The following is a 144179-nucleotide window of genomic DNA, read 5'->3' on the forward strand; positions in this document are numbered from 1 at the left end:
CAATAGCGGGACCTGGATGCCCATATTGGCTCCCACATATTCTACGAAGATCTTTATCGGTCAGACCGCATAACAACATACGTTGTTCCCTTTGTCATCGGTATGTTACTTGCCCGAGATTCGATCGTCGGTATCTCGATACCTAGTTCAATCTCGTTACCGGCAAGTCTCTTTACTCGTTCCGTAATACATCATCCCGTAACTAACTCATTAGTCACAATGCTTGCAAGGCTTATAGTGATGTGCATTACCGAGTGGGCCCAGAGATACCTCTCCGACAATTGGAGTGACAAATCCTAATCTCGAAATACGCCAACCCAACAAGTACCTTTGGAGACACCTGTAGAGCACCTTTATAATCACCCAGTTACGTTGTGACGTTTGGTAGCACACAAAGTGTTCCTCCGGTAAACGGGAGTTGCATAATCTCATAGTCATAGGAACATGTATAAGTCATGAAGAAAGCAATAGCAACATACTAAACGATCGGGTGCTAAGCTAACGTAATGGGTCATGTCAATCACGTCATTCTCCTAATGAGGTGATCCCGTTAATCAAATGACAACTCATGTCTATGGCTAGGAAACATAACCATCTTTGATTAACGAGCTAGTCAAGTAGAGGCATACTAGTGACACTCTGTTTGTCTATGTATTCACACATGTATTATGTTTCCGGTTAATACAATTCTAGCATGAATAATAAACATTTATCATGATATAAGAAAATATATAATACTTTATTATTGCCTCTAGGGCATATTTCCTTCAGTCTCCCACTTGCACTAGAGTCAATAATCTAGTTCACATCGCCATGTGATTTAACATCAATAATTCACATCACCATGTGATTAACACCCATAGTTCACATCTCTATGTGACCAACACTCAAAGGGTTTACTAGAGTCAATAATCTAGTTCACATCGCTATGTGATTAACACCCAAAGAGTACTAAGGTGTGATCATGTTTTGATTGTGAGATAATTTTAGTCAATGGGTCTGTCACATCCAGATCCGTAAGTATTTTGCAAATTTCTATGTCTACAATGCTTTGCACAGAGCTACTCTAGCTAATTGCTCCCACTTTCAATATATATCTAGACCGAGACTTAGAGTCATCTAGATTTAGTGTCAAAACTTGCATCGACGTAACCCTTTACGACGAACCTTTTGTCACTTCCATAATCGAGAAACATATCCTTATTCCACTAAGGATAATTTTTGACCGCTGTCCAGTGATCTACTCCTAGATCACTATTGTACTCCCTTGCCAAAATCAGTGTAAGGTATACAATAGATCTGGTACACAGCATGGCATACTTTATAGAACCTATGGCCAAGGCATAGGGAATGACTTACATTCTCTTTCTATCTTCTGCCGTGGTCGGGCTTTGAGTCTTACTCAATTTCACACCTTGTAACACAGGCAAGAACTCTTTCTTTGACTGTTCTATTTTGAACTACTTCAAAATCTTGTTAAGGTATGTACTCATTGAAAAAACTTATCAAGCGTTTTGATCTATCTCTATAGATCTTGATGCTCAATATGTAAGCAGCTTCACCGAGGTCTATCTTTGAAAAACTTCTTTCAAACACTCCTTTATGCTTTGCAGAATAATTCTACATTATTTCCGATCAACAATATGTCATTCACATATACTTATCAGAAATGCTGTAGTGCTCCCACTCACTTTCTTGTAAATGCAGGCTTCACCGCAAGTCTGTATAACACTATATTCTTTGATAAACTTATCAAAGTGTATATTCCAACTCCGAGATGCTTGCACCAGTCCATAGATGGATCGCTGGAGCTTGCATATTTTGTTAGCACCTTTAGGATTGACAAAACCTTCTGGTTGCATCATATACAACTCTTCTTTAATAAATCCATTAAGGAATGTAGTTTTGTTTATCCATTTGCCAGATTTCATAAAATGCGGCAATTGCTAACATGATTCAGACAGACTTAAGCATTGCTACGAGTGAGAAACTCTCATCGTAGTCAACATCTTGAACTTGTCGAAAAACCTTTTTGCGACAATTCTAGCTTTGTAGATAGTGACACTACTATCAACATCCGTCTTCCTCTTGAAGATCCATTTATTCTCAATGACTCGCCGATCATTGGGCAAGTCAATCAAAGTCCATACTTTGTTCTTATACATGGATCCCATCTCAGATTTCATGGCCTCAAGCCATTTTGCGGAATCTGGGCTCATCATCGCTTCCTCATAGTTCGTAGGTTCGACATGGTCTAGTAACATAACCTCCAGAAGAGGATTACTGTACCACTCTGGTGCGGATCTTACTCTGCTTTACCTACGAGGTTTGGTAGTAACTTGATCTGAAGTTACATGATCATCATCATTAACTTCCTCACTAATTGGTGTAGGAGTCACAGGAACAGATTTCTGTGATGAACTACTTTCCAATAAGGGAGCAGGTACAGTTACCTCATCAAGTTCTACTTTCCTCCCACTCACATCTTTCGAGAGAAACTCCTTCTCTAGAAAGGATCCATACTAAGCAACGAATGTCTTGCCTTCGGATCTGTGATAGAAGGTGTACCCAACTGTCTCCTTTGGGTATCCTATGAAGATACATTTCTCCGATTTGGGTTTGAGCTTATCAGGATGAAACTTTTTCACATAAGCATCACAACCCCAAACTTTAAGAAACGACAACTTTGGTTTCTTGCCAAACCACAGTTCATAAGGCGTCGTCTCAACGGATTTTGATGGTGCCCTATTTAACGTGAATGTAGCTGTCTCTAATGCATAACCCCAAAACGATAGTGGTAAATTGGTAAGAGACATCATAGATTGCACTATATCCAATAAAGTACGGTTATGACGTTCGGACACACCATTATGCTATGGTGTTCCAGGTGGCGTGAGTAGTGAAACTATTTCACATTGTTTTAACTGAAGGCCAAACTCGTAACTAAAATACTCTTCTCCACGATCAAATCGTAGAAACTTTATTTTCTTGTTACGATGATTTTCGCTTCACTCTGAAATTATATGAACTTTTCAAATGTTTCAGACTTCTGTTTCATTAAGTAGATATACCCATATCTGCTCAAATCATCTGTGAAGGTCAGAAAATAATGATACCTGCTACGAGCCTCAATATTCATCGGACCACATACATCCGTATGTATGATTTCCAACAAATCTGTTGCTCTCTCCATAGTTCCGGAGAACGGCGTTTTAGTCATCTTGCCCATGAGGCACGGTTCGCAAGCATCAAGTGATTCATAATCAAGTGATTCCAAAATCCCATCAGCATGGAGTTTCTTCATGCGCTTTACACCAATATGACCTAAACGGCAGTGCCACAAATAGTTTGCACTATCATTATTAACTTTGCATCTTTTGGCTTCAATATTATGATTATATGTATCACTACGATCGAGATCCAACAAACCATTTTCGTTGGTGTGTATGACCATAGAAGGTTTTTATTCATGTAAACAGAACAACAATTGTTCTCTAACTTAAATGAATAACTGTATTGCAATAAACATGATCAAATCATATTCATGCTCAACGCAAACACCAAATAACACTTATTTAGTTTCAACACTAATCCCGAAAGTATAGGGAGTGTGCGATGATGATCATATCAATCTTGGAACTACTTCCAACACACATCGTCACCTCTCCTTTTACTAGTCTCTGTTTATTCTGCAACTCCCGTTTTGAGTTACTACTCTTAGCAACTGAACCAGTATCGAATACCGAGGGGTTGCTATAAACACTGGTAAAGTACACATCAATAACATGTATATCCAATATACCTTTGTTCACTTTGCCATCCTTCTTATCCACCAAATAGTTGGGGTAGTTCCGCTTCCAGTGACCAGTCCCTTTGCAGTAGAAGCACTTAGTCTCAGGCTTAGGACCAGACTTAGGTTTCTTCACTTGAGCAGCAACTTGCTTGCCGTTCTTTTGAAGTTCCCCTTCTTCCCTTTGCCCTTTTCTTGAAACTAGTGGTCTTGTCAACCATCAACACTTGAAGTGGTCTCGTCAACCATCAACACTTGATGTTTTTCTTGATTTCTACCTTCGTCGATTTCAGCATCACGAAGAGCTCGGGAATTACTTTCGTCATCCCTTGCATACTACAGTTCATCACGAAGTTCTACTAACTTGGTGATGGTGACTGGAGAATTCTATCAATCACTATTTTATCTGGAAGATTAACTCCCACTTGATTCAAGCGATTGTAGTACCCAGACAATCTGAGCACATGCTCACTAGTTGAGCGATTCTCCTCCATCTTTTAGCTATAGAACTTGTTGGAGACTTCATATCTCTCAACTCGGGTATTTGCTTGAAATATTAACTTCAACTCCTGGAACATCTCATATGGTCCATGACGTTCAAAACGTCTTTGAAGTCCCGATTCTAATCCGTTAAGCATGGTGCACTAAACTATCAAGTAGTCATCATATTGAGCTAGCCAAACGTTCATAACGTCTGCATCTGCTCCTGCAATAGGTCTGTCACCTAGCGGTGCATCAAGGACATAATTTTTCTGTGCAGCAATGAGGATAATCCTCAGATCACGGATCCAATCCGCATCTTTGCTACTAACATCTTTCAACATAATTTTTCTCTAGGAACATATCAAAAATAAACACAGGGAAGCAACAACGCGAGCTATTGATCTATAACATAATTTGCAAAATACTATCAGGACTAAGTTCATGATAAATTTAAGTTCAATTAATCATATTACTTAAGAACTCCCACTTAGATAGACATCTCTCTAATCATCTAAGTGATTACGTGATCCAAAGCAACTAAACCATGTCCGATTAACACGTGAGATGGAGTAGTTTCAATGGTGAACATCACTATGTTGATCATATCTACTATATGATTCACGCTCGACCTTTCGGTCTCTGTGTTCCGAGGCCATATCTGTACATATGCTAGGCTCGTCAAGTTTAACCTGAGTACTCCGCGTGTGCAACTGTTTTGCACCCGTTGTATTTGAACGTAGAGCCTATCACACCCGATTAACACGTGGTGTCTCAGCACGAAGAACTTTCGCAACGGTGCATACTCAGGGAGAACACTTTTGTCTTGAAATTTTAGTGAGAGATCATCTTATAATGCTACCGTCAATCAAAGCAAGATAAGATGCATAAAGGATTAACATCACATGCAATCAATATAAGTGATATGATATGGCCATCATCATCTTGTGCTTGTGATCTCCATCTCCGAAGCACCGTGCTTGTGATCTCCATCTCCGGAGCACCATCATGATCACCATCGTCACCGGCTCGACACCTTGATCTCCATCGTAGTATCGTTGTCGTCTCGCCAACTTATTACTTTTACGACTATCGCTACCGCTTAGTGATAAAGTAAAACTATTACATGGCGATTGCATCTCATACAATAAAGCGACAACCATATGGCTCCTGCCAGTTGCCGATAACTCGGTTACAAAACATGATCATCTCATACAACACATTATATCACATCATGTCTTGACCATATCACATCACAACATGCCCTGCAAAAACAAGTTAGACGTCCTCTACTTTGTTGTTGCATGTTTTACGTGGCTGCTACGGGCTTAGCAAGAACCGTTCTTACCTACGCATCAAAACCACAACGATAGTTTGTCAAGTTGGTGCTTTTTTAACCTTCGCAAGGACCGGGCGTAGTCACACTCGGTTCAACTAAAGTGAGAGAGACAGACACCCGCCAGTCACCTTTAAGCAACGAGTGCTCCGAACGGTGAAACCAGTCTCGCGTAAGCGTACGCGTAATGTCGGTCCGGGCCGCTTCATCTCACAATACCGCTGAACCAAAGTATGACATGCTGGTAAGCAGTATGACTTATATCGCCCACAACTCACTTGTGTTCTACTCGTGCATAGCATCAACGCATAAAACCAGGCTCGGATGCCACTGATGGGGAACGTAGTAATTTCAAAAATTTCCTACGCACACGCAAGATCATGGTGATGCATAACAACGAGAGGGGAGAGTGTTGTCCACGTACCCTCGTAGACCGACAGCGGAAGCGTTATTACAACGCGGTTGATGTAGTCGAACGTCTTCACGATCCGACCGATCAAGTACCGAACGTACGGCACCTCCGAAGTTCTACACACGTTCAGCTCGATGACGTCCCTCGAACTCCGATCCAGCCGAGTGTTGAGGGAGAGTTTCGTCAGCACGACGGCGTGGTGACGATGATGATGTTCCACCGACGCAGGGCTTCGCCTAAGCTTCGCGACGGTATTATCGAGGTGTAATCTGGTGGAGGGGGGCACCGCACACGGCTAAAATATCGTATATCAAGTGTGTTCTTAGGTGCCCCCTGCCCCCGTATATAAAGGAGCAAGGGGGAGGCCGGCTGCCTATGGGGCGCGCCAAGGAGAGGGGGGGAGTCCTCCTCCTAGTAGGAGTAGGACTCCCCTTTCCTAGTCCTACTAGGAAAAGAAAGGGGGGAAGGAAAGAGAGGGAGAGGGAGAGGGAAAGGGGGCTGCGCCCCCCCCCCCTCTCCTAGTCCAACTAGGACTCCTCTGGGAGGGGGCGCACCACCTCCTGGCTGCTGCCCTCTCTCTCCCCTCAAGGCCCACTAAGGCCCAATACTTCCCCGGGGGGTTCCGGTAACCCTCCGGCACTCCGGTTTAATCCGAAACTTCTCCGGAACACTTCCGGTGTCCGAATATAGTCGTCCAATATATCAATCTTTACGTCTCGACCATTTCGAGACTCCTCGTCATGTCCGTGATCACATCCGGGACTCCGAACAACCTTCGGTACATCAAATCACATAAACTCATAATATAACTGTCATCGTAACTTTAAGCGTGCGGACCCTTTGGGTTCGAGAACTATGTAGACATGACCGAGACACCTCTCCGGTCAATAACCAATAGCGGGACCTGGATGCCCATATTGGCTCCCACATATTCTACGAAGATCTTTATCGGTCAGACCGCATAACAACATACGTTGTTCCCTTTGTCATCGGTATGTTACTTGCCCGAGATTCGATCGTCGGTATCTCGATACCTAGTTCAATCTCGTTACCGGCAAGTCTCTTTACTCGTTCCGTAATACATCATCCCGTAACTAACTCATTAGTCACAATGCTTGCAAGGCTTATAGTGATGTGCATTACCGAGTGGGCCCAGAGATACCTCTCCGACAATTGGAGTGACAAATCCTAATCTCGAAATACGCCAACCCAACAAGTACCTTTGGAGACACCTGTAGAGCACCTTTATAATCACCCAGTTACGTTGTGGCGTTTGGTAGCACACAAAGTGTTCCTCCGGTAAACGGGAGTTGCATAATCTCATAGTCATAGGAACATGTATAAGTCATGAAGAAAGCAATAGCAACATACTAAACGATCGGGTGCTAAGCTAACGTAATGGGTCATGTCAATCACGTCATTCTCCTAATGAGGTGATCCCGTTAATCAAATGACAACTCATGTCTATGGCTAGGAAACATAACCATCTTTGATTAACGAGCTAGTCAAGTAGAGGCATACTAGTGACACTCTGTTTGTCTATGTATTCACACATGTATTATGTTTCCGGTTAATACAATTCTAGCATGAATAATAAACATTTATCATGATATAAGAAAATATATAATACTTTATTATTGCCTCTAGGGCATATTTCCTTCACACATACCAACACAGACACCACACAAAAAATAGGACAATTGCATTTTTACCCCTAGCTGGTTCCTACCCACGGGTTTTGCCCTTACTTTTTGAGCTTGCTCAGTTTTGCCCTTACTTTTTCCGTCGAGGTCCCTCGAATGCCCTTTGACCGTTTGACCAAAACTTTGAAAATTCATAACTAATTCATATGAACTCAGAAAACTGCAAATAAGATATCAAAATGTTCAGATAAACATTACCTTTATGTGCATATCATTTGCATTCCGGACAAAAGCACCCTTTAAACTACCTAAGATAATTAATGTTATTAACATTATTAAAAAATAAAAAGGTATAAACAATATTTTTTTCATGAATAAAAATTACATGCAAATGTAGGTGATGTTTTCTGAACATCCTGATATCTTATTTGCATTCTTCTGAGTTCGTATCAACTTGTTAAGAAGTTTCCAAATGATGGTCAAAGTCGTTAGAACATTCTTAACAAGATGATACGAACTCAGAGAAATGCAAATAAGATATCTAGATGTTCAGAAAACATCACCTACATTTGCATGTAATTTTTATTCATGAAAAAATATTGTTTATACCTTTTTATTTTTAATAATGTTAATAACATTAATTACCTCAGGTAGTTTAAAGGGTGCTTTTGTCCTGAATGCAAATGATATGCACATAAAGGTGATGTTTATCTAAACATTTTGATATCTGATTTTCATTTTTCTGAGTTCATATGAAGTAGTTATGAATTTTCAAAGTTTTGGTCAAACGGTCAAAGGGCATTCGAGGGACCATGATGGAAAAAGTAAGGGCAAAACTGAGCAAGCTCGAAAAGTAAGGGCAAAACCCGTGGGTAGGAACCAACTAGGGGTAAAATTGCAATTATCCCAAAAAAAAATCTCCTCGTGCCTCTATCCCCTCCCCCCTTGCATATATACACTCAAGGGAATCTCTCGCCGTGACATCATATTCGTCTCTCTCTAGACCTCTCTCATGTCTCGTGTTATCTCTCCCACGCCCCCCTCCCCCGCCGGCCCCTCTATCCATGTCTCTCTCGAATATGTAATACACACACATACCTCTCTCGTGCTATCTCTGCCAAATACATCAACTACACATTCACACATGTACATCATGTACCCCATTGATCTAAAAAGCCCTCTCTTCACGTTTATTTTGCATACAGCATTCCTTTTGAATAAAGTGTGGCCAAAAAATTATTTTAGAGTTTCTACATATATACAACATTACAAAGTTATATGGAGGAGTATGAACGTTAATTTGCATTGCATGGTGCCCACAATGATATTTATTCCGCACTGTGAATTTTTATATTTTTATACTATATATAAAGTTAGTCATAATAAAGAGAAACGAAGAGCATCTCTCTCTCCATTGCATACACCCCCTCTACGCCCCTTTCACGTACGCACACAAACTATCTCCAGGTCCTCTAAAAGTAAGCCCCCAGCACATTCACGCATGTTTCATCTTTCTCTCGCGATATATACAGTGACAATCATTGTATTTGAAGTGAAAGCACGATACGTACATTGGACTTCAGAATCCACTCATTACGGTCACCATTTACATTTTGTGGTTATTATACAGTCATGGGCTCACCGTACAGCTCTGTATTTGCTCAAGACACGACTAGTTGACTAGTTAAACGCTCCACGTGGCACCTCTAGTGTTGCATCACATTATCTCAAGATACGGCGTGAAAAAGCGAGGTCAATCGAGGGACATATAGATAGAGAGACAAAGTGAGTGTGGTCCGACATTCATTGAACAAATATATATGCTCTGGAGAGATATTGTCCGATTGAGCTTTTGGCAGGGATGAGGGCTGTAAGATAGAGCTTGAGAGATGATCCAGTCATAGACGTGTAGATATATTTTGTGCGTGGGAGGAAGCAAGGTCAATCGATCACATAGGGTCGTCGTGCGATCGAAAGAGTGAGACGGGTTGGAGAGAGTGACCTAGATAGACAATGTGCGTGAGAGAGTATACAATGTGAATAAGTCGAATTGGGCTCAAACATGGTGATATATCGTTTTTGTCCGAGAAAGAGCGAGGTCAATCGAGACATACAAAGAGAGAGAGAGAGGGGGGGGGAGAGAAAGAGAGAGAGAGAGAGAGAGAGAGAGAGAGCGTGGCCCGCCATGAGGTCGAAAGAGTGGGGGCGGCTTCGATGGACTGACCTAGATAGACAATCTGCGTGAGAGAGTATAGAGTGTGTCGATCGAGGCCCGAACAGGGAGATATATCATTTGTGTGTGAAAGAAAACGAGGTTAAACGAGACTCAGATAAAGAGAGCGAGATTGAGCGAGTGTGCCCGCCGTGCGGAAGAAAGAGTGAGACAGTCTCGAGGGAGTGACCTAGATAGACAACGTGCGTGCGTGCGCACGAGAGGTTGGGGGCTAGATAGGCAATGCATGTATTTAGCGCAAGAGGGTGAGAGGGAGAGGGAGAGAGAGAGCTCGGCATGGGGTGCAATGGCGGGTGTGTGAGGTAAATACATTTCGTAACAGAGTGGAAAAGGGGGGTTTTGTAGTTGAGAGAGTTAGAGATCAAAACATGGAGAGAAAGAATGGATGTGTGTTGGAAACCGATAGCTTCCTAAGGTGGTTAGGAGAGGAAGATTGACCGATACAGGAAGTATGTAGCGTGTGTGCGGGGGGGGGGGCTAAAAACAACATTTGAATGTAGATAGTACGAGACTTAATATTGATGTTTCAATTCGGTGTACATTGTAAGATTTGAACTGAGGACCATGCATATGGGTAATTATTTCGAATTCGTGCCGTACTAGGTTTCGAAAAGTTGACATTGACTCGATTTGTTGTGCTATTTTGTAGGTCATATGTTTGAATCCATCCAAAAGTTTTCTCACTACCATGGTGTTCATCATATACATATGAATTTGTATTAAAAAAGTAGCGTGGATACAGTGAAATGCGAAATCCACGTTCGCTATGTGACACACACTCTAATTCAAATAACTAATTATGTGACACACACTCTAATCCACAATAGCCTGGATACCGTGGATACCGTTTCGATTTTTTTTTCAAATAACTCCTCATTAATTAATTTATAGTATCTCGTTTCGAATGACTAATTATTGCAAGGAAAACACGGGCATGGTAATACATACAGATTCGTTTGCAAATGAAAGAAGATTCGTTTGCATTCTCAAATGTAGGCGCACCAGGTAGACCAGGGTCGTGTCGTGGTGGTCGCGTGTGTCGGACGGACGCTTAGCACCCAGCCACCCACCCCCTCCCTCCCCCCTCCCCCCCCCCCAAAAAAGGACGACGACAAAATAAGTTCGCGCTTCCATGTTTCGGATTGAAATATCTGGCGGCCCCAATTCCAGCCCTGCAAAATCTCCCTTCTCCACCGTCCCCTTCCGCGCCCAGATTGCTCAAATCCCTAATTCGCCGCCAACCCAAGCAAAGTTCGAATCGCCCCTCATCTTGTCTCTTTCCCCACCTCTGTGCCGGACGACGATGACGAAGACGACGGTCGCGCTTCATCACCGCACCGGAGCTACCTCATCTACGCCCTCGTCCACCGCACCGGGTGGTCCACCGACAATGTCGGCCGCCGCAACCGACGTGCCTCACAGACACCGACTTCCACCACATCAGGTGCGCTTCATTGACGCCGTCTCCCAGCTCACCGGGGCTACTTCACCGAGCACATCGTCGCGCCTCCGCCCCCCGTGGCCACTGGGGCTTCACCAACGGTCTCGTCCACCGCATCGTAGCGCTCCGCTGCCACTCAAGATCTGCATCCGTGTGCGGCCAGCCAATGCCAGCACATCACCCTCAACGGCTCTGAAGTGACCCGCACTCTAGCTAGGCGAGCATGCCCAAACGCCGGCCCGAACTAGGTATCCACACATCACTCCCTTGTGCACTGTTCCGACGATGTTTGGATATCCTTTCACTGCTCTCTTAGCTTACACGCCTATCCAACTCTGACTTTAACTCTTATTTCTTCTGGAGATATCATCTGAAACAAGCAAATCCATTTTTTAGCGAAGCATGACGGCGCTATGGGATCTGGTACACATCCTGCACACCCGTATAACCTTGTAAGTATCTGTCCTCCGGTACAACAGCAAGGTCGATTCCTCTTATTTGATCAGCCATTCGCCATGTCAAAAATGCAGAGGGGGATGCAAGGAGCACAAGGCCTGCACATCCAAGCAAGTGGTAACATGGACATGTACATGGAACATCCCAAGCGCAAGCAGAGCTGCAGTGAGCCTGTACAACGAGCTAACGTAAGTCCCTGCATTTCATTTAATCCGTACTGGCATTCGTGTATGATTTGTGTGCAGTGGCGGATCCACGAATTCAAGTTACTAGGGGCGAACATTTAACTTAAAAAATACGAAGGCACTTGCACTCCGAAATCAACATAACTTGAGAAATGTGAAGCTACATGCACTTTGAAAACCAGCTAATGATCCAAAGTAGTTCAGATTATAAACACTAAATGATGCAAGCACCAAAAAACACAAAATGCAACATGGTGTACAAGGACTACAAACATGGTCTGTACCTGCTTGAATTATTCGTTCTCTGGCTAAAAATATCGAAGTGTAATTGCACCTATAACCAGTGCGCAAACTGCATATCAATATATCTATCCTGCACAAGTATGCCAATAGTTTCAAACAACAGATTAGAAAAGTATTTATGCTATGTTGTCATGATACGGGGACTTTTTGGTAGATGGCCTCGATGTTTCCTCAAGCCATGAAAATGCACTATAATTTGCTTATCATCAATGCCTGCAAATCTCTGTCTCTCTCAACATAGCAGATCATCATTAGACACTAAATCCTTCAATGGGAGCTTGCAAAATGCTTGCATTAGATGCCTCTAGACACTATATGTTCATCACCAGGAGCATGTAAAATGTTTGCATCAAATCCTTCATTACCAGTCTATTCATTAGACACTCCAGGCTCAAGAATAATATGAGCTTGGATGTTTGCACCGGAAACTTGATTAGATTCATCAGATTCAGTCAGTTCAGTATTGATTGGGGGAGTTATAAAATAAGTAGAAATTGGTTTCATTTTCTCATAGATTCCCTACATACAAGCAGTTTTACAACACCGTCAGGTTTAACTATTGGCCAGAAATTGAAGAGTTGAATTAGATATAATCAGGGATGTGATGTACCTGCTCGTTGCGCATGCTACTCTTGCAAGCTGCGACTGTCCGTTTGAGCAAGCTCGATGCCATGCCCGTGCTGCCGCCGCTGCCTCCCACGCAGGCTACACCCAGGGTTGGATCTTCATCTTCTTGTCCTTCTGTTTGCTTGAAGCCTGGCGACTGCCCTCCAACGAGGGCGCGAGGAAGTGCTGTGTCGGTCTGTCCAGCGGCGGCTAGGTTAGGAGCGAACCAGACTGGAGGCTGGAGCGGATGAATTGGGCTTTTTCCTGCCGTCGATTGATATGGGAGGCGCTCGTTTGGGCCGCGAGCCTGCTATAGGGCCTGCCTTGCACTTATGTTATTGGCCTATCCAAATTGAAACATTTTTCTTCATTTTATACATTGCCTGCTCGTGCGTTGGGACGAACAAAACTAGCCTGGGCCAACCTGGACGACTCAAACTAGGTGCACACTTTCGAGCCACCCGAGGCGGCCGCCCATACCAGCCCCTATGGTGGTGTCGCCCTTATTTGCGTGTATGATAGGGGTAGTGAAAAATATTCCAGTGGCGCTTTTGATTTACCCACAGAATGGCTGAATTGCTTGTTTCTATGAACCGAGTTTGCCAATAATGTGAAGGATGCCAGTCTTTTCATCCTATTGTAGATTGCTTAGATCTCGATATGCCAAAAGTAATCGCATGAAATATACGGTAAAAGCCAGTGTGATGTGTGTGGCTACAACTAGTCTGACTACACTTCCTCATATAACATATCAAGGATGCACCATCTTACCAGATTAACCATTCGACTTACCAATGCAGTGTCGGAAGAAAGAAGTATTGGGACTGCATATCCAAGCAATAGATGCCATGGACTCCTTCGTACAACCTTGTAAGCAAAAAAGAAGTTGCAGTGTGCCTGTACAAAGAACTAGCGTAAGTTCAGTTACCTGCTTCTCGGAATTGCAAAATTGTTCAATTACGTTGCTTGGCTTAATTTAGTTTGCTACTGATTACATAATGCCACAGCCTGTTAATCCTATTATAGACTACGCCTATCTATGTGTTTGATACTTACTGTTAAGAATTACCTGTTTGCCTGAACTTAAATAGCTACTTGTTTGTTTAACTACTTTGCTGCTGCAACAACGGGTTACAATGATGTTAATAACTACTTTTCAGCATCGAATTGAAACTCTTTAATTCCTTGTTTGTTTAACTGGTTTGCTGTTATAACTCCTAGTTGAGATGTTTTGCTAACTTCAACTTTTCTGAATCCAATCGGAACTTTAATGGCAAAACAGGTTAGCGCAAGATCAAAGAGCGAGGTCCCCATGGACGTTGTATCATCCCACAGCAGTGGCACCGGCCCAATCGTGCATTATGAATTGCCAACTGCTGATGCTCTAGAGGCTAAACTAGTGGTAGAAAGAGATTCTGCTTCTGCACTTAGATATGAAGTTGACATGTTGAGGAAGCAAACAACACAATCAGTAGCAGTACTCAAGACAAGCATTAAATATTTGGTGGATTTAAAAACAAAGCAAGATGAGACTGACCACATTGTTAAGGTCCTGAAGGAAAAAAGGAAATTAAATTCCCACTTGGTAAATCATAGGTGAAATGTTCTTTCCATCATTGAATAACCTTTGTGTTGTTTGTTCATGTAATCAATCAAACCATTTGTTTTAGAGATCATGTAATAATTGTTTTTTGTTTTTTGGTTTGTAATTTTATTTGAGCACAAGTCTGTATTAATTGATAAGACTCGGAGACATTTCATTTTGATTGCTGTGCCAGACCTACAAATATGACAATCAGGCTGAATGTGCATTCAGCAATAATAGTAGTATAGATGGACCATAAGTGGCACGCATCAGAAAGGGCCAAGATGCTGTAGTAACTTGGCTAAAAAAAGGATGCTCTTGTAGCAAAGAAAAGTACAGCGGCCTGGCTTATGTATGTTAGTTGATATTATTGATCCATATACTCTATAAGTGTTTATATGTCTGTTAGTTCTTTACATTCTTGGTTGATTGACTCGGTATTTGAATCTTGATACATCGCTTGTGTACATATCTAAATGGGAGTACACATTATGCTGCGTGTGACATTTGAGTTGGACATGAAGTGTTCCAAATATTCGGATTCACCTTAAACTGGATTCTAGCTTCTGAATTTGAGTATCGGCATTTGTAAACCATATTCATATATGACAGTGGAATACATCTTTGTCGTCCTTTTGAAGATATATAAAAACACATAGAATGATTTATGAAGATTCGTATAGGAATACAAAATGGATTCGAATTTAGTTGCCAGGGTAAACGTGGATGCTTATTGTCCCAAAATTCGAAAGAAGCGGCAAAATGTCCACTCCCACGTCAGCTGCCCGAAGCCAAGTGTTTGGGAGATGGAAATTACTGTCTACCCATTACACGGACAATCCATCGGCCTGATTTCCACTGCTCTAAATAGGGGTAGGATAGTAACTTCAATTAGACGTGACACGACCGCCTCTGAGCCCATCTGACACGGTGGGCGCCAAACATGGGCGGCAAAACACATTTGATTCAAGCTCGTCCGAAAGACCTCTATTTCTCCCTCCATTTCCCCATTCATACACGGTGGGCGGCAAAACAAACTCAACTCGGCCGAAATCGATGTAGGCAAATATTTTCAATAGGGGCAGGTTTGTAACTTCACTCAAACGTGACACAACCGCCCTACCTGTCAGCCCCGTTCATACACCGTGGGCGCCAACCATGGGCGCCAACCACCCTCTCCTCGCCCGAAATCGCTCTAGGCAAATATTGGCGAGATGCGAGATTACCGTCGTATCCCCAACCGACGAGACGTCCAAATTTTAAACGTGGGCTAAGTTCGTAACTTTCCCATATTTCAGACAGGCGCGTCCCAAAAACATGGTTCCCCGTACCTCTCCCTCCATTTTCCCATTCATACACCGTCCGCGCTAGAACACCATCCCCACACCAGCCTCCGTCCACCACCCTATCCATCGTCGCCGTCCTCCACCACATCCATCGCCGCCATCCTCCACCACATCCATCGCCGCCGTCCTCCACCACATCCATCGCCACCGTCCTCCACCACATCCATCGCCACCGTCCTCCACCATGCCGGAGCACCTACCAAGACCGCGTCGTCCACTGCTAGAGATGGACGTTTCTCATCCACGACGACGGACCAAGAGCCTTGCATCACGTCCTCTCGCTTCATCGGCACCGTCTTCCTCTTTGCCGGGGCCGCTCACACGAACTTCTCTTCCACCGCAACGGGACTTATCCCCCGATGTACCCGTCTGCCGTCGCAGATCTGCTTCAACGCCACCGACAGCCATCGCACCCCCGATGCCTACACGGCGCCGCAAGAGAGGTGGTACTTCATATCTCCTCAACTTTTTGATCTCAACCAGAAAATAGATCTTAACTTGGTTACTCTACTTTCTTTTTAGCTCTTAGAATTTAGTTCTTAGTTTGAAGCAAACAATGGCTGCTAAATATCATTTCTTCGGTTTCCCCCTTTTATGATCACTATACGATCAGAATACGTGCTTCGTGTCATAATAGGACTGCTCGACCCATCAAGCTAAACAAGCTTAGTTGTTCAAATATGAATCTGATATTATTAAAACAGATCCGTTTAATTGGTCAGCTAAATGTTCCTAAATTAGTTTCGAAAATGCATGTTGGCCGCTCGGGTGTGTATCTCTACAGGGTGCCCACGGTGGGACGGCCCACCCTGGGATTTTGGGTCGTCCCAGGCCCCGATTCCCCTCTGTTCTGTTGCGCGCTTCCGATCTCTGCTCGCCCCCAGCCGCCTGCCTCGCCGGCAACTTGCCGTCCCCGGACGGCATGACTCTAGGAGGAGACGCCAGACTAACAGGAGGTCAGGAGCCGCTCGCCCAACAGCGTCACCGCTGCCCGGGCGCGCCGCCGTGCCTACCTTCCCAGTCTGTTGAGGGCTCAGGCGTGCAACACCCACTAAGCCAACCCGATTTATCCTGAGATAAGTCCTCAACACTCAGCAGCCACTCCTCATCACCCATTTTCTAATTGATTCATTACTCATTAGGCAGGACTGTCATTAGGGTTTGTTGTGTGCTCAGTGCTACCTGCACTTAATGGTTCAGATTTATTTCGGTAATCTTTAGTACCTGTAAAGTTCACAGGGTTTTCAAAATTCCGGCCCTAGGAACACACACTAGTCATTTTGGATTGTTGGTCGTACTGACATTGACCCAGATTACTACTGCAAGCCAGGTTTGTTGACAATTTTACTTGTTTTTCTTACTCATTCGATATAATATCCAATTATTCACATCGATTAGTTGCAAACAATAAGTGCTAGACAAACTTCTTGATTCAGATTTTGGACGGTCTCTTACTGCAGTTACAATTCTGCATACTTGTCCTAGTAAGCTCACAAGTAAATGATTGATTCACTACATCTATGATTGCCTTGTCGTATTTGTTGTCAATATTCTTTTAGGGTGGACCACCCTGTTTCTAAATACTGCAACCGTAGACATGAGTGAATAGTATTTCTCTATGTGATCTCTTCCATCATGTATGGGCAACGAACACTCATTGTATCAAAAGAAAGTGTCATTTCCAGATTTTACATAGGCTTCGATCTTTTACATGGAATACAATCTGCCTACTTGCTTTGTGTCGCACTACCAACACTCCACCCTTGAAGCTAAACATTATGCCACTCATAATTCCTTAGTTTATTTGTTCAAATACGAATTTCATATGATTCTAATGTTCCTACTTCAGTTTTGAAATGTGTGTCTGCCTGTTATAGAGACATAAGGGGTTTGTATTTCTGTGTGTGGTCTGGTCAGCATGGTTGGGGGGTGAACTTTGCATATGCAGGGTTTTATAGGGAGACACTCTTCGAGTTGAATCTGCAATGCATTCCATAGATAATCATCTCAGATTCTGAACAGCATCATAATGATTATGAGCTTGCGCGCATGAAAAGAATAAAGCAGAACAATGCCATGGCTGTCAAACTTGGCATTAAGGGACTGAAATCAAGTCTGGATGCAATGCAATGCAAACGCTCTCCACCTACAGATTCATGCTCAGAATATGATCCTAACAGTGATTCTGAGCTAGAGAGAGACCTAAGTCAATGTAGCTCCCTAGTGGAGGAGTCAGAGGAAGATGCCCTATCTTATTCACCCATCAAGGTGCTTGCTCTAACTTTCCAAGGTTATACTGTCGCACATATCTTGCAACTGATGCTTTGCATTGCTTCTACTTTGTTGAACTGCCATTAGCTTAGTTTACACATCGTGTATGTGAATACGCCCTGCCTATCCATTTTCAGTACATATTCCATCGGTCATCATACCATATTTATCCATTCAAATGTTGTTCTTGTGTATCAGACGTTCAGAAGGAAGAGGGCGATTGCTAATCATGGAGGAGCACAAGCAAAGTATTTGGAAAAGGTAGTGGCACCTGATAAATCAAATAGCCCATTAGGTCTAGTTGCAATATCACCTGACCCTCAAAACACCCCAACTCTAGCAGACTCTAGCCCTACTACACTGGTCATTTCTGATGCCCCAACTCAGCAGACCCCAACTGCAGCAAACATTATGATTATGCCAGTTGACATAGCACCAGCTCTATGACGCAAAACCCCCATTCTAGCAAAGAGTACACCAAATCCAGTTGCCAAATCCCTTTTCGAACCTGAGAGAGCCCCAATTGCAGCAAATAGGACCCCCGTTCCATTTCTTCCCAGTTTAGAAGACAAAGCTTATATTGTTGTCAGGAACTTTGTGCGCATCTTTCCTTCATGGAAATATTATACCGCAGACACAGAACAATTTCCAGTCTTCCTCCGCAACTTACGCGTAAGTAATGTACTAATGTTATTCATGGTCATTGCTGCATATGTTTCTGCTGACAGAAGACACAAGATTTCATTCTTTTAAATAGGCGAGGACCAAACTGGATTGTGAAGATGAGCAAGTATTGTTCCTACCTGAGGCAAGCGCACTTCGATGGCAAGCCTCTAAACGAAATTTCTGTAAAGTCTCCGGTGCTACATTTATCCGACGGTGACTGGAATAATCTTGTTACACATTGGTCTCGGCTGCAGCGTAAGGTACTATCTATGATATCACATCACCATTTGAACTACATTTCTGCATTTGCCTTAACATCTCACTTGTACGAAAACTGTTAGCAGAAGAACATTCATTCTTAAGGGACCAAAGAATCTCGCAACTATACTGCACACTGCATTGCTCTTGTGAGTACCTCTTGCCCTATATGACCATACTTACTTTCATAGCTGTTTGATTATGTAGCATCACTGCACATGTTAGCCTCGTTATCGTCCATTCGGTGGACATTATAAGATCCGTATGGACTCTTACATAAATTTAGAATCAACCCAATGCTTTTGAAGAGGTTTAGCTCTGCAGTCCTCTTGTAAAGACTGAATGTCGTCTATCACTGTACTTACATTAATAACTACTCCCTCCGTCCCATAATATAAGAACGTTTTGTACAGTACACAGTGTTCAGAACACTCTTGTATTATGGGAAGAGGGATTGGTTCATTGTGTAGCATTCTGCATCTTATCTCCCTCGCCCACCATTTACTAAAAAAGATCAAATCTATATTTAATCTTACCAAAAAGTAGAATACACAGACAATGCCAGTGCAGAAGTGTAGCCCATTGCTCTTGTCAGTACATTTTGTCCTGTAATGCTTGTACTTCCAGGGATTGGTAGTAGATTATGTAGCATCAGTCTGCATCTTATCTTCATTATCCTCTATCCCTTCCAGTATTATCATATCTATAATTACTCTCTACAAAATGTAGAGTACAGGCAATGCTTATGAAGAAGATTATGTGCTGAAATTCTTGAGTTATCCTTCCCTTAACATGGAGAAGGGCATTATAAAGCCGGTGTTAACTGTTAATGTAAGTCAGTCCTTCTAAAGCCTTTATCCTCAACTGTTGTTTAATTTGCTCATACTCCCTATCGTTTACTGCTATTTAGTTTGCTGTTTCTACCAAAATGCATCTTCGCAAGAACCGTAAGTTCTAAGTTTTACTTGTAAAACCAAATTCCTTATTCATACCATGCACATTACTCAATACTCCCTATATGTATGCTTGTTTTTGTGGATCTATAATCTAGTGTGTGGTGAAGCAGCCCACGTTTGCACCTTGTCATCTCCTGTTTTATCTTACCGATGTGGCTGATGATATGAACAACATGCCATGCACATTAACCAAAATAGATACAATGATTTTCTTTGCCCTTCATCTATGCTTGTTATGTTGACATGGTAATCCAGTAGTGTGGTGAAGCTCCCCGCATTATGAACAATGCCAAATTATGCTATTGATATTTTGAACTTACTCTTTATTTTCTAATTTGAAATTGGATGGAATTGACACCACAATTATCATCTTTGTTTATACACGTGCAGAACCTATCATCTCTCTGCTTTGTTTCAGGGTGATATGCCTGATGGCATGCACAAGTCTGCTGAAGGCTGTGAGACAAACCCAACATATATTGCAGCAAAGAAGGCAAAATATCTTGAAGATAGCGAGACAACCCCAACGTCTTGTCTTGATGTAGTGTTCAAGTTACCTGAGACTAGCAGTCAGACAAGCTCACAGAATTCGTTGTCTGAATCAGTTCGACTTCTTCAGTCCCAAGTTCTAGCAGAAAGGCATTCTGCAACTCAACTTCGACTTGAAGTCCTACCTCTAAGAAAGATTGCGGAGAACACCAATGAGAACCTCATCGCTAAACAGCTAGACCTGGAAGCTATGACCGAAATGCTAGGCCGGTCTCACAGCCTTGCTCAGCAGCTTGCACAGCAGTTCCCGCGCAAGGCTAACCTTTCTTGAACTATCTTGGAAGTGGTCTCGGTTCAGTATTATTTTGTTACGCTGCAATGGTGCCCAGTTTTTGTAATCTGCTTCTTCGTTGCGCATTATGATCACTGCTGGCGAACTTCGATGCCCAGTGGATGTAATATACCATAAATCCTTTATTGTATAGTGTAGGTTTATTCTTAGTTACTATGTCGTAATTTCTTTATTGTATAGAGTAGGTTTGTTCTTAATTCTTACTAGTTACTGCCATCATTCGCTATCTGAAAAAAAACAGATGTAGTCGACCGGGCCGAAACATTCGCCTCTAACGGGCCTGGTGTTTAGCGGGCCACAATTGGGCCGGCCTGCATCTTTCTTGGGCCCGAATCATTGGGGCCTTCACACTTTGCGCGAGGCCCACAACTTACACCGGCCTATATTTTAGTTGGGCCTTTTGTGGACCCAGCGCTTAGTTTGGCCCAGGTAGCGTTTGGCCATTAACAGGCTGAATATTGTACTGGCCTGTTACGGCCCAGATGAAACCATGGGCCTTTAGCAGGCCGAAATGCATATTGGGCCTCAATTTTCACTAGTCATCGATGGGCCTTCAGCAGGCTGAAATGTAGACGGGGCCTTTTTGGGCCCAGTTATATCACGGGCAGTTACCAGGCCGAAACATATTTCGGGCCTTAGTTGGCCCACTGATATCATGGGCCTTTAAGAGGCCGAAAGCTTAGTACAGACATCAGCGGGCCGAATTATGCGACAGACCTTTAACAAGCCCAAAGTCACGTTGGGCTTAACTGTTGCCAGCTTTATCATGGGCCGTTAGTGGGCCCGATGTCCTGTCGGACCATATATGGCCCATGGGCGGCACGGGCCATTCCCAGGCCGAAAGTCACACCGGGCTGAAATGGGCCCATGTCTACATCGGGCCTCTAACAGGCCGAAAGTCACTGGGATGTAATTGGGCCCAAATATTCGGCGAACAATTAACGGGCCAGATCTGGCTTCGGGCCATAAATGGGCCCAAATATTCGGCGAACAATTAACGGGCCAGATCTGGCTTCGGGCTGTAAATGGGCCTTTATTAAGCAGGCCGTTATTGGGCTGGCCCACTAGTACCTGAGTAAGTACTACGTGCCTTTGACTGGGCCAGCCTTTTTAACCTATATGGGCCTCTGTTGGGCCGTGCCATGCGCCCACGTATCATAGGCGCTTTGGGTCCAATGAGTGGATGACATCTGTCCCAACGGTGAGCCGACACGTGTTTCCTCCAGCCAATGATGATTTTACACATGGAAAATCCCCATTGGTCGGGGCTGTTAACGGGTTATCGGATCCAAAACCGGACCCGATAGCTTAACGGTGTTCCGTTACGGTGGATGCCACGTGTCGGTCACCCTTGACGAAAGCACTTCTGTGATGCGCGATTTATCATCATGGAAGTGGACACTTCCGTGATGATAATTTTGGTAATGTCATGGAACACTTCTACGACAGCACAGGTATAACTATCTTGATTATGTCATAATTTTGTCATGGATGTACATGCATGACAGAAAACGTGACCTACTGTGACAAACACGTATCATCACGGAAGTGTATTTTTTTTGTAGTGATCACTTGTTATGTATGTTGATTTGTGTTTGGCGATTGTATGACGACTAAAACATGATGACATTGTTGTTTAGTTGTACTCATATTTGGCTGTGAAACTTGAATTTGATGACATAGTTTGTTGTTGGACTGCAATTTGCTTGAGTCTTCGAATGGGAACAAAGCTGACCCGACAGGGCCTCTGCTAATTTATTTATTTATTACCAAAAGGTCATGTGGTATTTATTTATTTATGAGCAAAAGGGGATACCCCCCGATTTCCGTTAATATAAATCATTAGATGTTCACAACACTACGCCCAGCCTGCTACACAGGTTTCATTCATTACTAGTTTCAGCAAAGTGCTCATGTCATAGCCACAGAATACATCACGAGTGCTACACACTGCAAATAAAGAGACAATCATCCTACAGAGCACATTGATTTGCCCATTATCTTCACAAGCTCTTTCATCTCCTCATTGCTGTCAAGGCCGTTCAGCAGCTGTTTCTTGGCCATGATCAGAGGAACTGCATCTTTAACCTTCTGCTCTGCATCTTCCTCTTCTGTCGTTCCTTCAGTTACTTGTCCAACACCCCAACCTGCTGGTATTGGGATTCCTCGGCTAACCAAATAATCGGCGTAGTTGCATTCCCCCCATCAGCAACTTCCCAAAAATACAAATCACACGAATCTTCCCTTTTCTGCATGAATCAAATTGGAAGATCATCAACCAAACTATTAAAAATTTAGCAACTGAAAGCAGCAGAACAACACTTAAACATATTATTACCCCATGATTCGGGCATTTGTAGAAGACTTGGCCAGGGTTGAGGATTGTGGTTGAGACACGACAGATGACTCTGCGTGATTTGCAGCAGTGGCACCACACCAACGGCACCGGGTTGCGATGAGCAACCGGCTGCGGTGCGTGTGCCGGCGGGGGTGTGATGAGACCCACAGGTGATGGTACGGGTGGCGACTTGGCGCATATCTGATTGTTGCCTGCTGAAGAGCAGGTGGACGAGCAGCCATCGGACATGGTTGCTGCGGCCAGAGCTTCTGATGCTAGGCAGAGTAAGTACAGAAGAGGAGAAGCGAACGTTGGATATGTCAGTTTCATTACTTGCAGAGTAGCATAGCTGTTGGAAATATGCCCTAGAGGCAATAATAAATAGGTTATTATTATATTTCCTTGTTCATGATAATCGTTTATTATCCATGCTAGAATTGTATTGATAGGAAACTCAGATACATGTGTGGATACATAGACAACACCATGTCCCTAGTAAGCCTCTAGTTGACTAGCTCGTTGATCAATAGATGGTTACGGTTTCCTGACCATGGACATTGGATGTCGTTGATAACGGGATCACATCATTAGGAGAATGATGTGATGGACAAGACCCAATCCTAAGCCTAGCACAAGATCGTGTAGTTCGTTTGCTCAGAGCTTTTCTAATGTCAAGTATCAGTTCCTTAGACCATGAGATTGTGCAACTCCCGGATACCGTAGGAATGCTTTGGGTGTACCAAACGTCACAACGTAACTGGGTGGCTATACAGGTGCACTACAGGTATCTCCGAAAGTGTCTGTTGGGTTGGCATGAATCGAGACTGGGATTTGTCACTCCGTATAAACGGAGAGGTATCTCTGGGCCCACTCGGTAGGACATCATCATAATGTGCACAGTGTGACCAAGGAGTTGATCACGGGATGATGTGAGTTACGGAACGAGTAAAGAGACTTGCCGGTAACGAGATTGAACAAGGTATAGGGATACCGACGATCGAATCTCGGGCAAGTAACATACCGATAGACAAAGGGAATTGAATACGGGATTGATTGAATCCCCGACATCGTGGTTCATCCGATGAGATCATCGTGGAACATGTGGGAGCCAACATGGGTATCCAGATCCCGCTGTTGGTTATTCACCGGAGAACGTCTCGGTCATGTCTGCATGGTTCCCGAACCCGTAGGGTCTACACGCTTAAGGTTCGATGACGCTAGGGTTATAGGGAAAGTATGTACGTGGTTACCGAATGTTGTTCGGAGTCCCGGATGAGATCCCGGACGTCACGAGGAGTTCCGGAATGGTCCGGAAGTAAAGATTTATATATGGGAAGTCCTGTTTTGGTCACCGGAAAAGTTTCGGGTGAAATCGGTAATGTACCGGGACCACTTGGAGGGTCCCGGGGGTCCACCAAGTGGGGCCACCAGCCCCAGAAGGCTGCATGGGCCAAGTGTGGGAGGGGACCAGCCCCAGGTGGGCTGGTGCGCCCCCCCACCAAGGCCCAAGGCGCATGGGAGAGTGGGAGGGGGCAAACCCTAGGTCCAGATGGGCCTTAGGGCCCATCTAGTGGGGCGCCCCCCCCCCTCTCCTCCCCTTGGCCGCCCCCTTGATGGGATCTAGGGCTGGCCGCCTCCTCTTGGGGGTGGAAACCCTAAGGGGGGCGCAGCCCCCTCCCCCTCTATATATAGTTGAGGTTTGGGCTACCCAAGACACACGAGAACGTCTCTCTTTCGGTGCAGCCCTACCCCTCTCCCTACTCCTCCTCTCCCGCGGTGCTTGGCGAAGCCCTGCGGGATTGCCACGCTCCTCCACCACCACCACGCCGTCGTGCTGCTGCTGGATGGAGTCTTCCCCAACCTCTCCCTCTCTCCTTGCTGGATCAAGGCGTGGGAGACGTCACCGGGCTGCACGTGTGTTGAACGCGGAGGCACCGTTCTTCGGTGCTTAGATCGGAATCAACCACGATCTGAATCGCTACGAGTACGACTCCCTCATCCGCGTTCTTGCAATGCTTCCGCATCGCGATCTACAAGGGTATGTAGATGCACTCCCCTTCCCCTCGTTGCTAGATTACTCCATAGATTGATCTTGGTGATGCGTAGAAAATTTTGAATTTCTGCTACGTTCCCCAACAGTGGCATCATGAGCTAGGTCTATGCGTAGTTTCTATGCACGAGTAGAACACAAAGTAGTTGTGGGCGTCGATGTTGTCAATTCTTCTTGCCGCTACTAGTCTTATCTTGTTTCGGCGGCATTGTGGGATGAAGCGGCCCGGACCGACCTTACACGTACGCTTACGTGAGACAGGTTCCACCGACTGACATGCACTAGTTGCATAAGGTGGCTAGCGGGTGTCTGTCTCTCCCACTTTAGTCGGAACGGATTCGATGAAAAGGGTCCTTATGAAGGGTAAATAGAAATTGGCATATCACGTTGTGGTTTTACGTAGGTAAGAAACGTTCTTGCTAGAAACCTATACAAGCCACGTAAAAAACTTGCAACAACAATTAGAGGACGTCTAACTTGTTTTTGCAGCATGTGCCTTGTGATGTGATATGGCCAGAAGATGTGATGAATGATATATGTGATGTATGAGATTGATCATATTCTTGTAATAGGAATCACGACTTGCATGTCGATGAGTATGACAACCGGCAGGAGCCATAGGAGTTGTCTTTATTTTTTGTATGACCTGCGTGTCATTGAATAACGCCATGTAAATTACTTTACTTTATTGCTAAACGCGTTAGCCATAGAAGTAGAAGTAATCGTTGGCGTGACAACTTCATGAAGACACAATGATGGAGATCATGATGATGGAGATCATGGTGTCATGCCGGTGACGAAGATGATCGTGGTGCCCCGAAGATGGAGATCAAAGGAGCAAAATGATATTGGCCATATCATGTCACTATTTGATTGCATGTGATGTTTATCATGTTTTGCATCTTATTTGCTTAGAATGACGGTAGTAAGTAAGATGATCCCTTATAATAATTTCAAGAAAGTGTTCCCCCTAACTGTGCACCGTTGCGAAGGTTCGTTGTTTCGAAGCACCACGTGATGATCGGGTGTGATAGATTCTAATGTTCGAATACAACGGGTGTTGACGAGCCTAGCATGTACAGACATGGCCTCGGAACACAAGCAAAACACTTAGGTCGACTTGACGAGCCTAGCATGTACAGACATGGCCTCGGAACGCAAGAGACCGAAAGGTCGAACATGAGTCGTATAGCAGATACGATCAACATGGACATGTTCACCGATGATGACTAGTCCGTCTCACGTGATGATCGGACACGGCCTAGTTTGACTCGGATCATGAATCACTTAGATGACTAGAGGGATGTCTATCTGAGTGGGAGTTCAATAATCAGATGAACTTCATTATCATGAACATAGTCAAAAGGTCTTTGCAAATTATGTCATACGCTTAGTTCTACTGTTTAAGATATGTTCCTAGAGAAAATTTAGTTGAAAGTTGGTAGTAGCAATTATGCGGACTGGGTCCATAAACTGAGGACTGTCCTCATTGCTGCACAGAAGGCTTATGTCCTTAATGCACCGCTCGGTGTGCTGAACCTCAGCGTCGTCTGTAGATGTTTCGGAACATCTGACATACACGTTTTGATAACTACGTGATAGTTCAGTGCGTAATGCTAACGGTTTAGAATTGTGGCACCAAAGACGGTTTTTGAAACGTCGCAGAACATATGAGATGTTCCGAAGACTGAAATTGGGATTTCAGACAAGTGCCCACGTCAAGAGGTATGAGACCTCTGACAAGTTTCTTAAGCCTGCAGACTAAGGGAGAAAAGCTCAATCGTTGAGCATGTGCTCAGATTGTCTGAGTGCCACAATCGCTTGAATCGAGTGGGAGTTAATCTCCCAGATGAGATAGTGATAGTTCTCCATAGTCACTGCCACCAAGCTAGTAGAGCTTCCTGATGAACTATAACATATCAGGGATAGTTATGATGATCCTTGAGCTATTCGCGATGTTTGACACCGCGAGAGTAGAAATCAAGAAGGAGCATCAATTGTTGATGGTTAGTAAAACCACTAGTTTAAGAAGGGCAAGGGCAAAAGGGATACTTCATGAAACAGCAAGTCGTTTGCTGTTCTAGTGAAGAATCCCAAGGTTGAACCCAAACCCGAGACTAAGTGCTTTTGTAATGAGGGGAACGGTCACTGAAGCAGTACTACTCTAGATACTTGGTAGATGAGAAGGCAGGCAAGGTCGACAGAAGTATATTGGATATACATTATATGAATGTGTACTTTACTAGTACTCCTAGCAGCACCAGGGTATTAGATACCGGTTCGGTTGCTAAGTGTTAGTAACTCGAAATAAAAGCTGCGGAATAAACGGAGACTAGCTAAAGGTGAGATGACGATATGTGTTGGAAGTGTTTCCAAGGTTGCTGTGATCAAGCATCGCATGCTCCCCCTACCATCGACATTTGGTGTTTGCGTTGAGCATGATTAGATTATGTTTATCGCAATACGGTTATTCATTTAAGGAGAATAATGGTTACTCTGTTTATTTGAATAATACCTTCAATGGTCTTGCACCTAAAACGAATCTCGATCATAGTGATACACATGTTCGTGCCAAAAGATATAAAATAGTAATGATAGTACCACATACTTGTGGCACTGCCACTTGAGTCATATTGGTATAGAACGCATGAAGAAGCTCCATGTAGATGGATCTTTGGACTCAGTCGTTTTTGAAAAGATTGAGACATGCGAACCATGTCTATTGGTATATATGCATGAAGAAACTCCATGCAGATGGATCGTTTGGACTCACTTGATTTTGAATCACTTGAGACATGCAAATCATACCACATGGGCAAGATGACTGAAAGTCCTCGTTTTCAGTAAGATGGAACAAGAGAGCAACTTATTGGAAGTAATACATTTTGATGTATGCAGTCCAATGAGTGCTGAGGCATGCAGTGGATATCGTTATGTTTTTACTTCACAGATGGTTTGAGTAGATGCTGTGTGTATTTGCTTGATGAAACACAAGTCTGAATTATTGAAAGGTTCAAGTAATTTCAGAGTGAAGTTGAAGATCGTCGTGACAAGAGGATAAAATGTCTGTGATATGATCATAGAGATGAGTATCTGAGTTACGAGTTTGGCACACAACTAAGACATTATGGAAAGTGTTTCACAATTAATACCGCCTGGAACACCATAGTGTGATGGTGTGTCCGAACATCATAACTGCACCCTATTGGATATGGTGCATACCATGATGTCTCTTATCGAATTACCACTATCGTTTATGGGTTAGGCATTAGAGACAACCGCATTCACTTTAAAAGGGTCACCACGCAATTCCGTTGAGACGACACCGTTTAGAGAAACCTAAGTTGTCGTTTCTTAAAAGTTTGGGGCTGCGATGCTTATGTGAAAAAGTTTCAGGCTGATAAGCTCGAACCCAAAGCGGATAAATGCATCTTCATAGAAAACCCAAAACAGTTGGGTATACCTCCTATTTCAGATCTGGAAGCAAAAGTAATTGCTTCTAGAAACGAGTCCTTTCTCGAGGAAAAGTTTCTCTCGAAAGAATTGAGTGGGAGGATGGTGGAGACTTGATAAGGTTATTGAACCGTCACTTCAACTAGTGTGTAGCAGGGCACAGGAAGTTGTTCCTGTGGCACCTATACCAATTGTAGTGGAAGCTTATGATAGTGATCATGAAACTTCGGATCAAGTCACCACCAAACCTCGTAGGACGACGAGGATGCATGCTACTTCAGAGTGGTACGTGATCCTGTCTGAGATATCATGTTGTTGGACAATACTGAACCTACGAGCTATGGAGAAGCGATGGTGGGCCCATATTCCGACAAATGGTTAGAAGCCATGAAATCCGAGATAAATAGATCTTTGAGAAGAAGACGGACGTGGACGGTAATGTTACCGTCTATGAAGCTCGACTTGTGGCAAAGAGTATTTCCACAAGTTCAAGGAGTTGACTACGATGAGATTTCCTCATCCGTAGCGATGCTTAAGTCCGTCGGAATCATGTTAGCATTAGCTGCATTTATGAAATCTGGAAGATGGATGTCAAAACAAGTTTCCTTACCAGTTTTCGTAAGGAAAGGTTGTATGTGATACAATCAGAAAGGTTTTGTCGATCCTAAGGATGCTAAAAGGTATGCTAGCTCCAGCGATCCTTCCATGGACTAGAGCAAGCATCTCGGAGTCAGAATATACGCTTTGATGGAGTGATCAAAGTTTTTGGGTTTATACAAAGTTTGTTAGAAACTTGTATTTACAATAAAGTGAGTGGGAGCGCTACAACATTTCTGATAAGTATATGTGAATGACATATTGTTGATCCGAAATGATGTAAAAAATTTTGGAAAGCATAAAGGTTGTTTGAAAGGAGTTTTTTCAAAGGAAGACCTGGATAAAAGCTACTTACATATTGGGCATCAAGATCTATAGAGATAGATCAAGACGCCCGATGATACTTTCAAAGAACGCACACCTTGACATGATTTTGAAAGAGTTCAAAATGGATCAGCAAAGAAGGAGTTCTTGGCTGTGTTATAAGGTGTGAAATTGAGTAAGACTCAAAGCTTGACCACGGCAGAAGAGAGAAAGGACGAAGGTCGTCCCCTATGCTTTAGACATAGGCTCTACAGTATGCTATGCTGTGTACCGCACATGAAGTGTGCCTTGCCATGAGTTGGTCAAGGGGTACAATAGTGATCCGGGAATGGATCACATGACAGCGGTCGAACTTATCCTTAGTACCTAGTGGACTAAGGAATTTTCTCGATTATGGAGGTGAGAAGGAGTTCATCGTAAAGGGTTACGTCGATGCGAACTTTGACACTAATCCGGATAACTCTGAGTAGAAAACCGGATTCGTATAGTAGAGCAGTTATTTGAAATGGCTCCAAATAGCGCGTGGTAGCATCCACAAGATGACATAGATATTCGTAAAGCACACACGGATCTGAAAGGTTCAGACCCGTTGACTAATAACCTCTCTCACAAGCATAACATGATCAAACCAGAACTCATTGAGTGTTAATCACATAGTGATGTGAACTAGATTGTTGACTCTAGTGAACTCTTTGATGTTGGTCACATGGTGATGTGACCTATGAGTGTTAATCACATGGCGATGTGAACTAGATTATTGACTCTAGTGCAAGTGGGAGACTGTTGGAAATATGCCCTAGAGGCAATAATAAATAGGTTATTATTATATTTCCTTGTTCATGATAATCGTTTATTATCCATGCTAGAATTGTATTGATAGGAAACTCAGATACATGTGTGGATACATAGACAACACCATGTCCCTAGTAAGCCTCTAGTTGACTAGCTCGTTGATCAATAGATGGTTACGGTTTCCTGACCATGGACATTGGATGTCGTTGATAACGGGATCACATCATTAGGAGAATGATGTGATGGACAAGACCCAATCCTAAGCATAGGACAAGATCGTGTAGTTCGTTTGCTCAGAGCTTTTCTAATGTCAAGTATCAGTTCCTTAGACCATGAGATTGTGCCACTCCCGGATACCGTAGGAATGCTTTGGGTGTACCAAACGTCACAACGTAACTGGGTGGCTATACAGGTGCACTACAGGTATCTCCGAAAGTGTCTGTTGGGTTGGCACGAATCGAGACTGGGATTTGTCACTCCGTATAAACGGAGAGGTATCTCTGGGCCCACTCGGTAGGACATCATCATAATGTGCACAGTGTGACCAAGGAGTTGATCACGGGATGATGTGAGTTACGGAACGAGTAAAGAGACTTTCCGGTAACGAGATTGAACAAGGTATAGGGATACCGACGATCGAATCTCGGGCAAGTAACATACCGATAGACAAAGGGAATTGAATACGGGATTGATTGAATCCCCGACATCGTGGTTCATCCGACGAGATCATCGTGGAACATGTGGGAGCCAACATGGGTATCCAGATCCCGCTGTTGGTTATTCACCGGAGAACGTCTCGGTCATGTCTGCATGGTTCCCGAACCCGTAGGGTCTACACGCTTAAGGTTCGATGACGCTAGGGTTATAGGGAAAGTATGTACGTGGTTACCGAATGTTGTTCGGAGTCCCGTATGAGATCCCGGACATCACGAGGAGTTCCGGAATGGTCCGGAGGTAAAGATTTATATATGGGAAGTCCTGTTTTGGTCACCGGAAAAGTTTCGGGTGAAATCGGTAGTGTACCGGGACCACCGGGAGGGTCCCGGGGGTCCACCAAGTGGGGCCACCAGCCCCAGAAGGCTGCGTGGGCCAAGTGTGGGAGGGGACCAGCCCCAGGTGGGCTGGTGCGCCCCCCCACCAAGGCCCAAGGCGCATGGGAGAGTGGGAGGGGGCAAACCCTAGGTCCAGATGGGCCTTAGGGCCCTTCTAGTGGGGCGCCCCCCCTCTCCTCCCCTTGGCCGCCCCCCTTGATGGGATCTAGGGCTGGCCGCCTCCTCTTGGGGGTGGAAACCCTAAGGGGGGCGCAGCCCCCTCCCCCCCTATATATAGTTGAGGTTTGGGCTGCCCAAGACACACGAGAACGTCTCTCTTTCGGTGCAGCCCTACCCCTCTCCCTACTCCTCCTCTCCCGCGGTGCTTGGCGAAGCCCTGCGGGATTGCCACGCTCCTCCACCACCACCACGCCGTCGTGCTGCTGCTGGATGGAGTCTTCCCCAACCTCTCCCTCTCTCCTTGCTGGATCAAGGCGTGGGAGACGTCACCGGGTTGCACGTGTGTTGAACGCGGAGGCACCGTTCTTCGGTGCTTAGATCGGAATCAACCGCGATCTGAATCGCTACGAGTACGACTCCCTCATCCGCGTTCTTGCAACGCTTCCGCATCGCGATCTACAAGGGTATGTAGATGCACTCCCCTTCCCCTCGTTGCTAGATTACTCCATAGATTGATCTTGGTGATGCGTAGAAAATTTTGAATTTCTGCTACGTTCCCCAACAATAGCACCATATATAGAAAAGTATGCTACTTCGTGTCGGCTTAGTCAAAAAATGATTGTGCCAACCTTGACCGTTGGATTGACATTCAACGTCTGTCGTGTTTCTTCAGTCTCTTCTTCCTCCAGCCACCAAAGCCAAACCAGCGCCGGCGGGACCGCCTACTCCCGCCTCGCACGGCTGGCTGTGCTGCCGCGCACGCATCATGGCCACATCGCACCCTAAAACTCTGCGCATCTTCCCCGGCTCCTGTTCGTTCCCGTCCGAGGCCTCACCATCGTCCTCCGCCTTGGTTCACTCGCCGCGGCGCCGCCCTCCGTGTTGTCAACATGGTCAACAACCAAGAGGAATAAGGAGATGACTATACATGGTGAGAATGACAGTAGGGACCCGGCAGCGCGCAGTAATTTTGTTTTTTGGGACGGAGAAGGGTATCAACTAGGTTGTGCGGGAGTTGTGGCCCGTCTAGCCCAGGCTTTTATTTCATATGTTTAGCACATGACCAGCCCAGTTTGTTTTTTCCTTTCTGAAAATGGCTAGCCCGGCTATTTTCTTTTTTGCAGAATAACCAACGTAGGCCTACTTTCTTTTCTACGCCCTGCTGGGCCAGAAATCTTTCAAGACGAGGAGGGATGCATTTTGCCTAGAAAATGGGCTATAAGTAATAAGAAATGGGCTATAAGTAATAATAAATGGGCTGTAAAATGAAGAATATAGCAAACGGGCAATTAGTTCCAAAATACTTTTTTCTTTCGGATTTTGATATTTTAAATTTCATTGTTTTTGTGTGGGTAAAATTTCATTGGATTTAAATTAATGTATGTTTAGTTTTTAAATTAATTTGAATCTGACTAGAAATTCCGGTTTGTATACTGTTTGGGACAAATTTGGAGGCTGGCTTGTGGGTCTTCTAGGTTGACGCGTACGAAAGGCTTTGTCAACTTAGTCCACAAACGATTCTAGCAGCAGTGACTGTTGGATGTTAATCCAACGGCCGCGCTACTACTTCAATATCTGATCTTCTTGCTCTAGCCACCCAACCCAGCGCCGGTGGGACTGCCTGCTCCCGCCTCCCGTGGCCGGCTGTGCTGCCGCACCGCCCCACCCTACTCCATTGCTGGCCAGTCCATTCCTCTACTCACCACACCTCCTGTTATTTTCCGACGACGGCAGTCGGACCAGTAAACCCTCGTAATCCCCACCGCATGGGCAACCACTCCTGAGTCTTCCCCGGCTCCGTGTCGTTCCCTTCCTAGGCCTCGCCGTCGTCCATCGCCCTGGTGCTCTCGGCGTGGCGTGGTCAACGTGGTCAACGAACGACATCCATCGGACGTGGACTGTACGTGGAGAGGCTGACAGCTAGGTCCACGGCCGCACACAAGGAAATGCCTCCTTATTACGCACAAAATAATGATTCCTCCACCTGACATCTGGGACCCACCGGAAGGGCCTCTGTATTTCATGAAAAAAACGTTCCCCTGCTGACACGTCGGACCCACCAGCTATATCTTCGCACGCAAGGAAGTGCCTCCTTATTACGCACAAAAAAATGAATACTCCCCCTACTAGCTGGGACCCAGCATAGTGGGAGGCTGACTTGTGAGCCTACTAAGTTAACGGGGACGGAGGGCTTTGTCAACTTAGTCAATATGAACGATTCTAGCTCCAGTGACCGTACGATGTCCATACAACGGCCGTAGTGCTTCTTCAACCTCTGGTCTTCTTGCTCCAGCCGCCCAAAGCAGCGCCGGTCGTGCCGCATGCTCCTGCCTCTCGTGGCCGGCTGTGCTGCCGCGGAGGCCTCACCACCCCCTACTACTCCCACCGCTGGCCAGGCCATCGCTCCACTCACCCACACCCCCTGTTATTCTGCGGCGACGGCAGCCTCACACCGAAGCCGAACCAGTGAACCCTCGTACTCCTCTCCGCGTGGACATCCACTGCCGCGTCTTCCCCGGCTCTGCATCGTCCCCTTCCTAGGCCTCGCCGTCGTCCACCGCCTTGGAGCTCTCGGCGCGGCGTGGTCAATGTGGTCAAGGAATGACTTCCATCGGAAGAGTATTGTATGCGGAGAGGCTGACAGCTGGGTCCACGGCCGCAGCAAGGAAGTGCCTCCTTATTACGCGGAAAATAATGATTCCTCCACCTGACAGCAGGGACCCACCGGATGGGCCACCGTATTTCACGAAAAAAACGTTTCCCCCTGACTGCTGGGACCCACCAGCTACATCTTCGCACGCAAGGAAGTGCGTCCATATTAGGGAAAAATGATTCGCCCCCTGACTACTGGGACCCACCAGCTACATCTTCGCACGCAAGGAAGTGCCTGACAGTCGGGACCCACCTGGTCTAAGCGTACGTAGCATTGTCATTCTAGTCGCGGACGTGTATGTACATATGATCGGTCTGTCTGCAGGCTGCAGCGATGAACCGTGGCCGAGTAAGGAAGGGCACGTGTCGTAATAGCATGTACACGTACGTACATCCAGGGTGCAAGAAAGTAAATACGGCGACGTACGTACATACGGGCGGGGTCTTGAACGCCTACTCGCGCATACATACGGCCAGGGCTCGCGTACATGGCTGGGTTGGAACGGAGAAACTGCGTCGTCGTCATGTTCATCGGGAGCCAACCGGCTTGGACGGAACATCCGATGGAAACGAGGCCTGGCGTACTGCATAATGGAGGAAACGGCCTTGTGTTCGACCGGCCCCGGTCGAAACGGGATCCTTTTCATCGGGAGAGGTCTGGCGTACCGCAAAACGGAGGAAACGGACTTCTCTTGGACCTCCTACGGTCGAAACGGGGTCCTGTTGATCGGGAGGGGTGTGGCGTACTGCAAGACAAAGGAAACGGACTTGTGTTGGAGCGCTACGGTCGAAACGGGGGCCCTGTTCATCGGGAGGGGTGTGGCGTACCGCAAAACGGGACTCCACGGGATACTTTTCATCTCCACCGTCGACCTCCTCCAGCCTCCACGGGCTACTGTTCATCCACCGTCGACCTCCTCCAGCCTCCACCTGCGACTGTTCATCCATGGGCTCCTGTTCATCCAGCCTTCGTCGTGCGCTCCTCCACCGGCTACTGTTCAACCAGCCCTCTCCACAGGATCCTATTCAACCACCCCTCCACGGGCTACTGTTCATCTAGCCCTCCACTGGCTACTGTTCAACCAGCCCTCCACGGGGTCGTCATGTTCATCCAGCCCTCCACGGAGTCCTGTTCATCCACCCCCAACCGGCTCGATCGATCGGGATACTATTCATCCAGCGGCAACGGCCTCTACTACCACGGGGTCCTGTTCATCCACCCCCCTACCAGGAACTGTTCATCCAACCCCCCCCCAACAACGCTCATTGTTCATCCAGAGGCAGCAGGTTCGTTCGGCTTTAGTTAGCAGCAGTAGCGAAGGAATCGCTCGATCGGGTTCAGTTAACAGCCATCGATCGATCGCTCGGGTTCAGTAACGCGTAGCCTGCAGTGCAATCGCTCGGGTTTAGTAGGCGAACGCCTCGCTCGGGTTCAGTTAGAGCCCAACGCCTCGCACCCACGTGCGTACGTGTATGAGAGAAACGTGCATCGCTCGGCCCCCGACCACCCACCATAACCGGGAACTCCCCGATATTTTCCTCGCCCTTGCTTCTACCACGGTTTTTTCTGTCATGCACGGCCCAAAGAATGGCATGCAGCTGCGTCTCCGGCCCGCCCAGGATGAAAAGCCCATTTTCTGTCATGATTTTTTGTCATAGAAATAGGAGCCCACCACATCTATGATGATACCGGGTTTTGTCACAATTATCTTCATAGAAGTGTCATAAGCATGAAAGAAAAAAATCGTTCGGCCCAAAATGTCACGGATGTGTCTTTTTTTGTAGTGCAAGTAATAGGAGTATATCCTTCCCAAGGATAAGCAGGGGATGATATACGTGACAGGAGGTCAATGTCATGACCATTTAGATAAAACGGGTAAGAAGAATCATGATATGTACCCATACAACGGTGTTTGGATAACTGATCAAGAAACATTTAGCATTGCGCTTTCAATGCTCTTGTTGATGTTTGAGTACCACATTCATGCTTCGGGGTAGCATTAACATGGTCTTCAAGCAAAGGTCGGACTTGGGAACACAAAGGATCCATCGGGAATTTCTAGAACATCTCATGCAATTTTATCAAGAAAAAGATGAGGATGCGGCCGATGGGTTTAGCAGCAATCCATCAACATGTCAAAAGGATGTATTTCTAAAATTATATGAGCAAATTTGTGTTGGGGGGAAGGCAAGAATGTTGTCGATGATAACACAAATCATCGAGGGGCAAGGATGATATTTCTCATCAAGAATTCGATTGATATCCTGGAAGAGCTCAGAATGTTGATGATGATCACGACACATTTGTCAAGAGATTTCATGAAGATGTAATCGACCGGCGATGACATCAAGTCAAAGGAATGATGAAGCGAAAGGTTATTGGAACCAAGGGTAGGACACAAACTCGAAATCAAGCTTGCGGTTCAAGGCGAAATGATATGACGAGGAAGATCGACGTAAGCTTAGATCATTGTCGAAAATTGTGCTCCGGGAAGGACTAGGTAACACAGTTAAAATTTAGCACGATAATGATATAGCCGATTAGGCTAGGAATGACATGATGAAGTACTAAACTCCCGAGCAACAAAGTACTAGGAGTACTAGATCACAGTGTGAATTTGAGTCACTTGTCAAAGTTCTCGAGTGACGGACAATGCAGACCTGCAAAATGACTAAAACGGTGAGAGCAATATTCCATCAAGAATTCAAAGAGATAGTGCAATGGCACGATATCCTCGAGATAACAAGAGTTAAAACCGAAAGGTAGAGCAGAATAGAGGTTGAACAGGTGTATTGATCTGCAGAAGACAAGTGCTTTAACTTGTCCGAGAAATGGAGTCAAAGGGGAACAATCATGGTCAGAACAAAAGTTGCAAAGGACCAAACATAGATACGAGATGAACATATAAAAAGGGGGTTATTATTATCACAAGAAGCTTCCTAGATAAGTTCCACATCGGGTTCATGAGCATGAACACAAAGTTCAAGGTTGGCTCCCACTTCTTCAATGCATAACCTTCCATTCACTTCTCGCTTTCGATGAAGTTATAGTGTCGAAATTATATCTGGCAAAACACCAGAAGAGTATGACTCGTGAAAACTCTCGGGTTCACATGGATTAGGGAAGGCATAGGTTCAACCCATATGGGAATCTTAGGAACATATACCACAAACTTCAGGAATAATGAACACAAGCTCAAAAGCAGAGCATGGTTGACAAAAGGAGAGGATACAAATTACCAAAGGCATTATGTATCAGGGAAATAAATCACAAGGTGATTAAATATGAAGGACATTGTCGGGTAATAATCCAACAATGGATCTGGCGATCCACAACGGAGCTGATGTGAGAATCGATACTCAATCAGAGGAAAAAAGAATGCAAGGGCATCTGATTAAAATAAACATATGAATAATTCGACTCTTAAATACAAATGAATTATGAATTCCAATTCGGGGAATCAGAAGTAGATGCGCGGATCAAATAGGGTTAAGTTGAATAGACTTAGATCGACAATCAATCAAGGTTTGATTTGCCGAGAACCAGCTCATGTCCGGAGTGACGTCTGAGCCAGAAGAATGAATTCTAGTTTGACGGATGATTGCGAGCATTCACAAATATATTGAATCAAATGCTCAAAATGGCGATGGCAAAGGATGCTAATGAATATTGCTAGACATATGGAAGTAACCATAGTGCAGGTACGTAAGACTTTCCAAAGCAATAGGTTGCAGAGGATTCTTGGAAGATCGAATAGCTTTTTGAAGAATTTTGCGAAACACCTAAACAACTGGGGGTGAAGGAATCCTCGATAAGTGTGAGGAATTATTCGTCGGGGTATTCATGCGGCAAAGAGCTTTAAGGCAGTTGCACAAGGGACTCTTAGAACAACAGAGAGTATTTAGAGGCATCTTGTGATAACAAGAGCAACAAGGATGAACGTATAAATGGCAAGTGTATTAGTTATACACAAGTATATATCGGTGGTAGGGAATTGCAAAGGCGGTGGTCACAAGGATCTCGGGTAACATCGAAGAGTATATTCAAAGTCTTCTCGTGAAGCAGGCGGTCATCTGGAATGAAGGGGCTCTCTAGGAGGAAGTAGTTACGAGAACCTAGTGTTAGAGTTAGCAAAATCTTTAACCCGAATAGAAGAGAGATCAGGATCCCAGAGTAAAGATGAGGAATAAAAGATCCTAATACCACCCGATGGTGAAGTGGGCCCGTAAGCCGCACAGACATGTTAGTAAAAGTTTTTTAATGTCTAGACTCAACTTCGGCCAAGGAGTTGGAAGGGGGCTACCTACAGGCAGTCGGCTCTGATACCAACTTGTTACGCTCCCGATTCAATCATACACTAATCATACACGCAAATGTGTACGATCAAGATCAAGGACTCACGGGAAGATATCACAACACAACTCTAGACACAAATTAAAATAGCACAAGCTTTATATTACAAGCCAGGGGCCTCGAGGGCTCGAATACATAAGCTCGAATACACAAGAGTCAGCGGAAGCAACAATATCTGAGTACGGATATGAGTTAGACAAGTTTGCCTTAAGAAGGCTAGCACAAAAGTAACAACGATCGAAAAGGCAAGGCCTCCTGCCTGGGAGCCTCCTAACTACTCCTGGTCGTCGTCGGCCTCCACGTAGTAGTAAGCACCCTCGTGGTAGTAGTAGTCATCGAGGACGGTGGCGTCTGGTTCCTGGGCTCCACCATCTGGTTGTGGCATCCGGAAAGAAAGGAAAAGGGGGAAAAGAGGGAGCAAAGCAACCGTGAGTACTCATCCATAGTACTTGCAAGCAAGGATCTACTCTACATATGCATCGGTATCAATGAAATGGGTATTATCTGTGGACTGAACTGCAGAATGCCAGAAGAGAAGGGGAAAGCCTAGCCTATCGAAGACTAGCATCTTCAAGCAGCTCCAAGCATCTTGCAGCATCATAAGAGATAAGAGTAGCATATTATAACATTAATAAGTATGTTGTAACACCACCCAGAGATCACTTCCTCGACTCCCTGCGAGAAAATAATCCCAGAGCCATCATTTCCATTACATGCCTCAGCATCAAGTTCTAGTTGTATCGATCGGGATACAACTCTGAGCTTCCGTTACCGTGGAGATGGCTATTCGAAAAGATAGAATACTTCCCTGCAGGGGTGCACCAACTTACCCAACACGCTCGATCAACTCCGGCCGGACACACCATCAGGTCATGACCGGCCTCGGTTGATCAACACACTGCAGTCCTACCTAGGCTCAACAGAGAGGCCAGCATGTCGGTCTACATCCTAAGCACGCAGGGGTCTTGGGCCCATCGCCCTTTGCACTCTTGCATGTTGCGTGGGCGGCTGGTGAGCAGACCTAGCTACCTCCTTAAAAAGGTAGGTGCTTACGCAGTCCAACCCGGCGCGCGTTGCTCCATCGCTGATGTCCGTTGAACTTTCGGCTGATACATACGACGCAGAGTGCCATACTTATTCCCGCGTGGTGGTTAGTGCAAAAAGGCCAGAGGCCTACTCGGATCAAATATCCAAACCGTTAGTGTCTTGGTAGTGTGCGGTAATGATCAATGATCCACGATATGTGGTCCCGTCGCCCCGTCTCACGGACTTGCGGCAAGGGCTAAGAATGCCCAGTCGCGCCGCGTGGAAAACTTGCGGGTATCCTCCAGATCAACCTGACTTCACATCACTCGCGGGTACCCCTTGGGGCCGACCCGATGTCATCATGGTTCTGTGGTAAGTCAAAGTAACCGTGTGTCCAAAACAGCAAGGGGGAAACCTGAGGAATCACCCTCGATGGATTCTTACTTGATGTAACCGTCAAGGTGGACTCAGAGGAATCACCCTCGATGGTCCACACTTGAGGGGTTGCACGACAGAGTCGTTATCGGGAATGGTGCAGGAGGAATCACCCTCGATGACCACGACCAAATAGCTACACTACAGGGTTAGCATCAGAAGTGCTAACGAGGTATCACCCTCGGCACTCGATAGTAACTCTGTAGAGTCGTACAACTAAGGGGGGCGATGTGCAATGTCGGGGCCTGGACGTCGATCACGTTGATCGAGTCATCGAACATAAAGCGGGGCAACTGGGACAAGGTGGGGGTCACTGATGGATCTCTAACCAATCTATACTAAACACTTTAGGATAAACAGGTAAGGTAAGAAAGTAGGTAGTAAAAAAGGCTATGCATGAGAGTAGGATCATACAAAAAGCAGTAGCAGTTCTAATGCAAGCATAAGAGAGAAGGGAATGGGCGATATCGGAATGCTCAAGGGGGGTTTGCTTGCGTGGAAGCTCTGCTGCAAAGGAAGAAGGGTCGTCGGTGACGTAGTCGATCACAGGGGCATCATCAGTCTCGGGGTCTACCGAAGAGAAGAGGGGGAAGAAACAATAAATATAAGCAAATAGAAGCATCACTAAGCATAATATGGCAATATGAGATTCCGGGTGTGACCTAACGTATGGCTACACGATATAGGTGAAGGGGGGATTCAACCGGGAATGTATTCCCGGTTCCGGACCTGTGTCAGACAGATGACCGAAGGGGGAATGTTCCATGTTCAGATAGTTAGAGGCATCTGACGGGTATGTGGGTAGCGTATTCGGGTTCGCTGGACTTTTCTGAGCAACTTTCATGTATAGAACTTTTTCATTTGACTTACGGATTATTTTATATGAATTTACAAAGTTTTATTGATTTTCTGAAACTTTCAGGAATTATTAGTAAATCAAAATATTCAATGGATATTGCTAAGTGCACACGATAGTGGTTTCAGAGGGTGACAAGTGGGGTCGGTCAACGCTAACGGGGCAGCGGTCAAAACTGACACGTGGGGCCACTAGGTTTAGTTTAATTTAAACAGAAAACTAATCGCATTTAATTAGATAGTGGGGCCCTAATGTCATGCACTCAGAGGGGTGTTAGTGCCTAATTACGGGCCATGGCAGCGCCTAGTCGGCGACCAACGCCGGCGCTAATCCAGCACGGCGGAGGAGCTCCGGCCGGTCGATTTCAGCAGCAGCTGGATGCACGGCGGGGTCCGTTGGGCAGCGGCCGTTTGTGGCGCGCCCAACGGTGGGGAGAGCCGGCCCCGGGGTGGACTACAGGGGGGCGGCGGCGAGCTCGAGCCGCTATGGAGGTCGGCTGCAGCTGGTGCGAGTACGGCAGAGCGGGCGCGGGGTTGCAGTGGCTAGCGGCGGCGCGGGCCAGCGAGGCCACGCGTGGGAGGGGCGCGGCCAAGCCACGGTGGGGCACGCGCGGGGTGAGGCAGCGACGGGTCACGATGGCTGCGACATGTAGGGTGGGGCACGGCAGCGGTGGCGTGGGCGTGTGCGTGAGGGAGGCGAGGCCAAGGCGGGCGTGCGCGTGCGGAGCGGCGATAGCAGGTGGCGGTAGCGAGGCCACGTACGGGCGCGCGGGGAGGGGTGCGCCGGGCGCAGGCGGTCGCCGCCAGAGGCCGGTGAACACGGGTGGAGCCGTGGCGACCGCGAGCTTGCCGTGGGCTCGGGCGCGACGGGAGAAGCAGCTACGGGTAGGGGAAGACGCACGGAGGAGAGGGGAAGGAAGCGGGGCTCACCTCCGTTGCTGGGAAGGCCCAGGGAGGACTTGCCAGAGCGAACGACGGCGACGAGCTCGACGTCAAGAGGAAGAAGCGGTCGGGGCGGTCCTGCAGGACCGTCCCAGCTTGCGTGGCTTGGCGGAGGCGTCGAGGAGGAGCCCCTGGAGCAGTCCTAGGCGAAGGCGGCGACGAGGTGGTCGGTAATGCGTCGGGCGCGGCGACCTCGTCGTCCGGGGCGGAGGCGAGTCCGGAAGGAAGAAGGGGATCTGGTGGGGAGAGGAAGAGGCGGAGCGAGAGAGAGGGGGGCGGAGAGGCGAGTGGTGAATGGGAGAGGGGATCGAGGGGGCGCTGGCTTGTCCCCTCGCCCATGACGCCGGCGAGGTGGGTTCGACGGGAACACACCTGTTGCGGTCCTAGATCGAGGAACAGGAAGGGAGAGACCGGTGAGGGGAAGTGGGATGGCTGGCTCTGGTGGGCTGAAGCCCAGGTGAGGCAGGGGGCCTCTCTCTCATTTCCCCCTTTCCTTTTTCTTTCGCTCTTTTTCTTTTTACAGAAAATGCTATGAAATATTTGAGTTGCCGAAAGGATTCTGTAAAGTGTGGGACTGGGCCACATAATTACATTGCAATAGTTAGCACTGCCACAAAAGATTGTGAGGCTTTTGAAATAGTTTGCAAACTTCATAAAAAAGGCATTTAAACTATAGTTCTAGCCACTGTTTTAAAGTGGTTTAGGGCACTTAGACATTTTGCAAAAATGTTGGTTCACCACCGATATTAGTTATGGATTATTTGGCACATGATGAACATTTTAGTTTTCATGTTTGAGCAAAATTTGAATTTCACTCATAATTTGAAATTGAATTCAACTGGAATTGAAAGAGATATGTGACAATGATGAACAAACACTTGTTTAGCAAAAAGATTAACTTAACCCTGGCCAGGGGTTACTATAGCGTCATTACACTGGGGTGTTACATTTATGCTTTATACTTTGATGTTGTGATGAATTGTTACTTGCTCATAAGAAGTTTTATGATAAAGTTTATTGCTATTATAATAATAAGCATGATGTTATTATGGCTGTATTTTGTTTCATCGACACCTCTCTCTCTCTAAACATGTGGACATGATTTTCGATATCGGCTTTCACGCGCTTGTGACAAGCGAGGTCTAAGCTTGGGAGAGTTGATACATCCATTTTGCATCATGTTTTCCTACTATTATTTATAGTGTTTTTATTCAATACAACACTTTGTGGAGTAATTCTAATGTCTTTTCTCTCATAATATGCAAGATTTACATTAAGAGGGAGATTGCGGGCAGCTGGAATTCTGGACCTGAAAAAGCTATGTCGGAGATACCGATTCTGCACATCTCCAAATAAGATGAAATTTTATGGAGAATTATTTTGGAATACATAAAAAATATTGGAGAAAAGAAATACCAAAGGGGCCACACAGGTGCCCACTAGGCACCGGGGCGCGCTAGGGGGCCCTGGCCCATCTTTTGGTACATAATGTCTTTTGACCTAGAAAAAATAAGGAGAGGACTTTCAGGACGGAGCGCCGCCGTCTCGAGGCAGAACTTTGGTAGGAGCACTTTCGCTCTCCGGCAGAGCGATTCCTCCGGGGACACTTCCCTCCGGGAGGGGGAAATCGAAGCCATCGTCATCACCAACAACCCTCTCACCTTGGGAGGACCAATATCCATCAACATCTTCAACATCACCATCTCATCTCAAAACCCTAACTAGTTCATCTCTTGTGTTCAATCTTTGTATCAAAACCTCAGATTGGTACCTGTGGGTGACTAGTACTGTTGATTACATCTTGTAGTTGATGCTAGTCGGTTTATTTGGTGGAAGATTATATGTTTAGATCCATTATGATATTTATTATTTCTCTGATCTTGAGCATGAATATGTTGTGTGAGTAGTTACTTTTGTTCTAGAGGACACAAGAGAAGTCATGTTGCAAGTAATCATGTGAATTTGATATTCGTTTGATATTTTGATGATATGTATGTTGTGATTCCCTTAGTGGTGTTATGTGAACGTCGACTAGATGACACTTCACCATCTTTGGGCCTAAGGGAATGCATTGTGGAGTAGTTATTAGATGATGGCTTGCTAGAGTGACAGAAGCTTAAACCCTAGTTTATGCGCTATTCCGTAAGGGGCTGATTTGGATCCATATGTTTAATGCTATGGTTAGATTTTTGTCTTAATTCTTCTTTCATAGTCGCGGATGCTTGCGAGAGGGGTTAATCATAAGTGGTAGGCTTGTTCAAGTAAGAACAACACCCAAGCACCGGTCCACCCACATATCAAATTATCAAAGTAGCGAACGCGAATCAAACCAACATGATGGAAGTGACTAGATGAAGTTCCCGTGTGTCCTCGAGAACGTTTTACTTATTATCATAGACCGTTCGGCCTGTCCTTTGCTACAAAAAGGGTTGGGATACCTTGCTACACTTATTGTTACTATTGTTACTTACAAATTATCTTGCTATCAAACTACCTGTTACCGACAATTTATGTGCTTCTGGAAATTACCTTCCTGAAAACCACTTTCATTTCCTTCTGCTCCTCCTTGGGTTCGACACTCTTTACTTATCAAAAGGACTATGATTGATCCCCTATACTTGTGAGTCATCACACCTCCTCGAGTAGCCTTTCGAAGCTCGTCGCGCTTCTTGTATTGCAGCTCGTGCGGGAGGTACCATGCATTGCGTGGTGCCAGCGTACGAACCGGATCCAAGAGCCAGCACACTTCACCTGCATTGATGATTCTACCACACGTGTGCATGTCGCCTCCTCCTTGAGAGTGAGCCAATGGTCATGCGGTGGGGTGGCCCCCTCAATGCATACCTGCGTTGGCAAGACCAAAGCTTTCTTCTCCAGAACGTCAAGCATGGCCTCCGTTGTCAGCTTACCTATGCGGTCTCCAAAATCGACCTCAAGCAATACCCGACCGTGGTACTGAGCCCCCAACGCATCCATCCCAGGCGTGCTCCGGACGAGAACATAGCCGAATTCCGACCGGAGTTCTGGCTCCCTGTGCCGCCACACCTCCTGCATGAACTTCCTCCTAGCCCACTAGTGTAGGTTCACACAGCTTGGTCCACCGGTGCGCACGACTTACCTGGCAGGGCAACGACAGTGCGCATCGGCTCTGCTGGAAGGACAATGGCAGTAGAGATCTCACGGCCGTCCTCAACGCTCTCGCTATCCATGGATTTGGAGAGGGGATTGGGAGGGGGAAGTGGGAGAAAGAAGAGAAGGAACGACTAGGGATGGGGATTGGGATTTAGGACACATCCAGATCTGGCCGGGGTGGAACGTGGGTTATTTTCCAGAAATAGCAGGGGTGTGACCACAAAAGGAGTCTGACACAGACAGAGAGGGTACGTGGCAGCACCAAGGCGCTCGACTGTCGAGGGGACTGTAGAGGGACCGTAGAGTGTTATGTATTCTCATGTATAAGAATCATATTGGAGTGTTTCTTAACTTGTGGGACCAAATTGTTATGTGTTAAAGACTTGGAGGTGTACTTTTCTCACAACCTTTATCCCAGTGCGGTTAGAGCATCTTCAATAGATGATGCAAATTTGGAGATGTAAAACAAGAGTTGTAAAAATTTACATCTCCAAAAGTGCATTTTACATCTTCAAAAGAGAGGCTACTCCAATAGATGATGTATATTGGAGATGTAAAAGAGCAACTCCAATAAATGATGCAAAGTGAAGATGTAAAAAACCGGCCGCCGGCCGCGGTCGTGTACAACCATTGTACAACCGCACAAATTGAAATAAAACATCCCGAAAACAACTTAAAAAATTGCACATGTACACAATATCAACTTATTACATAATTCATCAAATCCACAACACCAAATGCAACACAAATACATCAAAGTTATTGCACAATACAACAAATAAATAATGAAACTAGGCATATCTTTTGCCATGCCATTTCCAATACTCCTCCATCAAATCCTTCTGAAGTTGGTTGTGTGCATCAGAGTCTCTAATTTCGTTGTACACCTTCATGAATGTCTGATTCGCTCCTCTTTTCTCATCTGCATAATGTTTATGCAGATCAGATGATAGAAGTTGTAATCTAAAGACTGTCCGCGCTCATTCTCAATGATCATGTTATGCATGATCACACGAGCAGTCATGATATATCAAAGGTTTTTCTGATCCTAGAATCTAGATGGTCCTCGCATAATAGCAAATTGGGATTGCAAAATACCAAAAGCCCTCTCAACATCTTTCCTAGCCGCCGCTTGTGCATTATGAAAGATGATTTCTTTCTTACCTTGTGGTTTTGCAATTGGCTTGACAAAAGTACTCCACCTCGGGTAGATCCCATCCGCAAGATAATACCCATAGTTGTATGTGCGACCATTTGCTTTGAAGGTCACCGGTAATGCTTCTACATTTGCTAACTCGGAAAAAAGAGGTGACCGGTCGAGCACGTTGATGTCATTGCAAGATCCAGACATCCCAAAATATGAATGCCAAAACCATGTTTCTTGATCGACAACGGCCTCAAGAATGATAGTGGCATCCTTCCCGCGCCCCTTAAACTACCCATGCCATGCTTTTGGGCAATTATTTAATTTCCAATGCATGCAATCGATGGACCCTAGCATAGCTGAAAACCCACAAGCTTTGTTCATCTCCAAAAGCCTATGATTGTACTGAGCATTGAGTGTTGTCAACTACTCTGTACCAAACACTTCTACCATAGTCCTTGCAATTTGTTTGACATGGAAGATAAAAGTGCTCTCTGCCATCACCAAGTTGTCAACAATGTAGTCTGTTGGAACACCATAGGCCATCATGCGCGAAGCGGTAGTGACCTTCTGCTCGGTGCTATGTCCAAACAACCTGGCACAATTCTGAAGGAAATATGCCCTAGAGGCAATAATAAAGTTGTTATTTATATTTCCTTATATCATGATAAATGTTTATTATTCATGCTAGAATTGTATTAACCGGAAACTTAGTACATGTGTGAATACATAGACAAACAGAGTGTCACTAGTATGCCTCTACTTGACTAGCTCGTTGAATCAAAGATGGTTAAGTTTCCTAGCCATAGACATGAGTTCTCATTTGATTAACGGGATCACATCATTAGAGAATGATGTGATCGACTTGACCCATTTCGTTAGCTTAACATTTGATCGTTTAGTATGTTGTTATTGCTTTCTTCATGACTTATACATGTTCCTATGACTATGAGATTATGCAACTCCCGAATACCGGAGGAACACTTTGTGTGCTACCAAACATCACAACGTAACTGGGTGATTATAAAGGTGCTCTACAGGTGTCTCCGATGGTACTTGTTGAGTTGGCATAGATCAAGATTAGGATTTGTCACTCTGATTGTCGGAGAGGTATCTCTGGTATATCTGGCCATGGGCCGGGCCGGGCCGGGCATGGGCCGGGCCTGAAAAAGCCCACGACAGAAAACTGAGGCCCAGGCCCTACCATCGGGCCTACTTTTCAAGCCCAAGCCCGGCCCATCTGGTAAAAAGCCCTGAAAAGCCCTTAGGGCTTAGGGCCGGGCCTCTTCCTTAAAATGCCAGTATGCCAAGCCCAAGCCCGTCCAGGCCCTGCTGGTGGGCTCAAAACTCAGGCCCAAGCCCGGCCCATGGGCAAGCCCATCGGGCCTAGGCCCTGGATTTTAGGGTCGGGCCTGGGTGGGCCGACAGGGCCGGGCCTGAGATGGCCAGGACTAATCTCTGGGCCCTCTCGGTAATGCACATCACTATAAGCCTTGCAAGCAATGCAACTAATGAGTTAGTTGCGGGATGATGTATTACAGAACGAGTAAAGAGACTTGCTGGTAACGAGATTGAACTAGGTATTGAGATACCGATGATCAAATCTCGGGCAAGTAACATACCGATGACAAAGGGAACAACATATGTTGTTATGCGGTTTGACCGATAAAGATCTTTGTAGAATATGTAGGAACCAATATGAGCATCCAGGTTCCGCTATTGGTTATTGACCGGAGATGAGTCTCGGTCATGTCTACATAGTTCTCGAACCCGTAGGGTCCGCACGCTTAACGTTCGGTGACGATCGGTATTATGAGTTTATGTGTTTTGATGTACCGAAGGTAGTTCGGAGTCCCGGATATGATCACCGACCTGACGAGGAGTCTCGAAATGGTCGAGACATGAAGATCGATATATTGGAAGCCTATATTTGGACATCGGAATAGTTCCGGGTGAATTCGAGAATTTACTAGAGTACCGGGAGGTTACCGGAACCCCCCGGTAAGTATATGGGCCTTATTGGGCCATAGTGGAGAGAGAGAGGAGGCCAGGGCAGGCTGCGCGCCCCCTCCCCCTCTGGTCCGAATTGGACTAGGAGGGGGGCGGCGCCCCCCTTTCCTTCCTCCCTCTCTCCCCCTTCCTTCTCTCCTAGTCCAACTAGGGAAGGGGGGATCCTACTCCCAGTGGGAGTAGGACTCCTCCAGGGCGCGCCATAGAGAGGCCGGCCCTCCCCCCTCCTCCACTCCTTTATATACGGGGAGGGGGGCACCCCATAGACACACAAGTTGATCATTGATCTCTTAGCCGTGTGCGGTGCCCCCCTCCACCATAATCCACCTCGGTCATATCGTCGTAGTGCTTAGGCGAAGCCCTGCGCCGGTAGCTTCATCATCACCGTCATCACGCCGTCGTGCTGACAAAGCTCTCCCTCGAAGCTCTACTGGATCGTGAGTTCGTGGGACGTCGCCGAGCTGAACGTGTGTAGATCGCGGAGGTGACGTACGTTCGGTACTAGGATCGGTCGATCGTGAAGACGTACGACTACATCAACCGCGTTGTCATAACGCTTCCGCTTTTGGTCTACGAGGCTACATGGACAACACTCCCCCCTCTCATTGCTGTGCATCACCATGATCATGCGTGTGCGTAGGATTTTTTTTGAAATTACTACGTTCCCCAAGAGTGGTATCAGAGCCAGGTTTATGCTTAGATGTTATATGCACAAGTAGAACACAAGTGAGTTGTGGGCGATACTAGTCATACTGCTTACCAGCATGTCATACTTTGATTCGGCGGTATTGTTGGATGAAGCGGCCTGGACTGACATTACGCGTACGCTTACGCGAGACTGGTTCTACCGACGTGCTTCGCACACAGGTGGCTGGCGGGTGTCAGTTTCTCCAACTTTAGTTGAATCGAGTGTGGCTACGCCCGGTCCTTGTGAAGGTTAAAACATCACATACTTGACGAAATATCGTTGTGGTTTTGATGCGTAGGTAAGAACGGTTCTTGCTCAGCCCGTAGCAGCCACGTAAAACTTGCAACAACAAAGTAGAGGACGTCTAACTTGTTTTTTGCAGGGCATGTTGTGATGTGATATGGTCAAGACATGATGCTAAATTTTATTGTATGAGATGATCATGTTTTGTAACAGAGTTATCACTGGCAGGAGCCATATGGTTGTCGCTTTATTGTATGAAATGCAATCGCCATGTAATTGCTTTACTTTATCACTAAGTGGTAGCGATAGTCGTAGAAGCAATAGTTGGCGAGACGACAACGATGCTACGATGGAGATCAAGGTGTCGCGCCGGTGACGATGGTGATCATGACGGTGCTTTGGAGCTAGAGATCAAAGGCACAAGATGATGATGGCCATATCATATCACTTATATTGACTGCATGTGATGTTCATCCTTTATGCATCTTATTTTGCATAGATCGACGGTAGCATTATAAGATGATCTCTCACTAAATTTTAAGGTACAAGTGTTCTCCCTGAGTATGCACCGTTGCGAAAGTTTGTCGTGCCGAGACACCACGTGATGATCGGGTGTGATAAGCTCTACGTTCACATACGACGGGTGCAAGCCAGTTTTGCACATGCAGAATACTCGGGTTAAACTTGACGAGCCTAGCATATGCAGATATGGCCTCGGAACACTGAGACCGAAAGGTCGAGCGTGAATCATATAGTAGATATGATCAACATAGTGATGTTCACCATTGAAAACTACTCCATCTCACGTGATGATCGGACATGGTTTAGTTGATTTGGATCACGTGATCACTTAGATGATTAGAGTGATGTCTATCTAAGTGGGAGTTCTTAAGTAATTTGATTAATTGAACTTTAATTTATCATGAACTTAGTACCTCATAGTATTTTGCATGTCTATGTTGTTGTAGATAGATGGCCCGTGCTGTTGTTCCGTTGAATTTTAATGCGTTTCTTGAGAAAGCTAAGTTGAAAGATGATGGTAGCAATTACACGGACTGGGTTCGTAACTTGAGGATTATCCTCATTGCTGCATAGAACAATTACGTCATGGAAGCACCGCTAGGTGCCAAACCCGCTGCAGGAGCAACGCCAAATGTTATGAACGTTTGGCAGAGCAAAGCTGATGACTACTCGATAGTTCAGTGTGCCATGCTTTACGGCTTAGAACCGGGACTTCAACGACGTTTTGAACGTCATGGAGCATATGAGATGTTCCAGGAGTTGAAGTTAATATTTCAAGCAAATGCCCGGATTGAGAGATATGAAGTCTCAAATAAGTTCCACAGCTGCAAGATGGAGGAGAATGGTTCTGTCAGTGAGCATATACTCAAAATGTCTGGGTATAACAATCACTTGATTCAACTGGGAGTTAATCTTCCGGATGATAGTGTCATTGACAGAATTCTTCAATCACTGCCACCAAGCTACAAGAGCTTCGTGATGAACTATAACATGCAAGGGATGGATAAGACAATTCCCGAGCTCTTCGCAATGCTAAAGGCTGCGGAGGTAGAATCAAGAAGGAGCATCAAGTGTTGATGGTCAACAAGACCACCAGTTTCAAGAAAAAGGGTAAAGGGAAGAAGGGGAACTTTAAGAAGAACGGCAAGCAAGTTGCTGCTCAGGTGAAGAAGCCCAAGTCTGGACCTAAGCCTGAGACTGAGTGCTTCTACTGCAAAGGGACTGGTCACTGGAAGCGGAACTGCCCCAAGTATTTGGCGGATAAGAAGGATGGCAAGGTGAACAAAGGTATATGTGATATACATGTTATTGATGTGTACCTTACTAATGCTCGCAGTAGTGCCTGGGTATTTGATACTGGTTCTGTTGCTAATATTTGAACTAGGTATTGAGATACCGACGATCGAATCTCGGGCAAGTAACATGCCGATGACAAAGGGAACAACGTATGTTGTTATGCGGTTTGACCGATAAAGATCTTCGTAGAATATGTAGGAACCAATATGAGCATCTAGGTTCCGCTATTGGTTATTGACCGGAGATGAGTCTCGGTCATGTCTACATAGTTCTCGAACCCGTAGGGTCCGCACACTTAACGTTCGGTGACGATCGGTATTATGAGTTTATGTGTTTTGATGTACCGAAGGTAGTTCGGAGTCCCGGATATGATCACAGACATGACGAGGAGTCTCGAAATGGTCGAGACATAAAGATCGATACATTGGAAGCCTATATTTGTACATCAGAATAGTTCTGGGTGAATTCGGGAATTTACCGGAGTACCGGGAGGTTACCGGAACCCCCCGGTAAGTATATGGGCCTTATTGGGCCATAGTGGAGAGAGAGAGAGGAGGCCAGGGCAGGCTACGCCCCCTCCCCCTCTGGTCCGAATTGGACTAGGAGGGGGGCGGCGCCCTCCTTTCCTTCCTCCCTCTCTCCCCCTTCCTTCTCTCCTAGTCCAACTAGGGAAGGGGGGGATCCTACTCCTAGTGGGAGTAGGACTCCTCCAGGGCGCGCCATAGAGAGGCCGGCCCTCCCCCCTCCTCCACTCCTTTATATACGGGGGAGGGGGGCACCCCATAGACACACAAGTTGATCATTGATCTCTTAGCCGTGTGCGGTGCCCCCCTCCACCATAATCCACCTCGGTCATATCGTCGTAGTGCTTAGGCGAAGCCCTGCGCCGGTAGCTTCATCATCACCGTCATCACGCCGTCGTGCTGACAAAGCTCTCCCTCGAAGCTCTACTGGATCGTGAGTTCGTGGGACGTCGCCGAGCTGAACGTGTGTAGATCGCGGAGGTGCCGTACGTTCGGTACTAGGATCGGTCGATCGTGAAGACGTACGACTACATCAACCGCGTTGTCATAACGCTTCCGCTTTCGGTCTACGAGGGTACGTGACAACACTCTCCCCTCTCATTGCTGTGCATCACCATGATCATGCGTGTGCGTAGGAATTTTTTTGAAATTACTACGTTCCCCAACAAATTCGTCGTCTACTCGAAGGATCTGTCATGCTACTTCACGGAATTGCAAATATGGATGAACAAATCTTCGGACATTCTGAATCGGCGTCGGAAGTACCTCTCTGAAAAAATAGGCGGTGAGCCAAAATAGTTGCGCATCAACCTCTTGTGCGCGTCAACCCGTTCTCTCCGGATGAACTCACGACCATACACAGAACCGTCGTGCTCCGACTTCTTCCTCTTGTGCATCGCCACTAGCATAACAATGTTCTCTTCTTCGATCAAATCAAATTCCTCATCCGACGAGGAATCGTCCATGAAAGAGGAGTCGCACGAGCTCATCTACAATGCGGAAATCACCGTCAAACTCCACCTTCAACCCCAAAAAAACCTTCAAGTTTGCTCGATTTTTACCTTGGGGGAATTTCGTCAAACACCTTTCGTGTGGGGTGGAAGAAATCGACTGGCTGCGGGTTGGGCAGCCGTTCGGCGACGGCTTGTGCGGCTGGTGGCGGCAGCTCGGAAGAGGAGACGGCCAGAGCCCGACAGAGAAAACGGTGGGAGCTCGGCGTTGCGGGCGTCTGACTTCACGCGGCGGGAAGAACGAGGAGGTGGGCAACCGTCGAGCGGGGGGCGTGGCACGCCCCCCATACCTCCAGCGGTGGGCCGAGGCTCGGAACAAGCCCAGCCCATCCACGACCGCGCCGTGGAAGCCATTGCGACAGCCGGACCTCCGACGAAACTTCGATTCGAAGTGGCGGCCAAAATCGAATCGACGGCTGCGGCGGACAACCGTCGCTACTCCAGCGAGGCAGGCGGCGGGGGACAGGCGGGCGGCCATCAGGCGGGCAAGCGGCAACGGCGTCGATCTTCGGCAAAATCGGCAGGCAACGGAGTTGGGCGGGCGGCAGCGACGTCGATTTTCAGCGAAATCGGTAGGCGACGGAGTTGGGTGGGCGGGCGGAAGCCGAATGAAGGTAGTTGGGCGGTTGGCGCGGCCGCGGATTTTACATCTCCTGTAGGTGGAGATGCAAAGGTGTTGTATTTTACATCTCCGAGAGGAGACGATGCAATTTTTTTCATCTACGTTATCTGTTAGAGAGGAGTTTTTGGGCCTTGAAAATGTAAAAGTTAGTTTTTTTTCTCTACATCATCTATTGAAGATGTTGCTAAAAAAAATTCTATTGAAGATGCCCTTATATTGTTTTAGCAAAAAGGGCCAATTTGCGGCTTCAAAGATCAGGACTGTTTTGGTAGAACGGAGGACTGTACGGTGGTTTGGCTCCGCTCTGGCCCGGTTAACATCCCTAGCTTGTGTAGGGATGAACTTCTATGCTCTTGAGTAATACAACCCTTTTACCCCCGAAAAAAAAATCAGGGCTGTTTGGTTCGTACCCTGGTTTCGTCAACAATTTGGCGTGGAATCAGACGAAGGGAGTGCGGGCGAGCTGGACCTGGACGTGCCAAAAGAATCGGAAGTAATCCAAACAGACACCCACTTCCCAGTCAACGCCGATATTTTGGCTTGGGCGTTGAGGGCAGCGATCCAAACGGCCCCTAAAACCAACCCGAGCAGCGAGCCTCGCCCAAGACTTACCTCGCCTCGCAAGACTTGCCCTCCCCTAGCGCCGACGACGACTGGGCGGCGACGCGATGGATTCGAGGCTGCGAGAGGTAGACGCCCCCGCCGAGCCGGCCAACGGCGCCGCTGCGCTGGCCACCGCGAAGGCTGAGGTCGAAGTCACCAAGCCCCGCAACGACAGGCGCGGGTACCGCCGCGTGGTGCTCCCGAACGCCCTCGAGTGCCTCCTCATCAGCGACCCCGACACCGACAAGGTCAGCTCCAGTCGCTCACTCGCTCTCCAATCGGGACGGGTCGGGGTTTTGTGGCAGCTTCTTGGTTTCGTCCAGATTCTGAAATTCGCGATTTGTTTGCAGGCGGCGGCGTCGATGAATGTCTCGGTGGGGTACTTCTGCGATCCCGACGGGATGGAGGGGCTCGCGCACTTCCTCGGTGAGCGCTCTGCTCTGGCTTGTTGTGTTACACCCACCCAGGGGCATGCTAGATACTGCTGCTTTTTCTGTAGTTAGTCGTCAGGGATCATCTTACACACGATAGTGATGAAAATCTTACTGCAGCTGCGACCTAAAAGCCTCGATTTCTCAGTTGCCGTGGCTTTTCTTCTCGTGAGTGAAAACGCAGAAACTCGAGTCTCGATGCATTGATAGATAGAAAAAGAGTTCACTAGGAGCTCCAAAGTACAAGGCAACACAGCTAGGTAGTAGCAGTCCTGGGATGCCCACCGCCCCTGCCCTCGCCCACAACTGCGTCTCAGATTTGATTGTGCCGAGCGAACTGGTGATATGCGACATTGTGATGCTTCCAATCCACCAAGCTGTGGGCATGGTGATGAGGTGCCATTGCGCATCGCGGCCGGGGTGAACCGGGTGGGCCGCAGCCACCAGTCAATGAAGTCCTCACTGATAACCAGAGGCACTGCAGTGGATCCGATCCAAGATAGGACCTCATGCCACTGGGTTAGTGAGAAGGGGTAACCAGTGAGAAGGTGAGTCATGGTCTCTGCGATTGGTCGCAAAGCAGACAACGCGGGTGGTCTTGCAAGCCCAGCCTTGCCAGCCTCTCATCAGCGCAGCAATGCTTTTGGCAAGCAAGCCAAACAACAACTTCACCCTCGCTGGAGCCCAGCGTACCAGTTCAACCAACAACAGCCCCCTGAAAGAGGGTCTCTCTGTTGCCGTGCTATTGCTCTTGTTATGATTTTATACCTGTGTGGCCCATCACTGCAATTTGCTAGTTTGTTATGAAAGGCTTTTTTTCAATTGGGATTCCTGCTATAGAATGTCCTGATATATTGGGATGTGTGTGCTTCTGGGTTGTTCAGTAGAGTAACCTCTAGCACTACATTAATCATCGAATAAGTAAATACAGATACAAGTCGGCACCAATTTGGACGTGCATGTTCTTTTCACAGTCCGTGTAACATAAATAATCAAGGAGAGAGAAACAGAATTCTGGATGTTCATACATCAGCATGGTACTCACTTCTTCAATTTGCTGCCTGGCCTCTTGACTGGCTGGAGGTTTGCATATTTCCCTTTTGGATAAAGGGGATTTCGGTGATGAAATCAAACTACAAGAGCCAATTCCCCTTGACATCCTAGAGTAAAGTTCTAGCATCATCTCATCTTCAAACTCGAACAGCGAAACACATATTGCATGGCCATGAGAGAACTTGATTCGCTTGCAACTGAATGCCTGAATTTGAAATTGACATCTCCCGGTAGAATGTTGAACGCAGCATCTTACTAATACGTAATAATGACCCAGGAGCTCAAAGATTATGTGGTGAGGAGTGGCTAGGTATAACTGACGCCTACAACTAGCTGTACCAAGTAGACCTGCAAAATAAACCTAAGGGTAGATGCCACAAATTGTGCATGCTATATTTTAAACTTGTTTTCCATATCCCCTATCTCTAGGATGTAACTTTTTGTGTACCAGTGCACCGCCATCTACTGTATAAATCTCATTGTATTGTTTTTCATCTTGTTGGTTTATATTCTGGCATTTAAAAAGCTCCATGACATGTATGTTCCAGTACTAGTGTGTGGGTGTTTGTGCATTTTTTTAATCTGTAACATGCTTATGCCTGGTTCTACTTCCACAGAGCATATGCTTTTCTACGCGAGTGAAAAATATCCAATAGAAGACAGTTACTCAAAGTACATCGCTGAGGTACGTAGTTTGCCAGGGGTAAAATTTCCACCTTTCCAGTTTGTATATTATTAAAAAAGGTTCTCTGTAACTGATCTTGGTATCACCGTGGTAGTAATGTGTTTGATTGAGCTGAAGCTGATTTTCAGAAAGTGGAAATGCTTCAAAACAACTCAGTAGCCCAGAAAAACAGCAACATGACTAAGTTTGAACATAGTGTGATCCTTGCAAAACAATTCTATATTTAAGGACTCTAGTTATCCAGAAGCAGCAGGCATCAGAATAGACTAAAATTTGGGCAACTAATCTATTATCTGCTTGATCATGGGACTGTCTTCTTTTATGATTTTATCATCATAGGGTGCTGGTTGGTTTCCATATATAGTTCTTTTCAGAGATATGTGGCCACAGTGTCCTGTTATTGAGTAAAGTGAGAAAATTGCTGCTGTGGCAGTGCCTAAACTATGGTCCTAAGTCCTAACATATGGTATACCACTGGTATTTTGCCAGGCATAGGTCAAGCCTTGTAAACCATCAACAATGCTAGTAGGAAAGCTTCTGCTTGGAGGCTTAGCTATTTTTCAGATTCATAGTTCATACAGTGATATTACCATCTTAGGTGGATCCTCTGTTATTAATCAATAACCATTAGCTAGCTAATATGTGTGTTTCTTGTAGCATGGTGGTTCGACAAATGCCTTTACAACCTCTGAACACACAAACTTCTATTTTGATGTGAACAATGACAGCCTGGATGATGCTTTAGATAGGTACCTTCTGTTTCTTTCTTTCTACCTTCTTGTCCTTGTTTTGCAAAAGCTAATTCCTGTTCCATCTTGTCTCTTGTTTTCAGGTTCGCACAATTTTTTATAAAGCCATTGATGTCCCCTGATGCAACCCTTAGGGAAATAAAAGCTGTTGACTCTGGTATATGTTGTCTCTTACCTGTTCTGCTGATTCTAATGAGGACCAGCTTCTAATTTTTCTATTTTTCTTCAATGGCAGAAAACCAGAAAAATCTATTGTCAGATCCATGGCGAATGAGTCAGGTACTCCCAGTTTTCAGGCTTATTTGAATCAACAAACAGCTTGCTGATAGAAATCTTATTTTGTTAAAGTTGGATGGTATTCTGGCATTTTGGAGTCGTGACAATAATTTTTTACTAAATTCAGTAATCATTTTCAACAATTTTGGACTCTGTTTCATACTAAATGTTTTCAAAGTATCATATTGCAATTCAATTATTTTCTCCTTGTTGTGTATGCCATGAAGCTAGGGACCCTTTCCAGAAACATGTGTACCATTTGGTAACTGTTTGGAGGGTTGTGACCTGTGATTATAATAAAGGCCCTCAACAGAGTAATTAATAATTAAATAACCAGAGTTTAGAGTCACTTTAATTGTTTCTCACTTTTTAGGGATAGCTTTGTTGGTCCTAATGGGTGTTCCATCACTGGACAATGCAGTTGTTCCCCATGACAACTGTGCTTGACATATGGTTTTATATCTGGTTTGATTTGTGATTTATCTTGCTACGAGCATGGCGTTATGTTCAGCCAGAAATGTTAAAACTTATGTCCTGTATTACCTTTATTGAGGTATCAATGTCCTCAACCCCAAGTGTCTTTGCTCTATAGGTATTTGGGTAACCAGAAATGAATGATATGTGTATCACTCATTCTAAAGGTTCTTCATTGCTAGGATATAATGAGTTGATGATAATTTAATATTCAAGTTCTGATACTCTATCATACCTCCCTGCAAGAAATAGGATGAACTTTTGTATTTGTTTTGCCATGCAATGTGACTAGCGAATTGCTATGTGTCCTGTACTACTTGTGCTTCTTCATTTTTGTTACTAAGACTGCCTATCATTTTATATGCTGAACTCAAACAGCTTCCTGGGCTCAGTTTATCTGGGAATCCTTAAGAGCACAGTGTAAGAAATCCTAGTTCATTAAGACTAATATCACTCAAAAAAGTGTTCTTAATACAACTTAAGGCTCTACCGTGATTATAATGATTATAGTCCTGGCTGAGATAGCCATGAGGATAAGGGGAACATATCCCTCTGAAAACGATACGTCTGGTGGAAGAATGGGTATAGCAACGACAAACACCCAGTCTAGCAGGATAAATACCCGAAGTCCATCTTCGGAATTGAATCTTCTGACAAGATGATAATACACCTATCTACACATACTTAAATGCCCAGTCTGAACTCTAAAGCACATTGTAAACCATTTTAAGCACGACCTGTCTCGTGCCTATTACTGGTACAGCCAAAGGCCACTTCGTTTTGCATGTGATTGTGTCATTGCGACCACTTTGTCCAATTTTTGTAGGCACTAAGCAGTCCTTCCTAATTTGGTGCTTGCAGTTGTATTTCATGCCATTGACTTTTTTTTTTGTTTTCTTTTCCTCATCTATGCTCTTTTGGTTTCAGCTCCAGAAGCATCTTTGCTCCAATAACCACCCATATCACAAGTTCAGCACTGGTGGGTATTTTAGCTCCATATCAATGCCCAGTGTCTGATTTTTATGCATCCATGGGACATTGAAACTATACTCTGTCTTGCAACCTAATATTTATTTCATCTTTATAATGTTATCTTAATATTACTGTCACAAATACTACATGAGAAGTTGTTTCAGGAAGACATTAGATTTTACCTCTGCTTCAGTTATAAAATCTTGTAATGCCGCACGAAACAAAGCCATACTGTTGTAACTTTCACTTAAACATTACAATCTTGTTAATAGCAAAAGAAAAGTACTACCTCCGTCCTGGTTTATTGGCCCCCTTCGTATTTTGTGCCAAATTTTGACCATAGATTTAACTAACAAAATGTTGATGCATGTAACCAAAAATCATATCGTTGGATTTGTATTTGAACATAGTTTCCGATAATACTATTTTTTGCTATGTATAACATATATTTATTAGTTAAAATCCTAGTCAAAATATGACCCTAAATACGGGGGGACTAATAAACCAGGACGGCGGTTGTACTTCACTGCAACCTTGAGAATAACCGGTCTTCGATTGCTTTGTGTTGGTGTACAATGCCCTCATTTTTTTTATCGTCAGTGGTACTCCCTTCTTCTGTCCCTAAAGCAAGTGTTGGTATAGTGCAGTTAAACTTTGATTTATTTTACCACAAACATATGTGGATGGATTTAGTGTGGCCGTACGAACATTTATTTCTGTAGAATGGTCATCGAAACTAAACAATTGTTTTAATATTTTATTTATTGGTGGTCAAAGCTGTAAACTGGAGACATAGACAACACTTAGGGCCATGGAAGTTATGAAAAGTCATGGAAGTTTTGACGTGAGCTGAACATTTTTGCTACTTGGGAGAAAAGGTGAACACTTGTCGTTTTCTGACGAATTTTCTGCCCATGCATCATGTAGGAAATTGGGACACACTGGAGGTTAAACCAAAGGAGAAAGGATTGGACACAAGGGCTGAGCTTATTAATTTCTATGATTCACACTACTCAGCCAACTTGATGCAGCTTGTTGTGTATGGAAAAGGTTTTTGGTCGGACCATGTTACAACCTTTTTCATTTCCTTACAAATTCTCCATATTTTCTGATTTCGCCTTATATCTCCTGTATTTGCAGAGAGTCTTGACAACATTCAAACCCTTGTCGAAAGTAAGTTCTGTGATATCAAGAACGTTGGGAGGAAGCACTTTTCTTTTGCTGGTCATCCATGTTCAAGCAAAGATCTGCAGGTTTACATTTGCCTACAATGAATTTACAATTCAAGTGCACCACTGTATCAGATTTATTTGATAGCTCATAACTCACAGATCCTTGTTAAAGCGGTTCCTATAAAACAAGGTCATACTTTGCGAATACTGTGGCCAATCACTCCAAATGTTAGACATTACAAGGAAGGTCCTTGTAAGTATGTGAGCCATCTAATCGGTCATGAAGGAGAAGGTTCTCTCTTTTACATACTAAAAAAGTTGGGTAAGCCTCTTGGCTATTTGAAGTAACGAGATTTATGCTTCTTATTTCCAGAATTGCGTGTATTGTTAATATAAGTTTGCAGTTGCTGAATTCTGCTGTGCTGTGCTTATTTTATAATCTGTCGTAGAAATTAGCAGTAAAAGTTCTCAAAATGTGGTCAAACAAACACTAAAATAGGCAAAAATTGATGGGCCTGACGGGATTATTTTAATCCACCTTAATGCCAAACGCAGACGAAGCCTATCAAGTGTTATTGTCAGCATGCGGCAAGATTTACTAGGGAGTCTAAATTTTGTCTCTTTCTTTACTGCTTATGCTAATGCCTTATTGGTTTGCATGCACTGATGGTTAATGCAATTTGATTTCAAGAAAGTGTTGATCTTTCAGTTGTGGGGTGACTGATTTCTAATTAGGCTTAGTGTCTCAATCTATCGGGCCATAGCTTGGTTCTTATCCTTTTGTACATGCTGCTGTACAGTTTAATATAATGTCTTGGGTTTCCCTGTATATAGAAAAACTCCTTTGGCTTTCAGTTGGTATTACATACAAAGTCAATTTTCTCTCTTGTATTGAGCATCATATCAAGTCTATTGAGTCATTAGTTCTTTTTAGTTTGTATTTTAAGCGGCTAATATGGTGTTTAGTGTCAGAGTTGAATGTTAAATTATTATTATTATTCGAACATGCAACAAAGGAAAGAGCAAATACATCCCACAGGCGCAATACGTGGAAAGTAAAACCTCAGATATGGAGCTACTGCTATATAAATCCCTCTGTTGGTGTTATTCTCAACTTGGTGTTCCGTTGATTGATATGATTTACTTGGTCATTCTTCACCTATGGAAGCATATCTGTTCTGATATTTCACAGTGGTTACCCGGATTAACTCTTTATTCTGTTAAATTCTCCAGGATGGGCTATGAGTTTGGAAGCAGGGGAAGGGGATTGGAGTTATGAGTTCTCTTTCTTCAGTGTCGTTATACAACTCACAGATGTAGGCCATGGTGAGTTCTCATTCAAGAAAGGCCATTTGATACTGAAATTTTGAATTGTGAGTGGTACGCCTATTTGATAATTGATATCATTGATGATAGAGCACATGGAGGATGTCGTTGGGTTGCTGTTCAGATACATTACATTGCTTCAGACCTCTGGAACTCCGAAGTGGATTTTTGATGAGGTGAATTTCATCTGTGATAAGCCTCCTTAACTTAACACCCCCCCCCCCCCCCCCCCCCCCCCCCCAAAAAAAATCACCGCATGATCGATTGCTCGGATACGTACCAGTATTAATTAGCCGCTGCCTTCACTTAGGTCTAAAACCGAGTATCTCCTAATTGCTGCTGTTGGCACATTTGGACTGAGGATATATAAGTTGCATCTTTTCTATTACTCAAACGGAACATGTATGCTGCCTTGAAACAGTTTATTTTGTATCACTAACAATTTAAACTAGAGTAAAGGAAACATATTACGGACTGGTAAATGGTAATGACTGAACTGATTTTAGGCATCACATAGATTTTTTTTTTACGTTTAGCCTGATGCTTATTAATTGCGTTACTTTCTTTTGGACTGTGAAGCTTCTAGCCATCTGCGAGACGGGATTCCACTATCGAGACAAGAGCCCTCCTAGCAATTATGTTGTCAATATTTCGTCAAACATGCAGGTATATTCTAGTTGTTTCTTTGGACATATATGTTGCCTGGTTCTCATAAATTGTATCTCCTCATATTATCACGAGTCATGTTTTTGTTTGTATTTGCATGTAGGAAGTTTGAAATTGACACAATCTAATTCCATAGTCTTTTGACTATTCAAATTCTTATTTCTTGTTGCGTGCATGTGCGCCCTGGATTCTTTCTTGCTTGTCTCTGAGTAAACTGTTCCACCTTAAATGTGTTGTCTGAGAGCAAACAATTCTGAGATAACTCACTCAAAATCTTATTATTGCTTAGGTTTTTTTAATCAGATGGATATGCAATGCGCTAATTCCATGAGAGTGCTATAATGCATAGATAGATTGTTGCCTTTTTCATTCTTTCTACTATCAGTTTGTTCCCTATTATTCTGTTTTATCAGTCGCATGTTTGTGTGGGAAAGAATTGAGTGCAAACCAATGTTCTGGTTGAAGCACTTTTTTAATTGCCTTTCCTGGAAAATAATCGGTTTGTGTTACACATGTAGGTTCGTGTGTAGTTTCCAGTGTAGGCACAATAAAATAATGTTGAAGCTTTTTCTTGAGATATGTATGTAACGTTCTTTTGAATTGGAACGTTCTAATTCCATTCCAATTAGTTCTGCCAAAATGTTTCTTCATAAGTGGTATGTGAGTTTTTCTGATTTTTGCCATTTCTCATGTTTTTCCTAATTGTTCATCTGTGTAGATTTTTCCACCAGAAGATTGGCTGATCGCGTCGTCTGTACCATCAAAGTTTTCACCAGATGCTATTCAGAAGGTGCTAAATGAATTGACTACAGAGAATGTTAGGTAGGCATTTAGAGCACTCTTGCCAAGTTGCCATATCAGGCTCTCCTGTTCTGATTCAAAATGAAGTTACCGATATTTTCACGCTCATTCTATGCTCAACACATGCTAGTTAAAAGCTGATGATTTTGTTACTTAGGTCAGTTATATGCTCCAGTCCACTATTATCGGGAAATAATGTGAAACCATGTTCTTAAATTTGCTTCTCCCTTCACCTTTCAAAGTTTGTTGGTCTCATAATACATCATTCATAAAATCGTTTGTGTTTGATGACTCCTAGAGGTCACCACATTTGGATATCTAAAGATACTTTCTTCCTGTATACAAAAGATAAGAGTTATTTCCATGGCTTATTGGGAGCATATAAGCAAATCATGTAGCCACTATCCAATAGAACTTCTCAACCAGTATAACTAAAATGAAGTGTGTCATTTATAAGTCAGTTATCATGATTCATGACGATAATCTGATGCATAAATGCTTTGGCAGAAATGGGTACCAGCCACTGTGATTCAGTTACATATTTCAATGGTTAACATTAAAAAGGATCCTGTATTTCTTTTTATGTTTCTCTCCAATTGGTTGTTCCAGCTTTTGAAGGAGAATTTGGCAGATTGTTACATGTAGCTGTTGATGAAGATTCATTTTTTGTCTTGATTTAGTGAACAATAAGACATTTTTTAATGTTAGTAAGGTTCTTTTCTAGCAAAAGAAGCTATAGCCAGAAAGATGATGCACTGAAGATGATTTCCAATTACCATAAATATGATGTTTATTCTCACAAAAAAGTGGATGTTAATTTTGTTATTTAATTCAAAAACCCTTGAGAGTCCCAAATTTTCCTTGATCCGTTCAAGGGTCATGCGCTTTCTTCTGTCCTTTTCCGCAGCATGAATTTATTCCTACCTTTGGTTTGCTTTTCTCCTTTTTCCTTTACCAAATACATATTTGCTTATGGGATTTTTTTAACATTGACTATTTTCTCTATCTCCTTTCAGAATATTCTGGGAGTCAAAATTATTTGAAGGGCATACAGACTTAACAGAACCTTGGTATGGTACGTCATATTGTGTTGAAGCAGTGCCTCCTTCCATTATGCAGGTAGGTAGACATTTGGATGCCATGCTTCTTATTTTATTCTCCAACTCCTGGATACAGAAAAAATATAGCTTCTTATGTTAAATATTTGTGTTGCAGAAATGGGTAGAAAATGCTCCCAACGAAGATTTACACCTGCCAAAACCTAATATCTTCATTCCAACTGATCTCTCATTGAAAAATGTTGAGGAAAAGGTATTTATTTTCAGCCAACTATGTACCTAATTTTATTATTATAAACTGACATTTCATCTTTTTGGCTTATTCAGACAAGTTTTCCTTGCATGCTGAGGAAAACACTGTTTTCCAGATTGTGGTACAAGCCTGATACAATGTTCTTCACACCCAAGGTCTTCATCAAGATGGATTTCCACTGTCCTCTGTCCAATAGCTCCCCTGAATCATCAGTTCTTACTGACGTATTCACTAGGTTGCTGATGGATTATTTGAATGATTATGGTGTGTATCAGTAACTTATAGATTTCTAATGCATTATTCTTACTGCATAGTTGATTAAGTTGTTCCAGCAATATCTAGATTTCTATTTGTGTTAGTCAATTTCAGATAGGTCATGTGGTAGGAAGATTTTTGTTTCATTCTGTTTATACACTACCCCTATGATCTGCTCTTTCAAGTGGTAGATCGATATATGACAACAATTGTGGGACGGGGCAGGGGTTGGTGGAGTTAAGATTTTTTTTTTGGGTGCCTACAGTCATCCTAAGGCTGTTCCATACGTGAAACATTGATGGGTAAAGCACATAGTCACCCGATGACTTCTTGCTTCATGCTGCGCAGAGCTATCTCCTGATTATTTTCCCCTTTTTTTCATTGCCTGTTGCAATAATCCAGCTACTTTTGTTTTGCTTTTAGCTTATGATGCTGAAGTTGCTGGTCTTTATTATGCTGTTAGGCCGAACGACACCGGTTTTCAGGTTAGTTATGTTTAAGTTGTAGAAGAAACTATTTTTTTCTTCATTGCTGATTCAGATGATGATTTGGTGTTAGTTGTTGTAGCAACCATATGGTAATGTAGTTGGACACTTTGAGTCGGCTTCCTGGTTGGTGTTAATTCCTTGCAGATATATTTTAGTTTCCATGTAATAGAGATCTCTTCCATTACAGATCATTTCTTAGTGCTCAAGTCTAGTCATCCCTATAAAAATGGATATCAGTGTATCCATATGAAATAAACAAGAAAAATATTTCTCTCCTCTGTAGATAGCTTAGCTCCTTTTCCGTTCTCTGTAATGGAAAGGGGGTTAGCCCGGTTCAAAAATAAAATAAAATATATAGCTTAGCTCCCCAAGTTCTCACATCCATGTCTGTTCTCTGGTCATCCACTGCAAGGTAGATATCTTATATGTACCAAGTTTCACATAAGATACAGTGTTGGAAACATCACAATAGTTCTTATGGTGGAAAGGATCGAGCAAACTAACATGTGGTTCCTGTTAATTGTACTTATTATTAAAAGCAATGGTCAGGTTGTATGCATACATCTTACTTATGATCATGGATGTTTCGGGATTTATTATTCAATAGTGTGCATATGATATGTGTCTTACTGAAATTATTCTCTTTTTTTTTCTGAGCATCCAATATTTGTGATTGATTATAGGTTACTATGGTTGGCTATAATGACAAAATGAGAACCCTTCTGGACACTGTTATTGGCAAAATTGCAGACTTTGAAGTTAAGATTGACCGCTTTTCTGTGATAAAGGTAATGGCCAGTGGACCCAGTGTTGCAGTATAAGCTATTTTCTGATTTTTGGTTATTAACTGTCCTCTGGAGGCAAGTTCTGTTGTTATTTATTCTGCTGGGTAGGGAAATCAGATAACATGTAGGTGATTCGTTAATCCTTGCCAGAGTTACTTCTGTTGTGGAAAATGCAGTAATTAGATAATATTTTTGGCGTGTGTATTATTATCAATACTTTTTCAAAGTGAACTTGGGAAAACACCATCTATTGCCTTCGAACTTGGTGGAGCTATATTTTTCTTTATTACTATAATTGTTATTTAATATGGGGGGCCTTCCCTACAGGAACTGTTCTTGCTTGGAGTGAATGCTCTTTTCCTCAACCATCGATGAATTCATATTACATGCTAATATATTGTTGCATTAAAATACACATGAGTACTTTAGAATCATGTTACTGCTAGCTCTGTGCACTAATGCACCTTGCGAAGATTAGAACAATACTTATCATCTGGCGCTCTTTTTTTATTAGGTTATTTTTTGGACAGAAAATGTTTGTATTTGATTATTTGTACAAAGGTGGTATTTGGCTGGTGAAGCCGAGTATGTATGCAATACAATTATGGCATATACATGGGCACATATGGTTATGTGTTACTATATTTCCATGCAGAGAATACATAACTGAGTAGCTATGAGCAGCCAAACGAAAGGGTGCTGTTGTATATGCACACCTGACCTGTAGAATTTTAACTTGATTAAGCACAACATGGTTTTGGTTAGTATAGGGTGTTCTGGAAGAGGAAAAATGAGCATTCAGACATTTTGCAATTCATTTTGGTGATTTTTTTTATGGTTTGCTTTCCCAGCGATGCAATGAAAGCTAGAATAATATGCATCTTATATGATCTGAAAGGATTTGTCTTCTGTTGCTGTTGCCAGGAAACTATGACGAAGGGATATGAGAATTTTAAATTTCGGCAGCCATATCAGCAAGCAATGTACAATTGCACATTGATATTGGAGGAGCAAACTTGGCCTTGGGATGAAGAACTTGCTGCACTTTCTAATCTTGAAGCTCGCAATTTAGAGGATTTCTTGCCTCGTATGCTGGCAAAGACATTTATAGAGTGCTATTTTGCAGGTTTGTCAATACTAGACTGGAACATCCCTGTATTTGGTCATTAACTTATTTGATGCCTTTATTGTTCTCTCTATCTTTCTTTGGTACTCCCTCCATTTTGATTTTAAGGTGCATATTTAAGTTAACCTTAAAGTTATAGGGCACACAATAAGTTTTTAGCATTAGCTTACATATTTACCCCTCTAATTATATTTTCTTTCTACTCCTTATTACAACAGGTGGGTACTACCCACCACACAGCAGCCCTATTAATCCCCACTTTCACCTCTGACCATTTGGTTCATGTCCCTCTCTTTTCCAATCACAATATATGTCATGTTCGTGGGCATCATTCTTTCATCCTGCCAACTTAAGTCTTCTTAATTTATACTCCCTCCGTCCGGAATTAGCTGACGCTCATGTTAGATGTGTATAGCCCTTTTCGGTTTATCCCCATTGTATAAGGGGTCCCTTGCACTTTACCCTACACATGTATATGTATTGGCCTTTGGCCCTCCTGTGAAAGTAGTTGCTGATTATCCAACATGGTATCAGATGCTAGGCTAGCCCCTTCCTCCCGCACGCTGCAACTCCGTGCGCCCCGTTCCTAGCCTACTCATCTCCGGTCGTCCGGCCACTGCCTCTCCGGCTGTCCGGCCGTTGTCCCCCTTGGCCCGGCTCTGCTACTTCCCCAGCCGGACGCCGTCTCGCTCCGCCATCTCGTCCGGCAGCCGCCCAGTCCGGCCGCCGCCCCGCTCGGCTGCTGCTCAGTCCGGCGCCGTCGAACGGCAGCCGCGAGCCTGGCAGCTACAGACGCCGCCTTGGCCGGCCCGTCCCGCAAGGCTGCGGGCGCTGCGCGTTCGGAGCTATCCCGCTCGATTGGAGCTGCCCCGCCTGGCTCGAACGGCTGCGAGCGCTGCTCGATTGGAGCTGCCCCGCCTGGCCGCCTCGTCCAGCAGCTGCGGGACCTGCGGGATCTCGATCCCACTGTGGATCGATCTAGCTCCCATCCCCCCCTTTTGGTTAGCGCTGTTCCGTGCGCCTCTGCTCGATCCCTCGATCCAGATCGAGTTCTTCTGGGTCCGTTGACTTAAAAAAAACGAGGCTGCAGAGTGACTTCCTCATGTCCTCTTCGGGCTATGTCGCGGTCCCTCGGTGCTCGGTGATCTTTGACGGCACCAACTATGCTGAGTTTGTGGGCTTCATGCGCATCCATATGCGTGGACTCCTTCTGTGGGGTGTTCTCTCTGGCGAGGTCCCCTGTCCGCCATGCCCGGTTGCGCCGGTGGCCCCAGTCCCACCTGTGCCGCCGGTCCTTGCTGCCGATGCTCCTCAGGCTGACCGGGATGCTGCCAAGGCTCTGGATGATGCTGCGGTTGATGCTTATGATCAGCAGGTATCCGCTTATTCCGATGCTCTCTCTGTGTACCGGGATGATCTGTCTGCTTATACTCAGTGGTGCAATGATGATGCTTGAGCTGCTGCTGTTCTCACTGCGAGTGTCCTCCCTCAGTTTGCTTCCGAGTTCATGGGACTTGGCACAGTTGCAGCGATGTGGTCTTATCTCTGTCAGCGCTATCAGCCCTCTGGTGATGCTCTCTACCTATCTGTGGTGCGCCAGGAGCACGCACTCCAGCAAGGTGATTCTTCTGTTGATGAGTTCTATTCACAGTGCCCTGCCATCTGGCGTCAGCTTGACTCTCTTCGGACAATTGTTTGTGGAACCTGTCGTTGCTGTCAGACTACTCGGCCTGATCTGGAGTTTCAGCGGGTCCATGAGTTCTTATCTCGTCTCCGGTCTGAGTTTGAGCCTCGTCGTGCTCACTTGCTTGCTCGTGGTCGTGTTCCTATCTTAGAGATACTTGCTGAGCTTCGTGCTGAGGAGACCCGCCTTCGCTCTGCTGGGTTGCTTCTGGTTCCGTCAGTATTGGCCGCCCGGGCTCCTGTGTCGTCTGCTCGCCTCACTGCTCCGCCGCTCCTGCCTACTCCTCCAGGGGGGGGGGGGGGGTGAGCCGTCCTCCTTATGCTGAGAAGGGCACGTCGCGCCGTGACACCGTCTGTGGTTACTGCTCCCGGCCTGGTCACCCAGAGTCTGATTGTCGCCAGAAGAAGCGAGACCAGAGGCGCTCCTCCTCCAGCGGGACTCCTGTGTCTTCCTCGACTCCGTCACTCACTGACCAGGACATTGTTCGCCTCAAGCTTCTTCTTGCTTCCTCAGGCTCCTCGTCGACTGCTTCTGCTGCTGCTGTGACTGCATCCTCTTCCTCACCATCACCGGCATCTACACAGTCAGGTACATCTTCGTGGGTTCTGGATTCTGGAGCCTCCTTTCATATGTCTTCTGATTCTTCCGCGTTGTCTTCTCTCCGACCTCTTGATTCGCCTGTTAATGTTCTTACTGCCGATGGCACATCTCTTCCTATTGCTAGTCGTGGTATTCTTTCCACTCAATCTTTTTCTGTTCCGAGTGTTTCACATGTTCCTCGCCTTACCATGAATCTTTTTTCCGCTGCCCAACTTACTGATTCTGGTTGTCGTGTCATTCTTGATACCAACTCTTGCTCCATTCAGGATCGTCGCACCAAGGCTTTGGTTGGTGCTGGCCCCCGGCGCCGTGAGTCAGAGGGCCTTTGGGAGGTTGACTGGCTTTGTGTTCCTTCCGCTGCCACCACTTCTGCTAGCTCTCATGCTCTTGCTGCCTCTTCGTCTGCGTCCTTCCAGCAGTGGCATCATCGCCTTGGTCACATCTGTGGCTCTCGCTTGTCTTCTTTAGTTCGTCAGGGCCTCTTAGGGTCTGTATCTGGAGATGTCTCCTTACATTGTAATGGTTGCAGACTTGGCAAACAGACTCAGTTACCTTATCCTACTAGTGAGTCTGTATCTCAGCGTCCTTTTGACTTAGTTCATTCTGATGTCTGGGGTCCTGCTCCCTTTGATTCGAAAGGTGGTCATCGCTACTATGTTTTGTTTATTGATGATTTCTCTCGCTACACTTGGCTCTACTTCATGAAATCTCATAGCAAGGTTCTCCCTATATACAAACGTTTTGCTGCCATGGTTCACACCCAGTTTGCCACGCCCATTCGTACTTTTCGTGCTGACTCCGCTGGAGAGTATATCTCTCAGTTGTTGCGTGGTTTTCTCGCGGAACAGGGTACTATTGCCCAGTTCTCATGTCCTGGTGCTCATGCTTAGAATGGCGTTGCCGAGCGAAAGCATCGTCATTTGCTTGAGACGGCTCGTGCGCTGATGATTGTTGCTTCCCTTCCACCCCATTTTTGGGCTGAGGCTGTTTCCGCATCCACCTATCTCATAAACATTCAGCCATCGACTGCTCTGCAAGGTGGTATTCCTATGGAGTGTCTCACTGGTCGCCCTCCTGACTACTCAGCTCTTCGTATGTTTGGATGCGTCTGCTATGTTCTTGCCCCCCGAGAACGCACCAAACTGACTGCTCAGTCGGTTGAGTGTGTTTTCCTTGCCTACAGTGATGAGCACAAGGGCTATCGATGTTGGGATCCTGTGGGTCGTCGCTTGCGCATCTCGCGTGATGTGACTTTTGACGAGTCTCGTTCTTACTACCCACGTTCTTCTTCCTCGAGTTTCTCTGTGGACGACCTTTCTTTCCTTCTCCTTCCCGATACACCCTGCTATGTGCCTCATGTGTCACCTCTTCCTCCGGCACCTCTCATTCCTTCTCCCTCACCACCGACCCCGTCTTCTCCATCCTCCTCCTCCACCTCTCCACCATCCTCTCCAGTCTGTCGCCCTCTCTCACCGTTTCCTCTCCACTATACTCGTCGATCTCGTACTGAGGATGTCTCCTCTGATGAGCCTTCCACCTCTGGTGCACCTCCTCTCACGCCTCCCCCGGTTCACAACCTCCGTGCTCGGCCTCGCCCCCCGCCTGATCGCTACTCCCCTGATCGGTATGGTCTCTCTGTTATAGCTGAGCCCACTTCCTATCGGGCTGCCATGACTCAGCCTGAATGGCAGCTTGCGATGGTCGAAGAGCTTGCTGCTCTTGAGCGCTCTGGCACATGGGATCTGGTTCCCCTTCCTTCCGGTGTCCGTCCCATCACCTGCAAGTGGGTCTACAAGATTAAGACTTGCTTCGATGGTTCTCTTGAGCGCTACAAAGCTCGTCTTGTGGCCTGTGGTTTTCAGCAGGAGCAGGGGCGCGATTATGATGAGACATTCGCTCCTGTGGCCCACATGACCACTGTCCGCACTCTCCTTGCTGTGGCTTCTGTTCGTCAGTGGTCTATCTCTCAACTTGATGTTCAGAACGCTTTTCTCAATGGCGAGTTGCGTGAGGAGGTTTATATGCAGCCACCACCGGGGTACTATGCTCCTGATGGTATGGTCTATAGACTTCGCCGCTCCCTATATGGTCTCAAACAGGCCCCTCGCGCCTGGTTTGAGCGCTTCGCCTCTGTGGTGACTGACGCTGGTTTCTTGCCCAGTGATCATGATCCCGCGTTGTTTGTTCACACGTCTCCTCGTGGTCGGACTCTTCTCCTTCTCTATGTTGATGACATGATCATCACTGGTGACGACTCTGATTACATTGCCTTTGTTAAGGCTCGCCTTCGCGACCAGTTTCTCATGACTGATCTTGGTCCACTTTGCTATTTTCTTGGGATTGAGATCTCCTCGACCTCTGATGGCTTCTACATCTCCCAAGAAAAATATAATCAGGATCTTCTTGCTCGCGTTGCTCTCGGTGATGAGCGCACAGTTGTGACTCCCATGGAGCTCAACGTTCAGCTTCGTGCCTCTGATGGCGACCCTCTCCCTAATCCCACTCGCTATCGTCACCTTGTTGGCAGTCTTGTCTATCTTGCTGTTACGCGTCCTGACATCTCCTATCCTGTCCACATTCTGAGTCAGTTCGTTTCAGCCCCCACCTCTGTCCACTATAGTCATCTCCTCCGTGTTCTACGATATCTTCGTGGCACGATCTCTCAGCGCCTTTTCTTTCCCCGCTCCAGCTCTCTTGAGCTCCAGGCCTACTCTGATGCTACCTGGGCTAGTGATCCCTCTGATCGACGCTCACTATCTGCTTATTGTGTCTTTCTTGGTGGCTCTCTTATTGCCTGGAAGACAAAGAAACAGACTGCAGTTTCTCGCTCGAGTACAGAGGCTGAGTTGCGAGCCATGGCTATGCTGACGGCTGAGGTGATCTGGTTACGGTGGCTACTTGAGGATTTTGGTGTGTCTGCTACTACCTCGACTCCCTTATTGTCAGACAGTACTGGTGCTATCAGTATTGCGCGTGACCCGGTGAAGCATGAGCTCACCAAGCACATCGGTGTGGATGCCCACTTTGTGCGTGCTGCTGTGCAGGATCAGACTCTCGCTCTTCACTATGTGCCCTCTGAGTTACAGTTGGCGGACTTCTTCACGAAGGCTCAGACTCGAGCGCAGCATAGTTTTCTTCTCTCCAAACTCAGTGTTGTCGATCCACCATGAGTTTGAGGGGGGGTGTTAGATGTGTATAGCCCTTTTCGGTTTATCCCCATTGTATAAGGGGTCCCTTGCACTTTACCCTACACATGTATATGTATTGGCCTTTGGCCCTCCTGTGAAAGTAGTTGCTGATTATCCAACAGCTCAAACGGATGTATCTAAATGTATTTCAGTATTAGTTACATCCATTTGGGCGTCAACTAATTCCAGACGGAGGAAGTATGTGCTAGCCTTATAATTTAAAACAGAGTACTTTATTGAAAAATGATTTGCTTTTCTGTATTGCTCTATGTCATTCTTAATTGTGCATGCAATTGATTGTAGGGAATATTGAACCAAGCGAAGCGGAAAGTGTTGTCCAGCATATTGAAGGCATATTGTTTAATTCATCCACAAGTGTTTGCAAATCATTACCACCGTCACAGCATCTTACAAAGCGAATTGTTAAGCTTGAAAGGGGTTTGAGGTATTATTATCCAGCAATGTGCTTGAATCAGCAGGATGAAAATTCTTCCCTTCTGCATTATATTCAGGTAGGTTTACCTTCTTGCAGCTGCTTGTTCTTCATTGTTTTGAGCAGAAGTGGCAAAACCAAAAGAAAATATGATAGCTGAAAGTTCAAACATAGCATGAGTGCATACAATAATAACAGAAAGAAATAAATACGTTACAGAACCAAAAAATGGAGTGAAGAGCACGACAGAAAAATACAGGAGACTAAATTAGTCATGATTTCTTAGAGAATGTGCAAAAGCTTTGCGTACCTTTCCACTAAGCGAAGCAAAGGTTTATAATATATAAGACCACTAACTTCGGCTAAAAAATAACGAAAATCCAACCTTGTCGGAATCCTCTTGTGGGCTGTCCATGCATGTCAACTATCCAGACAGCTCCTGGGTGTGAGAGATGTCATAACACTATTGGTTGCCATATGGATGTTGTTAAGCTTCATGCACTAGCCAACGCAACCAAAAGTCCGAACAGTTGTAAAGTCTCCCTATTCATGCCACAGCAATCTCCCTCTGATATCTGAGGCTTCTAGTTAATAAAAACCATGAAAATCCGTTCTTACAGTTTTAGAGACAACATAATGAGATACAACTGACAATTTAGACTCCTGCAAACATGTTATCAATGCGCTGTCATGCGTAGAAGAGTCCTCACAGCTAAGTACCGCGCACTAGTGTTAAGGCCACAGATGTTCCACACAACTGAACTGGGCCTCAGCTATTAAGCCTCTGCAATTCATGCTCACTGACGGCGGAGAGCGCCAAAGATCACAAGTCGAAATCGGCGTCACTAGCCAGCCGTAGCAATTGGTGATCGCGTCAATATCTTTTGGTAAGATACAGTGTCTCATTTAAAAGCTGCTCATCCTTGAGAAGGCCAAGCTTCCACAGTAAGTTCATTGCTTATAGCTTTCAGCATTGAGCTTGCCAAGCTGGCTGGTGATCCTCAAATCACAATGAACCTCTAGTGCGCCTAGCCTTCGGCGAGATAACAGTTGTAGATGGAGCCTTCACGCAGCTAACAAATTCGCCAGCATCGTGGAAGTTGCGCAGTCAAGGAAGGTAGAAAGCCCATGTCCATCCCCACTTGTACGCCCAAAGGGGTGGCGGTTTGTGAAGGTTGTGATGCCGTCACTATTGGATGTGGATAACTCTATCTGTAGTGATAGAACAACCAACAGGGGTCTGCTGGTCTGCTGCTATAGGTCCATGGGAAGCTGCACCAGGACATGCCAGGCCAGCAGTCAGCCCCTGGTTCAAGGTGGACGTGTTGGCACCCTTGCCGAACCAGCTTGGTTTGCCGGTTACTGGCGACTGGGGTTGCGTCCCTGCGGTGACTTACACGTGCTCCAGAAAAGCAGCATGCAAGCCGACGAATGTCTCTGGGGCGATGCTGAGGGGGGCGAATGCCTGGGATGAGGGTTCATAATGCCTGCAGGATGGTAGCTCAACAATGTTCTGTGTATTCAGACTAGAGAGGTCGTGGTCAGCGAGCATTGGTGATCTGGGCGCTTGATTGTCAAAATGTGTGTCTTGTCGTCCGATGGTGAGTAAAGCTGCTTGCTGTCATGGGCCCAATGCCCTAGCTACAGGCACCTAATGCAACAAGTGTGTAGCTTGCACTCCGCTCCACTGGGCAATGGCCCTTTCCCAGGCACTTGGGTGCCATTGTGGCCCTCTTGCTATGCAGTGATGGCGCACTGGGCACTCCATGAGCCTTCCTTTTGGATTCCTCCAACTTGCCTTACTTGCTAGGGTGACATTCACCACTGGTGGTGGTGACACAGTGCACCTCTGACTGAAGTTGATGGGGGGTGGCAGCTATGAACTGAGAGACCTGGTGCCCTGGCAAATGGGCAGATGTGCCTTCCTTCATATGATCCTTGCTCATTCAGTGTCACGGTATCCCTTGCCACAGAGTATAACCGAACCTGGTCCAGTGTGCAATATTATCCTGTATCCACTCATGCTATGTGCATGTTTTTGCAACAGCTAGGCGAAGAGCAGATCGTGTCACTTTACGTGGTCGAAAGTACAATTTACTCTTTAGTTTTATGGTTTCTCTTTACTTTCCGAACTTAAGTTCTTTCGTGACATACGCGTCGTGACATACGCATCTTTGTAGTATCTCAAATACTCCCTCCGTCCGGAAATACTTGTCAGATAAATGGATAAAAATGGATGTACCTAGAACTAAAATACGTCTAGATACATCCATTCCTCCGACAAGTATTTCTGGATGAGGGAGTATGTAGTATTTCCGTGAAAAGATAGATGCAACACAAGGCAAAGTACAAATGCTATAACAATGTTTCCCTTACTGCAGATTCATCAGGACGATCTCAAACAAAATGTCCTACTTCAGTTGCTTGCTGTTGTAGCTAAGCAACCGGCTTTTCACCAATTACGTTCGGTCGAGCAACTTGGGTACATAGCACTGCTTAGACAGAGGTATGGTGCCCTTGTTTTGGTTGTGTTCTTAATTGTGTAATAATGTACTATGTTCTTTGCTTTGGTTTTGTATAAATGTTACTAATTATAGCTGACCATGCAATTCTATTTACCCAGAAATGATTCAGGAGTCCGCGGGTTGCAATTTATAATCCAGTCAACCGTGAAGGTACATATATTTTCCGTCAAAATTCCATTCACGTAGCTATTCTCCTGTGCTAATAAATTTGGTTGACAGGATCCATCCAATCTGGATGCCAGGGTTGAAGCTTTCCTCAACATGTTTGAAGTCACACTACACGAAATGCCTGATGCAGAATTCAAGGTTAGATGAACCCTGGAACTATATTCATTGACAGCATGCTGTAGCTTTCTTAGATTTGTCTAATCATTCATTTTAAACAACGTATGGCTCAACTTGCAGAGTAATGTCAATGCTCTCATTGACATGAAACGGGAGAAATACAAGAACATAAGGGAGGAATCAGCATTCTTTTGGGGGGAGATTTCTCAAGGAACACTGAAATTTGATAGAAAGGAAGCAGAGGTATGTCTTAGTTGTTGAGGGAAAGTTGTACTTGAACCCTGCTGTTTTTTGACGCCAAAATAGCCCTCTGAATTACAAGACCAGGTAACCAGCCTTATGAAGTATTGAAAACCATTACAACCCCTCGTATGGTTGGGGAGGCGGATTGCATATGTGGCATGTGACAAAGCTCTCTGATTTGGAGCTGACATGAGAGAGGCCCACATGTCACTGCGTGGCGCATTGGTCGTGGAGATGAGAGGCAAAGGGACATGGAGGTGACATTGTGTAGGGAGCTTTAAGAAGACCACATGAGCACGGGTACAAGGTAGGTGAGACAAAAATGACCGTCCAGTCTGTATGCCCAGAGAAGGGCTGATAGGGAGATCGGCTGCATCCATCATTTTAACCAGCACAGGCAGATGGCCTTTTTTGGACAGGAAGTGAAGCAGTCAGATCCTTCTCATCAAACTAGAGTGCACAATCAAGTTACTGATCACCCACCGCACTCAATCTCCATCATCCACACCATCTCCTGTCAGATTAGGGATTTGGCTGTCACTGGCTGGGTCTGCTGGCTTTGGGGGTGGGTTGCAGCTGCTCCATCGATGTGCACAGCTTTTTCTTTGACTCTGCATGGATATGAACAATGGGCTGCAGCTGCTTGCCGTGTCAGTGAGGAAGAATTGAACAGTGAAAGGAGAGAATAGCATGTTGTGCATCACAAAACCACCCTGTGAGGCAACTTAGAATATAGTGGAATAAGGTTATTTGTAACTGTTTTTACAAACATTAGGGGGCTGGTTACCTGGGTTTAGCGTTCAGGGGGTCATGTAGACTTGTTCATTTGTTTAATGTGTTGTGCTTGTGGGTGTCGTTTTCTTTTTTGAGGAAAAAGTAGTCGTTTTCTGTTTTGGGGTGTTGTTTTTGAATGCTTGGATTTCTGCAATTGCAGATTGCTGCACTGGAGGAGCTTAAAAAGGAAGAGCTGATAGAGTTCTTCGATAATCATGTCAAGGTTGGCGCGCCAGAAAAGAAGATCCTTAGCATACAAATCTATGGTGGTCTCCATGCCTCCGAGTACGAAAAGATTGTTCATGATGCTCCGCCACCGCATTCGCATCGAATAACTGATATATTCAGCTTCAGGAGGTCGAGACCTTTATATGGTTCATTCAAAGGTGGTGCTGGTCAGATGAAGCTATAGGACAACTTTGTTTCGAGTCATATTTACATGTCACACTTGAATTGTTCCTATAGAAAATAATGTGTGGGACAAATGTTCGCACTTTTGGCTAGGCTGAATATTCCATACCAAATCTAGTAGTATCAGTTTGAAATTTTACATGTTGTATTCTTCTCTATACTGATTATCAGACCTGAAAGTGTTCGACCGGCATACATTCTAAACCTGTTTATATCATGAATCATAGGATGGAGTTAGCAACCCGCTGAGCACAAGTCAGAAGTACAGTAGTTACTATGCTTTTCTTTTCTAAACTTATTTGGTTACTTATGGTCACCTAGCCACACCAAATATAGTTGCATATTATGTCGAATGCAGCGATTGCCATCGCTTAGAGCATCTCCAGCCGTTGCCCCCCAGGCGGCTCGAAAAATCGTCGCCTGGGGGCGAACCGGCGGTAAAATCGGCATGGGGGCGATCAGGTTCCCAGCCGACGCCCCCGGGTCGGCCCCAGGCGCCTGTTTTAAACTTTTTCAAACATTTTATTTGATTAAAATTTGGTGAATGGGATAAATATTCAGCAAAACAGTACATTACTTTGGTGAACTGAAATAGTTTTTACATAGATAAAATACTTTAAAAATAATAATAAACATGACTACAGGTCGAATAACGCGCTGAGAGAGGCGAAGTTGTCGCCGGCGGCCTCGTCGTCCTTCTCCTTCACGAGGCCGCCCCTGCTGGACCCCTGCCCGGGGTCGCCCTGGCGGACTGGTGGTGGTGCGTCGTCGTCGAGGACGACGACGCCTCCCTCGTCGCGGCCACGGCATCGAGCGGCGAACTACTCTAGGGCAAGGCGCTCCAGCTCCGTCCGCGCCCAGTCTTCGTGCGCCCACTTTAAAGCCGTCGCGTCGTCCAGCCTTGGCTCCTCCTTCATGCCGACGAGCCCTGGCTCCGTCTTTACGGTGGCGAGCCCCGGCTCCGTTTCGGCTTGACGAAGTGGGAAGGAGCCGAGAAGGAGGCGCGCCCGCCCTCGTTGATGACGACGCCGGCGCTGCGGGTGCGCCGTTCGAGCGGCATCTCCGCGGGCTCGGCCTTGACGCTGTAGAGCGCCGGCGAGCCGGAGGAGTGGGAGGAGGAGTGAGAGGAGGAGGAAGAGGAGCCGGTTCTCCTTGGCATCCATTGGCCGCCGCTCCGGCGCGCGGCCGAGGTGTCAGGGTACGTCATCTGCGGGTCGTTGCCGCCCTCGAGGTGCTGGAGGACGACTTGGAGAGTGCGGCCGGGGGCACCCCACCTAGGCGGCGGCCCTCGCTGTTCTTCGTCCCCCGCACCACCGACGCCCCGTTGGTGGAGGCCAGCCGCGCCGCCTGCCGGCGCTGAAAGTACGCCGCCCACGCCTCGTGGTTGCCAGCGGCGTACTGCGGGAGGGCCCGCTGCTCCTCCGTCAGCGACGCCGCACGCGGTCGACCTCGTCGGCGAAGTAATCGGCGCGCGCAGTGATGTCTGGCAGCGGGGGAATGGGGACGCCGCCGGCGCTGAGCTTCCAATGCCCCGGCGCGCGCATGTCGGAAGGCGCCGGGACATTCGCCTCAAACAGTAGGTAGGCTTCCCACTCGTGCAACGAGCCGCGGCCGAAGCCATTGGCCGCCGCCCCATCGCCGAGGAACCTCTCGCCCAACGTTGCGGCTGGGCACGGGGAGAGAGGGGAGGAACTTCGGCGGCGGCGGCGCACGGGGAGAGAGAGCTCGGCGGCTGTGGGCGGGGTGCGGAGGCGAGGGGAGGCGCTGCTTATATAGCGGGGGAGGGGGGGTATGGGCGCCGTGTGTACGTGTGGCGGGAGGTGGTGCGTCGCCGCGCCGCGCCGCTCGTGAGGAAACAATGGAAGGCTGACCGGCGGCAGCCTTGGCATTAATTCCCCGCGGGAAACCGAGGCGATGAGGACGACGAGGCGCGGGGGTCGCTGACTCGGCGGACCCACCGTTCTTTCGCGCCAAAACCGATTTCCCCGGCGCGCCGGGTTCGGCCTGGATCCGCCGGCGTCAGTTTCGGTCCAAACCGACAAAAAACAGGCCCCTGGGGCGTGATTGAGCCGATTTTTTATCGCCGGCGCTAAAAAATCGTCTGGAGGGCCTGTGCATAGACAGTTTAGATGGACATAAATAGGGACTTTAAAGGGCTACTGTTGGATGACCAGCGCCAGCCCGACCCGTCCGCGGGTACGAATAAATGAGGTGTCCGTCCGTTTGAGGTGTAGCCTCGGAGATGCCCTAGCCCAGCACTCGACGTGAAAACGACGGGAGAGCACGAGAAGCGCTTTACACGCCAGCTACGGAAGGAGGCGACGAAGGAAACAAAGAGCCCCCGGACAAACTGACAGCCCAATTTTGGAATCCAGAAGAAAAGACAAGCGGTTAACTAGGAGCCATCACCATGTATACTCACAAAAGGCGCTGTGTCATCTATGCATGTATGTATGCTAGCTGCAACTGCCCCGCCGCCTGATGAATCTTTACACCCTAAAAGCGCCGGATCGGTTTCGGGTCCTTCTATATATTGTTTCCGCTCAAGAAAGCTTTTGCTAGCATCTTTTTTCCACGTATATATATCCTGTCAATATATGTATCCAAAGGCTACCCCGAGGTTCATTCAGGCCAACTCCACCGCGCGGCCCCATCTTATCCGGGTGCGTTCGTTTGGGGTAGAATGGACGAATAGCGCGGCCCAACGCGCGATCCTAAACGGACAAACGTCCGGATTCCGTCCGTTTTCGACTCATCCCCGGCTCAAGCTTGCGCCGAGTTTGGGGTGAAACGGACATCGCGCGGATGGGCTCGTCGCATGCCCCTGTCCTCCCGTGGCCCGCCTGTCGGGGACACTAGCAGTCTCTTCGCTTCCAACGCCTCCACCCCCTCTCCCCGCCCCGCTCCCCTGCCGGCGCCGCCGCTATTCTCCGGCCGCCTCCTCACTGCGCAGGCCACGACCGTCCATACCAAACCACGTCTCGACATGGCCGCCAACACGCCCGCGCTTTCGCCGTAGTTTTGGCCGTCGATCGGAGGAGGTTTGGCCGTCGCCGTCGTAGCCGGTGGCAGAGGGGATACGACCGCCAGCGACGTACCACGGCGGCCGCGACAGCTTCCGACGAGAGCTCCAGAGCGGCCTGTAGCCGGCCGCCAACCACCCCTGCTGCGTCGAGGTGATCATCGCGGCCTCTTTGCCACCACGACCGCAAGATGTTCGACACTTTGCCCACAAAAGGTATGGACAGTGGAGATGAGTTTTTCTTCCATCATTTTCATTTGTTCATCCGACGATTCGTCGTCGGATGATGAAGATCTTGTGGTGGTTGCACTGGTCGCTCACGACCACATTCAACGGCAGCTTCCTCGGTACAGGGGGTCACTCCCTGGCCGTGCTCCCAACCTGAACCGCAACAGGGAGAGAGGCCACGCCCTGCTCTATGTCGATTACTTTGCCAACACCCCGCTCTTCAAGCCGGATAAACTCCGTCGCCGTTTTCGAATGGCAAGGCATGTGTGAATCGTATCCGAGAGGGAGTGGTTGCTCATGACCCATACTTTGAGTGCAAGATGGATGCCTTTGGCAAGCTTGGATTCTCCTCTTACCAGAAATGCACCGCGGCCATCCGCATGCTTGCATATGGAATTCCAGGCGATCTGGTGGATGAGTATGTGCGTATGAGTGAGACAACATGTCTGATGTCAATGTACAAGTTCTGCCAGACTGTGATCGAGGTGTTTGGCCAGAAGTACTTGAGGCAGCCAACTGCCGCTGATATAGAGAGATTGTTGGCGACCAACGCAGCTAGAGGCTTTCCAGGCATGCTTGGCAGCATAGATTGTATGCACTGGGAGTGGAAGAACTGTCCATTTGCTTGGCAGGGCTAGTACAAGGGGCATGTCAAAGCGTGCACTGTCATATTAGAAGCGGTGGCTTCGCAGGATCTTTGGATATGGCATTCTTTTTTCGGCATGGCAGGTTCTCACAATGATATCAACGTGCTGTAGCGTTCTCCAGTCTTCGCAAGGCTTGCAGAAGGCCACTCCCCACCTGTCAACTTTGAGATCAACGGCCACCAGTACAACAAGGGATATTATCTAGCTGATGGTGTATACCCTCAGTGGTCAACTTTTGTGAAGACAATCTCAAACCCCCAAGGTGAGAAGAGAAAGAGATTTGCCCAAATGCAAGAGAGTGCTAGAAAGGATGTGGAACGTGCTTTTGGTGTGCTTCAATCCCGGTGGGGTATCGTTCGAAACCCTGCACTGTCATGGGATGCAAGAAAGCTTTGGGAGGTGATGACTGCTTGTGTAATCATGCACAACATGATCGTGGAGGACGAGCATGATGAGAGTATCTTCGACCAAGGATTTGATTATCAAAGTGAGAATGTTGAGTCCCTGCACGTGGAACGACCACATTTGAATAGTTTGTCCAATTCCATCGTGAGCTGCGTGATTAGCACACTCATTCGGATCTTCAAAATGACTTGGTTGAGCACGTGTGGGATCACATTGGCAACCAATAGATGTATTGGTTCATTTTATGTTCAAGAAATTTTGATTTGGTTGTAAAACTATTTTATCAGAGACAATTTCGATTGGGTTGTAAAACTATTTTTATTTTCGGACAATTAATATTTGGACGTGCAAACTAGTTTTGATATGAAAATATGGGCATTTTTGGGCCTGGCGGACAGGATGACGGTTGTGGCCGCGCGCTGGACACACGGCCACCGCATCCCAGGACACGCCCGAACATGACCTCGTCGCTCTACCCAAAGGAACAAAATCCGGTCAAAACGGACATCCGTTTGAGGTCGCGTGGTGGAGTTGGCCTCGCCCACTGTCTGTAGCACCGATGCACGGGCAGGCAGGCGGGCAGACTTGTCCTTGGTTCACTGGGTTTTCCATCACGGCCTGACCGCATGCGGACGGACGGGCCGTGCCACTTGCACCCTGGCGGGGCTGGCTGCCACCGATCCCGCGCCGCGCACCGAGCTATACTAGCTCGCTAGCTATCCATCCACCAGCCTGATTTGATTTGCTCCACCACCTGCATCGATGATTGGAGTCCCCTCGCAACTTGTCCTTGCCAACTCCATCGGCCACTCACTCAATCTCAATCACCAGATCGTACCACGGCGCTGCCGGCAATTCTGCTGCTGATTTGTCCTCCACGGCTCCACCCACAGCCCCAGCCCCAGCTACATGCACAAAGATGGTCCGACCCTCATCGTGCATGGACCTGCAGCCCAGCGCTGAATCGGCCACACCCTACAAAAAAGTCTGCGAGTCATACATACAGATACAGAGCAGATCAATCAACTGGTCTTTGGACGGCTGGACGGTCCACGGTGTCCATCGGCCAGTCCTGCCCATTCCGCAGCTTAGCCAACTAACCTCATCGTCATGCGTTTATGTGCATATATAATTCCCAACCGATCGTATCATTCTGCATCCAACCTGTTTTTTTATTTATTTATCCCACACGCGGATCACAAGTCCAACCCGGCCATCCTCGAAACTTGGTTCGTGCTCGGAAATGCATGAGCGCGTCGCATCGCCGCCGAACGACCGCCGCTGCTCGTCTGTTGTATGCTATCTCGCGCCACATGGTCAGGGGATTTTGGTGTCTGCTGCCGTTGTGGTAGTTGCGGCCCTTCCTTCCTGGTGTGTATATATATATATATATATATAACCTAATCGATGTGCTGGCACCCCTTCTACTTCGGTGGCAAAGGATATGGGATTCAACAAAAAATAAATAAAATTATGTCAGATTTAGCAAGCCAATGCTGTAAGCCACTCAGCCATACCTCCAAATTGATGGTCAAAATTGAATGTGCGGAGTTGGTTGCCCGAAGACCCACCATGTAAGCCGTAGCGCCTACTCTTATTTACTAAGGGGGAAAGACTGTCTTTAAAAAACAGAGGGCTCCCCTCCAATTTTCATTAATAGAAACCACAAAGTCTTCCTTATAAACTACTAAAAGAGAAGGTAGCAAAAAAACTAAATGATTTTGGATGCCCTTCCATCAATGCAACAGCTTAGATAGGATTATGATGAGCTGTGACTGGGAGGATTTATTCCCTATGGTTAATGTAAGGAAGCTGGTTAGAGATGTCTCTGACCACAATCCCCTTCTTTTGGCCACTGAGAGTTCAGGTTTGAAATGAGCTGGATGACCAATGATGATTTTCTTCCGTTGGTGGAAAAAATTTGGTGTAGGCCTGTACAGTCTTATGATCCCATTGATGTTCTCAATATAAAACTGAAGCGGTTTAAAAAGTTTTTTAAGGGTTGGGGCTCTAGCAAGTTTGGTCATGAGAGAAAAAAGAAAGGAGGAGATCATAAATGAGTTGTCTGACTTGGAACTTATGGAAGAACAAACCCCATGGCTCCTGAACTTCTCGATAGACGGGCAAGCTTATGTAGTAAGCTCAGCACAATTCTGGCTAACGAGGAGTTGTTTTGGCTGCAACAGCCCAATGAAACATGGTTATTGAAAGGAGACCAAAAAACCTCTTTTTCCATAGGATTGCCAATGGAAAAAAGAGAAAAAACTCTATCCATTCCTTTACTAGTGAGGGGCCTCGATTGAGGGTACGAATAATTTATTACAGCACGCTTCATCCTTTTATAAAAATCTCTTTGGTCCTGCACCCAGTAATATGTTCCATATGGACCCGGATATATGGGGAAAGGAAGAAAGACTCACTAATGAGGATAATGCTTTCTTGACCAGACCGTTTAGAGAAGTGGAGGTTAAGATTGCCTTATTTGCTACCGACAACAATAGGGCGCCAGGCCGTGATGTTTATTCTTGCTGAATTTTATCGCCTATGCTGGGACAATGTTCGTTTTGATATCATGAATCTATTTAGTGCGTTTCATGATGGAAAATTGGATGTTGAAAGACTGAACTATGGGTTATAACACTGATACCAAAACTTAGTGGAGCTAAGAAAATTCAGGAGTTCCAACCCATTTGTCTACTCAGATGCCCTTATAAGTTGATCACCCAAAGTTCTTGATAATAGAGCGACAACCTTTGCTGGCAAGCTCATTAGTCGCCATCAGAATGCTTTTATAAAAAAAACGGCACATCAAGGACGACATTTTGGCCTTACATGAGATTCTTCGTCATACGCATGTTAAGAAAAAAAACTGGGATCGTCCTCAAATTGGATTTTGAGAAGGCCTACGATAAAGTTAATTGGGAATTCCTACTAGACTATCATAAACTTCGGGGTTTTGATGAAAAGTGGTGTGGTTGGATTAAGCAGATCCTACACATTGGTACGGTTAGTGTTAAGATCAACAACATTGTGGGGACGTACTTTTAGAGTCACAAAGGGGTGTGACAGGGGGATCCCCACTACCCATTCCTTTTCAATTTAGCGGTCGAGTGCTTAACTAGGATGGTCATGAATTCTCAGAAAAACAAACTATTGACAACCCTAGCGTCAGATCTTTTCCCTAACGGCGTTGCTATATCGCAATACGCTGATGATACGGTGTTGTGCATTGAGGATGACATTGATAAGGTTGTTAGCCTTAAGCTGTTGTTATACTTGTTTGAGCTTATGTCCGGGCTAAAAATTAATTTTATGAAAATGAGGTCATGTGTGTGTGGGGGATGATGATTCCACTCTCCAAAAATATGCTGATCTATTTGGGTGTCAGATTGGTCACTTTCCCATGAAATACCTGGGGGTGTCGGTGAGTTATTCTACATTAAGGAACATTGATTGGGAATTCGTGGTTGTATGGTACCCGAAGAGATGTGATGCATGGATTAGCAGTTCGGCATCTAGGGGGGGGGGGGAGGTTGATCCTCCTGAATTCCTCACTGTTAGGTATTGCATACTACTACATGTCGATGTTTCTCCTTTCCAAAACCTTTATTGAAAGGTTGGATAAATACCGACGTAAATTCTTTTGGTGTGGGGGCAAGAACAAGAGAAGATACTACCTTGGGGAGTGTCTCGTGTGTGTAGATACAAAAAGAAAGGGGGTCTTGGCGCTAAAGATCTTCATAAACAGGATATTTCCCTTTTGTCCAAGTGGTGGTGGAAATTAGACACTGGAAAAGGGCTCTGGCAAGATATCGTGAAGGCCAAATACCTTAAAAGAGGCTCTGCTGCTTGTGTGAAACAGAAATTCAATGACTCTCCGGTCTGTAAGTCACTTCTTAAAGTGAAAGAGTACTATATAGCTGGAAGGGGGATAGATATTCGTGCAGGAGACGTAACTAGGCTTTGGCATGACTCTGTTGCTATGCAGCCGCCCCTGCGGGTGACATACCTGAATTTATTTAGCATTTCAAACTTCCTTCACTACAAAAAATAGACTTCCATGATGGTACATGTTTGTCACAGTAGGTCACTGATACGTCTCCGTCGTATCTATAATTTTTGATTGTTCCATGCCAACATTATACAACTTTCATATACTTTTTGGCAACTTTTTATACTATTTTTGGGACTAACATATTGATCCAGTGCCCAGTGCCAGTTCCTGTTTGTTGCATGTTTTTGGTTTCGCAGAATATCCATATCAAACGGAATCCAAACGGGATAAAAATAGACGGAGAATATTTTTGGAATATTTGGAGAATTCCGGAAGAAAAATCCACGCGAGACGGTGCCCGAGGTGGCCACGAGGCAGGGAGGCGCGCCCATGACCCTCGTGGGCCACTCGTAAGGCGGTTGATGCCCTTCTTCGTCCGCAAGAAAGCTAATTTTTGGTAAAAAAATCACGGCGAAGGTTTCAGCCCAATCGGAGTTACGGATCTCCATATACATACGAAACGGTGAAAGGGCAGCAGAAGAGAACGCAGAAACAGAGAGAGACAGAGAGACAGATCCAATCTCGGAGGGGCTCTCGCCCCTCCCATGTCATGGAGACCAAGGACCAGAGGGGAAACCCTTCTCCCACCTAGGGAGGAGGTCAAGGAAGAAGAAGAAGAAGGGGGCCCCTCTCCCCCTCTCTTCCGGTGGTGCCGAAACACCGCCGGGGCCATCATCATCACCGCAATCTTCACCAACAACTTCACCGCCATCATCACCAACTCTTCCCCCCTCTATGCAGCGGTGTAAACTCTCTCTTACCCGTTGTAATCTCTACTTAAACATGGTGCTCAACGCTATATATTATTTCCCAATGATGTATGGCTATCCTATGATGTTTGAGTAGATCCCTTTTGTCCTATGGGTTATTTGATGATCAAGATTGGTTTGAGTTGCATGTTTTATTATTGGTGCTGTCCTATGGTGCTCGCCGTGTCACGCAAGCGTGAGGGATCTCCGCTGTAGGGTTTGCAATATGTTCATGATTTGCTTATGGTGGGTGGCGTGAGTGACAGAAGCACAGACCCGAGTAAGTAGGTCACTTGATACTTTAATGCTATGGTTGGGTTTTACCTTAATGATCTTTAGTAGTTGCGGATGCTTTCTAGAGTTCCAATCATAAGTACATATGATCCAAGTAGAGAAAGTATGTTAGCTTATGCCTCTCCCTCAAATAAAATTGCAATAATGATTACCGGTCTAGTTATCGATTGCCTAGGGACAAATAACTTTCTCGTAACGAAAAGCTCTCTACTAAAACTAACTTAGTTGTGTCTTTATCTAAACTGCTCCTAGCTTTTATTTACGCGCTCTTTACTTTCTTGCAAACCTATCCAAAAACACCTACAAAGTACTTCTAGTTTCATACTTGTTCTAGGTAAAGCGAACGTGATGCATGCGTAGAGTTGTATCGGTGGTCGATAGAACTTGAGGGAATATTGTTCTACCTTTAGCTCCTCGTTGGGTTCGACACTCTTACTTATCGAAAGAAGCTACAATTGATCCCCTATACTTGTGGGTTATCAAGACCTTTTTCTGGCGCCGTTACCGGGGAGCAATAGCGTGGGGTGAATATTCTCGTGTGTGCTTGTTTGCTTTATCACTAAGTAATTTTTATTTGCTGTTCTTAGTTGTTCTTTACCTTTAATTATGGATATGGAACACGAAATACCAAAAAAATTAGGTGTACTTGCTGCTCATGGAGATGAGGAACCTCTTAAAACCCTCGATGCTCGTTATGTGACAGATATTATGTACTACTTTGATAATCTAGAGAAAAGCCCATTCAATTTGGTAATGGGAGTAACGTTGGATCAACGTGAATACTTTAGGGATTATCGCTTGACACAAAAAGGGAAACTATTTGTGACGCCCCCGATTTGACCGTACACTAATCATGCACGCAAATGTGTACGACCAAGATCAGGGACTCACGGGAAGATATCACAACACAACTCTAAAACATAAATAAGTCATACAAGCATCATAATACAAGCCAGGGGCCTCGAGGGCTCGAATACAAGTGCTCGATCACAGACGAGTCAGCGGAAGCAACAATGTCTGAGTACAGACATAAGTTAAACAAGTTTTGCCTTAAGAAGGCTAGCACAAAAGTAGCAACGATCGAAAAGGCAAGGCCTCCTGCCTGGGACCTCCTAACTACTCCTGGTCGTCGTCAGCGGCCTGCACGTAGTAGTAGGCACCTCCAGTGCCGTGGGAGTCGTCGTCGACGGTGGCGTCTGGCTCCTGGACTCCAACATCTGGTTGCGACAACCAGATAGAAAGGAAAGGGGGAAAAGGAGGGAGAGAAGCAACCGTGAGTACTCATCCAAAGTACTCGCAAGCAAGGAGCTACACTACATATGCATGGGTATATGAGTAAAGAGGCATATCAGTGGACTGAACTGCAGAATGCCGGAATAAGAGGGGGATAGCTAGTCCTGTCGAAGACTAAGCTTCTGGACATCTCCATCTTGCAGCATGTAGAAGAGAGTAGATTGAAGTCCTCCAAGTAGCATCGCATAGCATAATCCTACCCGGCGGTCCCCTCCTCGTCACCCTGTTAGAGAGCGATCACCGGGTTGTATCTGGCACTTGGAAGGGTGTATTTTATTCAGTATCCAGTTCTAGTTGTCATAAGCTCAAGGTACAACTCCGGGTCGTCCTTTTACCGAGGGACACGGCTATTCGAATAGATAAACTTCCCTGCAGGGGTGCACCACATAACCCAACACGCTCGATCCCAATTGGCCGGACACACTTTTCTGGGTCATGCCCGGCCTCGTAGGATCAACACGTCGCAGCCCCACCTAGGCTCAACAGAGAGGTCAGCACGCCGGTCTAAACCTATGCGCGCAGGGGTCTGGGCCCATCGCCCTATGCACACCTGCACGTTGCGAACGCGGCCGTGAGCAGACCTAGCAACCCACACGATCACGGCGGTTACGTCAAAGCGGTCCAACACGGCGCGCGCCACTCAGTCGCTGACGTCAAAAGAGCTTCGGCTGATACCACGACGTCGGGATACCCATAACTACTCCCACGTAGATGGTTAGTGCGTATAGACCAAATGGCCAGACTCAGATCAAATACCAAGATCTCGTTAAGCGTGTTAAGTATCCGCGAACGCCGACCAGGGCCAGGCCCACCTCTCACCTAGGCGGTCTCAACCTGCCCTGTCGCTCCGCCACAAAGATCCACTTGCGGGTACTCCTACGAGCCGACCCGACTTTAGTCATCACATGTGTCATGTATATAGTATATAAGTATATGCCCGTGATCACCGCCCAGGTGATCACGGCCCGATAGTATAGCACAGCAGACGGACAAGAATGTAGGGCCACTGATGGAAATCTAGCATCCTAGACTAAGCAGATAGGATTGCAGGTAAAGGTAACAACAGTAGTAGCAAGGATAGGCTATGCATCAGAATAGGATATCGAAAGTAGTAACATGCTACACTACTCTAATGCAAGTAGTAGAGAGTAGAGTAGGCGATATCTGGTGATCAAGGGGGGGGGCTTGCCTGGTTGCTCTGGCAAGTAGGAGGGGTCGTCAACTCCGTAGTCGAACTGGGCAGCAGCAGTGTCGGTCTCGTAGTCTACCGGAGAGAAGAGGGGGAAGAAACAGTAAATACAATGCAAACATAAGCATGACGATGCGTGACATGACAATGAGCGGTGCTAGGGGTGTCCTAATGCGACAGTAGGTGGTACCGGTGAAGGGGGGAAACATCCGGGAGGTATTCCCGATGTTTCGCGTTTTCGGACAGACGGACCGGAGGGGGAAAGTTGCTAGTTCGATAGGTTAGGGAGGTGTGGTGGATGAACGGACTGCGTATTCGGATTCGTCTCGTCGTTCTGAGCAACTTTCATATAGAAATCATTTTCATCCGAGTTACGGTTTAAAAGATATGAATTTTCAAAGTTTATTTGAATTTCTGGAATTATTTAATTAACAGAAAGAATAAAATGATGTCAGCATGACGTGCTGATGACGTCAGCAGTCAACAGACTCGCTGACCAGGTCAAACTGACCAGTGGGTCCTACATGTCATAGAGAGAGGGCTAACAGTGGGTTATTTTAATTAAACGTGGTTAATTAGCAGCTGGGTCCCACATGTCAGTGACTAATTAGTTAAACTAATTACTTTTAATTATAAAATCATTTTAATTATTTATTTTAAGGGGTGGGGCCCGCACGTCAGTGGCTGGGGCTGCCCAGTCAGCCCAGTTGACCAGGTCAACTGGTCAACAGGTGACTAGGGGGCCCACTGGCAGTGACCCAGGGGGTGGCCCCAGGTGTGCCACGTCGGACGCCGGCGGGAGGGCACTCCGGCGAGCCCGTACACGGCGACGAGCCTCGGCCGTGGCCGGAATTCGGCCACAGGGGTCCGTTTCACGCGCGCTTGGTCGCGTTCGAACGGCCAAGACGATCCGCGCCGGATGGTGGTAGTGGTTCGTCCGGAGATGGCCGAAAACGGCATCGGCGGTGAGCTTAGCGGCGGCCGGAGTTCGGGGTTGCACGGGCACGGCGATGGGAGGCACGGGAAGGCCAGACGTGGGGCTCTACGGGGTCCTGGGAGTGCCAGGAGCACGCGGGGACCAACGGTGCGGGCGGAGGAGCTCGGGGTGCGCGAGGACGAGGGGGGGGGGCAGGCGGGGCGTGGCCGACGCGGGCGCGCGGTCGGGGCGCGCGCGGGCGAAGGCCATGCGGGCGCGCGTGCGTGGACAGGCGCGGCGGGGCGCGTCTGGGCGCGTCGGAGCGCGAGCGGGGCGACGGTGACCGAGAGGAGAGGGGCGGGCGACGGAGGCCGGTGGCCTCACCGAGGGATGCAGGGTCACGGCAGTGGGGTCGAGGGGGAGACGGGGGCGACGGCGATGCCGTGTCGAGGCGCAGGCCGGCGAGGAGGAGGAGGAGGCAGGCCGGCGAGGCAGTACTCCGGCGAGGCGAGGGCGCGGGGGCGGTCGGCGACGGGGTCGAGCGCCTCCTCCTCGATCCCGATCGGGGGGGGCAGAGGAGATATTTCGGGAGGAGTGGGTGGTGAGGCTGTCGGTGGGGGGGGGGCAGGGGATAAGGTGAGGGGGGGTTGGGCCGGCCGGCTGGGCCTGGGGTGGCCCAGTTGGGCCAGGTCCAGTGGGGGGGGGCTTTCGTTCTTTTTTTTTTGTTCTGTTTTCTGTTTTGTTTTGCCTTTTCTTTTATTTGTTTATTTCCTTTTCTGTTTTATTTCATTTAAAAGTATTTAGACATTTTATAAAAATGTGTTGTCTCCACCATAATTACCAGTGTATTATTTAGAACCCACTGAACATTTCTGTTAGAATTTTTGAAAACTTTTATTTTCCACTTTAATTATATTTGAAGTTTGAACTAGGAGCTTGAAAAGGGTGTGATTCAAATGTGATCAAGCCCTGTTTAGCAACATGACTAGCTTAATCACAGGGGGTTACTGTAGCATGATTCTCAGGGTGTTACACTATTATGGGATCAAGTTTATATATTGAAGTGGTATGCTCGGCAAGTATGCTTGAGTTATGATTATACTTGTTGCTCTAGGATGAAGGCTCCAGACCTTCCCTTTTCATGCAAATTTAATGATAATAAAACTTTAGCTTCTTATGCTAATGGTATATATGATTACTATGATGTGGAACAAATAGACGAATTTGTTGCTTTTATGGGTGCTTATGAAATTGAATCTATGTTTAAAGAGTTTGAAGATTTTGATGATGCTGTTTATAGACCTGAAAATTTAGCTATCCTCAAATATTGCTATGAGAATTATGAATACAATTCCGATATTAATGCACTTATTGAGAAAGTCTCCGCTGTCCAAGAAGAGACTAATATTTTGCAGGAATCTATGGAAGAAGAAGTTGATGAAACTGTGAGCTCATTGGATGAAAAAGATGAGGAGGAGAGCGAAGAACAAAAGGAGGAAGAGCGGATTGATCACTCGTGCCCACCTTCTAATGGGAGCAACTCTTCAACTCATACATTGTTTAATTCCCCTTCGTGCTTACCGAAGGATGATTGCTATGATGACTATTATGATCCCGTTGATTCTCTTGAAATATCCCTTTTTGATGATGCTTGCTATGCTTGTCGCCAAGATGCCAATATGAATTATGCTTATGGATATGAACTTGCTATAGTTCCTTATGTTAAACATGAAATTGTTGCTATTGCACCCACACATGATAGTCCTATTATCTTTTTGAATTCTCCCGACTACACTATATCGGAGAGGTTTGCCTTTATTAAGGATTATATTGATGGGTTGCCTTTTACCGTTGCACATGATGGTTTTGATAGATATAATATGCATGTGCTTGCTGCTCCTACTTGCAATTATTATGAGAGAGGAACTATATCTCCACCTCTTTATGTTTTTAACTTGATAAAATTGCAAGAAACTGTTTATACTATGCATTGGCCTTTACTATGTGTGCATGAATTCTTCTTTTATGACATGCCGATGCATAGGAAGAGAGTTAGACTTCGTCATTGCTTGATATATGTTACTTTGTGCTCACTACTAAATCACAAAGCATTGCTAATTCAAATTGGCTTTGATATACCTTGGGATCCGGGTGGATTCACAACTTGAGCACTATATGCCTAGCTTAATGGCTTTAAAGAAAGCGCTGCCAGGGAGACAACCCGGAAGTTTTAGAGAGTCATTTATTTCTGTTGTGTGCTTTTATAAAGCTTAAAAATAAAAATAATGTGCCAAGGTTTGCCTTTAGGATGTTTACAATGCTTGTTGGTTTGTACGGTGCAGGACATACACCTTGGCTGTAGTGCGCGATTTTTAGTTTTTTACTGGAACGTCAAATGGTTCTGATTCTTTTTGCACTGTCTTTATATTCAAATTGTTTATTTTTACTAATTTTGGCAGAGTTTTTCAAGTATCAGAAGTATGGTGAATGTTCAGATTATTACATACTGTTCTGTTTTAGACAGATTCTGTTTTTGATGCATAGTTTGCTTGTTTTGATGAAACTATCGATTTATATCAGTGGATTAAGCCATGGAAAAGCTATATTACAGTAGACACAATGAAAAAACAAAATATGAATTGGTTTGCAACAGTACTTAGAGTAGTGATTTGCTTTATTATACTAACGGATCTTACCGAGTTTCCTGTTGAAGTTTTGTGTGGATGAAGTGTTCGATGATCGAGAAGGTCTGCATGTGAGGATAAGAAGGAGAGGCAAGAGCTCAAGCTTGGGGATGCCCAAGGCACCCCAAGTAAATATTCAAGGAGACTCAAGCATCTAAGCTTGGGGATGCCCCGGAAGGCATCCCCTCCTTCTTCAACAAGTATCGGTATGTTTTCGGATTCGTTTCATTCATGTGATATGTGCAAATCTTGGAGCGCCTTTTGCATTTAGTTTTCACTTTCCTTTTATGCACCATGCTGGTATGAGATGGTCCTTGGTTGATTTATAGAATGCTCTTTGCACTTCACTTATATTCTTTGAGTATGGCTTTATAGAATGCTTCATGTGCTTCACTTATATCATTTGAAGTTTGGATTGCCTGTTTCTCTTCACATAGAAAACCGCCATTTGTAGAATGCTCTCTTGCTTCACTTATATCTATTTAGAGAGATGACAGTAACTGGTCATTCACATGGTTAGTCATAAAATCCTACATAAAACTTGTAGATCACTGAATATGATATGTTTGATTCCTTGCAATAGTTTTGCGATATAAAGGTGGTGATACTAGAGTCATGCTAGTGGGTAGTTGTGGATTGTAGAAATACTTGTGTTGAGGTTTGTGATTCCCGTAGCATGCACGTATGGTGAACCGTTATGTAACAAAGTTGGAGCATGAGGTATTTATTGATTGTCTTCCTTATGAGTGGCGGTCGGGGACGAGCGATGGTCTTTTCCTACCAATCTATCCCCCTAGGAGCATGTGCGTAGTACTTTGTTTCGATGACTAATATATTTTTGCAATAAGTATGTGAGTTCTTTATGACTAATGTGAGTCCATGGATTATACGCACTCTCACCCTTCCATCATTGCTAGCCTCTTCGGTACCGTGCATTGCCCTTTCTCACCTCGAGAGTTGGTGCAAACTTCGCCGGTACATCCAAACCCCGTGATACGATACGATCTGTCACACATAAGCCTCATTATATCTTCCTCAAAACAGCCACCATACCTACCTATCATGGCATTTCCATAGCCATTCCGAGATATATTGCCATGCAACTTCCATCATCATCATATACATGACTTGAGCATTTATTTTCATATTGCTTTGCATGATCGTAAGATAGCCAACATGATGTTTTCATGGCTTGTCCATTTTTTGATGTCATTGCTACGCTAGATCATTGCACATCCCGGTACACTGCCGGAGGCATTCATATAGAGTCATATCTTTGTTCTAGATATCGAGTTGTAAGTAAATAGAAGTGTGATGATCATCATTATTAGAGCATTGCCCCAGTGAGGAAAGGATGATGGAGACTATGATTCCCCCACAAGTCGGGATGAGACTCCGGACGAAAAAAAGAGAAAGGCCAAAAAAAAAGAGAAGGCCAAAAAAAAAGAAAAAGAAAAAAATGAGAGAAAAAGAGAGAAGGGGCAATGTTACTATCCTTTTACCACACTTGTGCTTCAGAGTAGCACCATGTTCTTCATATAGAGAGTCTCTTGAGTTATCACTTTCATATACTAGTGGGAATTTTCATTATAGAACTTGGCTTGTATATTCCAACGATGGGCTTCCTCAAATGCCCTAGGTCTTCATGAGCAAGCAAGTTGGATGCACACCCACTTAGTTTCAATTTGAGCTTTCATATACTTATAGCTCTAGTACATCCGTTGCATGGCAATTCCTACTCCTCACATTGGCATCAATTGATGGGCATCTCCATAGCCCATTGATTAGCCGCGTCGATGTGAGACTTTCTCCTTTTTGTCTTCTCCACACAACCTCCACCATCATATTCTATTCCACCTATAGTGCTATGTCCATGGCTCACTCTCATGTATTGCGTGAAAGTTGAAAAGGTTTGAGAACATCAAAAGTATGAAACAATTGCTTGGCTTGTCATCGGGGTTGTGCATGATGTGAATATTTTGTGTGGTGAAGATGGAGCATAGCCAGACTATATGATTTTGTAGGGATAACTTTCTTTGGCCTTGTTATTTTGAAAAGACATGATTGCTTTATTAGTAGGCTTGAAGTATTATTGTTTTTATGTCAAATGATAGACTATTGCTTTGAATCACTCGTGTCTTAATATTCATGCCATGATTAGATACATGATCAAGATAATGCTAGGTAGCATTCCACATCAAAAATTATCTTTTTTATCATTTACCTACTCGAGGACGAGCAGGAATTAAGCTTGGGGATGCTGACACGTCTCCGTCGTATCTATAATTTTTGATTGTTCCATGCCAATATTATACAACTTTCATATACTTTTTGGCAACTTTTTATACTATTTTTGGGACTAACATATTGATCCAGTGCCCAGTGCCAGTTCCTGTTTGTTGCATGTTTTTGGTTTCGCAGAATATCCATATCAAACGGGATAAAAACGGACGGAGAATATTTTTGGAATATTTGGAGAATTCCGGAAGAAAAATCCACGCGAGACGGTGCCCGAGGTGGCCACAAGGCAGGGGGCGCGCCCCTGACCCTCGTGGGCCACCCGTAAGGCGGTTGATGCCCTTCTTCGGCCACAAGAAAGCTAATTTTTGGTAAAAAATCACGGCGAAGGTTTCAGCCCAATCGGAGTTACGGATCTCCATATATATACACGAAACGGTGAAAGGGCAGCAGAAGAGAACACGGAAATAGAGAGAGACAGAGAGAGACAGATCCAATCTCGGAGGGGCTCTCGCCCCTCCCATGCCATGGAGACCAAGGACCAGAGGGGAAACCCTTCTCCCACCTAGGGAGGAGGTCAAGGAAGAAGAAGAAGAAGGGGGGCCCTCTCCCCCTCTCTTCCGGTGGCGCCGGAACACCGCGGGGCCATCATCATCACCGCAATCTTCACCAACAACTTCACCGCCATCATCACCAACTCTTCCCCCCACTATGCAGCGGTGTAACCTCTCTCTTACCTGTTGTAATCTCTACTTAAACATGGTGCTCAACGCTATATATTATTTCCCAATGATGTATGGCTATCCTATGATGTTTGAGTAGATCCCTTTTGTCCTATGGGTTATTTGATGATCAAGATTGGTTTGAGTTGCATGTTTTATTATTGGTGCTGTCCTATGGTGCTCTCCGTGTCGCGCAAGCGTGAGGGATCTCCGCTGTAGGGTTTGCAATATGTTCATGATTTGCTTATGGTGGGTGGCGTGAGTGACAGAAGCACAGACCCGAGTAAGTAGGTCGTTTGCGTATGGGATAAAGAGGACTTGATACTTTAATGCTATGGTTGGGTTTTACCTTAATGATCTTTAGTAGTTGCGGATGCTTGCTAGAGTTCCAATCATAAGTACATATGATCCAAGTAGAGAAAGTATGTTAGCTTATGCCTCTCCCTCAAATAAAATTGCAATAATGATTACCGGTCTAGTTATCGATTGCCTAGGGACAAATAACTTTCTCGTAACGAAAAGCTCTCTACTAAAACTAGCTTAGTTGTGTCTTTATCTAAACTGCTCCTAGCTTTTATTTACGCGCTCTTTACTTTCTTGCAAACCTATCCGAAAACACCTACAAAGTACTTCTAGTTTCATACTTGTTCTAGGTAAAGCGAACGTCAAGCGTGCGTAGAGTTGTATCAGTGGTCGATAGAACTTGAGGGAATATTGTTCTACCTTTAGCTCCTCGTTGGGTTCGACACTCTTACTTATCGAAAGAGGCTACAATTGATCCCCTATACTTGTGGGTTATCAGTCACGTTTTCTGTCATGCATGTACATCCATGACGATTTTATGACATAATCAAGATAGTCATACCTGTGCTGTCGTAGAAGTGTTCCATGACAATATCAAAATTATCATCACGGAAGTATCCACTTCCATGACGATAAATGGTGCGTCATGGAAGTGTTTTTGTCAAGGGTAACGACATGAGGCATCTACCGTAACGGGTTGCCATTAAGCTATCGGGTTCCGGTTTGGATCCGATAACCCGTTAACAACCCGGACCAATGAGGATTCTCCACGTGTAAAGTTCTCATTCGCCGAAGGATCCACGTATCGGCTCAGCATTGGGATCGACCTGCTAACGGCCCGTGAAATCAAATGGGCCCACTTATTGCCCGCTTCGATGTCGGCCTCTTAACGACCCGAGAGGTAACTGGGCCAAGCATTAACTGTTGGCTTGTTTCAATTATAGCGGCGCAATAGAGCTTTTGGCCTGGTTACGACCCATCAACTTAATGGGCCCGCTAAAGTTCAAACATGTGTGTAGGCCCAATTAGACAAAGTCGATTTCGGCCCAGCTATAATTTGAGCCCATTACGACGAGCATTTATGGACAGGACCAAAACAAATCAATCAAAGGCCTATGAGAATTTTGGCCCCATGCGAGCCCATTAAGGGCAGTGGGCCGCTATCCTTCATATAGGGCCCACAACAGTTTGTGCTAGCTATTAATTTCACCACCTTTTTGGCTTCCTAGCGACCAGTCAGCTGGAATGAGAGGCGCGCTAAGCAAATGTACGACATACAAGGAAAAACGTAGCACACCCAATCAAATATTGATGCCAGTGCAAATAAATGAACATAACTTAACGATCTACAACCTCACAACCTGCAACCTCAGCGCGGATGACACCCATAAGCATGTGAGCAAGTTCTTCCTTCTTTGCTACACTGTCTCTAAAAACATTGATCAGTTGTTGTTGTTGTGCAAGAATGTGCACCTCTGATTCCTCCATGATTTCCATCATTGCTTCAGCTAGTAATTGGTTCACAAACATACATTTTTTTCCATTGGATTCGAGACAGAGGAAACTAAACAGGTTCGGATGGTGATTTTGGTAGGCTTGTATTATTGATAGTGGAGAGTGTCTTGACCACTGCACAATAACATAAATTAGGAGGGGAACCAAATAGATTAATCAAGAGTTACTGCCATATTACCTGGCCTAGATTTATTGGAAAGAAACAATGGGGTTGCCTTGCTGTTTTCAGAGTTTGTCTTCTTATCTTCAACAGCCTGCACCAAATTAACACACTAGCATTGCTATCATTGACCAGGTCAGATAATAGGAAAGCAACATTGACACAATGAACGTTTGGGCAACCAGACCACACCAGCCTACACCAAATTAACACAATATGACACAACTATCATCAGTCAGGTAAGGTAATAGGAAAGCAACATTGATACAATGAATGATTGGGCAACCAGAAAAACACTACAATTTAGTAATGGACATGATATGAGATAGTACACTCATGCCACTCAGTATGCAAAACTACCAGGCAGTTTTCCTTACAAAAATCAACATTGTCGCCTTTAATTATACATTTTGCTACAAGTAAATTTAGATCAGATAACGGTTGGATTCACGCCGATTAACAAAATACATGCTGATGTAAAAATATAGTGATATACAATAGGTACTTACATCAGCATTGGAGCACAGAGAATTCCTGCAAGATACTTTCCTCAAACACGATCCCAGTTTAGGTCTTTATCCTTTAAGCTTATTTTCTAAAAGAGATGGGTAAGAAACATGTAGAAAATATGATCCGAATGCTATAAAATTTCATGATGCGAGGATACGCACACGCTTCTTAGAAAGGAGTTGACATATTTTTGCTGGACTAGAGTGAACTAGTTCTTTGGCCACTGGAATCTGCTTATCATCAGTAGGAGTTGGGTTTCTCTGTGATGGAGCAGCATCTATGAACACTGGAGTTGGTTTACTATCTCCTGGCATTTGGATCTTTTGCAAAGACCTTGTTTGTAACCCTTCAGATTCTAACATAGTTGTCTTCCCCTTGCATGTCTTATGTAGAGGAATGGTGCTTCAATTATAAAACATGCTACGACAGAGAGATGGAATAGGTACTGAAGAATAGAAATGCATGACATATTGACATGTATTCCCTCCATCCGAAAATAAATGGATGTGTCTAGGCGTATTTCAGTTCTAGATACATCCATTTTTATCCATTCCTGCGACATGTAATCCGTACGGAGGGAGTATGATGTAAGAGCTAGGGATACGATAGGACAACAGAGTAAAAAAACACTAGTTAAATGTACAACTGTATGATAGCGGAATACGTACAGAAAAACACTAAGGCAACATACGCGTGTATGATTGCGAAACTAAGATGGCATTGCAACAGACAACTAGAATCACTTCATTGTAAAAACATGGTATGGTAGACAGATGGAGTACATACTGATGAATAACAATGCATAAAATATTCAGAAGCATGATGTCCAAACTAAGCGGATGGCATTGTGACAAAGTAGAATGACAGTACTTGAATTTGGAAACATGTTATCATGAATGAAATAGTTACTGAAAAATAGGAAGGCATGACATATTTACATGCATGATCAGCAAGCTAAGCACATGGCATTGCAATAGAGTAGATGCACTCCAGGACATTATATGCATGATGTACCCATATCACGGGCCAAGTTAGAGCAAGGAACTTGTGGGGTGAATAGGATTCATCATCTTTCTGCAAGTCTTCTGAAGAACTGCCTTTACATGTTCCATCATATTGGGTATCATTGACATCAAGTTTGTTGGCCGTTACATTGCTCCGCAAGGTTCTTCTGGATATATCAGTGTGTGCAATTATATCTGACATGCATGGAAGACAACTAGTAGTTAGATTTATGTAATGAGTGCGTGTAGGAGATGACATAAATAGTAGGACTGGACTTAACTAGGAGCAACAGGTCTAAAAAACTAAAGGGAGAACGCAAATGAAAGCTACAGAATATGTATTGTTTGTACTCGAGATTAACTAGATGGCACACAAAAGTATTAGAGGACAAAAACATAGGTAATAGTAGAACTGGTATAATCACCAGCCCGTGGGATATCATTGGCTGATGGATGATAACTATGGAACAACGTTACCTAAAGAACAAGTATCTTATCTGAATTATGGAACAACCTTAATTCCTGAACAAGAATCTTAAGAGATCAACATGAATATACAGTGACATGTGATAATCTATTTTCCATGCTTAGATGAATAACGAAGCCATAAATGTTGCACATAAGTAAGATGAGGGTACAACCTATCTGGCCGCCATCCATAGGAGTGAGCATCATGTGTTGACTTGTTGATGGCCCTGTAGTTGTTGTGGTTGTCCATGTCGGGCACGCCCATTCGATGCAGGGAACTGTTGAGTGGGGACTATAGCTCCCTTCTGGTGTATGCTTCCCTTGTTGGAGCAGCTGCGGTGAGAAGGAAGACGGTGTGGCTGAAGATGCAGAAAACGAATAATGTTAAAGAATGACACATATCTCTGATCTGAAGAAATACCCTAAGAGATCAACAGTAAGGTACAAGAGCGGTCACACGTCCGTTGACTGAAAACTAAATTGGGGTCACACGATTTTATTTTATTTTGGTACTGTACGATCTACGCCGGATGGCTTGATGGCCGTCTTGTGCCTCCCGGCTGACACTATTCAGAATCTTCCCTGAAGAGCGAGCGACCACCGGTAGAGCAGCCTGCCTCTGCCGTCCCTGGCCGCGGGAGCTCCGGCGAAAACCCCGCCCCCGCCCCACTGCATTGTCGTGGTTGCGCCGCCCCCAGCCAAACCACAAAGACCCGACCCGCCGTCATCCAGATCCAGTGGCGCCAGTACCTTCAACCCACCCAACTCTAAGATAGCCACCTAAGCGCTGCTTTCGCGGCGAACTTGCGCCCAGGACCCCTAAAATAGTCACCGAGGCATTGCTGCCCTAGCCAACCGGCAGCCTAGGAGCTCCACCGCCTCGAGGTGTGCTGGCCAGAAAAAAATTCAGTCGACTAGCGCCTAAATAAAGTGATTTAAGATGTGTGTACGACCTATCTTGCGGCCTGGTGAAGTAGGCAGCTCTAGCTGCCGAGTCGGTGAGGCCGACACGGTTGTGGTGGCTCCTAGCGGTAGGAAAGCAGATATGTCGCGACGGTCCACGGCTACGGGGAAGCAGCGCCGGGGTCCTGGACACGTCCGTAGTTGGAGCTGCTCTGGCGCTGTGCACAACGGCGCGGGTGAATCGGCTCCGGTACAATTCACGCGGTCGTCGTCGAGGCAGCTCCGGCAGCATGGAGTAAGAGGCACATGGCCCAGTGCACGACGGCAAACGGACAGTGGCTCCGGCATTGGGGAGTAGGGCGGCGGTGAATTTGGTGCGGTGGGGGTGCCATGGAGGAGGGGCTGAGGTTTCGTGGCTGAGGAGAAGGTGATTTGGCGTGCGCACTGTATGAATGGGGAATTGGGAGGGGAACCATGTCTTACGGACGCACTTGTCTGAAATGTGGGGAAGTTACAGTTCTACCCCTGCCTTTTGGCTTCTGGGCATGGGTCTATGTCTTGAGGGTCAGGGATAGTAGGGTAACTTTGCTTCTCCCAAATAGTGGGCACCAGCGATTTCGGGCGAGGAGGGCCTGTTTTGAAATAGTGGGCGCGAGCGATTTTGGGCGAGGAGGGCGTTTTTTGAAATAGTGGGCGCGAGCGATTTCAGCCGAGGAGGGCGTGTTTTGAAATAGTGGGCACGAGCGATTTCGGCCGAGGAGAGGTTGTTTTGCCGCCCATGGTTTATGAAATTATTCGGTGCCTCCCATTTCGGCCCGGGGGGGAGGGGCGCTTGGATGAAGTTACAAACCTACCCTCGATGTACAACGGGCCAATTAATGCGTGTGGCACATAGGCCGGTAATTTCGCGTCTCCCATTTATTTGCTTGGGCGAATTCCAGCGAGTAGAGGGTGTTTAGCGGTTCGCTCAAATTTTGGGAGAACGAGCATCCACGTCTACCTTACCAAGTCGATTCGAATCAAAATTTGAAATGTTAGCTTGCCACTTCTTTTTGAGATGGTGAGATGATGCTCGGGACTAATGCGCTTTTACATACTCGTTGCTAACGATTTACTATTTCACAAATAGTTGACCTACTAAAAAACGGGAATCAAACCCACAATGAAATATCTCGATTCAATGAAATAGTTCATTCACCCGGTCAAAATTGTGGACTAAATCCAAAATTGAACACCTCAATTGAGTAGCATGTTGTATTATAGTACTCCATGAACATGCTGAAAGTCAAATTAATGAACTTGTTTGATACGCATATCTCCGTTCATGTGTGGATTGCAAACACGATGTTGTCCAATTCAAATATTTGAATGCAAAATTATATCGAAACATGGTTTATATCAGTCTTCGATGCATAAACGCGACCTCCCCCTCTCCCGGACTCTTGTTCTCTCTAGGCGACAATCTTCGTTTCTATCACACGCGTACAAACACAAACCTTGTTGGTCCCTCTCCCTCTCTCTCTCTCTCTCTCTTTGTGTGTGTGTATATATATATATGTATATGTGTGTGTGTGTGTATCTCAGTCGGTCTTTCTAGTTCGCATGCACACTCCATGTATAGGTCTTGGCACACAATGTATGATTCTCTAGACCAAGCTAAATATCTAGGGTGCACTCATCGTACGCACACAAATTCCCTAGCTCGTTGTCTGTAACTATCTCACGGACCACTCCACCGTCTCGGGGCTCTTCCCTCTCTCTCGCGAACTCTCCATCTCCCTAGATCACACATACACATGCATATCTCACTCGCACTAGATAGACACATCTAAAAATCTCTCTCTCTCTCCCTCATTCTCTCTCCATCTCACACACACACACACAACAATTTCACGCCTAGCAAAGTATGACTGTCTCTCACTCCATTATAGGCACACGCAGTGCCCCCTATGTATATAACTATTTCTCAATCTCCATCACAAACATACGCATTGCCTCTTTCCCTCAATGGGTCTATCTCGATTTCTCTCGGAGGATCTATCTATCGCACACACACACCTCGTCCCTCAATCTCCCACCCATATAGTCCCCTCATGATCTCAAGGGGATCTCTCTATCACAAACACACCCTCTCTCCCTCCCCATGCGTCCATCTTCTCCATACGTCCCTCTCGACCTCTGTCCCTTGTTGGCTAGACCTCTATTGGACAGCTGCTATAGGGGGGTCTCTCTCCGTTGCAAACAACCACGCACTACCTATCTCCGTGTATCTCCTCACCTCGCTTTTCTATCTCGGAGACGCATGTGTGATATGTTTGTTGGAAATATGCCCTAGAGGCAATAATAAAATGGTTATTATTATATTTCCTTGTTCATTATAATTGTCTATTGTTCATGCTATAATTGTATTAACTGGAAACCGTAATACATGTGTGAATACATAGACCACAACATGTCCCTAGTAAGCCTCTAGTTGACTAGCTCGTTGATCAATAAATGGTTATGGTTTCCTGACCATGGACATTAGATGCCATTGATAACGGGATCACATCATTAGGAGAATGATGTGATGGACAAGACCCAATCCTAAGCATAGCACAAGATCATGTAGTTCGTTTGCTAAGAGCTTTTCTAATGTCAAGTATCGTTTCCTTAGACCATGAGATTGTGCAACTCTCGGATACCGTAGGAATGCTTTGGGTGTACCAAACGTCACAACGTAACTGGGTGGCTATAAAGGTGCACTACAGGTATCTCCGAAAGTGTCTGTTGGGTTGGCACGGATCGAGACTGGGATTTGTCACTCCGTATGACGGAGAGGTATCTCTGGGCCCACTCGGTATTGCATCATCATAATGAGCTCAATGTGACTAAGTAGTTAGTCACGGGATCATGCATTACGCAACGAGTAAAGAGACTTGCCGGTAACGAGATTGAACGAGGTATTGGGATACCGACGATCGAATCTCGGGCAAGTAACATACCGGTGGACAAAGGGAATTGTATACGGGATTGATTGAATCCCCGACATCGTGGTTCATCCGATGAGATCATCGTGGAACATGTGGGAGCCAATATGGTTATCCAGATCCCGCTATTGGTTATTGGCCGGAGAGATGTCTCGGTCATGTCTGCATGGTTCCCGAACCCGTAGGGTCTACACACTTAAGGTTCGGTGACGCTAGAGTTGTTATGGGAAATAGTATGTGGTTACCGAAGGTTGTTCCGAGTCCCGGATGAGATCCTGGACGTCACGAGGAGTTCTGGAATGGTCCGGAGGTAAAGATTTATATATGGGAAGTCATCAAACGGTCACCGGAAGTGTTCGGGGGTATGCCGGTATTGTACCGGGGCCACCGAAGGGGTTCCGGGGGTCCACCGGGAGGGTCCACCTGCCCCGGAGGGACTTATGGGCTGTAGGTGGAAGGGAACCAGCCCCTAAGTGGGCTGGGCACCAACCTCCCCCTAGGGCCCATGTGCCTAGGGTTGGGGGAAACCCTGGAGGGGGCGCCCCCCTTGACTTGGGGGGCAAGCCACCCTCCCTGGCCGCCGCCCTCCCACCAGATGGGATCTAAGGGGCCGGCCCCCTCTCCCTTGCCCCTATATATAGTGGAGGGGTGGGAGGGCAGCTGTACCCCTGGCCTGGCGCAGCCCTCTCCTTCTCCAACTCCTCCTCTTCCTCCGTAGTGCTTAGCGAAGCTCTGCCGGAGAACCACGAGCTCCATTGCCACCACGCCGTCGTGCTGCTGGAGTTCTCCCTCAACTTCTCCTCTCCCCTTGCTGGATCAAGAAGGAGGAGATGTCCCCGGGCTGTACGTGTGTTGAACGCGGAGACGCCGTCCGTTCGGCACTAGATCGGATCTTCCGCGATTTGAATCGCCGCGAGTACGACTCCATCAACCGCGTTCTTGTAACACTTCCGCTTAGCGATCTTCAAGGGTATGAAGATGCACTCCCTCTCTCTCTCTCTCGTTGCTAGCATCTCCTAGATTGATCTTGGTGACACGTAGGAAAATTTTGAATTATTTCTACGTTCCCCAACAGTGGCATCATGAGCCAGGTCTATGCGTAGATTCTATGCACGAGTAGAACACAAAGTAGTTGTGGGCGATGATTTGTTCAATTTGCTTGCCGTTACTAGTCTTATCTTGATTTGGCGGCATTGTGGGATGAAGCGGCCCGGACCGACCTTACACGTACTCTTACGTGAGACAGGTTCCACCGACTGACATGCACTTGATGCATAAGGTGGCTAGCGGGTGTCTGTCTCTCCCACTTTAGTCGGATCGGATTCGATGAAGAGGGTCCTTATGAAGGGTAAATAGCAATTGGCATATCACTGTTGTGGATTTTGCGTAGGTAAGAAACGTTCTTGCTAGAAACCCATAGCAGCCACGTAAAACATGCAACAACAATTAGAGGACGTCTAACTTGTTTTTGCAGGGTATGCTATGTGATGTGATATGGCCAAAAGGATGTGATGAATTATATATGTGATGTATGAGATTGATCATGTTCTTGTAATAGGAATCACGACTTGCATGTCGATGAGTATGACAACCGGCAGGAGCCATAGGAGTTGTCTTAATTTATTGTATGACCTGCGTGTCAATGAAAACGCCATGTAATTACTTTACTTTATTGCTAACCGTTAGCCATAGTAGTAGAAGTAATAGTTGGCGAGACAACTTCATGAAGACACGATGATGGAGATCATGATGATGGAGATCATGGTGTCATGCCGGTGACGAAGGTGATCATGCCGCGCCTCGAAGATGGAGATCAAAGGCGCAAGATGATATTGGCCATATCATGTCACTTTATGATTTGCATGTGATGTTTGTCATGTTTACATCTTATTTGCTTAGAATGACGGTAGCATAAATAAGATGATCCCTCACTAAAATTTCAAGAGACGTGTTCCCCCTAACTGTGCACCGTTGCGAAGGTTCGTTGTTTCGAAGCACCACGTGATGATCGGGTGTGATAGATTCTAACGTTCGCATACAATGGGTGTAAGCCAGATTTACACATGCGAAACACTTAGGTTGACTTGACGAGCCTAGCATGTACAGACATGCCCTCGGAACACAAGAGACCGAAAGGTCGAACATGAGTCGTATAGTAGATACGATCAACATGGAGATGTTCACCGATGATGACTAGTTCGTCTCACGTGATGATCGGACACGGCCTAGTTGACTCGGATCATGTATCACTTAGATGACTAGAGGGATGTCTATCTGAGTGGGAGTTCATTAAATAATTTGATTAGATGAACTTAATTATCATGAACATAGTCAAAAGGTCTTTGCAAATTATGTCGTAGCTTACGCTTTAGTTCTACTAAAGATATGTTCCTAGAGAAAATTTAGTTGAAAGTTGATAGTAGCAATTATGCGGACTGGGTCCGTAAACTGAGGATTGTCCTCATTGCTGCACAGAAGGCTTATGTCCTTAATGCACCGCTCAGTGTGCTGAACCTCGAGCGTCGTCTGTAGATGTTGCGAAACATCTGACATACACCTTTTGATGACTACGTGATAGTTCAGTGTGTGATGCTAACGGTTTAAAATTGTTGCACCAAAGACGTTTTTGAAACATCGCAGAACATATGAGATGTTCCGAAGACTGAAATTGGGATTTCAGACTAGTGCCCACGTCAAGAGGTATGAGACCTCTGACAAGTTTCTTAAGCCTGCAAACTAAGGGAGAAAAGCTCAATCGTTGAGCATGTGCTCGGATTGTCTGAGTACTACAATCGCTTGAATCGAGTGGGAGTTGTCTTCCAGATGAGATAGTGATGGTTCTCCATAGTCACTGCCACCAAGCTATTAGAGCTTCCTGATGAACTATAACATATCAGGGATGGACATGATGATCCTTGAGCAACTCGCGATGTTTGACACCGCGAAAGTAGAAATCAAGTAGGAGCATCAATTGTTGATGGTTAGTAAAACCACTAGTTTCAAGAAGGGCAAGGGCAAGAAGGGATACTTCATGAAACGGCAAATCAGTTGCTGCTCCAGCGAAGAAACCCAAGGTTGAACCCAAACCCGAGACTAAGTGCTTCTGTAATGAGGGGAACGGTCACTGAAGCAGAACTACCCTAGATACTTGGTAGATGAGAAGGCAGGCAAGGTCGACAGAAGTATATTAATGTGTACTTTGCTAGTACTCCTAGTAGCACCAGGGTATTAGATACCGGTTCGGTTGCTAAGTGTTGGTAACTCGAAATAAAAGGCTATGGAATAAACGGAGACTAGCTAAAGGTGAGATAACGATATGTGTTGGAAGTGTTTCCAAGGTTGATGTGATCAAGCATCGCATGCTCCCTCTACCATCGAGATTGGTGTTAAACCTAAATAATTGTTATTTGGTGTTTGCGTTGAGCATAGACATGATTGGATTATGTTTATCGCAATACGGTTATTCATTTAAGGAGAATAATGGTTACTCTGTCTATTTGAATAATACCTTCAAATGGTCTTGCACCTAAAATGAATGGTTTATTGAATCTCGATCGTAGTGATACACATGTTCATGCCAAAAGATATAAGATAGTAATGATAGTACCACATACTTGGCACTGCTATTTGAGTCATATTGGGATAAAAACGCATGAAGAAGTTCCATGTTGATGGATCTTTGGACTCACTCATTTTTGAAAAGATTGAGACATGCGAACCATGTTTATTGGTAGATATGCATGAAGAAACTCCATACAGATGGATCGTTTGGACTCGCTTGATTTTGAATCACTTGAGACATGCAAATCATACCACATGGGCAAGATGACTGAAAGGCCTCGTTTTCAGTAAGATGAAACAAGAGAGCAACTTGTTGGAAGTAATACATTTGATGTGTGCAGTCCAATGAGTGATGAGGCACGCAGTGGATATCGTTATGTTCTTACTTCACAGATGATTTGAGTAGATGCTGAGAATATTTGCTTGATGAAACACAAGTTTGAATTATTGAAAGGTTCAAGTAATTTCAGAGTGAAGTTGAAGATCATCGTGACAAGAGGATAAAATGTCTGTGATATGATCATAGAGATGAATATCTGAGTTACGAGTCTGGCACACAATTAAGACATTGTGGAAATGGTTTCACAACTAATACCGCCTGGAACACCATCGTGTGATGGTGTGTCCGAACATCATAACTGCACCCTATTGGATATGGTGCATACCATGATGTCTCTTTTTGAATTACACTATCGTTTATGGGTTAGGCATTAGAGACAACCGCATTCACTTTAAATAGGGCACCACGCAATTCCGTTGAGACGACACCGTATGAACTATGGTTTAGAGAAACCTAAGCTGTCGTTTCTTAAAAGTTTGGGGCTGCGACGCTTATGTGAAAGAGTTTCAGGCTGATAAGCTCGAACCCAAAGCGGATAAATGCATCTTCATAGAATACCCAAAACAGTTGGGTATACCTCCTATTTCAGATCTGGAAGCAAAAGTGATTGTTTCTAGAAACGGGTCCTTTCTCGAGGAAAAGTTTCTCTCGAAAGAATTGAGTAGGAGGATGGTGGAGACTTGATGAGGTTATTGAACCATGACTTCAACTAGTGTGTAGCAGGGCACAGGAAGTTGTTCCTATGGCACCTACACCAATTGAAGTGGAAGCTTGTGATAGTGATCATGAAACTTCGGATCAAGTCACTACCAAACCTCGTAGGACGACAAGGATGCATGCTACTTCAGAGTGGTACATAATCCTGTCTTGGAAGTCATGTTGCTAGACAACAATGAACCTACGAGCTATGGAGAAGCGATGATGGGCCCGGATTCCGACGAATGGCTCGAGGCCATAAAATCCGAGAGAGGATCCATGTATAAAAACAAAGTGTAGACTTTGGAAGAACTACTTGATGGTCGTAAGGCTGTTGGGTGCAGATGGATTTTAAAAGGAAGACAGACAATGATGGTAAGTGTCACCATTAAGAAAGCTCGACTTGTCGTTAAGATGTTTTCCGGCAAGTTCAAGGAGTTGACTACGATGAGATTTTCTCACTCGTAGCGATGCTAAGAGTCTGTTGGAATTATTTAGCAGTTACTGCATTATTTATGAAATCTTGCAGATAGGATGTCAAAAAAAAACATTGTTTCCTCGACGATTTTCTTGAGGAAAGGTTGTATTTGATACAACCAGAAGGTTTTGTCAATCCTGAAAGATGCTAACAAGTATGCAAAGCTCCAGCAATCCTTCTAAGGACTGGAGTAAGCATCTCGGAGTTGGAATGTACGCTTTGATGAGATGATCAAAGATTTTGGGTTTATACAAAGTTTATGAGAAACTTGTATTTCCAAAGAAGTGAGTGGGAGCACTATAGAATTTTTTATGAGTATATGTTGTTAACATATTGTTGATCAGAAATGATGTAGAATTTCTGGAAAGCATATAAGGTTGTTTGAAAAGTGTTTTTCAATGGAAAACCTGGATTAAGCTACTTGAACATTGAGCATCAAGATCTATAAGGATAGATAAAAAAACGCTTAATAGTACTTTCAAATGAACACATACCGTGACAAGATTTTGAAGGAGTTCAAAATAGATCAGCAAAGAAGGAGTTCTTGGCTGTGTTACAAGGTGTGAGTATTGAGTAAGACTCAAGACCTGACCACGGCAGAAGAGAGAGAAAGGACGAAGGTCGTCCCCTATGCTTTAGACGTAGGCTCTACAGTATGCTATGCTGTGTACCGCACATGAAGTGTGCCTTGCCATGAGTTAGTCAAGGGGTACAATAGTGATCCAGGAATGGATCACATGACAGCGGTCGAACTTATCCTTAGTAACTAGTGGACTAAGGAATTTTCCGATTATGGAGGTGGTAAAAGAGTTCGTCGTAAAGGGTTACGTCGATGCAAACTTTGACACTAATCCGGATGACTCTGAGTAGTAAACCGGATTCGTATAGTAGAGCAGTTATTTGGAATAGCTCCAAGTAGCGCGTGGTAGCTGCATCTACAAGATGACATAGAGATTTGTAAAACACACATGGATCTGAAAGGTTTAGACCCGTTGACTAATAACCTCTCTCACAAGCGAGATATGAACAAACCCCGTGGGTGTTGGATTCATTACAATCACATGGTGATGTGAACTAGATTATTGACTCTAGTAAACTCCTGGGTATTAATCACATGGCGATGTGAACTAGATTATTGACTCTAGTGCAAGTGGGAGACTGTTGGAAATATGCCCTAGAGGCAATAATAAAATGGTTATTATTATATTTCCTTGTTCATTATAATTGTCTATTGTTCATGCTATAATTGTATTAACTGGAAACCGTAATACATGTGTGAATACATAGACCACAACATGTCCCTAGTAAGCCTCTAGTTGACTAGCTCGTTGATCAATAGATGGTTATGGTTTCCTGACCATGGACATTGGATGTCATTGATAACGGGATCACATCATTAGGAGAATGATGTGATGGACAAGACCCAATCCTAAGCATAGCACAAGATCGTGTAGTTCGTTTGCTAAGAGCTTTTCTAATGTCAAGTATCGTTTCCTTAGACCATGAGATTGTGCAACTCCCGGATACCGTAGGAATGCTTTGGGTGTACCAAACGTCACAACGTAACTGGGTGGCTATAAAGGTGCACTACAGGTATCTCCGAAAGTGTCTGTTGGGTTGGCAGGGATCGAGACTGGGATTTGTCACTCCGTATGACGGAGAGGTATCTCTGGGCCCACTCGGTATTGCATCATCATAATGAGCTCAATGTGACTAAGTAGTTAGCCACGGGATCATGCATTACGCAACGAGTAAAGAGACTTGCCAGTAACGAGATTGAACGAGGTATTGGGATACCGACGATCGAATCTCGGGCAAGTAACATACCGGTGGACAAAGGGAATTGTATACGGGATTGATTGAATCCCCGACATCGTGGTTCATCCGATGAGATCATCGTGGAACATGTGGGAGCCAATATGGGTATCTAGATCCCGCTATTGGTTATTGGCCGGAGAGATGTCTCGGTCATGTCTGCATGGTTCCCGAACCTGTAGGGTCTACACACTTAAGGTTCGGTGACGCTAGAGTTGTTATGGGAAATAGTATGTGGTTACCGAAGGTTTTTCGGAGTCCCGGATGAGATCCCGGACGTCACGAGGAGTTCCGGAATGGTCCGGAGATAAAGATTTATATATGGGAAGTCATCATACGGTCACCGGAAATGTTCGGGGGTATGCCGGTATTGTACCGGGGCCACCGAAGGGGTTCCGGGGGTCCACCGGGAGGGTCCACCTGCCCCGGAGGGGGCGCCCCCCTTGACTTGGGGGGCAAGCCACCCTCCTTGGCCGCCGCCCCTCCCACCAGATGGGATCTAAGGGGCTGGCCCCCCTCTCCCTTGCCCCTATATATAGTGGAGGGGTGGGAGGGCAGCTGTACCCCTGGCCTGGCGCAGCCCTCTCCTCCTCCAACTCCTCCTCTTCCTCCATAGTGCTTAGCGAAGCTCTGCCGGAGAACCACGAGCTCCATTGCCACCACGCCGTCGTGCTGCTGGAGTTCTCCCTCAACTTCTCCTCCCCCCTTGCTGGATCAAGAAGGAGGAGACGTCCCCGGGCTGTACGTGTGTTGTACGCGGAGGCGCCGTCCGTTCGGCGCTAGATCGGATCTTTCGCGATTTGAATCGCCGCGAGTACGACTCCATCAACCGCGTTCTTGTAACGCTTCCGCTTAGCAATCTTCAAGGGTATGAAGATGCACTCCCTCTCTCCCTCGTTGCTAGCATCTCCTAGATTGTTCTTGGTGACACGTAGGAAAATTTTGAATTATTGCTACGTTCCCCAACAATGTTTGCATAAGACACGCACACACTCTCTCTACTTTATCGTTTGTTGTCCCTTTCTCTTTCACACACACACACTCTCTCTCTCTCTCTCTCTCTCTCTCTCTCTTTTTGCACACTCACTTTTTCTCCTTCACACGCACTTGATCTCTCTCGACTTAGGTACTCTCTTCGGTCCATAGCATATGGATTTATTGAAAAGTCAAAGTTCACAAAGTCTGACCAGGTACGTGGAGAAAATCATTTACATCTAGAACGACAAACATATATCATTAGATTCATCACAAGATGTAGTTTCATATGATGGATCTTTGGTATTATAGATATAAATAATATTTTGTGTAAACCTGCTCAAAGGTTCCAAAGTTTGACTTCTAGTAAATTTATATGCACTGCACTATCGAATGGATCGATGGAGTATCTCTTTCCATCTCTTAGCTATCTGACGCTCTTGGGGAACATAGTATTTCAAAAAAATTCCTACGATCACGCAAGATCTATCTAGGAGAAGCATAGCAACGAGCGGGGAGAGTGTGTCCACGTACCCTCGTAGACCGAAAGTGGGAGCGTTTAGTAACGCGGTTGATGTAGTCGAACGTCTTCGCGATCCAACTGATCAAGTACCGAACGCACGACACCTCCACTATCTGCACACGTTCAGCTCGGTGATGTCCCTCGAACTCTAGATCCAGCCGAGGCCGAGGGAGAGTTTCGCCAGCATGACGGTGTGGTGGCGGTGATGATGAAGTTACCGACGCCAGGGCTTCGCCTAAGCACTACGACAATATGACCGAGGTGGAAAACTGTGGAGGGGGGCACCACACACGGCTAAGAGATCAACTTGTGTGTCTATGGGGTGCCCCCCTCCCCCGTATACAAAGGAGGGGAGGAGGGGGCCGACCGGCCTCAAGGGGCGCGCCCAAGGGGGGGGAATCCTATTCCTACTAGGAGTAGGTTCCCCCCTTTCCTAGTCAAACAAGGAGGGGAAGGAAGGAGGAAGGGGAGAGAAGGAAGGAGGGGGGCGCCGCCCCCACGCCTTGTCCAATTCGGACTGGGGGGGCGCGCGCCACCTCCTGGCTGGCCCTCTCTCTTATAAGGCCCATGGTGGCCCACTAACTTCCCGGGGGGGGGGGAGGGGTTCCGGTAACCCTCCGGCACTCCGGTTTTATTAGAAAGTCTCTTGAACACTTCCGATGTCCGAACAACATGGTCCAATATATCAATCTTTATGTCTCGACCATTTCAAGACTCCTCGTCATGTCCGCGATCTCATCCGGGACTCCAAACAACCTTCGGTACATCAAATCACATAAATTCATAATACCAATCATGATCGAACGTTAAGCGCGCATACCCTACAGGTTCGAGAACTATGTAGACATGACCGAGACAATCTCCGGTCAATAACCAATAGCGGAACCTAGATGCTCATATTGGTTCCTACATATTCTATGAAGATCTTTATTGGTCAAACCGCACAACAACATACGTTGTTCCCTTTGTCATCGGTATGTTACTTGCCTGAGATTCGATCGTCGGTATCATCATACCTAGTTCAATCTCGTTACCGGCAAGTCTCCTTACTCGTTCCGTAATGCATCATCCCGCAACTAACTCATTAGTCACATTGCTTGCAAGGCTTATAGTGATGTGCATTACCAAGACGGCCCAGAGATACCTCTTCGACAATCGGAGTGACAAATCCTAATCTCGATCTATGCAAACTCAACAAAAACCATCAGAGACACCTGTAGAGCATCTTTATAATCACCCAGTTACATTGTGACGTTTGATAGCACACTAAGTGTTCCTCCGGTATTCAGGAGTTGCATAATCTCATAGTCATAGGAACATGTATAAGTCATGAAGAAAGCAATAGCAATAAACTAAACGATCATAGTGCTAAGCTAACGGATGGGTCTTGTCCATCACATCATTCTCTAATGATGTGATCCCGTTCATCAAATGACAACACATGTCTATGGCTAGGAAACTTAACCATCTTTGATTAACGAGCTAGTTTAGTAGAGGCATACTAGGGACACTCTGTTTGTCTATGTATTCACACATGTACTAAGTTTCCGGTTAATACAATTCTAGCATGAATAATAAACATTTATCATGATATAAGGAAATATAAATAACAACTTTATTATTGCCTCTAGGGCATATTTCCTTCAGTCTCCCACTTGCACTAGAGTCAATAATCTAGATTACACAGTAATGATTCTAACACCCATGGAGTCTTGGTGCTGATCATGTTTTGCTCGTGAGAGAGGCTTAGTCAACGGGTCTGCAACATTCAGATCCGTATGTATCTTGCAAATCTCTATGTATCCCTCCTTGACTTGAGCGCGGATGGAATTGAAGAATCTCTTGATGTGCTTGGTTCTCTTGTGAAATCTGGATTCCTTTGTCAAGGCAATTGGACCAGTATTGTCACAAAAGATTGTCATTGGACCCGATGCACTAGGTATGACACCTAGATCGGATATGAACTCCTTCATCCAGACTCCTTCATTTGCTTCTTCCGAAGCAGCTATGTACTCCGTTTCACACGTAGATCCCGCCACGACGCTCTACTTGGAACTGCACCAACCGACAGCTCCACCGTTCAATAAAAATGCGTATCTGGTTTGTGACTTAGAGTCATCCGGATCAGTGTCAAAGCTTGCATCGATGTAACCATTTACGACGAGCTCTTTGTCACCTCCATAAATGAGAAACATATCCTTAGTCCTTTTTAGGTATTTCAGGATATTCTTGACCGCTGTCCAGTGATCCACTCCTGGATTACTTTGGTACCTCCCTGCTAAACTAATAGCAAGACACACATCAGGTCTGGTACACAACATTGCATACATGATAGAACCTATGGCTGAAGCATAGGGAATGACTTTCATTTTCTCTCTATCTTTTGCAGTGGTCGGGCATTGAGTCTGACTCAACTTCACACCTTGTAACACAGGCAAGAACCCTTTCTTTGCTTGATCCATTTTGAACTTCTTCAAAACTTTATCAAGGTATGTGCTTTGTGAAAGTCCAATTAAGCGTCTTGATCTATCTCTATAGATCTTGATGCCCAATATATAAGCAGCTTCACCGAGGTCTTTCATTGAAAAATTCTTATTCAAGTATCCTTTTATGCCATTCAGAAATTCAGTATCATTTCCGATCAACAATATGTCATCCACATATAATATCAGAAATGCTACAGAGCTCCCACTCTCTTTCTTGTAAATACAGGCTTCTCCAAAAGTCTGTATAAAACCATATGCTTTGATCACACTATCAAAGCGTATATTCCAACTCCGAGATGCTTGCACCAGTCCATAAATGGATCGCTGGAGCTTGCGCACTTTGTTAGCACCTTTTGCATCGACAAAACCTTCTGGTTGCATCATATACAACTCTTCTTTAAGATATCCATTAAGGAATGCAGTTTTGACATCCATTTGCCAAATTTCATAATCATAAAATGCGACAATTGCTAACATGATTCGGATGGACTTAAGCATTGCTACGGGTGAGAAGGTCTCATTGTAGTCAACTCCTTGAACTTGTCAAAAACCTTTTGCAACAAGTCGAGCTTTGTAGACAGTAACATTACCGTCAGCGTCAGTCTTCTTCTTGAAGATCCATTTATTCTCTATGGCTTGCCGATCATCGGGCAAGTCAACCAAAGTCCACACTTTGTTCTCATACATGGTTCCCATCTCAGATTTCATGGCCTTTGTCAACGGTATGTTACTTGCCCGAGATTCGATCGTTGGTATCATCATACCTAGTTCAATCTCGTTATCGGCAAGTCTCTTTACTCGTTCCGTAATGCATCATCCCACAACTAACTCATTAGTCACATTGCTTGCAAGGCTTATAGTGATGTGCATTACCGAGAGGGCCTAGAGATACCTCTCCGACAATCGGAGTGACAAATCCTAATCTCGATCTATGCCAACTCAACAAACACCATCGGAGACACCTGTAGAGCATCTTTATAATCACCCAGTTACGTTGTGACGTTTGATAGAACACTAAGTGTTCTCTGGTATTCGGGAGTTGCATAATCTCATAGTCATAGGAACATGTATAAGTCGTGAAGAAAGCAATAGCAATAAACTAAACGATCATAGTGCTAAGCTAACGGATGGGTCTTGTCCATCACATCATTCTCTAATGATGTGGTCCCGTTCATCAAATGACAACACATGTCTATAGCTAGGAAACTTAACCATCTTTGATTAACGGGCTAGTCTAGTAGAGGCATACTAGGGATACTCTATTTGTCTATGTATTCACACATGTACTAAGTTTCCGGTTAATACAATTCTAGCATGAATAATAAAAATTTATCATGATATAAGGAAATATAAATAACAACTTTATTATTGCCTCTAGGGCATATTTCCTTCAGACGCACCACTCAGCCGTATCAGGCTCCTCTATCTCTCTCAAACTTTATATCTCTCTGGTTCACACATACACATATCTCGCTCACACTACATAGACCGATCTAACAATCTCCGCCCTTGTTCTCTCTCTATGTGACACGCACCCCCTAAGTACCATAATTTCTCACTCCATCATAGGCACACGCACTCCCCCCTAAGTATGAATATCTCTCACTATCCATCAGGAACACACGTATTGTCTCCTTCCATCCCTACGTCTATCTTGACATCTCTCGGGGTATCTTCTATCATGCACACGCCTTGTCAGTCGATCTCCCATCCATGTAGTCCCATCACGATCTTCAGGGGATCGCTCTATCACAAACACACACTGTCTCCTCCCCATGCCTGCATTTTCTCCATACGTCTCTCTCGACCTCTCTCCCTTTTTTGCCAGACCTCTCTCCCTTGTTTGCCAGACCTCTCTTGGCCACGTGCTAGGGGTCTTTCTCTCTACGTTGCAAACAACCACAAACTATCTCCTCACCTCGCTTCCGCTGTCAAAGATGCATGTGTGATATGTTTGCATAAGACACACACACAAACACACACACATTTTCTCTACGTTATCGTGTGTTGTCCATGTCTCTTTCACACACGCACACACACTTTTTTCACTCGCTCTTTCTATCACACACACACACACACACACTCTCTCTCTCTCTCTAGTTAGGTACTCTCTCACATCCATAACATATGGATGTTTTGAAAAGTCAAACCTTAGAAAAGTTTGACCAGGTATATGTGGAGAAAAACATTTACATATGGAACGATCAATAGATTCATCACAACATGTACTTAGTTCATACTATCATTTTTTGGTATTGTAGATATAAGTAATTTCTTTATAAACTTGGTCAAAGTTTCAAAAGTTTGACTTCGAAAACTTATAGGCACCACATTATCGAACGGAGGGAGTAGCTCTTTCTCTCTCTATGCTATCTCTCTCTTTTTTTGGCATGTCTCTCTGTACTCTCACTCTATTTACCGAGGGATTATACGGTCATCGTGTCAGCGTATAGCCCCGTATATTGTTTAGTTGACCGGTCAACCAGTCCACATGCTGCCTTGTCAGCTCGTGTTCTCTATCTTGGTGTGTTGGCCCATGTGGCAGTGGGTGAAAATAAATAAATTAGAGGCCCATCTGACACGCGGTGAAGTAAACAAAGTTGAAACCACCCGCAGTAGCACCCCGCACGCTAGTAATTTGAGGGCACACTTCTTCCGCGTGAAGGACACACTCACGCACACCACACCACTACGCGGCGGCATATGCACACAAGGACGCACTCGTGTAGACCCAGCACACAATACACACCAACACACGTGTACACCGGCATCGCCGCCGGCTAAGATGGACGGCGAGGCAGGCAACAAGCGGAGGCATCTCGAGCCAAAACCGCATCCGGCGAGCCTGGACTTCATCAGCAGCCTCCCCGACAACATGCTGCTCGTCATCATCGCCCTCCTTCCCACCAAATCTGTCGTGTGGACCACCCTGCTCTCCCGACGGTGGCGCCCCCTCTGCCGCCGCGTCCCCCTCAACCTCACCGTCGACAGCTGCCTCTGCGACGGGGATTGCAAATGCATGGCCGCAGTCTCCAAGATCCTTGCATTGCACCCTGGGCTAGCCAGACGCCTTCACATCCGCATGTTCAGTACGAACTACAAGGTCCAGGCCAAGTTCGACGAGTGGTTCTTATCCCCTGCCCTAGATCAGCTCGAGGAGCTCAGCTTTGAAGCTGGACGATGTCGCTCTCTGCCGTTGTCCGCACTCAGCCTCACGCCAATGCTGTGCCGCGCCAGCTTCAGCTCCTGCTATTTTCCCCGGATTAATGCCGCGCACGCCCTTCTTCTCCCTCAACTCAAGCAGCTTGACCTCTTCGACATTGGAATCTCGAAGAAGGCTATGGAGCACATGATCCGCGGGTGTACTACGCTCGAGTACCTTCGTCTTCGGCAGATCCACGGGTTCATTAGCCTCCACATCGCCTCGATGAGTCTCCGATGGATTTATGTGTCTTGCTGGCCCCGCAACAAGACATCAATTGGGAAGAGATCACTTGAGCCGTTCCACGTTATGGTCATTGAGAATGCGCCTTTCTTTGAGAGATTGCTTGTATCTGACCTAGAAGGTCCAACAAAAATTAGGGTCATTGACACGCCGAAATTAACAGCGTTGGTGTACTCATCTGCCAAATTCTCCGAACTCATTATTGGATCCATAATCGTTTAGGTACATCACTCATTTTCTTCTCCGTCTTCTTGAAATTCACATTTTTAATTTTCTTCTTGATGTATTTACAACAGTCATCCAGAAAATGATTCCCACAAGCTTGACCTAGTATGTGCGCACGGTGAAGATCTTGGCAATAAAATCTATCGGCCCCAATCTGGATCAAGTTGTTGGATTTCTTAGATGCTTTCCCTGCACGGAAAAGCTACTCATCTAGGTGAAACTTCTTTCCTATTAGTAAACAGTAATCACAACGGAGCTCAATTTTTTCATAATTTTCCCAAATTACTGTGACAAGCGTAGTGTTCAAAACTGCATCTACGCACCACACCGAATGAAATGTTTTTAGTATTTTTTCTCACGTGATCACCTGCATCATTTTTTGTTGTACTAGTAGCCTATGCTAGTCATAGTGGCAAGTAACTTACACTAGTAACTCTATGGTTAGCCTAAGAGCAAGTACTACCTCCGTCCTGATTTACTCTCCGTATTTTGTAGTATCAAAATTTGACCATAGATTTAACTGACAAAACGTTAATGCATGTCACTAAAAATTATACTTTTGGATTCGTATTTGAACATAATTTCAAATGGTATAATTTTTGGTGACATGCATTGGCATTTGTTAGGTAAATCTATGGTCAAAATTTTACAGTAAATACGAGGTAGTACAAAAGTGGGCTATAATGGCCCTCCACTATGTAGGCCAAAACACATGCCAAATTCACTTCCGACGCATTTGACATCGATGCCCTCCATTGCTCACTTGCTGCCCCAATCTGGATCACCTACTTTATTCCGGTGCCAAATTAACTCACGCAATGAAAAACACTTGTGTGGGAGAGGACTAGGACTGAGCCAACAAAAAAACTATTGTTTGGGAGAGGGAGAGGCTAGTGTAGTTGGTTTGATTGATTTGTTTATACATGTGGGTCTGTGTGCACAACGGTTCCAACTCTCTCACATTGCTAGAGCGGTGCCAAAATCTTTTGATTTGACATTGATGCATATTATGTGGCATATTTTTGAGAAATATGGCATCTTTGGCCACATAGTGGAAGGCAAAAAATACCCAAACTCTTCACGTGCTCCTAGGTAAATGAGAGGAAAGAGAAAGAGAGAGAGTGAAAAAATTATCACTAGCCTTAGAGCCAACCCTATTGTATGAGCGAATGATACTGGTACCTCTTGATGACACGACAATCTTATACAACCAGCTTCTCTAACATGTTCTCTTATTTTGCAGATAAAAAAGACCCAAAAGTGAAAAACATGCTGCACTATAAAAATCTCATCGAATGCCTTGATATCCATCTTATAGAAATTTATTTGATCGACTACTGAGGCAGCACATCTGAGATTAAATTGGCTAGGTTCTTTGTGCTGGGGGCAAGTGTGCGGAAGGTAATGAGGTTTGGTGTTCTCTGGCGCAACAATGAATGGCGTGCTGATCACCGCAAGTGTCTAAGCCTAAATGACAAAGGCTCCGTAGAAGCCGGATTTGCTTTTGAAACATCAAGTCGCAAGAGACTCAAAAATTTATTTGCCCATTAGTGACTTGTCAGGGCGGTGGATTTTAGTTTGTATGATAATGCTGCATCCACCTAAAGTAACGAAAGTTCTTACGTAAACTTCCTAATAATTCCCTCTTCGTAGGTGCAACATTACTGCTAGCATTTGAAATATTGGTTTGAAACTTGTAATATTACAACTATCCAGCACGAGGTACTTGTCGGTGTCAAAACCGGCGGATCTCGGGTAGGGAGTCCCGAACTGTGCGACTAAGGTTGATGGTAACAGGAGACGGGGGACACAATGTTTACCCAGGTTCGGGCCCTCTCTATGGAGGTAATACCCTACTTCCTGCTTGATTGATCTTGATGAATATGAGTATTACAAGAGTTGATCTACCACGAGATCGTAATGGCTAAAACCCTAGAAGTCTAGCCTGTCTGACTATATCTGTCCTTCAAACTAAGCCCTCCGGTTTATATAGATACCGGAGGGGACTAGGGTTGTACAAAGTCGGTTACAGAGAAATGAATCTTCATATTTGGACGCCAAGCTTGCCTTCCACGCCAAGGAGAGTCTCATCCGGACACGGGAGAGAGTCTTCGGTCTTGTATCTTCACAGCCCACTAGTCCGGCCCATGTCCAACATGCCGGACGCCCGAGGACCCCTTAGTCCAGGACTCCCTCAGTACTATGTTACGAACAATGTTCGCGTGCATAGGTGCAGCAATGATATACCCATTACTCGAGTACAATATTTATTATTACTCGTGGTAATGCATGGGAAATTGTGTCGAACACGGCTAGTTGTATGCAGGCTAGCTCTACAGCCATGATGATAGTGACTGCACATGGTGAGGCTAACTTTGGTATGCCGAACACGCCGCCTAAACTCATGTGTCATCTCCGGCGCAGGGTCTTATCACTTCACTGTGAGGAGAAACACGTAATAATCTGACCTATGGGCAGTACAGTACTACTACATTGGTAATACTACTAGTACTAGCACTACCGTCTGGATTTAGTAGTACTACCACCTCGGTCTGGATTTAGTATTTGACTAGCAATATCTAGTAATGCATGTCACAAAAAATATACTTCTCCCCCTGTAAATAAATATATGGAGTATTGTTTGATTCAGTTTTGAATGTAGTTTCCGATGATATTATACACTCTCCCTTGCGGTAGATGGCTCAAATCTAAAATCTCATCAATTAGACTACTATTGTACTCCCTCCGTACTGGTGCATTAGTCACATTATGAAAACCAAATAACCCTAAAACTTTTAGGCGCGATGCATTAACTACCCACCTCATTCCCTGTTTTTTGCCAGAAAAAATAAATCAGCCAATAGGAGACGCGGAGTGTGTATGTATTCATTGACTTGAGACTACTTAGAGTACCCACAATGGGAGTAACATACGTGGTAACATCACACATATCTAGACAAAATAGATGATGTGGCAATTAATTAATGAAGAAAGAGAGTCATGTGGTAACATAGCTAGTTATTAGTAGTATGAGTAGCATCACACATATCAAGGCAAGATGAGTCTACAACCTAATAAATAAAGTGTTGCATGACACCACATACATGTTACTCCCCACTATGGAGGTAGTAACATAGACTAGTAACATATGCATGTTACTAGTCTAAGTTACTACCCACTGTGACTGGTCTTAGCACAACATGTAGTGCTCAATTCTCTCCATGCAATGACATTAATTACCAAATAAACATCAAGTTCTCTCGTTTACCCCAATTTGGTCTCGGTGAGATGACTATAGTGCACCAGTACGGGGTGAGAAAGGTCCGAGGAGTAGATGGCCAACACACATGTGAATGCAACGTAGTCTGCACTTCTCATATAAAGGATCCCCACCAGCCCTATCCATCTACGAAATCCTACACACCCTGCAAGAGTGATCGGTCCAATCGGAAGATCAGTTGACCAGAAGCTAGACCCATGGAGGCGATGAGCGCGAGCATGAGTCAGCTATGTCAGATGGTCCACGACGCCGACCTACGACCCGACACTGAGGAATGTCTCCAGGTCATTCTTGGGGCCGTCAGGGCGAGAGGCCTCTTGGACGACAACTTCATATCCTTGTTCGACGAGGCCCTCGTCGGCTTCCTCAACAAGTTCACCATCGTGAAGAAGCTCACGCACAACCTTGACGTATGCCTCCAGCCCACACGCCCAGGCTCTGCGATGCCCGCCACCCTCAACGGCCTCTATTGTGACAACCCCTTCGACGCACTGGTGGCCCTACGACTGCCCGCCGTCGCGTGGGAGAATGTTCACCTCGAGGTCGCGCTCGCCGCGCAGTGCTTGGCTCAGCAAGACACCATCGACATAATCACCCATGTATATGAGCAAATCCTCCACAAGGAATACTACGTGCCAAAGGAGGACGATAGGACGCTGGCCTTCTTGGACCGCAGGGCAACCTTGGACGACATTGTTCAGGAGCACGTTGAGGTCGCCGCCAACGCTGCTGCTCCTCACCCGTCGGTTGGTGACCCGGCACACTAGGGCGAGAGGATGTCGTTGATGGATCCATATGCATCAATTCCATGTATATTGTAATTTTCTTACCTTTTGCATCAACTTCATAACTTACGTACATACCATGCATGAACCGCGCCACAACCGAAATTCTTATATATTAATAGTGACATGTAATGGGAATGTTTCCCCATGCAAGAAATGGGAATGGATTTCAAACTTCTGGGCGTGGTGGTTCAATTTGCGAAGGCACACACATAAACAACCAAAACAAAGTCATTTTGGAACAAAGAGCTGCCACATTACAATCGGAAATAGAAGTAGTATTGAAACTGTGGGTGTTCTACTAAACATATAAGTGCTGCCACGCGTCCCTCTATTAATTGGCTACTAGGAGGCACCGTGCGGGTGGTACTACCTCCATCCTGGTTTATTGTTCCCCTTAGTATTTTGTGCCAAATTTTGACTATGAATTCAATTTACAAAATGCTAACGCATGTCACAAAAAATAGTATCATTGGAAACTATGTTCAAATACGAATCCAACCATATAAATGTTTATAACATGCATTGAAAATTTGTCAATTAAATCTATGGTCAAAATTTGACACAAAATACGAAAGGATCAAGAAATCAGGACGGAGTCTTTGAGTAGACCGGAGGTGTGCGAGCAGACCGCTACGCAGGATCACCCCAGATGGGCGTTTCGGCCCGCTCCTTAACGCACAGTGGCTAGGCATATCACTTACATATGGGACCGCATGTAAGGAAAGCGATGATGGCCGAAATTGGCAAAACTCCCCCGTTTATCACGCGGGAAAAGCCCAGCGCTAACGTTTTGAATCGTTATTTCTATTTTTTGAGAGAAAATCATTATTTCTATTTTTTGAGAGAAAATCATTATTTCTATGTATCGGTCGCGCCAGGATCAGAACCAAGTGTTACAACTTACTAGTACTAGTACAAGTTCAATAGGAAAATCCTGCCGTGTTCACATTGCACCCCCACACGGTTGGTCCGGCATGCCGCTCAAGGCGGGAACGCGTGCTGTCTCGCATCTTCACTTACAAGTGGAACTGTAGTTGAGGAAACCGACTATCGGCAAACCCCCACCCCGCCCGCCGCGCAATGGCTGAGTTAGATAAACGAAGAGGGAGAAGAGATAGTTGTAGCACAGACTCCAAGAAATATAGTGTCAGACGGTAGTCATGCTGGTGGCGTGTGCCGTACTCCTGGACGTGAATGCTTGTTCTGGCCCATGCCACCCTACTATATATCGGGATTCGAGGTGTTGGTTACGTACACTATGGCCAAATTTCCTAGAGTCTGTGCTAGGCTAAAAAATGTTCTTTGTGAGGGTGGATGGTTGGTCTCAAGTTTAAAACTTGTTGTATTACATATATGTAGACGTAGAGATAGTGTAACCGTTTTGAAAGTTTGAATCCAAACATCAGAATGCAATTTCTACCGTTGATTGGACTCATCTGACGACCTAGGATGATGGGATTCGCAGCTACAGTAAAAACACCCGCCCGCCGCGTGAAGCATGTGAAGCTAACTAGTACTAGTACTATATTGTTGAATTGTTGACTGGACTCATCCGATAACCTGTTGCAATGCATGTACATTTATGTATTCGGGAATTTTTTTAGCCGCATCGCAGCACCCACTCTGAGAAGCGACTCCAAAGCCATTCATATATTTAGTAAGTTTATCATGGGCATATCATTTAGTATTACATACAACAAGTCATCAACGCACAATGACAACGAGGATACATTATAAATACTAAAGTTTTTATCACACAACAAGTCATCAACGCACAACGACAACAATGATACATTATAAGTACTAAAGTTTTTATCACACAACAAATAACAAAGCCATGAAATAAACTTCAGGCCAGCCAATCCTTGGTGTTGGAAATGCTTGCTTTGAACCATAAGTGATTCTCTGGGCAGGGCCATCTATTGTCAATTTCGAGACCAACGCAAGACTCATCATCCAGGCTAAAGCGACCTATATCAGGACGCATATTGCGATAGCTAGGGTAGGGAACCATAGCAATGTCCGATGTATGTTGCTTCTCATAAATGGTAGTAACGTTGTGCCAACAGCAGCTAGATCGCCTTTCACCATCATTGGATAGTTTAGTCCAAGGAAGAGCGAGTTTTCTCCAAGACTATCAATATTGAACCAGGGAGAAGGTGTTGGCGCTAGCACACTAGTATCCATCTCGAATACCCTGCAATGGATGTTGGAATAGGTCCGGAGAGTGCGACCATGGGAGACAACACCTGCTTCCTTAGTAACATCAGCAGTGCCCTGTATACAGAAGAGGTGATCCATCGGAATAAGTTGCTAGGCGCCACTGAGTATGTAGGCCCCGCTCATCTTCATGCTCGTGATCATCATCATCACCATCGTCATCTCCCCCTTGGTTATACAATTTTCCACATATCGGTGGGGGAATGTTGAAAGGACCTTGGAAACAGAGAATGCTAATTAGTACGGGGATACTAACTCACATGCATGGTGAATGTAACAATTATAATTACAATGGAAGACAAACATGCCGAAATAATAAGGATCCCATGCGAAAACAGTGCCAGAAGTGGTAGCAGCAAACACAAGACCCTCGTATTGAATTGCATCATAGTACACATCCGTGTACAGAAACTGATTTTGAGCAATATCCATCAAGTTGAAGGACTAAGGACGCCAACAAGCTTGTCGAAGATAGCGACAACACAAGCATTCCTATAATCCCAAGAGCGACTGGAAACTCGACAAAGTGCTATCTTCTGTAGACGACAATCACCACGATCATATTTGAACGTACGTAGATCATCGGTGTGCTCAACCTCACGATAGTCTGAGATTTTTGGAAGTGGAACCCGGTGACGAGTGTACACATTCACAAGTTCCTACTCACAGTTGTACCCAATATAAACAACCCAATCTCCATTTGCGCCTACCCAGGCCTTACCCTTAAGTGATGGCATCTTAGCATCACACGTATCATTATCAAGCGGCATCGACTTGCACAAGGCAAGGCTTCCGTCATCCCCACGCCAGCGAGCAGGGTCATGGCGAAGAAGATATGGGAGATCAAACGCTCCTGAACCCTTGGGTTCTTTGTAATGATGTTATTTGTTGAGTCGAGAATGGTCTTCAATGAACTTGCCATGCTAGCGGTGGTGATGATGTCGCACCGATCAATGAGTTCCTCCACCACGTCATCTTTTAGATCGGTGCAAGATTAACGGGGTCTTTTCCTGCCAGTTCGCTCCGTCGAGAAGATGAACAATGGCAGAAGGAAGAGTCAAGGCAAATGGAGGGAGGAAGAGCGTGTGACAGCAGTTCCAAATCGAGAGGGAAAGGTGAAGAGGCGGTGGACGGTTGCCACGGTACAGGAAGAGGCTAGTGGGGAGTGGACGGTCGCCACTGTATAGAAAGAGGCGCCCCAGCCTACATAGACATCCATTCAGAAATTATACAAAAGGACTCGCCGTCGTCTCCTGACATGTTGGAACGGGACCACATGTCAACGAAACATGATGTGTCATTTCTCATGCAAAATGCGATCTGGCCGCGTTGGCCCGAGGTGCCGCATTATTTCTCGACTTTATTTTTTTATGGTGTGCCGTTCAGTTTTGAAGCACAACTAATTGGTACTGTATGCAGAGAAAATATAAACAACTCTACACTAGTCTACCTCTAGTACTTACTAGTACTAGTAAAGTATATAGGCTGGAGCTTCAACGCTTGCTTGCTAAGGGCTGCCCACTTGCTTCTCACACTATCACCCTCTCTCCAGATCTAAAAAAGATGGCGGTGGTCCCTCTCTCTCCCTCCTCAGCGAAGGTCACAGATCCGCCGGGGAAGAAAAGGACGTGCAGGTTGACGCACTCGTCATCGGTGATCGAGGTCACACACTAACGACAAGGCCGTCCTCTCAGACCTAGTGCCGGCGTGGGATGACCTCCGTCCCCAAGCTCGCTGCTGTAGTGTGTGCGAAGGACGACGACCACGAGTGAAGCCACTTCCCGCCGACCCTCGGGTATGCTACCTCTTTTCGAACCATACCCTTGTTCAATTGCCCCATCTGCCACGTCGTTGCAAGTGGATCTTTTTCCACTCCCCCATCTCCCCAATTTACTATCCTCTGCTCTTCTAGTGACGTAGATGAAAACCTTAATTTGCACTATTAAAGGAAACCCTACTTCATACAGACTAATCGATGTATGGGTTGAATAAGGAAAGAAAGGGAGAAAGTACTGTCGAAGAGACTAGGTACCGAACCTGCATCGTAGTTGAAAAGGGGGAAATTAGTAGCTATGGAACGAGTCTCTTGTCTCTTGGTTGAAAAAGGGTAGAAAGGCATGACAACGCAATAGAGAATGGCCAGGTCGATCGGTTTGTTGTCCTCACGTAGGAAAAAGGTGGCTAAAGAGAACAAAAATGGGACATAATCCACGTATGTTGTCTGGATATTTGTTGCTCTGGGCAACCATCTCCCTCACCACTCTATGCGTCTGTGGAGGTACATCATACTGGTGCGCCCACTGTCCGAGTGGGCCTCCCATGCTCTTATTGCCACTTTTTTGCTGTTAGTATAACACCAACCTTTGGCAAAGTTCGAAATGATATTTACCTTGAAGGTACATGGTTTGCAAAAAAAAATACTGTAATTATTTAATAATGCTAGTTACCTTCAGACTTTTGTATTTGGTCTAATGCTATTGCGCAGCCAGTATACCAATGCTGAAACTTGTTACCTTTAGATTTTGTATAGTTAATGCTTATAGAAATCTTCCAGTGCTAGCTTATGGAAATATGTTCAATAAAACCATTGTATTGTACCCTGTAATAAGAAAACTACTCTACTGTTGCACTAGCTACTGGATTAGTGTATATTTGTACTATTCGAATGGTGTTGCATTAGCGTATGGACATATATAAGGCGTGGCAAGTTTTCCCAGATATGTGCTCAAGAAAACTGCCACCTGTTTTTCTAAATACTAGACATTTGGGTACTTTAAATTGAACTGCGAAAACATCTTATATTAAAGAACATAGGGTGTACAGTTCATTCAAATTATGCCGGCAAAGCTAGTCACACCTTTGTTAAAATTAATGTTCGTTATATTATCGGAGGAGGTCTGCATGTTTGTCTCTATTGCATGTCGATTACATACCTGACATCATGATGTACTGGTAAGTCATTTTTTTATACAGTGTCACCGAATTGTCAAGGCGGTGATGTCATTTTATTTTAGTTGAACTACACAAAAAATGCTTAAAAGAAGAGGAAAGGTCAGGAATGGTTCAATCTTTCACAAAATACTATGTATGCTTTCCTGACATCGGCCGCTGTTACCTTATTTATTCCTTCAAATAGGTGGTTAGAAATAGTCTTGCTACCTTTTCCCATTAAGAAACTGGAATGCTTATATTTGTGAGTATGCTTCAACTAGTGCCACTTTTATAGTAATCACACTTTCAATATCAGTGCAACAGGGATGCTCGGTTTTAGTGGACTGCACAAAAAAGTCCAAATGGTTCAACATTATGAGCATTTTTTCTTCCAAACAGTTATATCCAATTGGTGGCACTATGAGCTGTTCATTACCAAGGTACACGGTTTGCTACTATCTTGCTAGTACTATTTTTGTACTGTCATTACATAGTAATATTAGTGGTTTGCATGTAAATTTATTGGAAGGCTGGACCTACATTGGTGGTGTAGGACATGTTTCAATTATTGGATGCTCAATTTTGGTTGTATCGATTTCACCTCTTCCATCACTGCAAACAAAGTGACCTCAATTCTTGTGGAACTGCACAAGAGAATAGTATAGTCACTGTATGCAGTGCCATATGAAAATAGACACAGAAAGATTGGATAGACACTTCATGGACCGCACAAAAGTAGTACTATACTTTTTATTGGCCAACACTAGGTGCTTCATTGCTTTGCTCTTATTATCCAGTGGGCATCATTTTGTCTAAGTTAAAGTTGCATTCTGAAAATAGTCTCATCGTATGATCGACAGACGACCAATTCATATTTCAGTGGATGTTCCTCCATCATGTGTGGTTCATTCTCATGGTTCCATCTATTAGTGAAACCACTTATGTTTGCAATAGGAAATGTAGAATTCACAAACAGAATTGTCTTTCACTCTGTACTGAATGTTGGCCGAGAGAAGCATTCATGTTGGTAGCAAGAACAAATGTTTTTTCTTGATCTTTTGTTTAGGAGCTACATATTGTATATGATATGTGAATCATTGAGATGCATTATTGATCTTATGTATGGGAATCGTACTAGTTGGTTGTGAATTCGGGCTACCAATGTGAACATATCACGCTAGGCCTGTGAGTCTCGTGTGAACATTTTGAACGGATCGTCTCTTACTACTGTGCACAACATGATCCTTATTTCTGTGTGCTCATTGTTTACAAGTTACTAGCAGTTCCTTATTTCTCTTTGCTTAGTGTTTACAAGTTACTGATCGATCACTAGCTAGCCTACTAATGCGCTCCTGGCAGTTTTAGTTGCGATGCAAGATCCAAAGGTGGCAGCTTTTGAATAAAAATGCCTACCTCTGGAGAAACCGACATGCTATTCCGAAGAAAATAGCATGGAATCTGAAGAAACTGCCAGCAAAAACGTTCGCAAATGCCTAATCTCTTGGCGAACGTTCATCAGCTATTGCGATCCTACACGTACACTATTCGACTGACTCGATCGTACACGAATAACCAGCGGATCACAAACGTACCTCGTCTGGATGAATTGATTGCACTCGTTTGTCCATCATGTCGATGTGCGACCCAGCACGGACGGGACGCACCACTGACGGGACAGGACGGGACGGGACGACACAATCATAATTTTAGTTTTTCTTGTTTTCCACGGCAAGCTAGCACGCTAAGCCATGCCTGCGTATGCATTGAATTTCGATGACAGCGATGACCATTGCGTTTCCTGCGACACGCTGGTTCACCTACCTTCCACCTATAATTACTGGTTCCCAGCATTCTCCGGTGGCACCATCACCCAAATCGCCCTATCCTCAAAAGCCCCCACCGGGCCGACATTGCTTGCCACTTGCCCTCGCTCTCGCCATGTCCGTCATTCCCTCGTCCATCTGCAATAGGCGACGCTGGAGGCGCTCACCGCTGGAACCAGTGTTCGTTTTTTCCCCAGAAGGAAGACTGAGGGAGGAGGCATTCTATCGGTCTTTAGATGGCAATGCGGAGTATGAGGACTTGTTGGAGCGCGACCGCCTGGCGAAGGAGCAGCGTATCGCCGATTTGTGCCGCCAGCGAGGCATGGAGCAGCAGCGTACTGGCGCTCTGAGTCGCGAGCAGAGCGCCCGCAACTGGGCCGACTACATGGAGGCCGGCGCCTGACAAATATGCCTAGAGGCTCTCAAGCACGCACACGTTTGCGATGTCGAATTTTACTACCAACTCATCGTGGGTTTCCTGCTTAGAAGCCGAAGCTTCGGTGGACCACGCCGGCATTGAAAGGGCCAACATGCGCGAGCAACGCGCCCTATCGCACCTCTAGCAAGTCCGAGGCAAGGAGGAGGACGTCTGTGCCGACATTTAGCGTGTACCGCAGATGGCAGTGGGCATCGTCTATTTAGCTAAGAGTAAGTTAGTACTTGTACACTAGAGTATTAGTGGGAGTAGATAGTTAAATTGGCTATGATGGTTGTCAATGTGGAAGTTTAGTACTCTATCTCTGGATCAGACCTGCTACTTTGCTCTGAATTTTGAACTTTCTGTGTGAACGTGTGGAATGGGTTGTATTTGTCCACCATGGATTTAGAGGTTGACTTGTGGGCCTACTAGGTTGACGCATATACAATCAGGAGTTGATTGTACGTGGAGAGGATAACAGCAGGGACCCACCAGGGTCATGGCAGTACAGATGCAAGTGCCTCCTTATTTCAAGCCAAAAAAATGGTTCCTCCTAATGGATTCCTGACATCTGGGTCCCATGTCATTGTCAACATAGTCAATAAACGAGAGAATTACACAACGAGCGGCTGACACCAGGGACCCATCAGATCACCCAGTTATTTTCGTTTTTGAGACGGAGCAGGGTATCAACTGGGCAATGCGGAGCACTCTTGCCAGTATAGCCAGCCTTTTATTTTATGTTTACCACAAGACCAGCCAGTTGTTTTTTCTTTCTGACTAGCAAGATGTCCATGCATTGCACGGAACATCAAGATGCATTTTTTACAAAACACTTGTTGTGATTGACCCATGCGGGAGTAATCCCATGTGTAAAACTAATGATATCTCGAGAAAGAGGAGAGATAAGGTGAGGAGGAGTGGTGGGGATTGGTGGTCGTACTGAGCGGAGGCATGGGGATGGACGGCACCGGCAACAACCACCATGCCCGATTTTTTCAGAGGCTTCCTTTTTTAATTGCTCAACAATGAGGTGGTGGGAGATAAGGATGAACAAGGGAAGGCCTTATCTGCAAATGTGGAGAGAGGTGCGTGTATCTTTTTACAAAATTGCCATAGTTTTCTTTCTATCCGTTAGATATAGATTAGACGGTCTATATTGCAAGATGGCAGTCACACTATCATCACAAACTCATTTTTTATAAGAGTAGAGAAAATGGCTAGCCTAGTTTTTTTGCAGAATACCGAACCGAGGCCTACTTGCTTTTGTCAGCGCTGTTGGGCTGCAAGGGATGCATTCGGCTTGCCTAGAAAATGAGCTACGAGTAATGAGAAATGGGTTGTACATTTTTGAGACACAACAAACCGGCAATTAGTTTCATATTTCTTTTTTTGCATTTCTACATTTTAAATTTCTTTGATTTTTATGCAGGGAGATTTACTTGGTTTTTGAATTGATATAAATTTATTTTTCAAATTAGTTTAATGTGACTCGAAATTTGGGGATTAAAAACAGTTCGGACCGCACCGAAATATGCAAAATTTTCTTGAGTTTTTTAACCGTGGCCATAATATGGGCTGTAACGCTAACAAAAAGAATATGGGCTCCAAAAAAATCCTTAAGAATTTGCAATTGGGGTGTAAAATATTAGAAATAATGGCAGATGGGTTGTATGCTGTTTTCCATAGATTTGAGGCTGGCTTGTGGGCCTACTAGGTTGACGCGTATGCTTTCCTAAAAAAGGTTGACGTGTACGCAAGGCTGTGTCAACTTAGTCAACACACGAGAGCAGTGACTGTTGGATGTCAATCCAACGGCCGTCGTGATTCTTTAGTGTCTGATCTTCCTAGTCCAGCCGCCCAAACCGGCGCCAGCAAGACAGCCTGCCTCCGGTGGCTGGCTGTGCTTCCGTGCAGGCCTCACCGGCCGACCCTACTCCCACCGCTGGCCAGACCATCCCTCTACCCACCCGCACCTCCTGTTATTTTCCGGTGACACTAGCCTCACCCCACAGCCGAACCAGCACAACCCTCGTACCCCCCCTCAGCATGGGCATCCACTACTGTGGCTTCGCCGGCTCCGGGTTGTTCCCTTCCCGGGCCTCGTCGTCTCCATCGTGTTGATGCTCTCAGCACGGCATGGTCAATGTGGTCAACAAACGACAGCCACCGGAAGAGGGATGTAAGTGGAGAGGCTGTTACTAGGGACCCACATGGTCCATGGCCGCACGCAAGCAAGTGCCTCCTTATTACGCGAACTAAAATCATTGCTCCTCCTAATAGCTGGGACCCACCAGCTACATCTTCGCAGGCAAGGAAGTGCCTCCTTATTAACCAGGAAAAGAAGTTTCCTCCACCTGACAGCTGAGACCCACCAGCTACATCTTCGCATGCAAGGAAGTGCCTCTTTATTACGCGCAAGAAAAATGATTCCTCCAACTGCTAGCTGGGTCCCAGAAGGTTAGGTGGCTGACTTGTGGGCCTACTAAGGTGACTCGTATGCATGAATTTGTCAACTTAGTCAACAAATGATTCTAGCAGCAGTGACCGTTGGATGTTAATCCAACGGCCATGCCACTTCTTCAACCTCTGATCTTCTTGCTCCAGTCGCCCAAACCAGCGCCAGCCATACCGCCTACTCCTGCCTCCGGTGGCCGGCTGTACTGCCGCAGAAGCCTCACCGCCCCACCCTACTCCCACCGCTGGCTAGGCCTTCCCTCTGCTCACCCACACCCCTTGTTATTCTTCGGCGACGGCAGCCTCATACTGCAGCCGAACTAGTAAACCCTCGTACTCCCCTCCGCGTGGGAAACAATGATCGAGTCTTCCCCTTCTCCGGGTCATTCCCTTCCTAGGCTGCGCCGTCGTCCATCGCCTTGGTGCTCTCGGTGTGGCGTGGTCAGCGTGGTCAAGGAATGACTGCCATCGGAAGAGGGATGTACGTGGAGAGGCTGACAGCTGGGTCCACGGCCGCAACAAGTGCCTCCTTATACCGCACAAAATAATTATTCCACCACTTGGCAGTGGGGACCCATCGGAAGGGCCTCTTTATTTTGCGAAAAAACGTTTCCCCCCTGACAGCTGGGACCCACCAGCTACATCTTCACACGCAAGGAAGTGCTTCCATATTACGAGCAAAAAGATGATTCTTCCCCCTGACTACTGGGACCCACCATTTATATCTTCACACGTAAGGAAGTGCCTCCTTATCCTCCCTGATAGCTGGGACCGTCCAGGTCGAACTGTACGTAGGGTTGTCTGTCTAGTCGCGAATGTGTACGTACATACTGGTCGATCGATCTCTCTGCAACGATGAACCATGGTGAAAGAACATGCGGTGCCCCCATGTTTGGTTTTGGTAATTAATGACATTCTCTATGGACTAATGGTTTCCTTGAGTTATATTTGAAGGATTTGTCCATAGTTTTTCTTGAAGTCCATGTGTTGGTTTCAAGGAGTTTATGTGTTGCCCAAGGTGCTATTCAAGGAATTATCCAAAGATTAGTCATGTAGAAGACATGATACAAGGTTGATCAAGACTAAGTCAAGTGTGAATCAAGTTGATCAACACGCAAAGCGTAGAAGATGTACCGAAAGGCATCAAGTAATCCCATGGTATGGTAGGCATTGTCCATTACACTTTGTGTACTAACCCATGGTCTATGTGAGAGTTCTATGTGGGGTTAGGTATGTTTCCATGGGCTTGCGTCAAGAGGAAGGTCCCATACAACCCATGGAGGATGACATCAAGTGGTGATCGTCATCAAGATTGCGGTGTGCAAATTCAAGTGGAGCATCTTGAAGAGTGGAGCATCACGAAGAGATCATGCTTTAAGCTTGCCGTCCATCGTGGTGACAATGGACTTGTATGGATGTTTCGAAGAGTGCTAACCCATAGTGGAGTATGGGGGAGCAATCTACTAGTCTTCATCGAGCCAATGCAATCAAGAAAGGAGGTCCAACTCGAGGGAGTCAAGACCATCATCATCTAGCTCAAGTTGACTATGTGCAAGGAAAAGGTTTGTCCTTGATAGGTTTTCTATCTCACCGGTGTCATGGTGTTAGTTGGGAGACCGGATTATCGGATCGATAGCCGTACTATCAAGGGGGGCTCTCGAGTGAGTAGCTTGATCTTATCATAAGGTGAGAGCTCAAACCATTGCATTCTTGGCATCATCATATTTCTTGGTTCTTGTTTGGATTTTCTCTTTGTGAGGTTTTAGATCTTGCGGTTATCTTCATGACAAGCTCTAGTTCATCAAAAACTGATTTCCTATGCATGTTCTTTTGCGTTTTGGTGTTTGAGTTTTTACCGGTCTTATTTGAGAAAGGGTTCTCACCATTTTGTTTTGGGTATTTTATCAATTGCTATTTCTTGATATTTCTATCAAGATTGTATTATCCCTTGTCTTTATCTTTCCAACAAACTTGGTTTCATCAAATTTGGAGTTCGTTTGCAGAAGTTCTGACCGTTTCAATTTTACAGGTTCCCGCTCTCTCTGCCTAGTGCGGGTGCCCGGGGTCCTTGACCCCCGGGTGCCGGGGTCACCCGAGCCCCTCCTTAGACATCTCTCTGATGGGTCCGGGTGCCCGGGGTCTCGGCCCCCCGGGTGCCCAGGGTCATCCAGGCCGCTCCCTCACCTCCTCTTCCATTCTCTGTCCGGTGCGGGTGCCTGGGGTTTGGGTTCCCCGGGTGCCCGGCCTTTCCTAGCAGCCCATCTCGGCCTACCCCGAGTGCCCAGGGTCTTGGACCCCCGGGTGCCCGGTCCCCCTACCCTATTGCTTTCCTTGTATGTCCGGGTGCCTGGTGTTTTACCCCCGAGTGCCCGGGGTTGTATGGCGTTTTTCTCTGTTGGGTCCGGGTGCCCGGACCCCTTTTGTCCGGGTGCCTGGGGTGGCGGTTGTGTGCAACAGCCACATTTTTCTTGGGGGTATTTATACCCCCTTCTTCCTCCTCCAACCTAAGAAACGTGAGCAAGTTTTCCCCCCACCATTGTTAACCTCTTGGAGCTTGCTATCTCTCAACCCCTCCATGGATTCTTGCTAGTTTTGGGGGGAAAAGAGAGAGGAAATCTAGATCCACATTTCCACCTATCACTTTCTCCTCTATGTGAGGGGAACCCGTTGGATCTAGATCTTGGAGTTCTTGGTGTTCTAATTCTTGTTCTTCCTCTCAGTTTCCTCCATAGCTTTTGTTGCTTTGGTGGGATTTGGGAGTGAGGGACTTGGGCACTTCGTGTGCCCTTGCCATTGCATTAGTTGCATTGGTTTTGTGTTCTCCATGGTGATACGTGAAAGTAAAGAGTTGAGAAGCTTACTACTCTTGGGTGCTAATTGGTACCCTAGAGCTTGTTCCTCTTGGCTGCTTGGGCGCCCTACATGGTTGGTGGTGCTTAGAAGCTCAATCATTGTGGTGTAAAGCTTCGGGCAAGCGTCGGGGTCTCCAATTAGGTTGTGGAGATTGCCCCAAGCAATTTGTACGAGTTCCGGTGACCGCCCCCAAGGGTTGCCAAAGTGTACGGGTTCGGTGACCGCCCCAGGGGTTGCCATATGTACGGGTTCGGTGACCGCCCTCAAGGGTCCCTTAGTGGAATCACGACATCTTGCATTATGCGAGGGCGTGAGGAGATTACGGTGGTCCTAATGGCTTCTTGGAGAGCATTGTGCCTCCACACCGCTCCAAACGGAGATTAGGATCCACAAGGGTGTGAACTTCGGGATACATCGTCGTCTCCACGTGCCTCGGTTATCTCTAACCCGAGCCCTTTACTTATGCACTTTACTTTGTGATAGCCATAGTATGACATGTTATATAGCTTAGTTGTTTATATTTCTTAGCATAAGTTGTTGGTGCACATAGGTGAGCCTAGTTGATTTAGGTTTTGTGCTTGACAAATTAAACGCTAGTTTTGTTCTGCATTTGTTCAAGCCTAAATCGTAATTATTTTAAAGCGCCTATTCAACCCCCCTCTTGGCAACATCCACGATCTTTCAATTGGTATCAGAGCCTCAACTCTCTTTATTAGGTTTAACCGCCTAGAGAGTAAGCATGCCGACTAGGGGATTAGGATTCTCTTACACTCTTAGTTTTGATGGCACAAATTTTGATGTTTGGGTAATTCGCATGCTTACTCTCTTTAGGGTCATGGACCCATATTTAGAGCGAATTGTAGATATGGGGTTTTCTCCACCAAAGGATCCCCGATTATCTTTAGAGGATGAGAAAAACTCTTATCTCAATGCTCAAGCTTCTAATGTGCTTTTCGATGCTTTGAGCAATGTAGTTATAACACAACTCATGCCGTTCCGGGATGCTCATGAGTTGTGGACAAAGCTTGAAGATAAATATGGCGTGTCCAAGTTTTGTGGGGATGATGGTTCTCCCTCCACCTCAAGCCGTGTTGTCTTCTCAATTTCTTCTACTTCACCTACATGTGGATTGCCACAAGGTAAAGATACGGTGAGTAGTGTTGGTCATTGCAATGATGATAGTGTGCATATTGTTGATGATTCTTCATCACTATCTTATTGCAATGCTTCATCTTTGGACATACATGTTTCACATGCTTGTGTTGATAGTCCTTGCATATCATGTAGAAATGGCTTGACTAAATCACATGATGATATGCTTGCTATGTCTTGTTGCATTACTAAAAATGCCTCTATTTCCTCTAGTTGTTGTGCTAACAATGTAGAGGAAACCCAACACTCCATGGAACAAGATGTGGTCTTGATTGGTGCTTCAAGGGATCTTACGTCATCATCTATTTCTTCTCACTTTTGCCTTATGGATAAGGCTTTGAAGGTATCTCCTACTTCGATTCCCAATATATCTCTTGATGATGATGAAGCTAATGAGGATGAGAATATTGATGAAGAGAATGACAATGTTGCCTCCTTAAAAATTAAAGGGGAACTGATTTTTGAAGCTCTTCATAAGAATAAAATTGCTTATTCCAACTTCATGGAAATCATGTCTATTGCCATTCAGGGCAAGAAATAATTGATGAGTTGGAATCTCATCTCGAGGAGCATGAGGTCACCATTGAGAAAATGGAAGGTCATGAGCGTGATTATGCTAATGATATTGCGGACCTATCTCAAGCTCTTGAACTTGAACAAACCACCAAGGAATCTCTCGAGGAGACTTCTGCTCTAGAATTATCTAGAGTGAGGGAATCTCATGATAGATATCTTGAGGTGGCCAATGATTTTGAAACTAAAAATGAGAAGCTTGAATTTGCACATGCTAAACTCATTTAGGACTTTGGGCACCTCGAAAATGGCTCAAGGTTCATTAAGAGTGAGCTCATCGGACTCACCGAGTCTCATGCACAACTTAAAGCTTCATATTCAAAAGAGCTTGCCAAGTTGCCTTCTCCTCTTGTTGTTAATGATGATGCTTGTGCTACTAACTCTATTTCTTGTGAAGCATCCATTTTGAAAAAGAATGTTGAGCTAAGGGCTCAACTTAGTTGCTATCTAGCAATTATGAGAAATTGGAAGAAAGTCATGTAAAGCTCGCAAGCTCTCATGATGATCTTCTAGTATCCCATAATGTGCTAAAGATAGCTCATGAGGGTGTTATGAATAAGGTAACATTTAGTGAGCCTCATGTGGATACTAGCACTACTTCAAGTCTAAATGCTATATTTCCATGTGCTAGTCATCGTAATTCATCCACTCATAATGTTGCTACATCTTTTCATGAATTACTTTCCTTGCCTTGTTGCTCTAACGTTGAAGATTATACTTCCTCTAGTAATTTGTTGAGACTAACCATGTAGAGGAAATCAAAGATCTCAAGGCCCAAGTCATTTCTTTGAAGATTTACTTGCAAAAGTGTCATGAAGGGAAGTACACACTCAAAAATATCTGGAGTGTGGAAAAATCCCCCAATTACAAAGGCGGACTTGGATTCAACTCCAAAAAGAATAAGAAGTCCAAGATGTACAAGAAGAAGGGCCAAGAACAAGTGAAGAATTCGCCCAAGATTGTTTGCTTCAATTTCAAAATTGAAGGGCATCATGTTAGATCTTGCCCATTGAAGAAGAATCTCATTAGTGACAAGCAACAAGGAAAGCGTACACAAGTTCACTCTCATGCTCAACCTCAAGTTGAAGAAAGGCCTCTTCCCAAGAAGACTCAAGCTAATACTTCTCAAGTTGAGAAATCAAGTGAGAATAAAGTGAAGAGTAGACGTTGCTACCTATGTTGTGAGAAAGGTCACGTCGCTTCTTCATGCATGAATGGTACCTTATCCAACCCTATTCTAATTGATGATGTCTATTCTCTTGGGAAGGATAAGGTTGGCAATGTGTTTGCCAAAAATTTTAGTACTCAAAGTGGTGTCAAGAAAATAACCATTTGGGTAGCCAAGCCTATTGTGACTAACCTCTTAGGACCCAACTTGGTTGGGGACCAACAAGCTCAAACTTTATCAATAGTGGTTGTTGGAGGGCATTGGAGACTTGGCTACATCATGAAGATTAAGGGGTCTTCATCGTTCATATTGTCTCAAGCCAAGTCAATTGGGTTTCTATCTTATATCTAATGTGCCTCCTTGCGGTAACTTGTACTTAAATTGTTTACATTGAAAGTTACTTTCCCCCTTGCATGTTTTGGTTTTGTACCTTGCATGTGTTTGTATATGTTGTGCTTCCAACTTGCTTAACTTGAGTAATCAAGTCTGTATGATGGTTTGCACATCATGTATGCGTGAGAGTTGTGTTGAGCCTTTTTGCATCTTGTTGTACCTTAGTTGGCTCTTGTGAGAGATTAATGGATCATCCCATTTTGGGGGAGTGACATGCTTTGTGCACTTCACGATCCTATAAATGTGTGTACATGAGGAATACCACCTAGTAGTGATATTACAAGATTATCTAGTCTCTATGTGGTATGTATTCTCATGAGAAATTCAAATTCTAAATAGTCCATTAATTACCTCTTGTTGGATTCTTATTGCCTCTTGTTAAGTTTTCTTTGGTATCACATTATGGGGGAGTAATGTGCTATGTGCATACTACAAGCCTAGAAAATGTGTACATTTGAGATATTGTCACCTTGAATTGGTATTGTAAATTATCTTGTTCCTAGGTGGCATGTTAGCTCTACAAGTTGCAATTTGTTGTTGTGTTTGGTATGAAGATGATGTTGGATATCTTTGCAATCTACCACCGAGAATTATTTCCAAGTACTTCTTCTCTTGACAATTGGTAATCATTTATGTGGTAGATATTGTTGATCATCTTTACATTGGCTTTTGCTTTTATTTGCCTTATCTCTTGCCAAGGATTGTGTTAACTCCCATTGCCGCCCGTACCACTTGTGGATCTTATTGATTTCTTGATCTTGTCTAGTGTTTTCTAGATATAGTGAAAGTGGTGATCCCTCCGTGTGCATTTTGTATTCAAATGCAAATTATCTATAATGCACAACTCTTGGGGGAGCTATCCTATTTTCTATAGAACGGTCATCTTGTGATCCTTATCAACTGTGTTTTGGTGGAAGGCAAGCCATTTCTTTTTGGTACTTGTGCCATTATGAAACTTTGTAGAGGGCTTGGTTTGTTCAGAACCATCCCCTCTTTTGGGAGTTTGCTATCTTTCAATTTGCGTGTATCAATGGATATCTCATTCCTTGATGTATCTTTTAATTGATATCTTCCAAATGATGATTTTCTTCATTGGTATCTCATTTTCACTTGGTATTTCTTTTCCATTTGGTATCGATTCTTGAAAGTCTTTAGCATGCATATGTGCTTCATGTATTTTCTTTGGTATGCTTTCTTTCTTTGACCCAATATATAAGGGGAACTCCACCAAGTCTCAAATTGAGACGTGCATGAAATTTATTTTCATATCTATGTGCACATATTTATGTGGAGTTTGTCCTATGTATTGGTGTTTCTAACTCTTTGGTCCTAATGAGTTTGGGTACCATTTAGTTTGTGTTGTTGTACTAAGAACAATTGGAGATGCATTGGATGCTCGGATCACTCACAAAGAAGGTGTTGTCAGCATGTTCTTATTGGAGTCAAGCTAGGATGATCAATGAACTGCTATCTACCTTCAATTGGTATCTACTACTTCATTCCAATGCTATCTCGGTAACAAGTATCATCATCTACTTCATGCACACATTTCTTGCATCAACCTTGTGTAGGTTGTATCATGGCATATAATTCATTCTTTCTTGTGATGCTCGTTTCCTTTCTCAAAGCATCCCAACAATGATACTTTATTGCTAGTTGTGATGTCTTTGATGTTCGTGTGGTTAGATTTCATTTATATACAATAAGACCATATCTAGCCATGTGCCATGCTTTCAAGCAAATATCTTATTGATGTATTTATGACTTCCTTGTGGATATCCTATTCTTTCCTTTTTGTAACTATTTCGTGTGTACATCCTTCTTTGTGGATTGATATCATCCGGTCTTCATCTACCTAGAATCTTATACACTTGAGAGAAGTTGCATATCTAGTTGATATCCCTTTCTTTCATGTCCACCTTTTCCTTCTTGTATTATTTCTTTGGTGGCTCTGTGAAAGTGTGTGCCTTATGTGCGGGTCTTATCTCATTACATCTTGATGCACTCTTGTGTGGGGAAGATACTTGTTTTCTCTTGCTTGTCTCGATGAGGCTTTTGCCATTCGATTGGTATCCCTCCTCTTGACAACACTATCATTTTCTTTCTTCACCATGGGTTGTCACAAGCGTTGGTTATTCTTTTTGCATATTGAGTGTGCTTGTGAACCCCTTTGCTTGATGTGTGTGGGAAGGACATGTCTTGCACCTTGTATCTTATTTATTCAAGACTATGTTGATGCTTAAGCATGACTCGCACACATCATTTTGGTTGAGCCTATTTCTAAGTTGCCTCTTTTATATGTTGGTCAACCATTTGTTTGTTGCAAGTGCTAGGCTTAGTTTCCTAGATGCCCGCTTGCACTTATTGTGAGGTTCTATTGATTTTGGGGGAGTGATGATCTTATTTTGTGCACTTTGTATCCAAATTAAAAAATTCTTATTTATACACAAATCATCGGGATCTTCTCTAGTTTCTTTAGAACACTTCTATGCTCATATCAAAATATCTTTTATTCATGTGGCTCGTAGGATCATTGGTCTAGTTGGTTCAATTGGTATCTTTTGATTGCTTGTTTCTCTCTTTGTTATGTCTTTGTGGCATATCATCCTTTAGCAATCTTTGGATCCTCAATATAGTTTGTCTTCCTCCTAGTATTTATCTTTGCATATGTGTATTTCATTCCACTCCTTTTGATAAATACACAATCTATTGAGGCACACATTTTATATTGGCCGTCTAAGCTTTTCACCCATTTTGGCAATCGATGACAATGGGGGAGAAGTTTCAGAGAGTTTTGTGGAGAAGTTTAGAGAGTTATTTCTTCTTGCTTTGGTTTTGGTCCTAAACTTTTGCATCTCATACGCATGCATTATTAGTTGTTGCATTGCTTTGTGATGCATAATTCTTTATATAAACTCTCTTGAAAGTGATTGTCATCAATTACCAAAATGGGGGAGATTGAAAGAACATGCGGTGCCCCCATGTTTGGTTTTGGTAATTAATGACGTTCTTATATACTAATGGTTGCCTTGAGTTATATTTGAAGGATTTGTCCATAGGTTTTTCTTGAAGTCCATGTGTTGGTTTCAAGGAGTTTATGTGTTGACCAAGATGCTATTCAAGGAATTATCCAAAGATTAGTCATGCAGAAGACATGATACAAGGTTGATCAAGACTAAGTCAAGTGTGAATCAAGTTGATCAACACGCAAAGCGTAGAAGATGTACCGAAAGGGATCAAGTAATCCCATGGTATGGTAAGCATTGCCCATTACGCTTTGTGTACTAACCCATGGTCTATGTGAGAGTTCTATGTGGTGTTAGGTATGTTTCCATGGGCTTGCGTCAAGAGGAAGATCTCATACAACCCATGGAGGATGACATCAAGTGGTGATCGTCATCAAGATTGCGGTGTGCAAATTCAAGTGGAGCATCTCGCAGAGTGGAGCATCATGAAGAGGTCATGCTTTAAGCTTGCCGTCCATTGTGGTGACAATGGACTGGTATAGATGTTCCGAAGAGTGGCTCACCCATAGTGGAGTATGGGGGAGCAATCTACTTGTCTTCATCGAGCCAATGCAATCAAGAAAGGTGGTCCAACTTGAGGGAGTCAAGACCGTCATCATCTATCTCAAGTGGACTATGTGCAAGGAAAAGGTTTTTCCTTGATAGGTTTTCTATCTTACCGGTCTCATGGTGTTAGTTGGGAGACCAGATTATAGGATCGATAGCCGTACTATCAAGGGGGCTCTCGAGTAAGTAGCTTGATCGTATCATTCGGTGAGAGCTCAAACCATTGCATTCTTGGCATCATCATATTTCTTGGTTCTTGTTTGGATTTTATCTTTGTGAGGTTTTAGAGCCTGTGGTTCTTCATGACAAGATCTAGTTCATCGAAAACCGATTTCCTATGCATCTTCTTTTGCGTTTTCGGTGTTTGAGTTTTTACCGGTCTTATTTGAGAAAGGGTTCTCACCATTTTATTTTGGGTATTTTCTAAATTGCTATTTCTTGATATTTCTATCAAGATTGTATTTGCCCTTGTCTTTATCTTTCCAACAAACTTGGTTTCATCAAATTCGGAGTTCATTGGCAAAAATTGTGGCCGTTTCAATTTTACACGTTTCGCTCTCTTAGCCTAGTGCGGGTGCCCGGGGTCCTTGACCCCCGGGTGCCCAGGGTCACCCGAGCCCCTCCTTGGACAACTCTCTGATGGGTCCAGGTGCCCGGGGTCTCGGCCCCCCGGGTTCCCGGGGTCATCCGGGCCACTCCCTCACCTCCTCTTCCATTCTCTGTCCGGTGCGGGAGCCCGGGTTTTGGGGCCCCGGGTGCCCGGCCCCTCCACACCACCTCCTCATCCCTCCTGGTCCTGTGCGGGTGCCCGACGTTTGGGGGCCCCGGGTGCCTGGCCTATCCCAGCAGCCCCTCTCGGCCTACCCCGGGCGCCCAGGGTCCTGGACCCCCGGGTGCCCGGTCCCCCTACCCTGTTGCTTTCCTTGTATGTCCGGGTGCCCGGTGTTTTACCCCTGGGTGCTCGGGGTTGTACAGCCTTTTTCTCTGTTGGGTCCGGGTGCCCGGACCCCTTTTTCGGGTAGCCGGGGTGGCGGCTGTGTGCAACGGCCACATTTTTCTTTGGGGTATTTATACCCCCTTCTTCGTCCTCCAACCTAAGAAAAGTGAGCAAGTTTTCCCCCACCATTGTGGACCTCTTGGAGCTTGCTATCTCTCAATCCCTCCATGGATTCTTGCTAGTTTTTGGGGGAAAAGAGAGAGGAGATCTAGATCCACATTTCCACCTATCACTTTCTCCTCTATGTGAGGGGAACCCCTTGGATCTAGATCTTGGAGTTCTTGGTGTTCTCCTTCTTGTTCTTCCTCTCATTTTTCTCCATGGCTTTCGTTGCTTTGGTGGGATTTGGGAGTGAGGGACTTGGGCACTCCGTGTGCCCTTGCCATTACATTAGTTGCATCGGTTTGAGTTCTCCACAGTGATACGTCAAAGTAAAGAGTTGAGAAGCTTATTTCTCTTGGGTGCTTGGTACCCTAGAGCTTGTTCCTCTTGGGTGCCTTGGTGCCCTAGACGGTTGGTGGTGCTTCGAAGCTCAATCATTGTGGTGTAAAGCTCCGGGCAAGCGTCGGGGTCTCCAATTAGGTTGTGCAGATCGCCCCAAGCAATTTGTACGGGTTCTGGTGACCGCCCCCAAGGGTTGCCAAAGTGTACGTGTTCGGTGGCTGTCCCCAAGGGTTGCCATTTGTACGGGTTCGGTGACCGCCCTCAAGGGTCCCTTAGTGGAATCACGACATCTTGCATTGTGCGAGGGCGTGAGGAGATTACGGTGGCCCTAGTGGCTTCTTGGGGAGCATTGTGCCTCCACACCGCTCCAAATGGAGATTAGCATCCGCAAGGGTGTGAAAATCGGGATACATTGTCGTCTCCACGTGCCTCGGTTATCTCTTACCCGAGCCCTTTACTTATGCACTTTACTATGTGATAGCTATAGTATGACATGTTATATAGCTTGCTATCACTTAGTTGTTTATATTGCTTAGCATAAGTTGTTGGTGCACATAGGTGAGCCTAGTTGATTTAGGTTTTGTGCTTGAAAAATTAAACGCTAGTTTTAAAGTGCCTATTCACCCCCCTCTAGGCGACATCCACGATCTTTCACATGGCCGAGCAAGCAGCGGCACGTGTAGTAGTAGAGCCCCCGACGTAGCAGTTCAGGTAGTCCCTTCTAAACTTTGTACACATACGCACAACCACATGCCAAAAAAATACGGCCACACATGTACATACGAGCGGGTTCTCGAACGCCTACTCGTGCATACGTACGTCCAGGGCTCGTGTACATGGAGAGGCAGCGTACGGCAGCAACGACGTCCTTTTCATCGCAGGCAACTGGCTAGGTTGGAATGAAGAAACCGCGTCGTGTTCATTGGGAGGCAACAGAATGCGCCATGTTCATCGGAGCCAACCGGCTTGAACGGAACAGCCAAAACGAGGCCCGGTGTACCACATAATGGAGGAAACGGCCTTCTGTTCGACCGCCTACGATCGAAACAGGATCCTGTTCATCGGGAGGGGTCTGGCGTACCGCAAAACGGAGGAAACGGACTTCTGTTGGAGCACCTACGGTCTAAATGGGGTCCTGTTGATCGGGTGGGGTGTGGCGTACCGCAAAACAGGACTCCACGGGCTATAGTTCATCCACCGTCAACTGCCTCTCGCTCCAGCCTCCACGCGGTACTGTTCATCCACCGTCATTCTCCAGCCTCCATCGGCTACTGTTCATAGAGCCTCCACGAGGTCCTGTTCATCGACCCCCAACCAACTGGGGTGTGGCGGCCTCCTCAGGGTCCTGTTCATCCAGCGGCAACGGCCTACTACCACGGGGTCCTGTTCATCCAACCCCCACCGGGAACTGTTCATCCACAGCCAACCAATCGGCTCGACTCACCACGTCTCAACTCGTTCTACGTACCGCGCGCACAGTAGCAACGGTCACTGTTCATCGAGAGGCAACCCAACACCGGTTAGCTACGTCTTGCACGGGGGCTCGATCGGCTTCAGTAAGCAGTAGTAGTGATCGATCGCTCGGGTTTAGTTAGCAGCAGCAGCGAAGGAATCGCTCGGGTGCAGTTAGCAGCGAATGAGTCGCTCGGGTTCAGTTAATAGCCAAGGGATCGATGGATCGGGTTTAGTAACGTAGCTAGTGCGATCACTCGGGTTCGGTTAGCCAACGCCTCGCACAGACGTGCGTACACAAGAGAAACACGCAAACCACAGTGCATCGCTCGGCCCCAACTACCCACTGTAATGGGGAACTCCCCGATATTTTCTTCGCCCTTGCTTCTACCGTGATTTTTTCCATCATGGACAACCCAAAGAATGTCATGCAGGTGCGTCTCCGGCCCGCCCAGGACGAAAAGCACATTTTCTGTCATGATTTTTTTGTCATAGAA

At 45.5% G+C, this 144179-nt stretch overlaps 2 protein-coding genes across 2 annotated transcripts; both read left to right on the top strand.

Annotated features, from left to right (window-relative positions):
* Positions 1–53487: 53487 nt before the first annotated feature.
* On the top strand, positions 53488–76585 carry LOC109743057 (insulin-degrading enzyme-like 1, peroxisomal). The gene is made up of 26 exons (XM_020302138.4): positions 53488–53879; positions 53982–54057; positions 55733–55800; positions 56458–56549; positions 56633–56706; positions 56785–56828; positions 58227–58278; positions 59199–59321; positions 59412–59524; positions 59603–59765; positions 60677–60769; positions 60860–60945; positions 61349–61435; positions 62154–62257; positions 63253–63355; positions 63452–63547; positions 63622–63811; positions 64226–64287; positions 64974–65078; positions 66000–66201; positions 71977–72185; positions 74488–74612; positions 74730–74781; positions 74851–74937; positions 75037–75159; positions 76094–76585. The coding sequence occupies exons 1-26, from the start codon at positions 53697–53699 to the stop codon at positions 76343–76345; spliced, it is 2964 nt and encodes a 987-aa protein (XP_020157727.1). The 5' UTR covers positions 53488–53696; the 3' UTR covers positions 76346–76585.
* A 3329-nt stretch (positions 76586–79914) lies between these two features.
* LOC141040853 (uncharacterized) lies at positions 79915–118502 on the top strand. Its single transcript, XM_073506968.1, has 3 exons — positions 79915–80185; positions 80363–80503; positions 118405–118502. The coding sequence occupies exons 1-3, from the start codon at positions 79915–79917 to the stop codon at positions 118500–118502; spliced, it is 510 nt and encodes a 169-aa protein (XP_073363069.1).
* Positions 118503–144179: the final 25677 nt, after the last annotated feature.

This window comes from Aegilops tauschii, chromosome 2 (genome assembly GCF_002575655.3).
Source record: "Aegilops tauschii subsp. strangulata cultivar AL8/78 chromosome 2, Aet v6.0, whole genome shotgun sequence".
Taxonomy (NCBI): domain Eukaryota; kingdom Viridiplantae; phylum Streptophyta; class Magnoliopsida; order Poales; family Poaceae; genus Aegilops; species Aegilops tauschii.

Excerpts from the sequence above, each read along its gene's own strand:
- LOC109743057 (XM_020302138.4), top strand. The coding sequence starts at position 53,697 with ATGGATTCGAGGCTGCGAGAGGTAGACGCCCCCGCCGAGCCGGCCAAC. Across the intron at positions 58,279-59,198 it reads ATATCACAAGTTCAGCACTG|GAAATTGGGACACACTGGAG; the intron begins GTGGGTATTTTA and ends TGCATCATGTAG. Across the intron at positions 63,812-64,225 it reads GGATTATTTGAATGATTATG|CTTATGATGCTGAAGTTGCT; the intron begins GTGTGTATCAGT and ends TTTTGCTTTTAG.
- LOC141040853 (XM_073506968.1), top strand. The coding sequence starts at position 79,915 with ATGGATGCCTTTGGCAAGCTTGGATTCTCCTCTTACCAGAAATGCACC. Across the intron at positions 80,186-80,362 it reads CATGCTTGGCAGCATAGATT|TCTTCGCAAGGCTTGCAGAA; the intron begins GTATGCACTGGG and ends AGCGTTCTCCAG. Across the intron at positions 80,504-118,404 it reads GACAATCTCAAACCCCCAAG|ATAAAAAAGACCCAAAAGTG; the intron begins GTGAGAAGAGAA and ends CTTATTTTGCAG.